Source organism: Xenopus laevis, chromosome 2L (assembly GCF_017654675.1).
Source record: "Xenopus laevis strain J_2021 chromosome 2L, Xenopus_laevis_v10.1, whole genome shotgun sequence".
In the NCBI taxonomy this organism is placed as follows: Eukaryota; Metazoa; Chordata; class Amphibia; order Anura; family Pipidae; genus Xenopus; species Xenopus laevis.
Window position 1 is genome coordinate 98,254,481 of NC_054373.1, and position 144,179 is coordinate 98,398,659.

The following is a 144,179-nucleotide window of genomic DNA, read 5'->3' on the forward strand; positions in this document are numbered from 1 at the left end:
TTTACCTTAAAACATGAAACACAATCCCTTACTCTATGGGAAACAAATGACAGATGCTGTGATTATATTTTGGGCTGCCATACCCAAGATAGTAGTACTAATGGCTACATGTACAGATTGCACAATACTGCCAATCGCTGCATTTACTGAAAACCTCACATGGTATGAAAGGATTCCCTTTTAGTAGATTTCCAAGAAAACACTATACTCCATTTTTCAAAAACAGACATTGACTTGTATTAAAATACCATGTATACCTCTTAAGTTAGAACCCCTTTATAATTTTTACCTTCTTGGTTCCACCAGCATTGTCCTCCCTAGAAGGTTTCTATTTGTGTCCCATTTGGAATGATTATATTATGGTTTCAGAACTATATAGTTAGCATATCTAGTTAGTATCATGGCATAAATCTGCTGTTCATTTTGGCTAGCGGCTCTGTGTCTCCTGTTAAATTCATGTGTACATTCAGCCCAACAAGGGCAGCAGTATGCTATCTGGGTGAAGGATGCTTTTTTGTGCATGCATTACACCCTGGATGAAGAGGAGAAGGGGATTTGTAACATAAGAAGCTGAGAGCTGCTGACTATGAAAAGCAACACAGCACCCATATGCCCTACTACTCAATAAAGAAGTTAATGTTAAAGAAGTAGGCTATATATATGCTAAACATTACATTTTGGGCTTCTTGAGAAGCCCATGTTTTCCAGTCTTTTGCTGTGAAGATATACTTGCCCCAGTATCTTACCATTTTCTTTTCTGTTGTTTCATAGCTGAGGACAAGCTCTGGCTCACACTAGACACCAGGGAAGTCTTTAGTGTGCCAAATTGCACAACTGTAAAAGCCCACTAATGCCACAGACTTTGACAGTTTATTGGTCGCCTTTCTGCAGGACACTCTGCCCATGGTAGGTGCCCTGATAATCCTTTTACAAGACCTGATCTCTGTTTAGACTTTGGCCTGTTCTGGACCCTACTTGATTGCTACCTGCACTGACCCATTTCCAGAACTTGGACTTTGTGCCTGTTGAACATTTCATGTCTTTGTCTTGGACATCTGCCAGCCTGAGTTGCCTTATGCATTGCCTGTATCAGGACCTACCTTCTGAACTTGTTTTGCATTCCTGATAACCCTGCGCCTCTAGCAGTTTGTCACCTGTATTTGCCCCTACTGTCATTTTTAAGATTCAGAGTGCGCATGAGGTGCAACAGAATATCTAGGTTGCCAGAAGGTGCAGAAATACATTGTGGCCAATTAGATGGTCTGATATTGAAACCAGCCATACTGGCACCAGAAGCAGTGCAATCATCCCTTCAGTTTTTATTGAATCATCTACAGCCTCTTCACAAAGCTGAGTGCCTGGGACATGATTGCACAGGTTCCTGGCACCTACGGCTAATGTTAGGCTATGATCAATCCTTCCATATAGGGTCAAGCACATCTAGGACACTATCCCTTAATCCTCACCAGAGCGAGCTACACATAATCATGTCATGCCAGGCATCTTAACCCTAAGAGGAGTCCTTAATTTCACTTGACCCTTTTAATGCCAGCTTTGTTTCCTTTTAGCGGCAAGAACAATATATATATATATATATATAGGTATAAAAATATATATGGTTAAAAATAAAAGAATGTTTGGCCACAGTTGTTATTTAAAGAAAATAAATGGGCATTAACAAGGGCCACATATGTGTAGGCGGCTGTGCTGTATGCTTTGTGGTTTATTGCAGTAAGTATTATTCTCAAACTGAAGGCTAGTTCTTTTTGAGAAAATATCTTATTTATTCATATGATAAGTTTAGTAATACACAAAAAAAATTTTTTTTTCATTTTTCCCAAGATCTTGGGTGGAAATGTGTTAGAGAAATTTGATTGTAGCCTCACAATGAAAAGACTTCAATCTGTGTATTGTATATAGGTTTGGTCACATAGCCAAAGCATTTGCTGTTTCCACAACATCCCTTCCCCCATGATAATGCTCATATTTGTGCTCATTTCATAGCTATGTAGATCATGTTAATGGGCCTGTTCCCTTTCCAGCATGGAGACCACAGGCCCATTAAGCACCTGCCACAGTTAAGGATTTGAGAGGCATGATCAGCTCTAGGAAGAGGTTTAGCTTTCTATATTTACACAGTAATTATAGGCACATGCTCAGCATTAATATGGAGTGCACAAAAATGCTACTTTACTGGTACCTGTTACTTTTACACAGCGCAGCCATCAGGGGAGTGCAGGTAGTACAACTCCAGAGGAAGGCATCATTATCCAGGCCCTCAACACATACTATTAAGTACTGCTCAATGTATCACTAAGGGCTCCAAACGTTTCCCTTTATACAGAGCTCCAGCAGAAAAGTTGGCCCTGCATATTTCATCATCTGTAACTTCAAACTTAGGGGCCCATTTATCAAACTGTGTTTAAAAAAAAAATATGGTGATCAAATACACCACACATCACAATCTGATCAGCAGGTATCATTATGTTATGTTTTCCATAGCACATTCCAGCTTAAAGGGTGGTTAACTTTTAAATTGACTTTTAGTATGTTATAGAATGGCTGATTCTAAGTAACTTTTCAGTTGGCATTAATTTTTTCTTTTTTTATAGTTTTTGAATTATTTGCCTTCTTCTTCTTCTTCTGACTCTTTTCAGCTTCCAAATGGGGGTCACTGACCCCATCTAAAAACATGCTCTGTAAAGCTACAGATGTACTGTTACTGCTACTTTTTATTACTCATCTTCCTATTCAGGCCCTCTCCTATTCATATTCCAGCCTCTTATTCAAATCAGCGCATGGTTACTAGGGTACTTGGACACTAGCGACCAGATTGCTGAAACCGTTGACTTGAAATAAAATAATATTGGCATTAAATGACAGCATAAATACAATGATAGAGTGACATAAAAGAATATACACTCCTTATAAATTTGCCATTTATTTTACACTGCTTTTTATACCGATGGTCCTATCATTGCCCACTATTTAGATACCTTGAAAGTTGAAGTAGTGGTTTTAGTAGGAATGTTACATAGTTACATAGTTAAATTGGGTTGAAAAAAGAAAAAGTCCATCAAGTTCAACCCCTCCAAATGAAAACCCAGCATCCATACATACACCCCTCCCTACTTTTAATTAAATTCTATCTACCCATACCTATACTAACTATAGAGCTTAGTATCACAATAGCCTTTGATATTATGTCTGTCCAAAAAATCATCCAAACCATTCTTAAAGGCATTAACTGAATCAGCCATCACAATATCACCCGGCAGTGCATTCCACAACCTCACTGTCCTGACTGTGAAGAACCCCCTACGTTGCTTCAAATTAAAGTTCTTTTCTTCTAGTCTAAAGGGGTGGCCTCTGGTACGGTGATCCTCTTAATGGGTAAAAAGGTCCCCTGCCATTTGTCTATAATGTCCTCTAATGTACTTGTAAAGTGTAATCATGTCCCCTCGCAAGCACCTTTTTTCCAGAGAAAACAACCCCAACCTTGACAGTCTACCCTCATAATTTAAGTCTTCCATCCCTCTAACCAATTTAGTTGCACGTCTCTGCACTCTCTCCAGCTCATTTATATCCCTCTTAAGGACTGGAGTCCAAAACTGCACTGCATACTCCAGATGAGGCCTTACCAGGGACCTATAAAGAGGCATAATTATGTTTTCATCCCTTGAGTTAATGCCCTTTTTTATGCAAGACATAAAACTTTATTTGCTTTAGTAGCCACAGAATGACACTGCCCAGAATTAGACAATGTATTATCTACAAAGACCCCTAGATTCTTCTCATTTAAGGAAACTCCCAACACACTGCCATTTAGTGTATAACTTGCATTTATATTTTTTTTGCCAAAGTGCATAACCTTGCATTTATCAACATTGAACCTCATTTTCCAGTTTGCTGCCCAGTTTTCCAGTTTAGACAAATCACTTTGCAAAGTGGCAGCATCCTGCATGGAACCTATAGTTCTGCACAATTTAGTATCATCTGCAAAAATAGAAACAGTACTTTCAATGCCCACCTCCAGGTCATTAATAAACAATGTGGCCCCAGAACCAATATTTTTGACCCAAACTGCACTCAAATCTATAATAATATATTTTATCCGGAAGCCCGTTATCCAGAAAGCTTTGAATTATGGGCCGTCTCCCAGATACTCCATTTTAATCATACAATGCAAATTTTTAAAAATGATTTCCTTTTTCTCTGTAAAAATAAAACAGTGCCGTGTACTTGATCCCAAGTAAGACATAATTAATCTTTATTGGAGGAAAAAAATCATGTTGGGTTTAATTAACGTTGAAATGATTTTTCGGTAGACTTAAGGTATGTCGATCCAACGTAATGCAAGACCCCTTATTCAGAAAACCCCAGATCCCGAGCATTCTGGATAACAGGTCCCATACCTGTACCACAATGTGGCGGTGTGTGAAAATGAGGATTTATACTGTATGTATATAGTAGAAAAGCTTCCATTCTAGATATTGTGTCAGAAAAGCATCAGCTGGTGTTATACAGTAATTGCTCTTCTCACATCACCGTGTGGCAGTTGCCAATGAACTGAATGCTGTTATTCAGCCACAGACAAAAAGGTTGAAGCATTATTTTATGAATTCGGAATCTCTGTGATTAACAGGAATGAACATTGTTGGGGAGTAGTTTCACTCATCACTGTGCAGAACATACATTTAGTCTTGGTTGCTACTAAAGATGCCTCTCACAAGAGAGAGAAGCTGCTATTGTGTTCTATGATTTCATCTCCCTATTGGGATAAAGCTCCCTTAGCTTGCACTTATAAATGTGTACTGACTGCTGGAAGCGCTGTGACACAGTATATTACAGGTTAATGCTGTTGCCGGGCAGAATTCAGTAATCTCCTCCTCTACGCTAGGCTGCAATGGGAAAACTTGCTGGAGTTTTAGCTGCTGAGCTGTAGATGTGCAAGGAGATTTATATAGAATAGAACATTCCTGCTGCAAAAGGGAAAGCCCTTTGTGCCATTCCTGGAGTTAACCCTTTCCAGACAAATGGAAATAGCCAACTTCTAATTCTAATATATGTTTTGATGGCTCCAAACATGCTACATCATCTAACCCTAGAGCAAAAAGGACTGATATAAGTCTACTGTGTGGGAAATTACATTGTAATCCTGAGTGTAGAAGAATCCTGCTTGTATGACTATTGCACACTTACCATCTTTTGGAGGTGCTGCCGATTCAGTTGTTACATCGAAACCATTTGCTTTAGAAAGCCATTCAGACTCCTTCACACCTAATCGATATAAAATAAACAGTAATTATGTAAATATTAAACTTTTGCTATATGAACTACCTAGTCTTAGGTATCAAATGCTAAAGCATTTGATACAGTGCCACACAAAAGGTTACTGGTTAAATTAAGGAATGTTGGCCTGGAACATAGTATTTGTACCTGGATAGAGAACTGGCTAAAAGATAGACTACAAAGAGTGGTGGTAAATGGAACATTTTCTAATTGGACCAGTGTTGTTAGTGGAGTACCGCAGGGCTCTGTACTAGGTCCCTTGCTTTTCAACTTGTTTATTAATGACCTGGAGGTGGGCATTGAAAGTACTGTTTCTATTTTTGCAGATGATACTAAATTGTGCAGAACTATAGGTTCCATGCAGGATGCTGCCACTTTGCAAAGTGATCTGTCTAAACTGGAAAACTGGGCAGCAAACTGGAAAATGAGGTTCAATGTTGATAAATGCAAGGTTACGCACTTTGGCAAAAATAATATAAATGCAAGTTATACACTAAATGGCAATGTGTTGGGAGTTTCCTTAAATGAAAAGGATCTAGGGGTCTTTGTAGATAACACGTTGTCTAATTCTGGGCAGTGTCATTCTGTGGCTACTAAAGCAAATAAAGTTCTGTCTTGCATAAAAAAGGGCATTAACTCAAGGGATGAAAACATAATTATGCCTCTTTATAGGTCCCTGGTAAGGCCTCATCTGGAGTATGCAGTGCAGTTTTGGACTCCAGTCCTTAAGAGGGATATAAATGAGCTGGAGAGAGTGCAGAGATGTGCAACTAAATTGGTTAGAGGGACGGAAGACTTAAATTATGAGGGTAGACTGTCAAGGTTGGGGTTGTTTTCTCTGGAAAAAAGGCGCTTGCGAGGGGACATGATTACACTTTACAAGTACATTAGAGGACATTATAGACAAATAGCAGGGGACCTTTTTACCCATAAAGTGGATCACCGTACCAGAGGCCACCCCTTTAGACTAGAAGAAAAGAACTTTCATTTGAAGCAACGTAGGGGGTTCTTCACAGTCAGGACAGTGAGGTTGTGGAATGCACTGCCGGGTGATGTTGTGATGGCTGATTCAGTTAATGCCTTTAAGAATGGCTTGGATGATTTTTTGGACAGACATAATATTAAAGGCTATTGTGATACTAAACTCTATAGTTAATATAGGTATGGGTATATAGAATTTTAATTAAAAGTAGGGAGGGGTGTGTGTATGGATGCTGGGTTTTCATTTGGAGGGGTTGAACTTGATGGACTTTGTCTTTTTTCAACCCAATTTAACTATGTAACTATGTAACTATGTACAGAAACGTAACTAGAGGGGGGCGGGCCCTGGTGCGGGACGCGCAGCCGGGCCCCCCGTCACCCTCCTTACGCAATTTCCTGGCCGGATTCCAGTGGCGCGCAAGCTGCCGGGGGCCCTGAGGGGATGCGGCCCTGGCCCAATCGCACCCCGGTAGTTATGCCACTGGATATGCACAGTAATACATATTGATAAGGTTGTAAATTCAGGAAAAGCATCACTTGGGGCAGATTTATTAAGGTTGAGTTGTGTTTTCTATGAAAAATTCGAGTTTTCAATGATATTTTTGAGTCAAAAATCAATTTTTAGGGTTAAAAAACTTTATACCAGGAATACCTTGAATCCAAAAATACACCAGCTAAAACCTGTTGTTGTCATGTAGGAGTCAATGGTAGAGGTCCCATGAACCATTTGAAGATGTTGATAGCCTTCATGAGGTTTGAGGTTTTTTTCAGTGGATTTCGCTCGAAAACTCGATCAATTCAAGTTTTTTTTTTCACCGAAAACTTAATTAGAGTTTTCAGGTTGTTAACCCCTGAACTTACTGATCCACATTTTTTCCATTTGACTTTTTCCTTATATTACAAACCCTTTGAGTTTATTTGAGGTCTAAAAAAGCTCACATAGCTCTAAAATTCTACCTTCAATTAATAACCCCCTTTGACACTTTCCCCACAATTACACTCTCCTGATCTTATTTCGTAGCATGAGCTAAATTTGCTCCATTTCAATGACAACTCTTAACAATCAGGCATTTGTGTTGAGCAGGGACGTTAAACAGTTGCAAAATTTGCCTCAGTTCTAGTAACCCATAGTAACCAGCAGACGGTAGAATTTACTGTGTGATGTTTTGAGAAAACATCTGATTGGTCGCAAAGGGTGACTATACCTGGGGGAAACTTTGTACAGGTATTTGTTACTGTATAGATCAACTGTTTTTGATTTAATAGAAATAATGGACCAGATGCATCTGGAATGCAGGTCCTATGAGCCCCCACAGCTGTGGTAGAGGTTACAATATTTAAGCAACAATTGCCCTTTGATAACTGCCATAGGCAAATAGCTATCAGCAGGAGAATGTACATCGAAGAAGTGGTTGCTATAGTGGGAGAGCACAATGTACTGAGCAGTTAGAAATACTGCTTCATACCCAATCTGGAACCTCAATAGAGATGAGGGGTGCCAGAGCAACTCGGTAGTGGGGCAGTCTGGCTATGTCTATGGCTATTAAAAGATTATTATTTATGAAACTCTCAGTGAGAATGATTATTGCACATATCATCGACTAATCACCTTGGCAGATAACCCCTGCATCCTCATGATGGCCACAGTTGTGCTGACCCCAGCCTAGGTTGAAGCAATCTGTTAGGTATTTCTCTGTACCAACACAGTCCACATTGTCAAGAAGGATTGGACCACTACCATAGCCAAAGTAACTCAAAGTGGTGGCCACAATAGCTGGGCCGCAGCCCATCTGTTTGCAAACCACCTGCGCATTGTTGTAATCCCAGTCATCATCACACACTGTCCCCCAGGTGTCTTCATGGAGAACTTCCACTCTGCCTTGGCAACTGCTGTTTCCATTTACTAACCTAATGCTGCCACCTGTTGGACAAAAACAGTAATAGAAAAAGAGAAATGAAATTGAAAACAATTTAATATGAATGGCTTTCACATTATAATAATGAGGTTGCTGGCATTTCTAAAGCTTTAATATATTAACTAGCATTTCACACTTGAGTATTAATAAAAAAAAAAGGGCCTGTTGATAGTATAATTGTATCCCTGCAAATACATTAATTAAAAGGAACATTAAAGTCAGGAGTTATGTTCAGAGGAGCAATATGATTATGTTTACATAAATTATTTTTGGGGTTTAGATCCCCTTAATAACTGGACAGTGTAATTCACATATGACTCATATGATTAGCGTGAATATTAATGATTTGTTCGTTATTTAAATGTTACTGTCTATTAAATTTTCTTCTTTCATTCTTTATTTATGGAAAGAAAAAAAACTAAATTTGCCCTCAACTAGAAGGGAATATCTCTCTCTCTCTCTCTATAAAACTCAGCAAAACATAAAGGAAAGCCCAAGAGCTATAAATGCAGTGGCGGAACTACCATTCGAGCAGGGGGTGCGAGCGGGCCAGGGCCCGCACCCCCTCAGGGCCCCCCGGCAGTCCGCGCGCCGCTGTGCTGCGCACATTCCCCGACAGTTTCCGGCTGTACGGAGGGGGCGGGGGCCCGGCTGCGCGTCCTGCGCCAGGGCCCGCCCCCCTCTAGTTACGCTTCTGTATAAATGCAAGGGCTACATGTCAAGGGATCCGAATGACCAGCAGCCAGATTACACTGGTTTATGTTTAAAGATGCATTTAGCAATGCTGTACAAATGAGGGACAGGCCTGTGGAGGCATATTCCCAGATGCAAGCACTCTGTAATGAACATTAAGGAGCTCAATTTTGGACCCCTCTGTGCTCTTGCATACAGGGGCCTGTCTGCCTGTAAAATCCATGGCATACAAAATATAACTCTCCACATCTATGAAGTTACCAGAGCAATCACTCACGCTGAAAAAATGCTAAGATGTGGACAAGCAAAACGCAAGTCACTGCAGTGTGTCAATATGTTAATGTTTTATGGATATTTTTCTGTTAGATTAAGGATTACTGGTGGATATGGTTCAATTAAAAAAAAATCGAAACCATAAAACTAGTAATAAAAACAAGAATATCAATTAATGATGTGCTATTTGCAGAATATACCTATGCAATTTCACAGAGCAAATAATGTTTCAATCCATACAAATGAATTGATTCTTAGAAAAGAATACTTACTTTTTCTACCAGACTGGAGAATAGAAGCTGTGAGGAAACCTCTCTCTGGAGAAGGCTTATCTGCACCCCACGTAACTATAGAATAATGAGAATAATAAAGATAAGCTTTAGATTATGAGGGCCCCTTGCGGAAGAGCTGGGAGTTGCTATTTCATTCCTACCTGTGGCTGTGTCAGTAGGAAACTCTGCAGTGTCGCCAGTGGCTGCTGTGCCATTGGCTGCTGTTGTCGAACTCAAGACACCTAAAGAAAAAGACCCAGGAAGCTTCAAAATGATAATCTCCCAGTGCAAATACACTAATAAATCTTAAATCTCAGAAAGTCATTGGGGTCTTGCTTGAACTGCCATAACGGGTATTTGCAGTATTGATCTGAATATTTTATAGACGGTATCCTTGTGTTCTGACAGGGTGCACCGGACAAGATAAAAGTCTCTGGGGGTAATTGATAACGTTCGCGCAGCACATATTTATTCGCAAATGGTTGTTTTGCCCATGCTTTTTCCTGAATGCTAAAATATTGCACTGCTGTTCCCGTCTTTATGGTTTTTGAGAATTCATATTGGGAATAAATCTTCGCAAATGAGACGGGTCTGTGCGTGAGTGCAGGTGCTTTGCGAGGTTGTTGTGCGCAAAATTTGCGTTAACAGTAACTTAGATTCGCAATTATTGAAACTTTTGCGAATATTTTCTCCGCTTTTGTGCCGTAATTCAAATGCAGAGTGTGCGCATAATTATTCGCAATTTGCGATTTTTTCCATATTTAAAAAGCTCTTATAGACATTCGCAGTGTGAAAAACAAATTCGCAAATCCGTTTGCACACTCTTATTCAGCTTTATAAATATGACCAGATGGAAGGCACATATTTTCACTGTGCGAAACATTCTGCCCTGCGCCAAGTTTATAAATGAGACCCTCTGTCTTGTTTCAATTGCCCTTGTTTTCAATAGGTGACATGTCAAAATTACAATCTCATTGTTCATTTTTCTTACTTTATCGTGTTTTAAAAAGTGGCTGTGGATTATTAGAAACGTTGGCACATGTCTCATGCTTATTGTTGTCATGAGATGTTGCCAGTTGCAGGCCGAAAAACTGGCAGATGAGAATGATATTTAGTGAAGTTATTCCTTCAGGTTCTGTTACAGTACCAATAAAAAATTAACACTTAGCATGGCATTAAATTATACATATATATACATGTATGGTGGATAATATACTGCTACTTCAGGTTCTGCTTTAATTCTGTTGTTGCATGCTGTGCTGGGATTTGGCAGACAGAAGGTACAAACATTTTGAAACTGTATTACTTGGACTCCATAAAGAAATAAAGAATATCTGCAACACAAAACTATCCATCTATTTAACTATCCATTAAAGATCCAATATGGGGCCCACTGGCATTTTCCTACAGTGCCTGGATAATCTGCCTTGGTGCCAATGTAACAATTTATTTATCACAATCTGTAAATGAACAACATATGTGACTGCTGTCTGGATCAAAACTGATATCACTCCTACCTGTTGTAATTTGTAATAAACTAGTATATGGCTTGAACATGCACACTATGGGGATTATTTATCAAGGTCTGAATTTATCTCAGCTGCTACAAACGCGTATTTAATATTACATTTTCCCAAAAATCACCTTTGCGGGAAAAGCTCAGATTTTTCGTGAATTTTTCCTGAAAACTCCGAATTTTTCGGAGTTTTCACCCGAAAGCTCCGAAAACATTGTGAAATTGACGGAAACCCCCGACACAACCAAAAATCAATGGGACTGTTCCAATTGACTTTTATGCAACCTCGTCAGGTTTTTCGATGCCATGTTTTTATATGCAGGTTTTTTAGCACTCTGGGTTTAATAAATTCTGAAAAGTTTTGGATTTCGGGGAATTTCAGGTATTCGGAGCTTAGTAAATAACCCCCTATATGTCCAAAAGTAACACTCCCCGATGAGTTTCAAGCTGTCTCTGCAAGCAATGTTAGCCCAAGAACTATTCATCATAATAATGGGTTTTTTATGGACAAACAGTGTAAAAATCAATGACATGGGACTCTGCACAGGTAATTAGTTCTCAGTACTGATGAATTGTGCTAAATTTATATCCTATGGTGAATTGTGCTGAATTCATATCCTACGGTGAAGTTTGGTGGTAAATAGGGTCTAGGGATGTTTTTCATGGGTTAGGGTCATTGGTTCTGGTAAAAGCTTACTGCTACAGAATACAAATACATTCTTGACAATGCCGCAGTTCCTACTTTTGGCAAAAATCTGGAGAAGGTTATTTACTCCCCATGCATAATCTGAGAGTTGAACAAAGTTGTTGAAATGGGAGTAAAAGAAGGAAACTATACTGCACAGTGCCCTGACCTCAACCCAACTGAATAACTCTGGGTTGAACTAGGCCTGATCACCCAATATCAACTTTCAACCTTCTTAATGTTCAGGCAAATCCCTGTAACAATGCTCCTACATCTATGTAAAACTGTCTCAGCAGTAGAAGCAGAGCTGGTTATAATAGCAAACAGAGGACCAACATATTAAAACCAAGAATTTCAGAATGAGGTGTTGCACAGGCAGGTGTCTTAATACAACATTTGGCCATAGAGTGTAATACTAATTGTTATATTTCATGTTTCATGGAACATTGAATTGCATAATATACTTCGATGAATAACATGCAACTGCACAGAATGGCTATTAATTAATTTCTGTGGTTTTGTTTAAACAAATTCATATGAACTAAGCCTTACTTTAAAAACATGTTTATAGTATTTACCAGAGCAAATGATGCCGGCATCTTCGTGATGCCCACAGTTGTGGATTCCCCAGCCGAGACTGTAGCAGGCAGAAAGGTATGGCTCTGACCCATCACAGTTGACATTATCCATTAATATTAATCCTGTGCCATAGCCAAAGTAGGCATTACTTTTGTAATCCAAGGCTTGACCACAACCAACCTGTCGGCAAACAACACTTGCATCGCTTAGGCCCCAGTCATCATCACATACTGTACCCCAGTTTCCTTTGTACAGTATCTCAACCCTTCCTTGGCAGGAATCTGCTCCGCTGACTAATCTGATGCTGCCATCTCCTGTAAATATACAACAATTGTGCATAAATGTGCATATTTACATTAGTGCATCACAATGTTAAAGAAAATAATACAAATAATAAAACTGAACGAATCCATAACATGCACAATATTTCTAGGCTTGCTTTTCATTTGTAAACGTGTTTATAGAGTTAAAAGCATACCTTTTAAAGTGTTGGTTCTTCTTTATGTTAACTTTTAGTATGTTATAGAATGGTCAATTCTTAGCATCCACTGGTCTTCATTTTTAAATTATTTGTCTTTCTGTTCTGCCTCTCTACACTTTTTAGAAGGGGTCACTAACCCCAGCAGACAAAAAAACTACTGCTCTGTGAGGCTACAGATTTATTGTTAATTTTTGTTACTTACGGTATCTGTCTATTGAGGCAGACTCCTATTTATCTTCAATGACTATTTCTCTAGGTCTGCTTGGGGGACACAGGGACATAGCTGGCACCACTAGGAGGCAGGACACAATAAAAAAATAGAAACTTGGTCCCTCCTCCTCCTACTTTACCCCTCCTCTGTAGGCAGAGACACCCAGTTTCGTTGTGTCCTCAGGAGGTTAGGACCATCTCCTGCATTCAGGAGTATTTTACTATTTATTTTTTTTTAATTATCATCATCATTTATTTATATAGCGCTGTCAAGATACGCAGTGCTTTTCATTACAATTCCTTCACATTATATGGAGCTGGACAGCTACACCGAGTAGTCTGATCCATTACTTCATGATGTCCCTGGGGTCTCTTGTGCTCTGCACTGACCATCCAGCATTGATTCCCTCCCTCTGTCGTCCAGAGTGAGGATGCACTAGCCGGGACACAGGGCTGAGGTATAGCCAGGTTCATCCTGTGGCTGATTCCTCCTTATATGCCTCCAGGATCCCTACAGTAGCACTCTGGGAACTCCTGCCGTGGCTCATTTAAGGTAAGCATATATTCCAGGCAGTCACCCTTGTCCTGCCAACCTCAATTTAATGGCATGGCTACTGACACCTCGATCCTGAGACGGAAGGGGTTCTCTGACGCTGCAAACCAGTCTCCACCAAGACGTACCATCAGGTCTGGTCCACTTACCATCGGTGGTGCTAACTTAATGGTTTCAATTCACTGAAGTTTTCCACTCCACCTTCTGGCCTTTATACAGGAGGGACTGTCCCTGGACATGTCCCTCGGGTCGCTGAAATCGCAGTTTTCTGCACTTTCCATCCTGTTCCAAAGACATCTCGCCTTGCTCCACGATGTTAAGATTTTTCTGCAGGGAGTGGCCCACATAAAGCCCTCGGTACATTCACCGGTGCCCAATTGGGACTTAATCCTAGTCCTACATGCCCTGCAACGTGCTCGCTTTGAGCCCATGGTTACTATTCCACTTCAGGGGCTCACATGGAAAACTGTTTTTCTGCTGGCTATTGCCTCAGCACGGAGAGTATCTGAGATCTCTGCCCTCTCCTGTAGGTCTCCTCTGTTGACCTTCCACAACGACAGGGCAGTACTTCATACTTCTCCCTTTTTTCTTCCCAAGGTGGTTTCCACTTTCCACCTCAACCAGAAAATTAAGATTCCTACCTTCTGCCCATCCCTTTCCAGTGTGAAGGAAGCGGCACTGCATACCCTCAACCCCGTTAGGGACCTCAAGTTTTCCCGGGTCGAGGACATTGTCAATCAAAATCCTTGTTCATCCTTTCCTCAGGCCCTCTCAGGGGCACACCAGCTACTAAGACTACCATATCCCGCTGGATAGAACAGGCCATCCAGAGATCCTATTCATCACAGGGTCAGGTTCCCCCAGACTCAATCAGGGCACATTCCACCAGAGGAATAAATGCGTCCTGGGCTTTTCTAAACCAAGCCTCAGCGGAACAATTGTGCAAGGCTGCAACGTGGACTTCAATCCATACTTTTGCCAAATATTACCAGTTTGGCACCTTTGCGGCATCTAACACCCGCTACAGCAGGAAGGTACTTCAAGCTGCAGTGGCTGGTTCCACGTAGGCCTCTACTCCCTGCCCTTGATTCAGCGGCCGGCTTTGGTACGTCCCCACTGTCCATGTGTCCCCCAAGCAGACCTAGAGAAAAGGAGATTTTGTGTACTCACCCTTAAATCTCTTCCTCTTCAGTCGCTTGGGGGACACAGGGCTTCCCTCCCTGGATAGAGACCTTCTCTTGGCTTCAGACTTGGTTGACGCAACCATCTGTTCTTCTTGTACTTAGTTATCCGTTTTTCTGTTGATTATTAATAACCTCCTGTTTCTCCTTTGGTGCAAACTGAGGAGGGGTTTAGCAGGAGGAGGAGGAGGGATCAAGATTCTATTTTTTATTGTGTCCTGCCTCCTAGTGGTGCCAGTTATACCCCACTGTCCCTGTTTCCCCCAAGCGACTGAAGAGAAAGAGATTTAACAGTGAGACACAAAATCTCCTTGTCTACATTATCATACCAAAGGTTTATTTAAAGGTTAGCTTTTCTCTACCATGTTATATTCTGTTCTAAATTTCTTTTTTTAACAGCTGTGTTATCTATATATATATTATACAGGTCCTGTGGGCTATGCACCACAGTAAGGACAGGGGAAATTGTAAGTCATCTGCATTTTTGGCCAGATTTATGTACACTTGCGTGACATTTCAACTGCTTGTATATAGAATTAGATGCAAGTGCTTAAATGGACACCTGTGAATAAGTTTCAACCTGAATGACTTTCTTCGTGGCTACTCATATTGTAGGTTTGTTTATATAAACTGTAGTTGTGCTTCTGAAACAAACACAAATTTATACCAGAGCAGGGCAAACGTAAATTATATTAAAACTCTGTATAGAAAACCCTGTTGTTCTTTTATGTTACTGGTCCTTTAGAAAATTGTTGATAACTTCAGAAAGACTCAAAATCAAACTTGAACTCCATAAACAAAGAAATATATATATGTAGATTTTACTCACTTTGACCATTCTGCAGGGAGGTAGAGGCAGCTTTTGTCGAGTGCCCTTTGCTCGCTGGTGTTGGTAAGAACTCTGCAATAAGTATGTTGTTACCTGTCAGAACTTACTTTTACAAATAAAGGCAAATCAGTTAAATAACTGACACCAAAGACCTGCCATGGAGTTACACTGTAAATTAATTATGGCACAAGGAGTCCCTGCACCGATGCAAAAGATGCTGCATTTTGAGCTGATCTATGTTACAATAAAACAGCACAACCTGTAATGGAATTAATGTCTTTCTTTATGTGCATAATAATGGAAAGTATGGTTGTCCAAAGCTCAGGGAATACAATTATGGCTAGAATGCACCACACATCGCTATAACTCCATGATATTCTGATGTGTATATATCTAGCTTTGTAATGAGTGTGAAGCTGAGAATAAAAAGCTGTTTTTACTTATTATTTTCTCCTCAACCCCAGTATCTTTCATGGGTTGCACCTGCTCCAATGAAGTGTAAGATAAAGGTATATATGTATGCTGCTGCCAATTTACACTGACACCAATGAAAAGGTATATTTTTTTATTTTGTATCATGCTGGAGGAGATTTAGTTTGGGTGTCAAAATGTCCTGTGTGACATTACCAAAATGTCTGTTCTGCTGAATAAAATCTACTTTGATTGTCAAGTCCTCCCTGTCTGTTCTCCAGCCAGCCTCCATCTTGTTGCCTACACTAAACAATAAGGCCAGCGTAACAACTGAAGAATCTAAACAGTAACTTCACTAAAAGCGACCTCACATCAGTAAAGTCTGGGCCCTTCTGGATTAAGCAATCCAATCAAATTCGAATCAATCAAATTCCTCCAGTCTACAATTCAAAACAACTACAACAGTTTAAATCTAAAGTAAATGTAAAAAGAAGAAGAAGAAGAAAAAGCAAGACCAATTTTCTACATTATATTAAAGCCCTATTAATGGCCCTCTGATGTTCCAAAACTACATCTTGTAAATTGTGGACACTGGAAGTTGTATTTTAGAATCATTAAAGGAATCAAACAAAATTTGGAACCAGATGGTTATCCTATAATCATTTTTCCTATGATAGAAAGGAACCAAACATTTTTACCATTACAGGTGACAGCAACATCTTCATAGTGGTAGCAGTTATGGATTCCCCATCCAAGACTCCTGCATTGGCTCAGTGCTGTCTCTCTTCCTCTGCAATCAACATTGTCTAAATGAATTCGTCCAGTGCCCTGACCAAAAGAGATCCTGAGGGGAATAGCAATCGCATGGCCACAACCCAACTGCCGACAAACAACATTAGCATCTACAATGTCCCAGTCATCGTCACATACTGTGCCCCAAGTTCCATTGTATAGAATTTCAAGTCGGCCTTGACACCGGTTCTTTCCATTCACTAATTGAATTTCTGCTAAAAAAAAAATTGAAAAAGGCAGTAAATATACAATTTTTTCTACATGACTAGAAAAAAATGGGAGAGAGAGAAACTACATTGGGTGAGAAGGAGAAGTACAGATAGAACATTTTGATAATGGTTGGAGGAAAAGGAATGTTTGACAGAAACCAACAACTAGCAACTGGAAGAAGATGACTTCTCACAATTTGCTGCTCTCAGGGCTTTATTTCACCTTTAAGGATGCAATTTACCATGATGCTTTGCTGCAAAAATACATGTAAATAAACAGTCACTTCAGTTTTTTAGCAAAGGAATGCGGTCTTACCTGCATCTTCTCTTTTCACTGCAGATATCTGATCTGCAAATATAAAAATACAAGAAAAGAAATCAACAACATAGTATGTGTTTGCCTACACAGTGCAAACTATTGTGAGGGTACACCAATATAATAATCCATAAGGATCCAAGTTTATTGTGATAGCTTCAATATGGTGAGTCCCTTTCTCTGGATGGGCCAGCTACTTACTTTATCTTAAGTAAAAGGCCATGTGGAGTAATCACCCCTTTCCCACTGCAGGCATGGAAAGAAAGATAGAACTCATGCTTCTGATTGACTATTACACATCATATAAAATGACTTTAATATGGCTGTGCAAACCAAGTGCTGTGAGCTAGCTAGGAAGTTGATATTAGTAACTGAAGAGAGGAAAATGTGACCAGAATCATCGGGACCTGGTGTTTTCTGGATAATGGATCTTTCCGTAATTTGGATCTTCATTCCTTAATTAAAATGCTCACCATAGACAGACCTTCTGGGCCTCTCAATTCTCCATTTTTTTAAATCTGTTTTAAACAGTTGCAGGTATAAAAGACCAGGGAGCATATTTATCAAACAGTGAAACAGTGCTTGCAACACTTTTCCAGTGGGAGATTTCAATGTTTATTGTTCATGTGTATTTATTATTATTATTATTAACATGTATTTATATAGCGCCAACATATTGCGTAGCACTGTAAAGTAAATGTGAATATACAACTACATCACATGAATTACATATATAGAATATATGGAGTAACAAACATCACAATCAATACAGGTACAAAGAGGTGAGGAAGGCCCTATGCATAGGCATACAGTCTAAAGGGAAGGGAGTAATACACAAGGTGTGGGAGTGGGCAAAATCAAAGTAAGTGGGTGAGAAATGTGGTGTTGTATGTGGTGTTGCGTTTGGTAGTTAAGCAGAGTGAGGGTAGGCTTCTCGAAAGAAGTGCGTTTTCAGAGATTTTTTGAAAGCAGAAAGGTTGGGAGAATGTCGGACGGACCGTGGGAGAGCGTTCCAGAGGAGGGGTGCAGCCCTTCCAAAGTCTTGAATGCGAGCATGTGAGGAGGTAATGAGAGAAGAGTTGAGTAGCAGGTCAGTAGAGGAGCGTAGTAAGCAAGTGGGTGAGTATATAGAGATGAGTTCAGAGATGTAGGGTGGAGCAGAGTTGTGAAGTGCTTTGAAAGTCAGTGTCATTAATTTGAATTTGATTCTGAAAGGTAACGGAAGCCAGTGCAGGGATTGACAGAATGGTGAGGCAGAGGAGGAGCGGTTGCTGAGGTGTATGAGCCTCGCAGCAGTGTTCATTATGGACTGGAGAGGTGACAGTCTCTGGAGGGGGAGACCAATTAAAAGAGAGTTGCAGTAGTCTAGACGCGATATGATGAGAGAGTGAATAAGAATTTTGGCAGCGTCTTGGGTGATAAATGATTGTATTTTGGAAATGTTCCTTAGGTGGAAGTGACATGATTTAATAAGTGACTGGATATGAGGAGTGAATGACAGGGCAGAATCTAGGATAACCCCAAGGCACCGGGCTTGGGGAGAGGGGGTGATAGTGGAATTGTTAACTATGATGGATACTTCGGGGATGCTACTGGTGTTAATTGGAGTGTATGGGATGTTAAGGAATTATTTATCATAAGGGTAAACTTTCTCTTCCACCCCCTGATAAATATGCTCCTAAAATGTATGGAGAGCTCTGCTTTATCATTTCTTACAGTAAATATACCACAATGCTTTTCAGTTCCTAAAATTATATTATTTGTTCAACTTTAATTTCCCTATGGATTTGCTTAATGAAAATGTTATGGTCTATCAGTCTGGAAGGATGGCATGGTACCGCTGGGGCATGGACAGTTGAATGAGGGATAATTCCCAAGATCTTTCTATAGCCATTCCAGTTATACACTACAAATCTGTGTCTACATGTGTTCCTTTGTTGTAGCCACCATTCTGCAAAAAGATTTGGGGCCAAATCTGCTTTTTTTTTTAACATATTCCCTTTCTTTCCATGCTAACGGGTAATTTTGTACAAGTGACAGACTGTACATCTCACACATCTCACCTGATGGGTTCAGTAAAAGAAGAATAATAGATGTTGAGACAATCCAGGTCACTGGTCTTACAATTTGCAGCTCAAGCAAAGAATGGGGACTTATTATCATTTCTGCTGCTGGACTGTAGCACCAGTAAACAAATGTTCCCCAGATTCTTGGAGAACTCAGCACACCTAAGAAAAAAAAGTCAGTTTATTTTGAAGTCCCAATGTGCACAGTATATACAGTATATACTTTGCAGTTGTACACAATTTGCCAAAGCAGGCTGAACCCTTTTTGACTTTTGCTTGGGCTTGTGTATGTAACTGAGCCCTTTTTGACAAGGGTACAGTGACTCTACAACCAATGGAAGACAATAAAAAAAACCTCACCCAAGTTATCTCCTGTGACCACTGATTACTGCACTGCCCATAAATACACATTAAAGGCCATTTACAAAAGGATTAATTTTGTACACGTTTTTAAGAATTATGCAGCGTTTCCCATATTTGGCAGCCACAATTGTGCCTAGTGAGTCAAAATGGACACCATTTCCATGGATTTCACTGCAATTTCAACTTCAAACACACACACATATATATATATAGACAAATACAAGAGTCCTCTGCACTCAACCCATTATCAATATATTTAAGACAGAGACATTTTGTACATACTGCTACTAAAAAATGCCTTACCCTTTAAACAAAACAGGGATTGTTTGTCTATATATTGCAATATATGTAAACTGGCCAACTATGTCAAAGTCATCCCATATCTGGCCAGACCTACGCTTAGGGGCAGATGTATTAAGGGTCGAATATCGAGGGTTAATTAACCCTCGTTATTCGACTGGCGAATTAAAATCCTTCGACTTCGAATATCAAAGTCGAAGGATTTTGCGCAATTCGTTCGATCGAAGGAATAATCGTTCGATCGAACGATTAAATCCTTTGAATCGAACGATTCGAAGGATTTTAATCCATCGATCGAAGGATTATCCTTCGACCAAAAAAAGATAGCCAAGCCGATGGGGACCTTCCCCATAGGCTAACATTGACTTCGGTAGCTTTTAGGTGGCGAACTAGGGGGTCGAAGTTATATCTTAAAGAGACAGTACTTCAACTATCAAATGGTCGAATAGTCGAACGAATTTTAGTTTGAATCGTTCGATTCAAAGTAGTGGTCGAAGTAGCCCATTCGATGGTCGAAGTAGCCAAAAAAACACTTCGAAATTCAAAGTATTTTTTCTTCTATTCCTTCACTCGATCTTAGTGAATGGGCCCCTTAATATTCATCTGATTCACTAAGAATTCTATTGCTTCATTATACATTTTACAAGTATTTACCTGGATTCAGTGCAGAGGCAGGTGTATTTTGTGGTCACAGCCTCATTGCACCCCCGCCTAATGGTTTTAAAAATTAGTGGTGAGCACAACTTTCCATTGTATAATATATATATATATATATATATATATATATATATATATATATATATATATATATATATATATATATATATATATATATATATATATAAAGCTGGAAATGGAGATCGCACTCACAGGTCTTAGAAGTGTTTAAATGTCTTTATTCGTTTGTCCACTGAATAAAGACATTTAAACACTTCTAAGACCTGTGAGCTTTATATTCAAACTTCAACTAGGACTGCACCCAGGCATAATTGATGACATTTTCGTGAGTGCCGGTTTTTCCCTTCACTGTATATATATATATATATATATATATATATATATATATATATATATATATATATATATATATATATATATATATATTGAACATTTGATTTCATAATCATGTCTATTAATATGCCATATGAACCCACTTCTCTGGTCCTGAAAAATTCTCCAATCTTCTAGGAAGGCTTTTCATAGATTTTGGAACATGGCTGTGAGAATTTGCTTTGATTCAGACAAAAGTAAGATATGATTCTGGATGATAATGCCTAACTCACAGTCAGTGTTCCAATTCAGCATTTATGGGGTTCAGCTCTGAGCTATGTACAGGCCAGTTAAGTCCTTCCACAGCAGTTTACTTTACTCTGTGCATAGGGGTGTTAGACATGCTGAAACAGAAAAGGGCCCTCCCCAAGCTGTTGTCACAAAGTTGTAGTTCTTTAGAATGGCATTGTATGCTGTAGCATTAACTACAGCACTGGAATTAAGGGACCTAGATTAAGCCATGTAAAAAACAACCCTAGATTATTATTTCAATACCAAACTTTACCACTTGCACAAGCATGTGGGCATGTAGTGTTCCTCTGGCATATGCCAGACCAGATTCGTCTATTAGACTGCCAGATTCATGACTTTAGAGAATATGTTTTCATTGGTAGCGTGCTCCAGCTGAAACGTGGCATTGTGCACAGTGTACTTAGGCCTGTGTGGAGCTGCTCAGCCATGTAAAGATAAATGTCTATAATATTTCTCAAAGTAAAATAGATACACTTACTTCAGAGAGTGCTCTTCAGTAACAGAGACATTTATTCTGTTTTGCTCCCACAGCAAACACATCTACAATGGTACAGACACCTTGCTGAACAGCACCTGTGAAAAGAAATGAATGGTCAAGGATCCAACAGAATAAGGCACAATTATGTGAACCTCATATCATCTACCACCAAAAATACAAGTCAGAATGTTATAGAGTTGTGTGTGTGTGACGCCTCTTGAGATTTTCCATTAAACTGTATAAATATTGAACGGATGTAGCTAACAGTTTTTGAGGTGCCCGATGGCTCACTGGGAGTTTTATGCAATTTTGCTTGCTGTGTTTTTGTGAGTCAAAACTCCCGGATTTGTCCTCCGCAAATAATAATGCTCAGGTATTTGGCCCTGAATGTTTGGGCTAATAAAAAAAACCCAGAATATCCAATAAACAAAGTGATGGAGTCATCCCTCTACCCCCAGTAACACCTAGGGGCCGATTCACTAAGGGTCAAATTTCGAAGTAAAAAATACTTCGAAATTCGACCCTCGAATTGAAATCCTTCGACTTCGAATATCGAAGTCGAAGGATTTAGCGCTAAACGTTCGATCAAACTACCGAAGGATAATTCCTTCGATCGAACGATTAAATCCTTCGAATCGAACGATTCGAAGGATTTTAATCCAACGATCGAAGGAAAATCCTTCGATCAAAAAAAGTTTAGCAAGCCTATGGGGACCTTCCCCATAGGCTAACATTGACTTCGGTAGGTTTTATCTGCCGAAGTAGGGGGTCGAAGTTTTTTTTAAAGGGAAAGTACTTCGACTATCGAATGGTCGAATAGTCGAACGATTTTTACTTCGAATCGTTCGATTCGAAGTCGAAGGTCGTAGTCGAAGGTCGAAGTAGCCCATTCGATGGTCGAAGTACCCAAAAAATACTTCGAAATTCGAAGTATTTTTCATTCGAATCCTTCACTCGAGCTGAGTGAATCGGCCCCTAAGTATACTTGTTTGGGTCCACCAGAAAAATACAGTTTTATGCCTATGTTTGGTAAACAGGGTTTTTTGGTGAAGGGGGTGATATCACTCCAACTTGCAGTACAGCAGTAAAGAGTGACTGAAGTTTATCAGAGGACATGTCACATGACTGGGGGCACCTGAGAATCTGGCAATATATCTATCCTGTCCGATTTCAAAGTTAAATATAAAAAAACAAAGTTTGCTCTTTTGAATAAGGGATTTCAGACTTCAGTGCAGAATTCTGCTGGAGCAACACTATTAACTGGTGTGTTTTGAAAAAAACATGTTTTCCCATCATAGTATCCCTTTAAGTTATTGGTCACATCATAGAAGAAGTTGGACTGCCCTGCTAATGCTGAACTGAATTGGCTACCCCCAGAAAAGGTCTCCCTCATATTCTTGCTACATAGCTGCAAAAGTAAGGATACTTATTAAAAAATATATCTACTCTAATTTAATATACATGCCTTATATATTCAGTGTGCCTCAGGCAAAAGTGCCCCCTTTGTGTTCAGGTGCAGAGCACTTTTTCTTGGTGTCTGGCTGTACTCTGCACCTCTCAAGAGATAAAAAAACCCAAGGGGTGCAGGGAAGTCCTGTCTTTTCCACCTGTCACTGGGTCCTTTGCCATCTGAGTGATGTACAAGTTTGCAGGCAGGAGGGAAGATGAGTATAGTGCTGCTGAAATGCAGGCAACATTTTGTTCTTTGGGGTAGTTACCTTTTACTGTGCCCCTACAGTTACATTACTGAAACTTGAAGAACAGAAGCTTTTCTTTTGTATATTATTGCCATACTGTGCATCCTTCTGATGTATTAACCTTTACATACTGTTGTCCATTACACATTAACTATATGTACTACTATGGTACATATTACATACATTACATCCAAAATACGTTGTGCCAACTGTGGCACTTAGCAGCATACAGTATTTACAATAAGCTCAAAACTTCTTGCTCTTTATCACAGGATGCAATGTTGGCACACTGGGAGTACTATATTTGATTTCTTCTGGAATATTTACAATACAACAGAGTGCAGAGGATTCTGTTGTAACTCTGCAGAGAAATCCCTGTCACTTCTGAAGTGGATAAGATTTATACTCACAGTAGAATAATTGCAGTGCAGCAACAATCTCTGCCATTAACTATTCCATTTTTCAACAGCATTAGACAAATATCAGTCTATTTCAGTGCCAATACACATATAACATGCTCTGTAACATGTCAGTACTACGTATATTAAGGATGATAAAGGAAAACGTTCCTCCGATATGTAGCACAACATCTCAGTTCATCTGCTATGTGCGATTGAGTAAAATTTGCACAGCCCTTTGGGGTATCATTTATGTCTGTAGCTAATCTGATATAAAGATAATAGGCATTCAGACTCTGTTCTCATGTATAGTGTTACTGGATGTAATACACTTGTATGGCTGCAGAAAAATATTCTGGTTGTAATGGGATGAAAATGAATCTACTCACTAATTTTGTATTTTTCAGTACTTCATTCATCTGCCATGTACTGTGATTCTTGTGGAATAATGTTGCCTTTTGTCTACTGGGGTCCTTTCCTCCCTCCTCATTTGCAAAATACGGAAAAATGTCTGATATGTGTGAGCTGAGCCTGTGCAAAAAAACCATTAGTGGGTGAGACAGAATAGACCTGGTTATTTGTTTAATAAAAAGGCACCAGAATATATCTCTAAAGCTAGACTTGATTTTCTAAAGCTTTGTAGCCATCATTAATAAAGAGGCTTTTTGGTGCAAACAGCACATACTGTGTACTCTGGAATAGGAGAGAATTCAGATAATTTTATTATATTTATGCTTTGTACAGTAGAGATTCCCAGTGCAAGCTGCTACAGTGAAATAATCTAGCAAATAATGAGTTCATACTATAAAATGCAGATGATGTGCTACATGTATACTACACATGCTTAAGTATAGTCTACTACAGAGTTTCCATTGCCAGATAGATATCCTTTGTTTTTCCCTTTCTGAAAGTTAACTTTAATATAACGCAGACAGTTGAAGTTAGTTTGTAATGTAGTTAAACTGTACAGCACATGCAGAGATATATTTCTTATATGCTTGTATTGCCTCTACAGAGGAACCAATGAAGAACATACATTATTAAATCTTGGATAAACAACCAATCAAGGGAGGCCAAGCAAGCTTCACAGTTAACTGATGTAAAAAGGGCACTGTTTAGATATAATTTTCCAACATTTCTCACCAAAATTTTTCCTATTGTTGCATGCATATCTAGATACATTGCTTAGAAGTACAATTATTTTTCTGTCAGTGGCGTAACTACAGAAGAAGCAGACCCTGCAGTTGCAGGGGGGGGGCAGGGGTGTATGGGGCCCAGTAAGGCCATCATTAACAAGCAATTTAAATATATCTTGGTAAAATAGGTCAACTTAGCAATGTTTTGGGGGCCTAGATTGAATTTGCTGGGGCGTCCACTTACACCTGGGTATACCATAGTTCTTTGCCATGGCACCGCATTTTGTTCAGAATTCATTCTTATTTTACTTCTGATAAATTGTGACAGCATTAAATCCTTAGCAAACAATTTATCTTTTCTTAGTTGAAGAGCAAGTAAATCCACTGCTATTCTCTATACTAAGCAGAAGAATGGTTTTGTCAATATAAATTTAAAAGTGTACCTCTATTATATATGCGACCATGACTATACAAAGACTCATGGTCATGGACTCATGGTCACAGGTTATGTATTTTCATACATGTTGTGAAACAGTCTTCAAGAGTCAACAGCCATGCCTGGAGGGCCCCTTCCTCTATTCAGTAACAAGTTGTGATTTAATGCATAATGACTTTTTATTTTATCATATTTAAAGTACAGTAAAAAGTGCATTAAAAAAAAGCTTCATTCAGTGATATTACATTAGTAAATCCACTAGACACAGCATTAACTAATGACATCATTAAGGGGCAGATTTATCAATTGTCAATTGAAAATTGAAAATTTGAATTTTCAAAATGTTTTATGGTCAAAACTGTCAAATTCGAGTAGGGGGTTATTCAAATTCGAATCAAGTTTTTAAAAAATTCAAATAAGATTTTTGAGATTTATCATACTCTGGCCCTTTAAGAACTCAAATTTGACTATACGCCACTTAAAACCCTGCCAAATTGTTGTTTAAGTCAATGGGAAAGGTCCAAGGATCAAGTTGTTTGCAGCCTTTCTGACATTCAAGTTTTTTTCTGAGAAAAAACTTGAATCGGATTTGATTTAATTTTTTGGGTCGATTTAATTCACCCGAGTTTTAAAAATTAGATTTTTTTTTTAATACATTTTGATTGGGCAATGGGAGTTTAATGGAGTTTTTAAAAACTGATAAATGATAAATGTGCCTCTAAGTGATGTTTATGAAACATGGAGACATAAAGGTCTCCTAGCAAGCCTTATATACCACACACTCTTCCTGTGTTTGCATGGGGGATCATGTACATTTTTCAAAAATAATTATGTTCATGTTACTATATTTTAATCAGTTTTAAAAAGAAAAATATTTACTGCAGCCAGAGCTATGTAATTGGGTTGTTCACCTTTAGACTCGCTTTAAGTATGCTGTAGAGAGTGATATTCTGAGACATTCTACAATTGGTCTTCATTTTTTATTATTTGTGTTTTTTTTAATTATCTAATTTTATATTCAGCAGCTTTCAAGTTTAGAATTTCAGCAGCTGTCTGGTTGCTAGAGTTTAAGTTGCCTTAGGAACCAGGCTGGGGTGTGAATGAGAGACTGGACTAGACTGAATAGAAAGATAAATTATAATAATCAACAAAAACCATAAAAGTGTAGCTTCACGGAGCATTCGTTTATGACCCCATTTAAAAACTATAAGAAGAAGAAGGCAAATAATTAAAAACTATATGAAATAAAAAATGAAGACCAAATGAAAAGTTGCTAAGAACTTACAAGATAGATAGATGCAACTCCCAATAAATGGTCAGTTGGGTTGAGATTAGGCTCTGTGTATGTCAGACAAGTTCTTCTACTCCATTCCCTGCAAACCATTTCTGTGTGAACCTTACTTTATTCATAGGGGTATTATGGTATTAAAACAAAGAAGGGCCTGCCCCAAACTGTTGGCACAGTTAGGAAGGATAGATTTGTAAAGAACCGTATGCTGTAGCAATATTAGGTGTGGTTTAATTGCTATCATTAGAAGGGGTGTCTACATACTTTTTCCATGTATTGTAGGTGCAAGTTCATATTTTGCATAGATGCAATTCTGTGCCCATTATGACACCTACCATAGCATCTATTTTTAAATAATTGAGACATACAATTTGTTTGTTATATTTAAATATCTCTAGGGTTGTTTCTTGCTGTGTTGAGTCCTCTTGATATATTTTCTTTATGGTCTAAATAAAAGGTTCTTTTACAGACTTAATAGACAAGGCTTTTGTAACACATCATATGCACCACACTGCTTGAAAACTTTTTATAGAAAACCATTACTTATCATACCAGCATCCCATACCTGTTGGGCTGCTGATTTGCATATGGTTGATAAAATTGCATAATTATGATATGATGCTTGACATTTAAATCACAAGGAAAGGCTAGTCTACAATGGAGTATTTTTTGTAAATTCATTATGTGACTCTAGTTGCTTAAAGGAACAGAAACCAAAAAATTAAAGTGTATTAAAGTAATGAAAATATATTGTACTTTTGTGCTGCACTGGTATAACTAGTGTGTTTGCTTCAGAAACACAACTATACTTTATTTAAACAAGCTGCAGTGTAGCCATAGGGGCAGCCATTCAAAGCTGAAAAGAGAAAAAGGGCACAGGATACTCATCAGATATCCGATAACTCTGTTGTATTCAATGGGATTCTCCAGAACGTATCTGTTCTCTGCTGTCTAACCTGTACTTGAATGGCTGTCCCCATGGCTACCCAGCAACTTGTTTATATAAACTATAGTAGTCTTTCTGAAGGAAACACACTAGTAGTTACCAGTGCAGGGCAACAGTACATTAGATTGTCATTCCTTTAATATAGTTTCATTTTTTGAGTAACTGTTCATTGCTTCATTTTACCCCAAAAAGTCCTCTTGTGCTGCAGTGTTTCTTGTACTTGTACTCAGTGAGCAGGTCAGGTACTGCTCCAGCTGTCTCTATTCTTGACCATACACATGTGCATTACAGACAGTCATGGGAAGTATATGTACATTAACTCCTAGTTGCCCTACTGTCTTTAAAAAATTTTTGCAATGTTTACTGGGGATATAATGTTGTTCCACAGATTTCTTTCTTATTAAAAATATTATTGAAATTTTCTACAGCTAATTTATACTACTGTCTTTCCACCTCTTTAACAGTTCACCGAATACAATAGAATATATAAAGATAACAAGAAAGATTTCGTTTGGACTTGAAGTTACTAAATAATAAACTCCATCAATTTTAACATTACTGGTGCACATGGAATATAATCTCCTCTGCAGTTGTTTTCTTTTTAAAATGTCACACAAAGAGAATTTCCATAATCAAATACAACATTCTTACACCAAGGCAGAAAGATCCTACAACCATTATATAAATAGATAAAATTTGGTACTGGTCCATAAAAAGTAAATAGAGCTTTTTTTCTTCTAAAAGAAAGAGGAGATACACTGAACTAATATCGCGGCCATAACAGGACCCAAAATACAATCCACCAATTTCTTTAAATCTGTACCAGTGAACCCCCATAATATATGGTTAGACTGTGGAATATCTTAGTTCGAGATAATAGAAACTGAAATTACCTTTATTATCACTGTGATCGTAGTGCAAAATATGGAATATGCACAACCCTGTAATAAAGAACAGAGAAAACAGGTCTTGTAAACTTCTACGCACTTTTTGTTTAAATTTACAGTTTATGAAATTTGAATGATACGTACCTCATTTTAAGAATACCTGTTCCAAGAGATGGCTATATCAGCTTTCAGTATCAGTTCCGTTGCCCTGGGTTAAAATCACATAAAAAGCGTTTAGAAAAAAAAAAGCAGAATGCAAGTAGTAGTTATTCGTCATGTAGACAATAGAAATATTTCATCTCAACAATAAATGAGTTTGTTCCTAGATTTGCAGATTCCAAAAAGGGGTGTTAGGGTCCTTCTTCTGCACATTAAGGTCACCAGAGAGAATAATTTAAGACAAAATTCTGGAAAAGACACTTGTGGGCTGAAGGAAAGTGTGGCTCGGGTTTCAGGAAGGCAGCAGCTGATAGTGCCTAGAATTGTTACATCCTTAGCTGTTGATAGAAAGTGGAGATTGATGGGAGCATGAGGCAATGTCTGAAAAACAATAATACATGAATGTATATAAGCTTCCCCCCTTTATATTAAAATATGGATAAGGTGCAACCAAGAAGAAAATCATTGATCATTGTTCATAATCAAATTTATATATATGTATATGTGTATCGGAGGCAGAAAAAAAATCTTGGAGGGCTTCTGTGCAAAATAATATAGTTAAACCCATCTCAGATGGCAAATAATTAAAAAACCATAAAGAAATGAATAATGAAGACAGATTGAAAAGTTGCTTTAAACTGGCCATTCTGTAACATACTAGCATTTAACTTAAATATGAACTACCCCTTTAAACACAGTGTACTTTAATTGGTCTATAGAGGTTCCAGTATAGCTAAACACAGAGATGTTATCACGTAAGCAAAGTTCTAGTTTCTATATTGTTTTAGATAGAGATAATTCTCTAAGAAGGTATAGCACTATAATAAAAGTACAAAATAATATTAATTCCAGTCACATGACTGCTGGTATTGCTTTCTTGCCTCATCTTTTATGTTGATGGGGATGAATGTCCACCACCTTTCATCCTTAGTTCATGCAGCATCATGGACACTTGGAAGTACATTCAGATGAATACAACACAGTGAAAAAAAAACAGTAACACTAGGGTATCAAGGGTACTCACATGGGGGAATGAATAAAATTACCCATTTGCTGACACATTCTTTTAAGTTTAAAAGATTTGTTCCATTCACTGTTTTGCCCCTGATTTATTCAATTCTCTAACTGTCAGTTTTCTGCTCAGAGTGAAGTAGCTTGGATGTGCCTTTCTGCAGCAAGTAGCCCAGGGGTATTTGTTTTTATATTGGTAGCTATTTTATATTGGCAGCTATGAGCTTCATTCATACTGTATGGGCAGAGGATTTCTTGGTTTTTGTCTTATTTTAACATTTCAAAAAAGGAAAGTGTGAGTATCCCCGAAAATAATGAATCAATCAATTAAAAATTGAAAAATTTATTAGGAGATCAGAGCAAGACCTTGCCTTTGTCTTATTTTAGCTTGTTTGATTCCCACCTTTCGACCACTGTTTGCGGCAACAATTGCCTTCATTTGTCTTCCTAATATATTATAATTAGTGATGGGCGAATTTGGGGCGTTTCGCTTCGCCGAAAAATTTGCAAATTTCCAGCGAAATTCGCAAAACGGCAACTCGTTTTTGACACCGACGTTCCGTTTTATGGACGCCGGCATCCGTTTTTGGCGAAATTGTGCCTGCCGAATAAATTCGCCATCACTAATTACAATCGCCTATAAATAAACCCAAAAGGGAGTTATTAGACTTCAAAGGAGCCATTGCCACTTACTAGATATTTTTATCTGTTATATACAATGCTCGGGACCTGGGGTTTTCCAGATATGGGATCTTTACATATTTTAGATCACCATACTAACAAATCATTAAAACATTAAATAAACCCAATAGGATTGTTTTACCTCCAATAAGGATTAGTTGGGATCAAGTACAAGCTACTGTTTTTTTATTACAAGGTAAAAGAAAATAATTTTTTAAAAATTTAATTATTTGATTAAAATGGAGTCTATGGGAGATGGCCTTCCTGTAATTCTGAGCTTTCTGGATAACAGATTTCTGGATAAGGGATCCAATACCTGTTTTTTTTTTCATAAGGTTGTTTGCAGTACTTTTAAAAAAAAAAAACTAGTAAGTTATGTGCTTGATGCCTTTTTCATAAAATGGTTTCATAAATGTAATTGAAAGGTCATAGCTCTAAAACACTGGAACTGATGCCAGTCAAGCTGCAAAAAGCTTTGGCACAAATGTGTCCAACGTAGGGCAAAGTGCACGTGCAGTTGCGTCCATTTTCCACAGTCAGATGCAATCTCTCCATTGCAGCAAAAGTGCATTTGAATCAATGCCCACAATGTTGCTAGAATTCTAGGGAAAACTGTACTCTAAATTGCACAAGGTTAGTGAATGTGCCCTTTAGCGTACTTCAAGTAAGTACACACCTAGATGCAAGTGAACTCCATATTTAAAAAAGGCTTGAGCAGGAGTTAAGTACAAGGCTCCATTTATACATTGTACTGATTTTTGTTGATGCGCCTGCTGAATAGTGTGAAAGTGGACACACATTTGCCACCACCCAATAGCTTCCCTAACTTGGAGGGTACATATCGACAGAGAGCATTGCATTTATCTGAAACGTGTGTAACATCTGAGCTGGCAACTGAATTAAGAAAGCTGTATTAGAATGAATGGAGGCAGTGGATGAGTGGGTGATCTGCTTATTACATTATACCTTCCACAATTGTTACACCAGTTTATACCTATTTGCTGTAGGCTGGTTATTCTAAAAGAAGAAATATAAAGACAGTGGAAATCAAAATTAAATAAAAACAACATTTTTATTAACATGAAGGGGAACATTCAGCAGTCTGAACTGCATTCTGAAGTGCTTTAATTGCATTTTTCCGTTTCTCCAACAAAGATCCTATTGTTAACATGCTCTTATCTAGTCATGGGAGGAATGTGCTGGGGATACTGGCCTGGTCAGTTAAAGAGAGCAAGGTGAAAAAAGAGCAGCTCAAGGACACCTTGATGAAAACAACAGCCAGATTGGGACTCTCAAGGTGACAATTGATTTGTGTAACAGATTCAAGAGTCTGCAAGCCATTCAGGGTGCACAGAAAATGGGGCATAGTGCAACAAGAAGCTGCAAAAGAAAAAAAAGAAGGCATGCCAGAGCTTCGAGTTTTGGCTCACATGATAAGCAGCTGGCTGAGTCTATGCTTACCTTTTTATCAGTATCCTTTAATCCACACGATTTTATCTTTTTCCTTCAATCATTTCAGCTCTGGAATTAAGTTATGGGGCAGATTTATAAAGGACCAAACTGGGGCATTAACAAATATTCCAAGCAGTTCATTTTTTTTACCTATTTAATTATACTTTTGTGACAAGAATGTATTAACAAAATGATACATTTATCAAAGCATATAAATCAATGGAAATTTCAGCAGTTAACACATTCATTTTCAGTTGAATCCACATGCACCCAGTCTTTTCTGTGCTAGAATGAATTGTTACAGTGCAGAAAGGAAGGACACAAACAATGTGTATTTTGCCATTCGTTACATTTGCTGATTCAGAATATATATATATATATATAAATATATATATATATATATATATATATATATATATATATATATATATATACATTTATATATAGACAAATACAAGAGGTCCTCTGCACTCAACCCATTATCAATATATTTAAGACAGAGACATTTTGTGCATACTGCTACTGAAAAATGCCTTACCCTGTAAACCAAACAGGGATTGTTTGTCCATATATTGCAATATATTTAAGCTGGCCAACTACGTCAAAGTCATCCCATATCTGGCCAGTCCTACGCTCAATTGTCATCTGATTCATTAAGAATTCTATTGCTCATTATACATTTTACAAAGGGACATAGGGGCAAATTCACTAAGCAGCGAAAATGCGCTAGCCAGGGCGCCGCTAATTCACTTAAATCCGAAGTTGCGCTCAGGGAGGCGAACGGTAGCGAATTTGCGCTAGCATTAATTTGTCAAGCAAAGCGAAGTTACGCTAGCGATGCCTAATTTGCATACGGCGCCAAGTTAAAGTTGAATGGACGTATATGTAGCAGCAAATACATTACACTACACAAGCCTGGGAAACCTTCATAAAATAAAAGAGTTGTTATTTTGCCCTATATATGTGCCCACTGTATAGTTTAGGTGCCATATGTTAGGAAATGTAGGGGGGGAAGGAGGGTGCCCCCAAAAAAATTTACAATCTTTTTCAGCCTATCACCCTTAAAAAAGGAAAAAACGCCAGCTTTTTTTGGGACTTAGAAAAAATGTCAACTATTTTTGAAGCAATCCCTATCTATTCTATTGCACTTCGCCTGGTCTGAGGTGGCGAAGGCAAGTCTGGCGCAAGAGGTAACGTTCAGTAAAATGCGTAAACTAGTGAATTAGCGTAGTTACATTGACCCTTCGCCAAAGCGCAACTTCGCCTTGTGTAAGGGTGCGAAGTAGTGCTAGAGGAGGTCCACTTCGCTAGCGAATTTACGCCAGCGCCCGTTAGTAAATCGGCAAAGTAACAAAATGACATGACGCTGGCGAATTTGCGCTAACGTTAATAGGAATTTGCCCCTAACTTTTACCTGCAACTTACTTGATATATATATATATATATATATATATATATATATATATATATATATATATATATATATATATATATACATACACACATGGGTCCCTATGTCCTATTTATCTGTCTATGACTTGTATCAATGTGTATGGATTTTTTAATAGGAAAGATTAAATCACCACCACCTATTAAAAATAATCACAATCACTTGCCTAATACTCCGGAACAGTGCTCCTATTAGCAAATAAACAGAGCTTTCTTCTTCTTCCTGCTTCTTTCATATTTGTAGGTGCAGAACTTTAAGCAAAATACCACATTTTTCACTCTACTGCGCTGGCCCTGGTTCATTGAAGAATAAAAAGAAGATGATTGCTCTGTCGTGGTCACTGAAAAGTATCCTTGTCCAGTGCAGTTTTTTGTTAAAGGATCAGTAACAACAACATTTTTTTTCTGTTACTGGTCCTTTAACAGGAGTAGAAATACACTGGCACTCAAGGCAAATTCAATGCAGGGTTACCCCTTGCTGGTTTATTTGGTCCGAATGTGCATCGTTTCGGGACGAACCCCGCATACTAAAATGATCATTGTGCCGACAATATAAGGAGTGACTCATTACAATAAATTAGCATATAACATTGAAAACAACGCCTTTAAGCTTGCAAGTCTGTGTATGATCCAATAAAAGCATAGTGTTTAAAATATAGAAATGCCCTGTTTTCCTATAGATGCGGAGAAAATATTGGAGATTTAATTAAACCAAAAACATCACACACAAAAAGGGGAATCCGATTGAAAAATCCCACTTAAATGGAACTTTCCCATGTAGAAATTGTGGGCATTGTAACAGCATCATATTGGGTAATTGTGTAACACACCCACAACAAAGGTTCAAAACACATCAGGGGTTGTTTTTCATGTGATAGTAGTGATGTAGTAAATTGCATTAAGTGCCCTTGTGGCCTCTCATATATTGGACAAACAGCAAGATCTATAAAAACTAGGTTAAATGAACATAAATGCATGATACGCAACTACAAACCACAAACCCCACAGACTCCAGGCAGTAAGATAGTAGTCGCCCTGAAGAAGAGGAGATTTGTCGCCGGGCGACTAAGTCTACTAGAAAATCATATAACTATTAAACATAGCCAATAAGCTGCTTTTGCTTCCAATAAGGATTAATTATATCTTTGGATCAAGTACAAGCTACTGTTTTATTATTACAGAGAAAACGGAAATTATTTTTAAAAATTTGGATTATTTGATTATAATGGAGTCTATGGGAGACGGCCATTGCGTAAATCAGAGCTTTCTGGATAATGGGTTTTCGGATAATGGATTCCATACATGTACTGAATTTGGTATTTGACTTAATCCTTAGGTTTCATTTTATATGCATATTTGCACTTTGTTTGTCTTATACGCAAGCTAATGTCAGTTGAGTGTTTTGTCCAGTGGTGTATTTCAACACAAGGTGGTTCACATTCAAGTCAATGGGAGATGGTAGTTACAGTTTTGGGAGCAAATGATGTACATATAAATTATAACATATGCACGGTCTACTGGAAAATGAACCAGATAATGTACTTAAACAATAAATACTGAAAATGTGGGGGATCATCTTGCAGAATGGCATTGTTAATCTGACATATTAGAGATATTAAAAAGTTCCGGGGTTATAAAGTTATTTATAGACACGATTGCAATTAAAAGCCTTTGTTTATCTCTTGCTGAATTGCTGGGTCTAATTATTAATAACAATGTCAGAAGCCAGTTCTCCTCCTGCCAAGATCCAAGTTCTCACAATACATTGCATGCTCCTTCTTCAGCTGGCTTCTGATACAGTGTTTCTATAGTCAGAACTAACAGTCCAGAGAATAGAAATGCACAGACTATTATTGCTTTGTCCGTTGTTTAGAATTACATTTCTTTCTAAAAAGAAAAACACATTTGTTGTGTGCACATGCCTTTTAATTAACAGTAAAGTTTAATTGAAGGATTTACATTATCGTTAACTCACACCACTCACAGGGTGTTTCCTCTGACCTTATACAAAAAATTATGATTTGCAAAATAAATGTAATAACTTTTTACATGATAAAATATTAGGGGGCATTTACGAAAGAAATACACAAGATAAATTTGATGACTCAGAAATGTTACAGCATTGTAAACAATATATGATTATATGTAGCAATGTTATTATGCCCATGAGTGTTTTTGTTTTCATGATAGTTCCCTTTGGAGTTAAGGATCAAAGCTCACCTTTGCAGACAATGAGATCTGAACTGGGTGGCCAGTTCAGGTTGACATGATTATTTGGCTCTTAGGGGGGTCTATACAAACCCACCAGGAGAGGGTCTAGAGGCACACGGGCAGATTCGGGGAGATTAGTCGCCCGGCGACTAATCGGCTCTTCTTCGGAGCGTCAATCTCCCCAAACTGCCTTCCCCTACCTTACCGCTGGCTATAATGAAAAATCGACAGCGGGATGGCACTCGTGGCGCTTCATTTTCGAAGTCGCCCGAGTGCCATCCCGCTGGCGACTTTTCATTATAGCCAGCGGGAAGGTAGGGGAAGGCAGTTCGGGCAGATTGTCACCCCGAAGAAGAGATGATTAGTTGCCGGGGCGACTAATCTCTCCAAATCTGCCGTTACCCTAAACCTGTATACACGCAATTCTGGATTTAATAATGAATTGCCTACTGCTGTTTCAGGATGTTCTTATAGGATATCTCCTTTAACAAATTGTATTTCTCACGTCTGATATCTTCTATGTATGCTTGAATCATGGTAAAAATTAAGCTACTGTTTAAATCCTACACATACATATATATTGTATTATATTATTATTGTATTATTATTGTATTATATTCTATTATATATATATATATAGATTATAGCCTTGTGTATCTTTCCATAGATCATAATCTCTTTCCCCCCAGTGTCTCATTTTGAGAGACAAATTGAGGAGGGTGCAGCTAGGCCTAAATGCTTTCCCCTGTTACCTAGGGCAAAATCAGCTTCAGGATGTAAAATGGATCAGAGGAGAAATCTTTGGACTGTTTATTGTGACACAGACAGTCCTGCTACTGATACCTCAGCAAAAGTGAAATAAGCTGTATGTATCCCATGCCTTTTTAGGTCCTTTTAGCTATTACGTGCTGTTTTAACACTTTCATTAAAAAATAGAACTCTGCATCATGTTGGATTTCATGCAGGAGAAGCCCTGGGCACAGTCTACCACAGTACTAAAGAAGATGCGGATCCCAGTTTTATACAGTATCACACTTAAAGGCCATCCTTGCTCTTTCAACATCCAACTGTGGCTGATGTCATTATGAAATTAAAGCTTTTCTGGTGCCAAGAAGTCTGTGCTGACTAGTGATATGTCTAATACACCTCAAATCTATATACCTCCTCCAATGTACAGCAAGAATCTGGACCTGAAAGGGTCTGCCATACCATGCCATTTGTCTGCCATTTGTAAAAAGACTGATTCCCATGTATTTGTGCAACTTGAACACTTTCAGCAGTTCAAACTCAATATAATCATGTGGGTGCATGGCTGGACAAATACATCTGTGGTGCTTGTTGCCCCCAATGATGGCCTACAAATTATAAAAATACACTGTACAAATAAGTAAAAGCTTATTTGGTGGAATGGTTTCACAGTTCAGGGACTACTGGATCTCGTTTTTTATATACTCGGTTATTGGAATAATACAATACAGGCTATCCGAACATCATCTGCTTTGATTTTTTCATACGCAATATCACCATAAGAGCCGTTGCCAAATATTAATGGAGACAGTGAGGTGTTGCTGCCATCTAGTGTGACTTAGATGTTAAGGTTTCAATGCACAATGAGAAACAGGCTTATTTTTGTGCCTTATGTTTACATAACTGTTTTGAATGGCATGATGTTCACATTAGCATTAGAAGTGGACATGCTGTGCAGTCTATTTTGACATACAGCAGAACCCGTAGAATTTGCAATGAAAATGGAACTCATTGAGATGATGTAAACATTTATATATTACGGTAGGGATTCATTATTCCATTTGTATTTCAACGTATGCTGACACACATAGGCTATAAGAGGGCAGTGGCTGAAAATGAATGAAATGCATTTGTTTAAACTTTGTTCCATATAAATACATAAAAATTATATTTTTGGCTAGTGACACCAAAGTGAAAGAGAGAGAAAGAGGCCAGCCCTGGATCATTTCTTTTGTATATTACCTATGCAGCGTATGATCTTATGATGTTGGTTTGATATCTTTACATGAGGCAAAAAAATGTTTGTGCAGGTTTGGGATCCACTAACAGGAAAAACGCTATCCAAAAAGCTCAGAAATTATGGGACGGTCATCTTCCATAGATGCCACTGTCAAACAATTTAACATATTAAAACATTTTTGTCTGTAATAATAAAACAGTTCCTTGTACTTGATCCAAACTAAGATATAATGAATCTTTACTTAACATGTGAAGATCCAAATTATGGAAAGATCTCTTGTCCGGAAAAACTCAGGTCCTGAGCATTTTGGATAACAGGTGCCGTGCCTGTATTTGTTAACAACACTGACATGTTTTATGCTGTCTTTTTCCCGCCTCTTGTTTCCTAGAATTTTGGAATTCTTTCAGTCTAAATACAGTAAATCTATCAAGATATTTTATAACTGTTACTATAACCCCACTCATCAATTTGAATTGGTTGAATTGGCTCATGGTTATCCATGTGAGCAGTAACACCGTGTCAAGCCTTTGTGCTGCAATGTTCCCTAGTCAAGAGGTGAAATTACATAAATGGTCTTGAGATTCATCACTGGATTAAGGACATATAGTAATTTAGGGTGAGCGTGTCCATTAAGTTTAGGCAACCTAACAACCTGCTGATCCAGAGGAAGGCAAAAAACCCATCTATAGCCATCTCCAATTTGCTTCAGATGGGGAAAAAATTCCTTCCTGACTCCAAAACGGCAATCGGACCAGGCCCTGGATCAACTTGTACTATTACTACCAGGGCCTTTTATTATTTAAAAAGCCTGAAGGTGAGAGATAAGAATTATGATGGGCCTATTATATAAGTCCTGAGGGCGGGGGGAAGGAGTAAGTTGTGGCTAGGCAGAAATTTGGTCATTCAGCTCTGCCTAGTATGTTTTTATTCTTTTTTTCCTAAATCCTAAGATTCCCTAAACTCTACAGCATCTAAACCACATATTCATGGCTGTAATGGGCTTATTTTAAAAACAGGTCCTACCACTGCAGCTCCATCTGCTGCAATTTTACTTCCTATTGGGTCTAAAGCTGGCCATAGATGCAAAGATCCGATCGTACAAATCATCGTACGATCGGACTTTCCTATCTCCCGACCCGCAACTAACCATTCAGATCAAAGTCTTACCAGTCAGATTAAAGAACAGATCAGCAATGTTCTGCCCCTGACAGCAATCGTACGATATCTATGTCCAACCAAAGCCAGTGACAGTCTCCCACTGAAAATCGTACGATCGGCAATACACGCAGAGATATTATTGGCAGCCGACAGAAATTTTCTAACCTGTCCGATCGACCAAACGACCGAACTCGGCCGGACGAAAAATGTCGGGACTCTCCACACACGGTCCGAAAATCGTACGAATCCTCGATTCGTACGATCAGATCTTTGCGTCTATGGCCAGCTTTAGAGGCACAAGGATACAGACATCCTTTTATAGATTTCTACATTTTATAAAGAAATTTTAATCTAAATTGATGGGGGTCTCTATACACATTCACACACCACTCACATACATTGCTCATGTTATAATACATCGCTTATAATTATTGCAGAAAATCACACAGTAATGCTATGTATAATAAATTAGTGATGAACCAAAAATCGTGCCCTAAAGAATCAACACTTGTCTTTTTAATATAACTATTACTAACTGTATTAATCCATGTAGATGCAATATTGAGCTGCTCATTCATTTTATATATACACTATGTTCTGCATATGTAAGGACTATGTGCAGGATGGAAAAGGAGAAGGTCACTCTGTGGTGCTAATACAGAAGTAGATTATTCAACTACAAACGCACACCCTGGCCCTCCTGGAACTTGAGTCCCTGGTGCCCAGCAAAACGGGGGATCGGACAACCCCATAACAATGCAAGGAATGAAGTTCACTGGCACACAGGTAATGCTAGCAGGGTGAGACCCTTGCTTTAAATTTATTTAGTGCGGATGCAACGTTTCGGGGACAACTCCTTTATCATGCTTGATAAAGGGGTTGTCCCGAAACGCATGCCGCACTAAATAAATTTAAAGCAAGGGTCTCACCCTGCTAGCATTACCTGTGTGCCAGTGAACTTCTTTCCTTGCTAATACAGATGTAGCCCAGACTAGTGCAGTTTTCAGCAAACAGGAGCCCTTGATATTTGCCCCCCCACCAGTGATTATAATTGAACTTCTCCCTTAAGGGGCATATTTATAAAACAGTGAATAGATAGTTATGCCAGCAGATTCCACAGCTTTTTCCACTTTTCCTCTTCTCTGACTATGGTGAACTGTTTTTTTTGCCATTTTATGCATATGCCTCTAAGTTTTATTATTCATAAAATGTAAATGTTACAGTCTAACATTTTCTTTTGAAATGATTATTACCTATAGAAAGACAAACACAACAGGACAAATGATGGATTTAAATTGTATGATCATTTATTCTAAGGAATCTAAAGATTACAATCTCTTGTAAAACATATATCCATTTCTCAGCAATGAAACAATATTAGAATTTTAATACAACAAAATATATATAAAAAATTGTAGGTAAAATTTAACAACAGTTCCTGAACAAATCAAATTCCCAAGTGAAACAGTTTTTATTTACAATAGGTTGGAAAGTTATATATCAATGTGCATAATTTCTTAGTGTATTTAAAGGATCTTCTATCATGAGTCTGTTGAAGAGCTTGGGTTGTTTTCCTCTAAAGTTCCACAAATTCCGATTTCCACATCCACCTTCAGATTCGTTGGCTACAATATAATAAAATTGCAATGCAATGTCCTCCAAAGACTTAACAACATATCATTTATAAAACATTTGCTCTTTTAGAAACATCTGACAATTATTCATCATACAATTACTGCAGTGATATTGGGTTGAAGTAGAAGAAATAAGCAGATATTATGTTTAAAAAAGCACTTGATCCTTCCATCTTTTAATAAAGCAAATGAACTAGCCCATAGAGCTATGTAACTGGCATTTCTGAGGTTAGGAATATTATGTTAGTCCTTCAAACAAAACTAACTGGGTGTTTTCTTGAAAATACCCTTTAGGACCTCTACTCTTTCCTTCTCTTTTATATTTTGTGTCCATTCGATTTCCTTCTGCCTTTCTCTTGTCTTCCAATTTTTCTACTCCCCTCTTTTGTTGTGTCTAAGTAGCGACATTCCTCTTTTGCTTATGTTCTCTAGTGCTTTCTCATTATTCTTAGGAATCAACATGATAAGGGTGGTCCCTAGACATAACTCCATAAAACTCCAGAAAGGATTCCCAGGCCCAGTCTATCCCAGCAAGTGTAGACTTTACTTTTCCTAGTAATTCAGCCTGACATTCCTATGTGGTTCAATGTAGTAGTATGTTGTAAAAGATCAGAGGGTGTAGGTGAGGAATAAGTTCAGAAAAGGGTTTTGTGAGTGGTTGTGTACAAATTTGGGATGAGGTTGTACTGAGGTGTGAATAAGAGAGTATTTGTGATCAAGTGTGTATGAGAGATATATATATATATATATATATATATATATTTATATATATATACTCTCTGATCAGCTAAGGCAGATTCATTTTGTATAAAGATTCTGAGGATTATTTTTCTAGTACAATACAGCTCGTATGCCATGAATAATCTAGGGCAGAGTTAATACATTTCTGTTTGAACACCTACCTGTCGAGGAGATTTCACGAGTGATACAGTACAAAGCCCACAGTTTAACTCATTCTGGGTCAGCAAAATGCGAGTACTTGGCACAAAGCTCCATGAACGTCCAAGGGCTGGTCGAATACTGGCAGCTCCATCTTTAGTTATACTGTTACTTATCTGCAGAACCAATCCAATATATTTAAATCCGGATGCTCGGTCAATAAAGTGTATACAGTTGCAAGATGGACCGCACTATATATATATAGTGAATAGGTAAAGGACCAACAACAATGGGCGTTAACTGGAAGGCTTATGTCCCTTTTAAAAGCATGTTGTAGAACAACTGCATTGGGGGTTTAGAGTCAAAATAATACAAAATACATGTAAGATTTCAGAGACCCTTTAATAAAGAGGTAAGCTGAAATTTTTACCTTACCATAAAAGTGATAAAACAGTGATAAGACCTCTGTATGGGACATGATGCCATGCTACTCACTATTATAACTGCATTTAATTAACCTGTATGCCACTTTAGATTATTTATATATTTGGTTTTAAAAGATTCTATACACTAAAATAGTTTACTGCACTTTACAATGAGTTTCTTGTAATGCACCTAGTCTGCCACTTATTTGCATAACTTTATGTACCATAAAGGCATTTATGTACCATGAACTAAACTGCAAGCAATGCAGGACAAATTAACCTGGACAAAAGGCATTTTGCACAATCACCATCATGTAGACAACTCTACGCAGTATCAGGGGTAGTGACATGCAGGCCACAAAAAGGTCACCTGCCAACTGCCACTAGATATTTCCGCACATCACTGTCAGGGAACAATGGCCAGCCCTGTCCATACTGCCTCTCATAGAGCAAGGGGGTTATTTATCAAAGTCCGATTTTATCTCAACATTTTCTGCTGCAAACTCCAATCAAATCTGGTTGGGTTTTTTACTCTTATTCATTATTAGATTTTCCCGAAAATTTGCTTTGAGTGAAAAAAATCTGATTTTCACAATTTTTTCACCCAAAAACTCATTTTTTTTCTCAGATTTTTCACCCGAAAAAACATTTTTATGTTTTTTGCCCGAAAATTGTAAAAAACCAAGCGCACATCAAAAAATCATCGGGACTTCTCCCATTGACTTACAATATTTGCAACCTTAACAGGTCCGAGATGCCGGATTTTCTGATTCTGACTTTTCCATCCTCGGGGTTTGATAAATTCCGAAAAATTTGTGATCTTTTAAAAGTGCCATTTTATAAAAAAAAAAACAAGAATTTTACGTGATTTTTGCATTCAGATTTTACTAAATAACCCCCCCGAGTGTACACGGTCCTGTTGAGCCCTGTGTCTGCTGCAGCTAAATGATGCGCAAATTAGCTAAACTCACAAGAATTGCAAGATGATAATCGTGTGCCATGGTCTGCAGTTCCCGTGCCAGTTGCATCATAATGGCCATACCTAAATTACAGAAAACACATCTTATTTTAATACATTAGAGGTAAAGAAGAAATAAAAAGCTATAAAAAGTAACTATAACCCGAATATTAACCTGCATTATTATGCTTAGCACAGTTGAATTATTAAGCTAATATAGTGTTAGGGTATCTCTCTGATGATTATCCTGGCAGGTTAAACCATTACTGCTCCAAACTGGCTCTGGTCACCATTTTCCAATCAAAATCCCCTTCTCCACTGGCAGCCACTTCCCAATTTCCAGAAATGCGCTGCTCAACAACACACTTTAGTGACTTTAAGTCAGCAGTTTATTACTTGTAAAGTAAGTCTTCTCATACACTAATCATATATACAGTAATTCCCTGTAAAATCTGCTGGTAATTTTGGCTATGTTCTCTGCCACTGATTTGGGTATGGTATTTTTCCATCCAGCTTATTTAGTCTTCAAAGAAGAAGCTTGGGATGCAAAACTGGTAGTACCAGTAAAATGTATAGAAGAAAACTGACTGTATGTACTGACTGATGTGATCCTTATTATGTAGTTTCAGCAATAAAATGCAAACTAGCCAAAACTGCAACGTTTAAGGTTACATCAAACAACTTTACAGAAAAGGAAGGTGCTTGGAACGAGAAAAGCAACCCCCTACTACATGTATGGGACCTGTTATCCAGAATGCCTGGGACCTGGGGTTTTCCGGATAACAGATCTTTGGATCTTCATACCTTAAGTCTACTAGAAAGTCATGTAAACATTAATAAACCCAATAGGCTGGTTTTGCTTCCAATAAGGATTAATTGTATGGATCAAGTACAAGCTACTGTTTTATTATTACAGAGAAAAAGGAAATCATTTTCAAATATTTGGATAAAATGGAGTCTATGGCAGGCGGCCTTTCTGTAATTTGGAGATTTCTGGATAACGGGTTTCCGGATAACGGATCCTATACCTGTACTAACTTTCAGTTGTGATTAAAGAGATACTGACACCTGAAATTAAACTTTTTTTTACATCTATTATAATATTGGCTTTGCAAGCTACTTCTAACTTTGCCATAAAGTATTTGCATGATGCTTTTACATTACCTGTCTGATGCCCCATGTTCCTGTATGAGGGGGCTGCCATATTTGTGCAGCAGGAGTCCGTTAGCATTAGAAACTGTAACTAACAGGCTGAGATGGGACAGTCAGGTTGGCAAAGTCAGAGTGTCAGAGAGTCAGGCTTAGGAACTTCAACTAACAATTATATACAAAAACAAACCTCTCAGCAAAAAATGATCACCATGACCTATAGGTAACATTTAATGTACATTCATATGCTAAAATTCATTTTTTAGTGTCAGTATCACTTTAACTCCTTTGGCCTGTTTGTGGGTGCATTTTAACACTCAATACAAACACTTTTTTACAGAGAAAAACCTTTGTTTATGGATGTCCAAATGATCAAATAAGGTTTTCCTATAAAAGATAAAGGTCATCTGCCTTTACTCAGGAGCCTCTGTAATTGCCACATGCACAGTACAGTAAAACCGTCTGCACATGTGCCTATCACAGGCTGAAGGGGCAGGCTGAGGCCCTGCATACTTGTGTATGTGTGTGTGTATTGTACAAATGGCACACTTTTACATACCTCAGTTTATGCTTACCTTCTGTGTGCTTTCCTCCAAGCATTGGGTATATTACAGCACAGACAGAATCAATGATTACAAGTCTCAGTGGTTCTCCAGACCTTAGAAGCTGGAAAATATAGACTGCATATATTATTATTTTTATAAAGTTGCATATATACAGGAATAATCCATGCTATAGAAATTAACCTTAAATTAAAAAGATCTTGATTTCTAGGACCATTTACAAGAGATTTTTTATGAATATTTAAAAAAGAAAAAAAATCAATCGTAGTCTGCTGAGACTGCTGGACAGGTGTCCACAGCAGTTTATAATTTTGTGGCAACATTTACTGCAGCACAGTACATATGCTAAAAATAGTAAGACAAACAACCAATTCTCCCTTTCTCCTGAGTCTGTCTAAAGTTACTGCTGACATATAAGGTTAATTCTCGAATGGATGTTTACTGTGTAAATTGATTCTTTGTAATAACTTGTATTCTATATAGTAAGACAGAACAATGCAATTGCAACAGCAGCACACCTTCCAATAAGTTTGTCAGCAATTAGTTTACAAGAGTAAAGATTACAGTTAGTTCAGAATAAAGCTGCCAACTCCATCTTCCCAGCAGTCAGCAGCTTATTGACCATGTATGAGGTTTTTCGGTTGTCCTGTTCAACTATGTATCTGTAAATCAGTCAGATATCAATCGGCACATTGATGCGGTTCTCTCCCAGCAGGTCTTCATGGGTCATTTGTATGAACTGAATGCCCAGATCATGGGGGCTCAAGTCAGGCAACGATCAGTTTGCCAAAGAGACAGATATTTCTGTGTATGGCCAGCTTTAAGCTGTGCTTACATGTTTCTCCAATTTCGGCGTAAACACTGGCAGAGAAAAAAATGCAATCATATGCATTGTCTGGCCATAGCCGCTATAATGGAGGTCATGATAAAATAATATTGGTGAAAGAGACTTTAATTGGTATACAAGCAAGCCTATGGAAGATCAGCTTCCATCTGTTACAATAAACAAACAAGTGCCCTTGTGGGTGCGAAACACGTAAGACGGATGGAGATGCAAGTATACTTGTTTAACTTTGACTAATAAACATATATTTTTTAACTAAAATATTTTGGTCCTGTGGATTCGTTTGAGTGCCAGGCAGCCCTGCGCTTTTTTCGAATTTTCTACAGTGAGAAAAGATCAAAGAAGTGCCATGGAATTTTGTGAAGAATAAAGGAGGGAATGTCAATGACAGGAGGCTGAAGGAGTCTTGGAATAAAAACAGAGGTGTAGACTAATAAGGGATAGAAAATTTATCATAAAATATATTTCTATATTGTCATATTCTGCATAATTACTTGTAAATGTATTCAAACTGTAGCTGTATATGAACATACCTGTTGGGAAATTTTATGTCTAAGGTCCTGGAAGGCATCTAACAATTTGTAAATATCAAACACACGGATCACTTCAATTCTCTGTAGCGATGCCACCTGTACGTCAAAAGAATAGGATGGAGTCCAATAAATAACTATTTTATTCTTTAAAAATAAAATTACAGTTTTCCTGTTATGTAAACTTACCTGCTCATCTTCATTTTCTGTTCTAGACTGTACCAACTGTAGCAGACGAGAAGCTGTCAAACCCCCTGTGGTGTCCACGTAGAGCACAGTTTGTTTTAGACTATATGCCACATTGACTGCAATGCTCTGACACATCTGTTCAAATAAAAATCCTCTTAGTACTGAGGACATTTTTTGAAAAATTAAAAATACCCCATACACCAGTTGTTTTTTTCTTTTATAAAATACGGACTTTTTAATATTTGATCTTCATTCCAACCCTATATTAAGATGAAGTTAGCGTAAATTAGGGATACACCGAATCCAGGATTCGGTTCTGGATTTGGCCTTTTTCAGCAGGATTCGGCCGAATCGAATCTGAATTTGTATATGCAAATTAGGGGCAGGGAGGGAAATTGCGTGACTTTTTGTCACAAAACAAGTAAAAAATGTTTTCTCCTTCCCATCACTAATTTGTATATGCGGATTCGGTTTGGTATTCGGCTGAATCTTTCTCTAGGGATTCGGGGGTTGGGCCAAATCAAAAAAAGTGCATTTGGTGCATCCCTAATGTTAATACAGGCTATATAGAAGGCTCTGATACCAAAAAGCAGTAAAGTTCAGGCAAGAGTTTTCATTTGGACTAGGTGGCAAAACTCATGAAAGTTGCCTGAATTAAAGCTGTCCTATTTAGCAGTTTATAATAGCATAATCAACAATAAATCTGTAATTGTCTTCAAAATGAAATGTATTCAATTTATTTATAAGTTAAATGCATCTGAACAAATCAACCTGAGTCTTTCCACTGCCAGCCGCTCCCGCAATTTCTGTCACTTCTCCTGTATATAGCCCAGAATCTAGGAGAATGTCCAGCCTGTAACCCATAGGAAGGGAAAATATATATTTTCATAAAAATATACTGGAAAAAATGTATCTGCTTAAGAAACCAGTTAAAAAAGTTCAGCTGTACAGGTATCAGGAAAAGTTATGAGCAACAAGAAACACTATAGTCAAATTGTCCCTATCTGACTCTCATCCCTCAGTGGTTTCTGTTTAGAATGGGAAGCACTCAGGAACAGGATCATTCTCCCTAAGAGGACCATATTTGGCATGTGCACATTTAAACTACTTATATACTTGATATTATCATGCTAAAGGGAATGCAATCACAATTAAAGGATAACTAAAGCTCAACTAAAGAAGTAGGCCAGAAATGTTGTACATTATGTTCTAGGCTTCTGTACCAACCCAAGACAACCACAGCCCTTTAGCAGTGAAGATCTGTGTCTCCAAAGATGCCCTAGTAGATTCCAATCTTATTTTCTGCTGATTCACTGCACATGCTCTCTGCTGCTGTCACTTACTGAGCTTAGGGACTGACTCACAATATACAGTATACATAGAATATAAATTTCACAATATATAAGGCTGATTAGTAATTAATACAGATAATTACTACATGCTAGCACAGAAACCAGTGCGATTAGAATCAGAATTTAATAATCAGCCCTGTAGCATCAGCTTATATTACAGGTCAGTCTCATTCTGCTTGATAATTTGTGACAACCCCTAAGCTTAGCTTCTCAACAGCTGCCCAGAGCCCACTGAGCATGTGAGTGTCACAGACACTTTCCAAGGTGGTGACCCCCTGTGACAAGTTTGAAGTCCTTGATCATTGCTGCTATTGACAAGCTGAAACTTTAGGCTGGTGCAATAAGTTCAGTATATAAAACATGGTATTTTTATCCATATTCATTTTTAGGGTTTAGTTTAAGGGAAAGCTTATCCTCAGGAAATATTGATGCTGATCATAGCCTGTGTGAAAGCACACTGGGTTAAGAACACATAATTCAGTATGCTACTCCATTTCTTCTTTAAATCTTATTTTATGAGCCAAATTCACACATTCCCACCACAGACCTGCGGTGAGTACCATATTAGGATTAATAAAGAAGAAGCACAAAGCAAAGTAACACTAAACGTTTCTAAAAATGTTTGCTTATCGGAAGAAAAGAATCTTACTTTCTGTTGGCTGTGGGAAGGATAGCTGTGGAACTCTTAAGTTCTTCATACACATCTGCTCCACTGAAGGGAAATGCAGAGTACTGTGCCAGAAGAACACGCCTCACTGCCATTAATGTCTGAAAATACAGTACAATTTTAAACATTCTTTGCCTGTTAATTTTTATGCTAAAAAGCGGGGAAGTTTTCAGTTTGTCATTCATGCATCACAAGGACAGTGTGACAAAATTGCCTTGCGATTATTTTATTGCTCAAATTGCCTAATGCAGCCCTTCAGTACAGGATCTGAAGCAATCACTGTAGATCTAGGAATGTTGGAATATGAGATGTTTGAGTCAGACTGACTAGCCCCCATAGTAACATAGTAATTTAGGTCCAATTTAAGAACAATTTGTACTCCGTATCTATTTACTATTCATAAAAATATGGGGATTGGTCTTTGTCTGTGATGCAATTAGTTCCTCATTTTCCTTCTTTGCCTTCTAAATTGCTGTTTTACAACACTTGTAGTAGTTATATTCTTTAAAAGAAGCATCTGTCCCCTCTTACTTTAAATTTTAGGTTTGAAATATTTTCTTTCTTATTAGCATCCTTACTTCTGAGTTAATCCACACGGGGTTGTCCTTAACATACTTACAATAGCTTCTTAAATGGGATGTAAAGGCAAAAAAATAAAATCAAATTTTGATGAAAAAGAAATCTATCTCCAATATACTCTCCAAAAAATGTGTGTTTGGCGTATCGGCGCATGCGCAGTTGGCGCAATCTTCCCTAACAACTGCGACCAGAAGATTGCACCAATTTCGCATGTTCCAATACGCCGCTCCCTTCCCAAAGATTACTGAAGAGAAGAAGATGGCGCCCGTGAACTCCGATGCCCTGAATCTGCAAGGGGTAAGTAAAGAGTTAGAGGCATTTGCCCAGGGTAACACCTAGGCTGGGGGGGAGCAGGGAGGGGGGTCTATGTAGGGTATGGGCTAGGGGATATTAATAAAAAGGGTTTAGTTCTCCTTTAAGACTATAAATAAAAAAAGCACTTTGAGTGATAATGTGGCTTACATGCCACATGAATCTAGTGGGATCTTTTAGGACACATTTACCAGGTCATTGGGGTTAGATGGCTTTTTAGCAAGAGAGAAAATACAGGATTATGGAAGATAGATCATAGTACAAGTTGATGCAGGGACTGGTCAGATTGCCATTTTGGAATCAGGAAGGAATTTTTCCCCCTCTGAGGCAAATTGGAAGAGGCTTCAAATAGGGTTTGGATCAACTAGCAGTTATGCAGGTTAAAATAGCAGTTAAAAGGTTAAACTTGATGGACATATTTTTTTTTTCAACCTAACTTACCATGTTACTATCACCACCAACATTTCAGGGGTTTATCCCATTTCGGGCACAAGGGTGATGATGGGGCTCTTGAGGTCCCTTGATTTTTCTAACAAATGGTGGCAAATTGAATCCACTGACTTCTCTGACAATAGCCTAAACACACTAGTGCCAGTACATGCCAAGCAATTTTACCGACATGGCAGTCTGCATTTTGTAACCTTATATAAACATATACAAAGAAAAAAGAAAATGAAAGAACTGGCCCACACAATTGCACCTTCCCATATATAAACTCCGAATTAAATTAGAAGTGTTAAAATTAAAACCTAACCTTTAATAAGCATTTAAAATGAATGTCCAAACAGAAAAATTAAAAAAGCAGTAAGAAGCAGGGAGCTGATTGACCGGTTAAAAGGAGGGTTATTATGAGTGGTGCTAAGCATCAATTTAACCAGTGGTGATTGGTTAATCCTAGTGGGTGTTAGGTATCTTTCATGCAACCACCATACGGTAATCATTTAAAGAGTACCCTTTATAGCACCAACCCCTTCCTCCATTTAGAGATCCCTCCCACAATGAGAAAAAAGGTTAGCCATGTAAAGGAGATAAATAACAAAAGCCGAATGGTGGCCATACATGGGCAGATAAAGCTGCCAATATCGGTCGTTTGGACCGATTTGACAGCTTATCTGCCCGTGTATGGGGGCTTCCGACGGGTCTTCCCGAACGATATCTGGCCACGATATCGATCGGGAAGGTTGGATTTTTACCCGACCGACCCATCGGAGCCGCTTGGCGCATCGTAATTCGATCGTTCGGCCATACGGCCAAACGCTCGAATTACCCCCGATATAGCCACGCAGTTTAGTGGCATATCGGGGAAAGATCCACTCGTTTGGCGATGTCGCCAAACGAGCGGATCTTTGAGTCTATGGCCACCTTAAAGCCTTGGGTAATATGCGAGAAAGGAGAGTATAATCCAAATTAACAAATGGCTGCCTAGCCGTACTGGTAAATACCAGTGGTGGTACCGGTTGGAATTCAAAGTGCCTCGGGCATATAAAGTTCTAACCCACGGGTCATTCCACCAATTCCAACCCCTTCGCCCTCATAGTACACCACCCGCTCTGTAGTACCCTTCGGTTGTAATGCAGTGTTACTTAGGCACTTAATTCCTGCAATTAGCTAAGGTTCTGGCCCACGGATCATTCTACCAAATCCAACCCCTTCACCCTCATGAGACATCCTCCCGATCCGTATGCCCATTCAGGTCCCTATCAGACGTCCTGCCTAACTGCAAGCTAAAAGGTGCGCCTTTACATGCCAGGCAATTTTACCGACATGGCAGTCTGCATTTTGTAACAAGTAAACATATGCCAAACATCATATGAGAAAGTCACCTAAGATATTTTAAGAATGAATATACACATCACCTTGTATGATAGGGAGCATTTTCGAGCAAGCTCTTCCAAGTCAGAAGCAACTAGATCAATAACTAAAAATTAGAAACAAAATATTTAAAATTAGATTAATTGTCTAACAGAACTCCGTAGTTCATTATGCGTGTGGATATTATGTATGTTACATGCAAAGATTTCCATTGTTCAATCCTGAAGCAGAATTTATTACAAGATATTACTTCTTAGATTACGTCTTAAACTGGCCATAGACGCAAAGATCTGATCATACGAATCTAGGATTCGTACGATTTTCGGACCGTGTGTGGAGAGTCCAGACATTTTTCGTCCAGCGGAGATCAGTCGCTTGGTCGATTGGACAGGTTAAAAGATTTCGGTCGGCTGCCAATAATATCTCTGCATGTATTGCCGATCGTACGATTTACAGTGGGAGACTGTCACCAGCTTTTGTCGGACATAACTTTCCTACGATTGCTGTCAGGGGCAGTACATCGGCTGATCTGTTCTTTTGTACTTTATTTGATCGGAATGGTCAGTGGCAGGTCGGGAGATGGGGAAGTCCGATCGTACGATGATTCGTACGACCGGATCTTTGCGTCGATGGCCAGCTTTAGACTCCCCGTATTGTCTACTTATAATAAGAATGTACTCTGGTGAATTGTTTGTCTGTATATGAAAACTTATGTCTTATATTTGTATTACTTTACTCTGTAAAATACTGATAATATTACAGTGAGTGTTACAATTAGATCTGATACAGAGAAGAGTATATACCAATAAAAATGTCAGAAAGTTCCTGTGTCTTGACTATGAACTTGTTCTATATGAATGACAGCTTCTGAGAGCAATAGTGGCTCAAACAAAGCAAAACTGGCGCCAAAGTACATATACTAATATACAATAGAAAAAAAATATTGAGACCCATAGGCAGAAAAGCACTTTTTTTAGTCTATATTTGTTGATCCTAAAATCTATATTTGCAATAATTGGATTTAAGTCCCTTATTAATAATCCCTTATTGCTCCCAAAGCCCGTGATCATGTGACATACCTTAAAGTTGTTGTTCACCTTTAAATTAGCTTTTAGTATGATGTAGAGTTTGATAGTCTCCAGTTTGCAATTTCAGCAATCCCGTTGCTAAGGTCCAAATTTCCCTAGCAATCATGCAAAGATTTGAATAAGAGACTGTAATATGAATAGGAAAGGGCCTCAATAAAAAGATGAGTAAAAAAAGTAGCATTAACAATAATTGTGTAGCATTAGAGAGCTAATTGAAAACTTGCTTAGAATTAGCCATTCGATGACATAAAAGTTAACTTAAAGGTGAACCACCCCTTTTAAAAAAATAGACTTTGGGGGTAGATCTAGCAGAACACAGTTTTAACTAGACATTGTTAAAGCGACACCATACACTTAAAAACACTTATGCTTAAAAAATAGTACATTAAAAAGAACTTGTGTTGAAATTATTATTATGCCTACTGTTTTAATTTAAAAAAAATCCATATTTTACTATTATATTTGCCATTTAAGGCAAAGACACACATGGAGATTCTGAGAGATTAGTCGCACAGCGACAAATCGCCTCTTCTTTGGGCGACTAATCTCCCCGCAATGCCTTCCCGACGGCTAGAATCGAAATCGTCGGCGGGATGGCACTCAAAGTGATTGGTTTTCCGAAGTTGCCCTAATTTTCCTCGTGAGGCAACTTCAGAAAATGAAGCGATCCGAGTGCCATCACGACGGTGATTTAGATTTTAGCTGGCGGGAAGGCAGTTCGGGCAGATTAGTTGCCCGAATAAGAGGCAATATGTCGCTGGGTGACTAAATCTCCCCGAATTTCCATGTGTGTCTCTGCCCTACGAAAGTAGGACTATGTTTACGGAGTTTAATTAACCTTTCCCTTATAAACAAGATAATCTGTTCAGAGCTTACTATCTACATTTAAACAAACCAACCCCTGCCTGATCTAAACAGCAGCCTTTCAGCAGCTCATTATCAAGGGTTTCTTAGTAGACTAGTAATTATCTTTAAGTCCTATTCATTCAGCTGACGTTGAAAAGGGGTGTATACTTTCACTTTGCAGGGTGCAGCTTGTGACTATTAGGGCTATTCCACACGGGGAGATAGCCTTGCGTTTGCGGTCGCGGCGACAAAGCGCCGCGCCAGTCGCCGCGACCGGCGCAGGCGACAGTTTTGTATGGGCGCCTATGTAAAAACGCCTGTGCTAACCACACGAGGCGATGCGCTTTTCAACAGTCGCCTGAAAATGCCTCGCCAGGCTTTTTCAGGCGACTGTTGAAAAGCGCATCGCCTCGTGTGGTTAGCACAGGCGTTTTTACATAGGCGCCCATACAAAACTGTCGCCTGCGCCGGTCGCAGCGACTGGCGCGGCGCTTTGTCGCCGCGACCGCAAACGCAGGGCTATCTCCCCGCGTGGACTAGCCCTTAGGACCATTATTGACATAGTAAAGATAGCAATAAACTGCTAGCTTTGCTCACAACCTTTAAGAGAGAAAAAAAAACCTGTATCTAACAAAGTGATTTCTGAGGTGAAAGTGCTCATAATTATTACCTGTTTTCACATTGTTAGCTTTAAGTGCAGCAACAATACCAGTTGAGAGTCCTGGACAGAGTCCCTCACGTAAGATCACCATGGTTTCATCTCGCCTGGGTTAACAGAGAGAAAAAATCAATTATTAGATTATTGTACACAGCATTTCATCTGTCAGTTACCCAAGTCTTCGCAAATTAGTGATAACCTGTTTAATTAAATACAGATTTGCTCTTTGAAAAATATATATACTATTTTTGCATCTCTGCAAGGTTATGCCCCCTGTAAGCATTTTTTTTTCCAATCAAAGAGCCCTTTAATAATCATCAGCTGCCCAATGTAAAGGTTGCCATTGGTCTAAAAACATTGACCTAAAACAGTGACCTCAAAAGCAGGTGCTTATTTTTGAATTCCTGGCTTAGAAGTAACTTTTGGTTGCCAGGTGTTCTGCCAAATAGAGCCTCCAGCAGTCTGCCAGTCCACATAGAGACTGTCAGATAGCCAATCAGAGCCCTGCGTTGCATCCTTGGAACATTTTTCATGTTTGTGTTGCTCCCCAACTCTTTTACATTTGAATGTGGCTATGCATACAAAAGTTTGGGGACGTTTCTCACCAATGACAGCACTCAAAATTCTTTTTATGATTAAAATTCGAATTTATTCATTCCATCTTGGGGCAGCATAAGCATGCAAAAGGTTGGGGACTCTGCCACATAAAATTATGTGTACAGTGGTTTTCCAAGACAGTAAGTCAGTGATGAAGACAACAAGATTGGAGTCTAGAAAAAGGCAAGAAAAAAAGATGAAGAGGCTTAAAGGGTTAGTTCACCTTTGAGAACTTTTAGTATGATGTAAGGAGTGATATTTTGAGACAATTTGCAATTGGTTTTCATTTTTTATTATTTACTGTTTTTGAGCTATTTAGCTTTTTATTCAGCAGCTCTTCAGTTTGCAATTTTTAGCAGTCTGGCTGCTAGGGTCCAAATTACCCTAGCAACCATGCACTGATTTGAATAAAAGACTAGAATATGAATAGGAGAGGACCTTACTAGAAAGATGAGAAATAAAAAGTAGCAAGAACAATACATTTGTAGCCTTACAGAGCATTTGCTTTTTAAATGGGGTCAGCAACACCCATTTGCAACCTGGAAAGAGTCAGAAGGAAAAGGCAAATAACTATAAAAAATAAATAATGAAAACTATTGAAAAGTTGCTTAGAATTGGCCATTCTATAACATACTAAAGTTAAGTTAAAGATGAACCACCTCTTTAACAGAGCAGATACAATAAAAGTGCTTTAAAGGGGTGGGTTACCTTTAAGTTTACTTTTAGTATGTTATAGAATGGTCAATTCTAATCAACACTGCCTTCATTTTTTCTTTTTCTTTTTTAATAGTATTTGTCTTCTTCTTCTGACTCTTTCCAGCTTTCACATGGAGGTCACTGACCTCATTTAAAAAAAACCAAATGCTCTGTAAAGGTCCCCATAGACGCGACGATTCTTCTTGCCGAACGACCGATTTTAGGGAAGTCCGACCAATCCTTCGAAATTATCGTGCGGTTAGTGGTATTCGAACGATCGTACATCTTACGATTTTTCGGCCGACATCTGTCGGGAAATTGATCGGCCAGGTCAAAAAATCTTTGTCGGTCCCAGTGCAATCTCTCTATGTTTGCAGGGCCAAGCAGGCAGCTCCCCTTTGTTTTCCTGGCAAATTGGTCTTTTTAGTTGATGGTAAATTCGTATGATCGTACGATCGTTCTGAGAAGATCGTGGTCTCACGATCAGGATCTGATCTTTTAAAAATCTTTACATCTATGGCCAGCTTTAGGTTACAAATGTACTGTTATTGCTACTTTGTATTATATGTTTTATTCAGGCCTCTCCTATTAATATTCCAGTCTCTTATTCAAATCAATGCATGATTGCTAGGGTAATTTTGAACCTATCAACCAGATTGCTGAAATTGCACACTGGAGAGCTGCAGAATAAAAGACTACTGGGAATGATGTGCCAAAGTGCAAACAATACTACCGGCAATGATGTGCCCACAATAATACTGGGAACTGAAAGAATTAATGGGATTATGTGCCAACGTGAATGTAAAATAAAAAAAACAATGATTATGTATATTGCAGGTGGTATTGTGAATGTGTATGTCAGGTGGTTGTGTGTTTGTGTATTGCAGGTGGTTGTGTGTATGTATATTGCAGGTGGTATTGTGAATGTGTATGACAGGTGGTAGTGTGTATTGCAGGTGGTGTCTAGGTCAACATTTTGTATTTAAACCATTTGATTGAAGCGGCATATGATTTACATATGGAGCCCAGCACTGGCTATCTTATCCCAGGTCTGCCATTATTATGTTCCAGTATAGATAGTCCCCCTGCAGTCCTCAACTCCACCATTTCCCCCTCACCTCTTAAAACTCCTTTCGCGTCTAGTTGTGAAGCTTTATGCCATATAAGCCCTGCACCGATACAATCCCACATTCAGAGCTCCCGCTCCCTTCTCTGGATGCCGCACCTCCCCGCAGCTTGAGGAAGTTGTGCTGGTGACAGTCATGTGACAAGATGTGGGCGGAGAATGTGATGTCAGTGAAGGGAGGGTCTAGCTGTGATATCACAACTTCCTCAAAGCCAGTCTTCGGAGGTGCTGCGGCCCATGCTGAGAAGGGAATAGGCGACCTGCATGTTGTAACTCTGGAGGCTCAGGTTTCAGATGCTAGAAAGGTACAGCAATACACAAAGAAGGGCCTGTAAGAGAGGAGTCTGGTGTGAGGGGGAAATGGCGGAGGTAAGGGCTGGGTGGGAGTAAGGGATTCTGTTGGGGGATGCTTTTATGTGCTGTGCTAAGTAGCTGGGAAAGCAAACTGTGATATGAACAGGACTGCTAGGGGAACAGTGAGCTTTGTATGTACAGTGTGGGGGATCAGTGTCACGTGTACAGTGTGGGGGATCAGTGTCATGCACGGGGCTGCTGGGATACAGTATCTTATGTATGGGGACTGTGGCTGCTGGGGGAGTGCAGGCTGAGATGTACAGGACTGCTGTGGGAACTATGTGATGTTAGCTGTTTGTAAACAAACTCTTTGTGCTGACTGCTGAGGAAGGCTGCTGCCATCAACAATATCTCATGTGCAACCTCTCAAATGTTGTTGAACTACAACTGACCACTCACAATTCAAAGTGCTGTCGGTAGCAATTTAACTAAAGGGTGTGGGTGAGACATATGACATAGACAAATGTGTCTAGCAAAATTGAAGGTGTGCTTTATATTGAGCAATATAAATAACTCTGGGTTAGATGATACTCATTAATGATGTGGCATTGATATGGATTGTTTAATTGCTGCTTTGAAAGAGATTATCGGTAGAACAAGTTCTTTTCTTCAGCATTCAGTAGCATGAGTCATTTCAGTGAATTCTGATGTCTGTGTTTATGGTAGAGACTTTCCCAGCATGATGTTTGTCTGCAAGAGACTAGCTAGTAAAATGAAGACAACGTCTGCCCCATTTAGTCAAATTTGCAATAGAATACATTTTTCAGCCTAACCCTTATGGGCTGTTCAAAAATAAATAAATAACATTAGAATTATGTGCAAATGTACACAGTCAACATTTTATATAAAAGAAAAAATGAAAAGTTTAAACCTCTCACCACAGATGCTTTTTGATCTTGCTGGATCTTGTGTTGACAAGACAACATGTAGCATGGCACCGGTCAAGAGGAAACGGAATCATCTAAGAAGCTGTGATGATGGCACACAAGTGGTTAAAATGCCTAAAATGATTTCTCACTCTTAAAGCCCCATGTTATTTTGGGGTGGTACTGTCATGGAATCAGTCTACAAACCCATTATCCAGAAAGCTCTTAAATTGGCAGTTGATTTTCATTTTTTATCATTTGTGGTTTTTGTGTTATTTTGCTTTTTATTCAGCAGTTCTCCAGTTTCCAATTTCAGCAGGGTTCAAGTTACATGCATTGATTTGAATAAGAGACTGGATTATGAACAAGAGAGGAACTGAACGAAAAGATTTTTTACTAAAACGTAGCAATAACAGTAGATTTGTAGCCAGATGGAAAGAGCCAAAAAAGGCAGATAATTCAAAAAGTATAAAAGAAAAAAGGAAGACCAATTGAAAAGTTGCTTAGAATTAGCCATTCTATAACATGCTAAAACCTAAAGGCGAACCACCCCTTTAAGGGAATACTTTGGAAAGCTTGGAAAAATTTGACAAGCAGTGTTACTTTATGGTAATGGAACACAGTATTAATTTCACGTTTTATTGGCCCGTGTGTGGGGCCATCCCGTTCTATGATTATGATCCAATTGTTGGGCCCAACCACTTCAATGCAGGCATCGACCACAATGCTCTAAATGGCTCTGATTTATACCCACAGATGCGCTTGTGGGTCAGGCAGTTATCACTTAAGCACTGGTGGATTTTTGAGAGATAATTGTCTGACCTGCAAATGCACCTTTAGAACATTTTTTTTGGGGGGGGGGCGATTCAAAGTATTTTCTTATCCACTCATGGAGTGGGAATATGATTGTATTGCCTGTGTGTCATTGCCTGAGTTGCCATCTGGCTGGTATTTGACCGGCCTAGCTGGTAAATCACAAGGTAGGGCCAGCGCCTGTATCAGCAATGTAAGTGCCAGTTAATTTAGAATGCCCTGTAAAGCCTTTCCTTCCCCTCTCCACTGCCGATCACCCCTTATAACTGCAAGCCCGCCTCTGTCCCCCCTATTTCTCCACCTGGTCCACCCATTTTCTGGTCCCATGCACATTTTCCTTATTTTCCAGCCCAGATACATCATAGCCCCACCTCCAAATGTCTGCCTGCCTGCCTCCGACCCGAAGGCCGGTATCATACCTCCCAACTGTCCCGTTTTTAGAGGGACAGTCCCTCTTTTAGACAGGCCAACCTGCAGTCCCTCATTTGTACTGGAAAGTCCCGGTTTTCTTTGCACTGAACTGCCAGAGAAAGCCAGAAAAAGAAACAAAGTTTCTAACTTAATTGGCTTTTAGCAGAGAGCCCAGAACAACCACTGCTGCTTATAAGATACTTTTGTAACAATTTCAAGATAAGGAAATAAGTAACAATATATCGTAATAGGTCCCTTGGGAAATGTTAGACTCAAAGCTTAAAGGGCAATTCACCTTCATTAGCAAAACTGTAATAACTGAAAAAAACAACAGAAATATGTTCAAAGTTTCATAACCTGCCAAATTGTGTAAAATGAACAAGGTAATTAGGGGGTGTGACCACAAAAATGGGCGTGGTCAAAACATTTTCCACCCCGCTACGTGCAGCAACTTTTTGTTGGGAGGTATGCGGTATTAATTATGAAAATTAAGTGGCAACCCTAGCCATTGCCCATAATCCAGCCCTGGTGTTGCAAGTTTACAGCTCCCATTAAACCATTATGAATGTTTTACGTTCCCTTTAAATATTCTTTGTAAGGCTATGCACATATAAGATATAAACACTAAATTGTGTTATTGTGTTGTATATTTTTTTGCATTTCGCAATATTTCACAGGACCCTCATACACTTTGTTTGTTGCGTATGTGTGAGGTGTGAGGTTGAGCACCTGTTAATCATATACTGTGAGCTGGTTTGTTAGTTTAAAATGGAATTAAAGATGGTTTATTGGCTAGCCTTCTGTGAAACAGTACAAAGTGTTATTTATCCAAGTGTTTGGGAAATTTGCCTGCATAATTTTGAACGATGCAACATGTACATTAAGGGGATTTTTACCCTTGACTTTCTGTTTTCAATCTGCTTCTATTGAAGAGATCTAGCTGGTTGAAAGTGAAAATGAGTTTGCAAATTATTGGGAGGAAAATGGAACACGGTTTGCCTGGGGAGAATTGGCAGGGAGTGTTAGATTTTGATGAGGGTTAACAAGCTTGGCAAGCAAGTGAGTGATGCTTTTTGATTTAAAACCTTTCTTTCCTGCAAAGGATAATGTCTTCAGTTTTTCTGCACTATACTGTCTTCATTTAAAAAATAGCTTCCCCTGTGTAGGCAACAGCTGCAAAGTGTCTTTTTTGGTATTTACTTCCGCAGTTCGTAAGCTTCAGTTTTTATTAGAATAATATATAGGCCTGTTATTTCTTCTCTTGGGGTTAATGACCTCTTGTGTCTAGAATTTCCTTGGGGGAAGTTGTCATTAAAAACAGTATAATTCCAGAGATAGGCTTGATGTACAGAGTTAGGGCAGGGGCACACAAAGCTACTGGGGGAGATTAGTCGCCCAGTAACAAATCTCTTCTTCTTCAGGCAACTAATCTCCCCAAACTGCCTCCCCGATTTGGTTGCCTGCGACTTCTTCTGTGACTTCTATGAGATGCAGGAAAAATAATTAATAAACATTTACTACTGTCTGGGTACATGTTCATGGCAATGATCTATATCTATTTTAGCATTTTTTAAGCATTTTTTAAGCATTTTTTGGCAGGTAGAAATAAAAAAAATAAAAAAAAACTTAAATCGGGGGGGGGGTGCTGTTCATGGTCAGGAGTCCACCTGAGCCTTCGTAGGAATGCAAATAAGGCCATCCTTAAGTTAACTTAAGTATGTTTATAGAATGGCCGATTCTAAGCAACTTTTCTATTGGTCTTCTTTTTTATATATAGTTCCATTATTTGCCTTCTGCAAACTGGAGAGCTGCTGAATAATAAGCTAAATAACTCAAAAACCACAAATAATAAAAAATCAAAACCAGTTCCAAATTGTTTTAGATCACCCTCTACATCAAAAAGTTTTCTCAAAGGTGAACAGCAACCCCTTTAAAGTTTCAGTGACAACATGGGGAGTGCTGTTTCTATGTTTCCGCTTATTTGCCTATTAATAACATTGGCAAGCAGATTATTGTATTGGTCAGGCCAGCAAAATACCAATCCTTTTTCAACTCAGTGCTGCAACATATGTTGGCACTCTAAAAATATATGTTAATAATGATAATAACCCTGCCAATAAACATGTAATAAAATAAACATGTACATAAAATAAACATGTAGACTTATCCACCAGTAGCATTGTTTTGCTGTAATAATGGAAAATAGGTTGCTACAGTGGACAGGATGATGGGATTTGCCTCAATCTAACCAACACGCATCATATTTAATATTGTTTTGTATCTGGAATTTTATTGGTAGAAAAGTTGCTGCAACTAATATGTTGTTTATTGTAATAATTCATCCTATTTTTGTGCTACTGATCCATAACTGGACAAGTCAAATATGACCCTTTGTTTTGCTGTCTTTTTTTAGGTTTGTACGATGGTAAATGAAAAACGAGTTGCAATCCAAAGGAAGTATTTCTGAACACCAAGGACTGCTTATTTTTTAAACAATTTTTGGCTAATACACTCATTCCTTTCAGATGGCAGCTGCTCCTCCACCAGGTGGCGGGGCTCCTAGTTTCTCAGGACTTCCTACAGTGTCTAATCAGTGGAATGCCTCTGTTGCTGTTTGGGAATGGCAAGATGAGCATAACAAATGGAGGCCATACAACAGTGCAGTGAGCAACTATATAGAACAATATATGCTGTCCTATTCACAGCAAAAAGGTTTTAGAGCCTATGGAAACAGCAACAGTATATCTCTTGGAAAAGCTGATCCTAAACTGGCAGCATACATTATTGATATTCCAACCCTTTCACAGTTTAGGCAAGACACAGGTAAGAGGTTAATTGAAAAGATTTTTTTTCCAGAAGAATATCTGAAATGTATATTATATTATATTAATGTATATGCTATACATGTGAAAGCATGTCATAGCAAACAAATATGCTTTGTTTTAAGGGGAAACTATCGCGAAAATGCAAATTTAATATAAGCTTCAGCAATGAAATAAGAACCTTTCCAAATACAACCAATTAAAAATTCTGTACCATTTCTGAAGTAATCAGGTTTATCTTCACTATTCCTCTCTCTGCAAAATCAACAGACATCATGTCTCTACATGCAGGATTTGTGCCAAGTTATTTTTTTTAGATTTTGTTTGTACTGGAATCCGTTATTTGCTAGGAAAGGAAGCCCCCCCCTATAAGATATAGTGGATCTAACTGACAATGAATATCTGACAACCCAACTACTGAATGAAGAAAGAATGAAGAGAAACAGATGCTGAGAGAGGAATAGTGAAGATAAACTTGATTATTTCAGAAACGGTACAGAATTTTTAATCTCATCTGAAAAGTGTACCCGTATTCCACATTAGTGCACATTTCATCCTCCTTTTTCATGGATTTCTATGTTTAACAGAGTACTATCATGACAGCTTCCATGACCATGCAGTGTATATATTTTGGTATGATTGCAAAATTGTTTGGACAGTATCCTTGATCTTGATTTACTTTTTGAAATTAAATTGAAAGTTCAGATATTGGTATGCCAACTTTAGACATCTGAAGTATGTAGGGGTAAGGTCCCTCTGATTAAGGAGATCTTACTTGTCTGACCTAGGGCTATGGTACAAGGGCTGAATTCCCAGCTAGTAGAGAGGGGCTGAAAACTGCTGCCTCGCTTTCACCTAAAATGTAAATGTGCGCCATTGTTAGTGCTTGTGATTTTTAGCCCAAAAATATTTTTCGGGCTGAAAAGCATCAATACAAGACCTGTCAAATATTTTCCAATATAATGAATTGAAGGAGACAGTAGCAGTTGTTAGTTTTTCCCTGCTTTTTCATTGTACATAGGGGGAAAATGTGACCGGGTTCCATAAATCTTTAATGCTGTTGTTGAACCTCATACACACACATTAACATGAATGCATTGTTTTCACCAAAGGAACAATATAAACAATTACAATAGTAATAGGAAACGCATTTGCATTGCAGCTGACCAGGCCCGGATTTGTGGAAAGACCACAAAGCCTGGGCCTAGGGTGGCAGAATTTTAGGGATAGCAAGCTGACCATCCATATCGCAATGGGTTTGGAAGCACTTGAGACATGCAAGAGATTTGCTCTGGTGAGATATAACTTGCCCTAGGCAGCATCGGACCTGTCAGCAGCAACTGTCACTTCTGCAAATCAGCCCTGCCCCCTACCCCTCAAAGCACCCCCCAGCTCTTTTACCGGATTTCCAATGGAAGTCCGTGGAAGAGGCAGGGCAACTTCTTTTTTTTTTTTTTTGGAATTTTAAAAAAATAATTTATAGGTACCTTAATATAAATACGTCCCTGCTCATATGAAGGGGGTGGGATGGCGAAGAGTTGCCCTTGCCTAGAGTTGTCCAATGCATAAATCCCAGGCCTGCAGTTGACCAAATCCTTTTTAGCTTTATTTATCAGGTACCCTTTGAGTACAATGTCATATCAAATAACATGTCTTTTGGAACTGATCCAAGCCAGTGTAAGTTGCAAATCCACTGCAGGCTCTGTAGGATGTAGATATTAACCTCTTCAACCATGATAGTTATGACCATATTATTTGATCCTACACAAAGGGGTGAAAATTACAGTACAGGTATGGGACAAATAACAAAGTACAGGTATGGGACAAATAACAGAAAGACCTTCTTCTATAGACTTTGTTTTATCCAAATAATCCAAATGTTTAAAAATGATTTTTTTTTAAACCAGTAGGATAGTGTTGCTTCCAATATGGATAAATTATGGCTTATTTGGGATCAAGTAAAAGGTATTGTTTTTTTACAGTGAAAAAGGAAATAATTTTTTAAAAATGTGAATTATTTGATTAAAATTGAGTCTATGGAAGGTGGCCTTCGTGTAATTCTGAGCTTTCTGGATAATGGGTTTCCGGATAAAGGATCCCATACCTGTATTTCCAGATATATATATGTGATTACTTTCTAGGTCTTTTGTATAGCATATTAAAATGTATGTTCTACTTTCCCAGAAAGCTAGGCCTGCTCTGTGACTTGTAAAATCTTTTGATTTATAAATCACATTCTGAATTGTGTTACACATTGTTTCCTGTTGTAGAGCTTTACTGTTGATTGCGTAAAGATCAAATAGATTGAGAAAGTGGCAGCATAGCTGACATGTAAGAACACAGCCTGGGTGTCATTTTACAAACTATGAAGTCAGCCTTTCCCACAATTAATTTATTTCAGATTACAGAATGGGAGGCAACTCCAAATCATTTTTATTTGTAATTCGACTTGTAGAACAGATGTGATGAAGTCCAGCATCTGTTTATTAAAATTCTGTCTTTATGCTTACATAAAGAATGTGTATGGATCATATTTTGAATGTGCTCTGAAGATCGCTGTGTCTAAATTCTGTGCAGAACCTTGACTTTCTGACTCTTGTGCTCAAGGACAAAACACATTTTGTGTTTTTGGTGGAAAAGAAAAGTCTCCTAATGCATAAATAATATTTTGCTTCCTGATGGAGCAGTTAAGACGAGCACATCTTGTTCAGTATTGAAATACTACAGGTATGGGATCTGTTATCTGGAAACACCTTATCCAGAAAGCTCCCATTACGGGAAGGCTGTCTCCCACAAACTCAATTTTATCTAAATAATCCAAATTTTTAAAAATGATTTCCCTTTTCGCCATAATAATAAAATAGTACCTTGTACTTGATCCAAACTCAGTTATAATTAATCCTTATTGGAAGCAAAACAATCCTTTTGGGTTTAGTTAATGTGTAAATGATTTTCTAGTTGACTTACTGTATGAGGGATTAAATCAAGGAAATATTTGTTATCTGAAAAATCCAGGTCCTGAGCATTCTGGATAACCGGTCCATACCTGTTGTTGCAAAACTCATGGGCCTTCGTGTTGGCTGTGGTCAGCAAGCATCCATTCAAGCAAGTTGGCACATTCACTAGTATTTTGTTAATGACCATTGCATGTTGCTCGGGGATGCAATAAGCATTAATAGGACAATGTTTTAAAAGGCACAAGTTTTCCCCAGTCTAGTAACTCCAAGAAACCAATCATGCTAGCTGCTGATTGATTGGTAAGGGTTATTAGACCAGTAGCAAACATTACACTTTTAATAATGTGACTTTGTTTGTCTCAATTGGTGACATAAGCCAGCAGTGAAGCAAAACTTATGGGAAGGGGCTAGTCTTATGTATACCTTTTGTGCCCAAGGGTAATGAGAGAGTGACAAATCTGTTGTATCCAGGGCCCCCATCCGAAATCATGGGGCCACGTACAACAACATCCTAGGGGGCCCCTGGTCTCCGCCCACACCATAGTAAAAAGGCCATGCAGACAGCGCTAAAAACGATAAACCCAACCCCACACAAGTTATAAAAACCATTACTGGCCAGGAACCCATTATAAGTTTAAAAAAAAAACATTGACGCCAGGGCCCCTATAAAAGTTTTTATAGAAACATTGGTGGTCATGGCCCCCCTTACAAGTTAAAAGGAAACATTGGTGGCCACGGGCCCCATAGAATATATAAAAAAAAACATTGGTAGCCACGGGCCTATATAGTGTTAAAAGAATACATTGGGGGCCAGGGGTTTAAAAAAAAAAATAAAGCACATTGGTGTTCATTGGAACTTACTTTAGGCTCCTTTCGTGGCTTTGGATCTTTTCGAGGCTTCAGGGATCAGCTTCTGCTCCGTTCGCAGCTTCGGAACTTCTACGTCCCTGCCCAGGGCTGGCACAGGTGTACCCGCTGTGCCCCCCTGATGGCGGCTCTGTTGTATCACATGAAATGCCATATTTTTATTTTGGACTTTGGCAATTTTTACGGTTTTTAGTGGATAGCAGGTAACATTACTCTAAAGGTGGCTATACACGCGCAGATTAAAGCTGCTGATATCATTCTTTTAGACCAATTCGTCAGCCTGCTGTTGTAGGGGGCATTCCGAAGGGTCTCCTCGATCAATATCAGGCAAAAATATACCTAATATCGATCGGGCAGGTTTAATTTTTCCTGCTATCGAGGACCTCATTGGCTACTTGATGTGGTCCTGCGACGCATCGGTGCCCATTTTCTTCATTATAATTCGATCGTTTGGCCCTAGGGCCGAATGATTAGATTAACCAGATATCACCCTGCCTTTGCTGGCCATATCAGGTTAAGATCCTGGATAACACTTGAACTGGGAACTGCCCTTATATGACATTGTCATACACTGTAACCTATAGCACTTTAATACCCCTTCAAATTTTGTCTGTATGTTACCCTCCCATTTAGAATGTAAGCCCTACGGGGTACAAACAAAAATATACATACATACAAGATCCATTCGTTTGGCAAACTAGCCAAACAAGCGGATCTTATCGTGTATGGCCACCTTAAGATGAGGCCCCAAAGGTGTATGGTTAGGTTGTTTACTACTACCCATGGAGTCAGGGTAAAGTTAATTTAGCTCTTTATTTTCATTGATTCTTGCTTTCCACAAGAGCTCACAGTGTGTCAAAAGATAAACTCAACATTTTTACTACAGAGGAAAATCTGGGCTTTCCCAGTCTCACTAGAAGTCCTCCATCAACAAGACCTGATGTTTATTTTAGTCAGAATTAGCAGGTGTTTGTACCAGTACTGTTAGCCAGTAAAAATGTTACAGGGCAACCTTTTTGAAATAAAAAATAACAAAGTGGTATAAAGGCGATACCTTTTATTAGCTAACTAATATAATCATAGCAAGCTTTCAGAACATTTTAGTTCCTTTTCCAAGCTGATCACAATGAAGCTGTAGTGTTCATATATACAACTTTCAGCTCAAAGGTCAAATGACCAACAAAAAGGAATATCAATCTATGTGTGAGGTGTTAAAGTCATTTATGAGGGGATCTGCAAGAGACAAGCAGATAAGGAACAAGATAATGTGGGTCAAAGAATATAAATTAGTGCTGAATTAGTGGAATGTGGAATAAAGGCATTCCATATGATCTCTTAGTCCAGATCCACAAATGTTATTATTTCTGACCTGGTGCAGGCCTTTCTTAGTTTACATAATTAGCCATACATCCAAGGCCCAGGTTTAGTCCCTTCTCCAAAGAATTAAAAGTTCCCATTAGTTTGTATTCCCACACTTTTCATTTATTATATGTTTTAAAATACTCCAATATACTTAAAAGCTTTTATGGAGTGACGAGGGCCATTGAAATATTTCCTATTTGTGTGTCCATTTTTTTTATTGGTTACAGTGAAACGGTGGTGTGTATTTCTCTTTCTCAGACTTTGCCCAGTCTCTCCTATAAACAGTCCCCTGTTATGCCTTTAGGGGATTATGTAATGTAATGCCTAAGTTTGCCCAGGAGCAGTAACTCATGGCAACCAATCAGCAGGTAGGATTTACTGGTCATCTGTTTAACAGCAAACTTTATTGGTTGCTATGAGTTAATGCTCCTGGGCAAACTTAGTGCCTTTTATTACATTTGTGGTTTAGTGCATTGCATTAAAGGACCAGTTACATAAAAAAATTACATTTCAAATTCAAATATAATGCAGTGTTGCCCTGCACTGGTAAAACAGCTGTGTTTGCTTCAGAAACACTACTATTGTTTATATAAATAAGCTGCTGTATAGTAATGGGGGCAGCCATTCAAAGGAGAAAAGGCTCAAGTTACACAGCAGATAGCAGATAAGCTCTGTAGAACATAATGGTGTTATCTGTTATTATTTATCCTCTGCCATAAAGACTTTTTTCAATTTCTGCCATTGCTACTCAGCAGCTTGTTTATATGAACTATAGTAGTGTTTCTGAAGCAAACAGATCAGTTTTCTAGAGCAACTGTACATTATGTTTTCATTACTTTAAAACTCTGTTTTTGGTGTTACTGTTGCTTTAAGTACACCATATTAAAAGAAGAAGAATTGTCTGGAATAATTAATACTTAATAATCATATTTCAGACAATTTCTTCAACTGTAAACCCATTGCATTACTCTAGAGTATGGCATTTAAGGGACCTTGCAGAAACCACCCTAGAGCATGCAATACTCCTCACCAATGTTTATTAAACATAATATGCTGTCAATAAGTACTATTGATTTGAACTGTTTCTTTTCCTTTAATCAATCCCCCAGTCAGATCGAGACGGGACCGATTTTATTTCTGTCCTCTCTTTCTCCCCATTTATTTTCTCTATTTAAATATTTCATGCTATTACATAAATGTTATAACTACTTATCTCTTTCGATATGTTAAAATTCAAATAAAAACAATTGAAAGAAAAAGAAGTGTAATGTCCATGGATACTGTACTCCTCTAATGTGTCCAGAATTGGTATTTTGTCTGAAATCAGTTGTTCTTAGATTTGGCCAGGTGTTTTTACATGTGGGAAGGATGAGAAAAGTAGGTGGGTGGAGAAAAAAATTGAGCCAGCTGTAATTTCACCAGTCTATCCATTACATTTCTGGCAATGTACTTGCCATTAAACATTAATGCACATACCGTCAACCCATCACTAAACTGTTCTGTGACCTCAACAAGCCTCCATCCCTGCTCCACCATTACAGCTCCCTGATCCTCCCATTCACTGCCCAATCCCTTCCCCCACACGCCAATAAGGTTACACCAGAAAGGATTGCAACCCAACTTGCTGTGCAATTGGCCTGGGGGGAACACACTATTAAATCCTCCACAAAAATGTGTCTCATTACCAAACTAATTCTGACCTTTACACTCCTGCTGTGCTGCATAGTGCACAAAAATATATCCACCTCAAACACATTAAAATGCTGTGTGCAAGGGCCCTTAAGGATTCATCTGAATACAAATCTTACAAAATCTACAGGGATTTGTCTAAATCCTGAACTAAAGCATTGATTTGATGGATCCCTAGAAACGGCTGCAAGCAGAGAATGGAGTGTTTACCACATGAACAAAAACCACAATGCGGCATGAGGTGAAAAGAATTCCACCCTGACCTTGCCATTAATGTGTTTATTTTTTTTCTAACCAGTATTCTGAGCAAGCCATGTGCTTGTCACACAAATACCATGTAAAAAAACAAACAAAAAAACAATGAATTCAGTTGCTAGTTACACTTGCAAATTACACATGAAACTAATGAAAGTGTCCCTCTAGGACAGGGGTCCCCAACCTTTTTTACCCTTGAGCCACATTCAAATGTAAAAAGAGTTGGGGAGCAACACAAGCATGAGAAATTTTCCTGTGGATGCCAAATAAGGGTTGTGATTGGTTATTTGGTAGTCCCTATGTTGACTGGCAGCCGACAAGAGGCTCTACTTGGCACTATACTTAGTTTTAATGCAGTTGAAACTTGCTTCCAAGCCTGGAATTCAAAAATAAGCACCTGCTTTGAGGACACTGAGAGCAACATCCATAGGGTTGGAGAGCAACATGTTGCTCACGAGCTACTGTTGGGGATCACTGCTCTAGGACATTCGTTTCTAGCTATATTACTAAAAGAAACCTCTTTTATTGGACCTCTCGTGTAAAATATTTTGCTACTGAAAGAAAAAAAACGAAGTTGAAAAAATGTTTACATCTGTATACTCCTTGTTATATGATATCTATACACCTTGATAATATCTTTTGCTGGTACATTAGGCTAGTGTCCTGGGGCAGTTTCATTCGTATAACCTGTCACATAACCTACCTCTTCATTAACCGTTTCTGTGATTAAGAAAAGCATGTATGTACTTCCCCTGCATGGTATAATTAGCCAGACAGTGGTAAAGCATCTGCAGGAATGAAAACAGAGGAGAAATGGGTGTGAGTGACCTGCTTTGTTTGATGTGACCTATAAACATTTCTTGGAATTTAACACTGTATTGACTAAGGCATTGCTCGTGACTGCTTTTTCTTAGGGGGGAAGGAAGTATTTGTTAGGTTACATGTACTATTTACTCATGGCGGTATAATGTTTATTGTCAATTTAACATCGTGCTGACAATAAATCCATATGTGCTTTAAAACTACATTACTTATTTTTTTTTAATTTTCTCACTGTCCATGTGTAGTACAACACTTTTTGCAGACTTTGTACAGTGAGGTGCTCACTAAGGAATAGCCTTGTTGCTTAGGAGAAGTCTCACAGCAGTTTCTTTTAATCCCAACAAACTTCTCTCAACCAAAGCTCTTTGTTTAGTGCTGACACTAATTGAAAAGGAATGAAACTCCACTTATAAATTTAAGCTGAATGAAAACCAATATAATTCTAAACAACATTCTAATATGCATTAATTGAATCTTTTTTTGTTTTTAAAGTCATTTGTAAATGGAGCTGCAATTAAAACATTAGTATGTGTCGATATCGCTCTCTGCACTCTTGATTCTAAAGATGGCCATGACAAACCAATAATTTTGGTACACAATATTCTGTGCATGTATGGCAGGAGAGGAGCCAACTGATTTCGGCAGAAGACTAAGATATCGGTTGGGCCGTCTGGCTGGCCTAAAAAATTTTGATCAGGCACCTTTAAAGGCACTCTAATATCGGCAAGTGCTGAATCATTAGATACAGTTTATTACAAATGATCTTTCCTGGGACCAGTGGTCGCAGCAAAGATTGCAGTTGTTACATCTATGGCCACCATAACTGTTGAATCAATATAGCAAGAAGTTAGGTCATCTCCTGTCAATGCAGGCCTGTTATTCTGCTTCTGCTATATTGTTTACTAGTCTGAACCACGAGTGCAGAAATAGAAAGGAACAGACTGCTTTTAGTAAAAAACCATTAAATATTTGTAATGGCAGTTGCATATATAACAATGTTGTGTTTTCATCCACTTAAACAGAGATCATTGAGCATAGTGTTTTTTTTTTTTAAAGGAACAATAACATCAGAAAATGAAAGTGTTTTTAAGTAATATAAATAAATGTAGCGTTACCCTGCACTGGTGTGTTTGCTTCAGACACACTACTATAGTTAATATAAACAAGCTGCTGTATAGCCATGGGGGCAGCCATAGTATGTAACAGATAAGCTATGTAGAATCCCATTATATACTATTGTTATCCGCTGTGTATCCTGTGCATTTTCTCCTTTTTCAGCTTTGAATGGCTGCTCCGATTGCTACACAGAAGCTTGTTTATATAAAATATTGTAGAGTTTCTGAAGCAAACACACCAGTTTTAAGAGGGCTGGGCAACAGTACATTATATTTTCATTAGTTTTAAACAATTTCATTTTTTGGTGTTACTGTTCCTTTAAGAGATCTTCATAAGAATAAAAAATGTTGCATTTTTTCTTTTTAGTATCCTTGAAAACAGCTGCTTCTAATATTGGTTTCTCCAAAATGTGCTATTTTAGTATGCTTTCACTTATTTGAACCTGGTAATTAGGGTTTATGTGTCATGCGAGGATTTTCTTTTTTCAGTTTCGTGCAGAATACTGAAAAATGTTGCCTCTTTATAAGGAATGTAAATAATGAAGCTATCGTCCTGCCCTAAATCTAGCTGACCATGTTATTTTTAATAGATAGATAATGGTAGTTCTTATATCTCAATTCATCCTAAACATACCCTTTTCCAAATGGCTAAAGACAGGATAGAATGCATTCATTACATTTGGAAATTGTATTGTGTCAAGATCAGTTCTTCTGGCACTGGAAGGGTTAAATCTGGCATCTATCCTTTTTGCAACAGTTTTCAGTTTCAGGGTCGATTAAAGATGGTCATAATGTATAAATTTGGCTAGCCTAATGGTGGCTGAATCTGGCTTATCCAATAGTTCAGTCCCTAGAGCAGCGATCCTCAACTAAGTAGCTCATGAGCAACATGTTGTTCCCCAACCCCTTGGATGTTGCTCTCAATGGCCTCAAAGCAGGTGTTTATTTTTGAATTCCAGGCTTGGAGGCAAGTTTTGGTTGCATAAAAACCAGGTGCACTGCCAAACAGAACCTCCTGTAGGCTGTCAGTCCACATAGGGTCTACCAATAGCCAATCACAACTGGACGCAGCATGTTGCTTCACAATAATTGAGTGCGTCTACCCCTGCGCTCCCCTGCTGAATGGAAGAAAGCGCAACGCAGGGATTGCAGGAAAACCCGCCCGTGTGTAGGAGCCCTAAAGCTCCAAAGGAGCAGATCATTCCCGTGATAGACCCTCTTTAAGATTAGTGCTATCCAGCTAATCCGATTGTTTTTGCCCTAGGGGATACAGACCGCATCAATGAGCCAATCTGGACCTCGATATTTTTTCCCACCACACTGCTCCTATAGTAAATAATATTACATACTAGGCTTACCTATGTAAAAGTAAAGCTTTTTTAATATGATGGCTGGTTCGTTTATAGGAAGTTGTGGTCACACAATGGATGTTCTCTGAACCAGTTCCTACTAACTACGTACAGACTTCTCCTTTCTTGTGTCAGTTTACAGAACACTGCAACAATCTTACATAGTTGGTTGAGCTCCTGTGGCTGAATAAAAGGAGTGATCTTTTATTGTGGGTTCTGTGTTCAAACATTTCTGCAATTCATTGCTTTAAATGGTTCAGTGAATGAGCATGAGTAGAGTTACAGGTGTGATCCTACATGAGAGAGAAGGGCAAGGAGAGGAGCAAAGGAAAATGAAGAAATGTGATGCTTAGAAAACTGCACATACACAAAAAAATCTACTATAGTAAGGGAACTTGAGGTTGATTCACAAACACTGAAAATTATGTGAACATAATGTCTTAGCATTTTATTGGCTAGAGTAGACTGAATAGAGAATATTTAGTGGCCATTTTTATAAAAATAAATTGTCATCATTTTAACCTATACCCAGTGCAATAGTGAATAATAATAGTGAGTAACAATAATTATAATAATTAACTCTGAAATGAGGTTAAGCCTTCATTATTAGAAGTACTAATGTTTTTAAAGTAAATTGCAAAAGCAAGCCCACTTGGGAAAGATGCAATAGTACAATATGACTGATAGCAGAAGTTAATAACCGTAATGGTTATTTAGGTTTCATGTTTAATTTGAAAAGGGATTTATTATACAGCTTTTTAATTTTTTTTGTGGTTATAACTACATTCTTGGACTACAACTCCCAGCATGCTTTAAATGTTGATTAGTTGCAGTGCAGCAGACTTTGTGCATTATTCATAAAATTGATACTGCTGAACTTCAGTCAGTACTTCTGTGATTCTTATATACGTTAGAAACTAAAGAAATCTGCTTAACTGCACATAGGGCAGTATTCACTTCTGACCAGGACCAGTTAAAGGGGGTTGTTTACCTATGAGTTAACTTTTAGTATGATGTAGAGAGTGATATTCTGAGACCATTTGCAATTGATTTTCATTTTTTATTTGCGGTTTTTGAATTATTTAGCTTTTTATTTAGCAGCTTTCCAGTTTGCGATTTCAGCAATCTGGTTGCTAGGGGCTGAAATACCCTAGCAACCCTGCACTGATTTGAATAAGAGACTGGAATATTAATAGGAGAGGACCTGAATAGAATTGTAAGTAATAAAAAGTAGCAATAACAATAAATTTGTAGCAATCCCATATTTGAAAGCTGGAAAGGCAACTAAATAAAAAAAAAAAAAAAAAATTAAATAGTACAGACCAAGTGACTTAAAATTGACCATTCTGTAACATGCCAAAAGATGGCATAAAGGTGAACAGCCCCTTTGAAACAATTAGAATCCCCCAAATAATACATTTCTGCAATGCCTTAGATTGTAAGCTTTACGAGGCAGGCCTCCTTTCTACGGTGTCTCTTCTATAAGCTTTGTGTGCTGTGAATATTTATATATTGTACTTTTATGCATTGTACGGTGCTGCAGCTCCTTAAAAGCACTTTACAAATAAAGTTATAAATACATACAATTATGTTAGAACTGTTAGCCAGTTCAGCACGGAGGATCCTGGGGAGTGAGATACTGAAGAGGAACTTGATTTTCTTTACGTATAGAAGTTTTAATTGGTTTTATTTAGAAAGTGTCTTATTTCAGTGTGATAAAACTTATATTAAATATTAATTTTCGCGATAGATCCCCTTTAAGTAAAGAAAAAGGTATAGGATCAGGAGAGCCGAGTTGTAAGTGGGAATGACAAGAGAAGACATATATATACTGTACGTATACATATATGTACCAAGAGCTGCAGTATGTAGAAGGGAGTAGGAATGAAGATATGTGATTATAATACTGACAGACAATGGCAGGGTTAGAGGAATAAACAACTTGGTTACACCATGAATGTCCCAGTAGGCTACGTGCCTTGAATAACTTGCTTCAATTGTACTATAGAATTTTAGAGTGTGCTGGAAAAAAGGAACATGCTTAAACTGCTGAACTTTCTAAATAAAGCACATTGTGGTAAGTAATTTCAGCTGAAAAAGGAAATGGCATTATCCTGGTTACTGTGCAGTTAATGGTGGATCCTTTATTATCAGTCTAATAGTTTGGGTGTGTGATTCCTGAACTGGGACAGGATGGATGATTTTGGAGGGATGTTTATATCCTGACCCAGGAGATGAGATCCTGAACCTCTGTGCTTTGTTGATTCACATAAAAGGAATTTGAGGGAGCAAAATTGAAGGCAGAGAAATATATATTGTTACTTCATAGTTACAGGGTGTGGACTTGTTTGAGTTAGTATCATCATACAAACATAATTAAATGCATGTTTATGCGTAGGTTCCTTAGTCTGGATGAAAGATCTAAGGCTTCCATACAAGCAAAATAAACCACCATATACAGCCTTGTTATATAAGCTGCCTTTTTTTGCAGTGTGCAGAGTGGTTTTTATTTTACATATTGGGTTGCAGTCATTTGACTCATCTGAACATCTGAAATAACTTTGTGACTATATGTGTGATAATGTCTGATTGTGTCTCTGTGCTATTTTTTTTTAAAGGGCAAGTCAACCCCAAACTCAAAAATTTGCCCAGTAAAAAAAAAAACATAATTCTAACCAACTTTCCAATATACAGTGAAACCTCAATTTGACATCCCCTAATTTTAAGTTTTCCCTCATTTTACTTTGTTGTTTTGTAGCCCCACCTATATATTATGCATAATACATTTACCTGATTTCTGGTCCCCTGAAAAACATAAAATGGGGGTTCTACTGTACATATTTTAAAATATTTTGAGTGCTTTTAAAGTTATTGTTAAAAACAATTCTATTGAAAGCATCAATTGCTTGACTCCTGGTTGTTACTTTTTAAACAATGTTACAAAAGTCTTGGTTCCCCAGCAAAGACAGGTCTGTTCATCGGCTGCCTTGTGTTCCAATCTATCAAGAATCAGGGCAGAGAATAGAAAGGGAAAAGCACTGCTTTTAATAGCAATACATATACAAATAACTTAAAACCCATAGAACATTTGTAATGAATGTATATTGCAAAGTTGCTAATAATTATGATTTCTTTTATTAGGCAAAAAAATATATATCTTTTTTGAGTTCCCTTTCAGGCAGCTACACACACAGCACAAGAGTGCCATATCCTGCTAAACTGGAAGTTCATGAAAATAAGGAACTTTCTAAATATAATAAATTATATATTCTGTACTTAAATTACAAATTCTAAATTAAAGAAGTTACTCTTCAATATTCCCCCCCCCCCTTGGCAATCACGCTTCATGCAGGAGTCAGATTTTGATTGACAGGTCAAATATATTGGTATGTGTTCCATTTGCCTAGACAATGTATTGAAAAAATTGTTTGGTGTTAAAATAAAAATTGGGTAAACAGCCTGTGCAAAATAGAAAATGTTTTCAATATAGTTAGCCAAAATATAATGTATAAATGCTGGAGTGACTGAATGTCTAACATAATAACCAGAACACTACTTCCTGCTTTGCAGCTCTCTTGGTTTCAAAGCAGTAACCAATCAGTGTCTTGAGGGGAGGGACATGGTCATAACTGTTTGCTTTTGAATCTGAGCTGCATGCTAAGTTTCAATTGCAAACTCACTGAACAGTTTTGTCCCATGTGGGCCCGTCACTAACTAACTCAGGGTTAGAGAGCTGAAAAGCAGGAAGTAGTGTTCTGTTATGTTATGCGAGACATCCGCTAACTCCAGCCTTTATAGATTACATTTTTGGCTAACTACTTATATTAGAAAATGTTTTATTTTTATTTACCTAAATTCATTAGAATAGCATATGACTGCCTTTGTATGAATAAGAAACATGCTACCTACTTGTGTCAGATTCTTCAAAATGTGTGTTTAGCTGCATCAGCCACTATTATGATGGAATTGTAGGAACATTGCTGCATTCTGGGTAAAAAACATAGAGAATTGTGTCCAAAATTGTTCTTTACACACTGCACTTGTAGTGGTTCATGACCTCTTTTGTGTACAGTGCAGGCACGTACCCCGAAAAAGTGCAAGTGTTACCTGGTAGGTAGGGGAAACATTTTTTTTTTTTTTTAAACTTGACTTTGACTAATACCTTTCATGAATCTTTCACTATACCATAAGTGAAAGAAAAATCCCTAAAATTTGAAGCTTGTGGCATTAATCTCAATAAGCTTTTTTTTATTTGCAGGGTTAAAATGCACATTGCAATGTCAGCACATTTATGTAAGCAGACACTGTCTTCTTGTGTTAATAATTTTCTCTATTTGTTTAAAATAAAAGGAACCATGCGAAGCGTGAGGAAATCACTTTATCCATCAGATTCTGCACCAGCCAAAGGAATTTCCTGGGAATGGATGAATGATGAAGCATGTTGGACAGTTTATGAAATGCCAATTACCATTTATTTAGATGAAAATTACTGTAATGGTAGACCATTGGTGGATCTTGCAGCATTTGGACTCCCCTACCAGATTGACTTAACCTCTTGCATTCAAACAAATAAAATGACCGGTTTTAGAAGGCAAATTCAGAGAAGAGCGGACATTCCTTATCCGTTAACATCAGCGATGGGGCCTGTTCATAAATCGGCAGCATGTCTTTGTCATCAGTGCCTAGCCAACAGTGCAGCAGGTCCTATATCTGGACGACACCGACACTCCATGATAAACTTGCCCACCTCCTCTGGTAGCCAACTGTCTAGGACTTCATTTGTGTCATCCTTTAATGTTGGTTATGTACCCTATCCAAAGCCATCCATGGCCAGTTCAAAGTCCACACCAAAACTTAATAGCACTTGGTTAACATCTCCAGTCCCTCTGCAATTTCCAGGACCTTCATCATCTAATGGAACCAGGTAAATCAAGTTACTATCCCATTAAGCAATGGTGCAATGCTAATGCCATAATATATATTAAAGCATTAAAGGGGTTGTCTACCTTTGAGTTAACTTTTAGTAGAGTTTGATATTTTGCAGATGGGTTTTTTTATGTTTTTTTTAGTTATTTAGCTTTTTATTCAGGAGCTTTCCAGTTCTAGTTGCTAGGATTTGAATTACCATAGCAACTATGCATTGATTTGAATAAGAGACTGGAATATGAATAGGAGAGACCCTCAATAAAAAGATGAGTAATAAAAAGTAGCATACATTTGTTTTGTTTTTAAAAAAAATTGAAAGCTGGAAAGAATCGGAAGAAGGAAAATAATTCAGAAACTATAAATATTAAATAATGAAGATGAATTGCTAAATTGTTTAGAACTGGCCATTCTATAACATACTAAACATTAACTTAAATGTGAACCCCTTTTAATGCTGAACATTAAATAATAAACCTATGCTTACAAATAGTATAATCTAGTTCTAACTTGCACGTTATACATTTTTTTCTTTATAGCGCAGTTTATAATCTCTACAAGTAACTTGCTCTAGCTTTTTGAAAAACAAATTGTTTCCTGCTCTTCCCTTACATCTTACATTTTACCATCTGCCTCATTTTTACCAGCTTTATTCTAATTCTCAAATGTCGTCCTTCATCCTCTCTTGCTTTTTCCACCATTTTCCTTCTTTTGAGATTCTCTCACTTCCTGTTTCATCTCATCTCAGAATTTTCTTATCCTCTTGCCTTCTTGTCACCTTTTCCTTTTTACCCTTTTTATCCTATTGGTTTTTATCTCACATGACCTTTATCTCTCCCCCAGATTCATTGTACACATTTAATTTTTACTTTAATGCAATCTTATTTTTCTTCTATCCCTTGTCTGCTTTCCTTCTTGTCCTCCCTCTTTTTTTCACATTTTATCTATGTATTATTGGTTAAAGAGGATAAACGCACAACAATTACAAATCTGTATAATAAATCCCTTTTCAAATTAAACATGAAACCTAAATAACCATACCGGTTATTAACTTCTGCTATCAGTCATATTGTACTATTGCATCTTTCCCAAGTGGGCTTGCTTTTGCAATTTACTTTAAAAACATTAGTACTTCTAATAATGAAGGCTTAACCTCATTTCAGAGTTAATTATTATAATTATTGTTACTCACTATTATTATTCATATTATTCACTATTGCACTGGTTACAGTTTTAAATGATGAAAATGTATTTTTCCCCCCTTTTATAAAAATGGCCACTAAATATTCTCTATTCAGTCTACTCTAGCCAATAAAATGCTTAGACATTATGTTCACATAATTTTCAGTGTTTGTGAATCAACCTCAAGTTCCCTTACTATAGTAGATCTTATTGTGTATGTGCATTTTTATAAGCATCACATTTCTTCCTTTTCTTTTGCTCCTCTCCTTGCCCTTCTCTCTCTTGTAGGCTCACACCTGTAACTCTACTCATGCTCATTCACTGAACCATTTAAAGCAATGAATTGCACTCTATAGAATCCAGCTGCCTGTATATACTTGTGTGTGGTTTTTTTATTCTTCTGGTTTAGCAGAAGCTGCAATCTTTCCTTTACTTTAGTTATGTTTTTTTTCTTCCTTTTCAAGCATACCGTCTGTCCCAGTAAACATGCAGAAGCAAAGCTCTACAAAACAAGCCTTAGCAGGTAATATAATAAATGTTTACGTTCACAGTGTCTGCACTATAACTGTAGTTCTACTGGTCAAAAAGGCAGGTGTTGGTATATTTTGCAGTTGTTTTTTCTGTGGCTCTGTGTTGAAGGGCAATATCCCCCCCCCCCCATTACAACATTAGTTATATCAAGGTTTCTCAGATTTTACCCTGTTTATTTCAAGAAATGGCAAAACAACATACATATTCCCTAATTAAAACAATAGGCAAAAAATATGTTCAGGACAAACCATGCTGAGACATGGTTCTCATGTCTTGGCCGATGCTTAATAACATCAAAAAAACTAGAAAGGTATAATCGTTCGCTTGCACCATTTGCTTTTGGTGGTCTGGTATGTGGAGTCACTAGGATTGGTTTATATTTAGAAACACATAGCATTGTATATTCTATATGCACGATCATTTATTGTACCACAGACAGAATGATGAATATTCTTTATTTAGGTTTGTATCCAATAGTTGAATTGGTATGATCATATTTATGTAGAGATTTTGCTCCCCTTCAGTTTCAGTAGCCCTTTAGTTCACCATCTAATATGCTGACATGTCTGTTTATTTATAATATATCTGAAATAGTTATCTTCACAACCCAATAAAGCTTTACTAGTTGTATGAGGCCATTTAATTTGTTTATTATTACAGAAAATAGTGCAGATTAAAAGAACCCAGTGTAAAAATGTTTTTTTAATAAAATATACCCACTCACCGCTATGGATGCTTTGACCCATGTGAACATGAAACAGAAAGCTGGCCTGCGAGAATGTGGAGAGTGTTATTTATCGGATATGCACTTTATATCTTTGTGAGTATATTCTATACAAATACATGTTTACACTGGTTTCGTATAATCTGCACTATGGGCATTCACTATCTTTTTTCATTTTATATTTTTATTGTACTGTTTGGGTATCATTGTGTCCTAGAGGGGCTGAGCTGCCTGACAAATGAGCTACCCTTTATACACATGGGTATAGTTATCAAAGAGTGAAGTTGGAGATCACCACAGACAAGGACATTTTATCCATCCAACGGGTCATTTACAAAGACTCCAACATCTGGAGCTTAGCTGAGCTTGGCACTTCACGTTGGATTTTTAAAGACCAGTGATAAGGACAAGGCTCCTTAAAATACTGTCATAACTCCATAACCCGGCAGCACTGTATTCATGGGCCTTTAGTGCAAGAGCAGGGTGCAAATCACATTACAAAATAACTTTAAATTGCCTTATAAATAAGAAATCGTTGGATGCCATGTTTACAAGTCATCTGCTTGTAGTTTATAGCTGAATAGATACATTTCTTTAGAGCTAAGAAGTGCCTTGGCTAAGGGGTACGTTGTAGATCCTGACCTAAATAATTCATGCAGTGGTATCAATTTTGTAGTGATATGTTTTTGCTGTAATTATATTTAGAAGGGAAGCTTTATAACTAATAATCTCCTCCTGTCCATACATGTTTTTTTACCGACTATCTGTTGTATCTGTTGGCTGGTATCAAAATATGAATAGTTTTAATGTGCCTGTGTAATAAAAACTGAAAATTATTAGATGTGCAATTATGGTCTAAAAAGCCCCACATGACAAGCTTTGACAGGTATCTTCCATGTATAGAAATGACAGGAGGCATGCAGAATATTGAGCACTTCTTTGAAATATACCAGCAGAGAAATATTATGTGTGCCTTAGGCCGTTCAGTGAAATTTGCATTAGAATCTATTTATTTTGTATTTTGAGTTTACAGCGATCTTGTTTAACTTGCCAACGAATGCAAAGGAAATTACTTAGGATGAGTTTTCTAAAAGATATCTTGCTTTTCATTCTTATGGGTAACATTGTTACTAAAGCAATTTTGTTTTATTATACTTCATAGCTGTACATTACCAATAACATATCTCAACGTAAAGGGACTAGAGCCTTGTAGAAAGAGCTTAGTACATAAATATAGGTGGCCCATGGGTACAAAATGTATTCAATCCTGAATCTGCACTCTATCCTCTTTAAATGTGTCTTAAAACTAATTGACAGGTGCTGTTGAAATGGTTGAAATATCTAAAGAATATACACGATTTCAGCACATTCATGGATTCATCCAAATCCCAAATGTTATTGTGTAGTCAGTTAATATCTAAAATCTTTTCTTGTAAAATATAGATAAATACATACCCACAGATAACTCATTTGGATCAAACTTTTGGGAACTTCCTTTTTACATTTTAAATAAAATGGTTTGAGAAATGCCTGTTGTTTATTTAAATGCATCATTGTTGCCATAACGTCGGTAAACACAATGATAAAAGCTGAATGCTTACAACTGGAAATTACAGTCTGTATTTACATAGATATTGGATGGGGGTGGCTGAAACACTATTTGCACTATAACCTTAGCCATTGAGCCTGTGATATGAATTGGGTGTGGTGCATTAATAATAATAATAATTGTCCTGTTCTAAGTACAATCGCGTTAAATAAATTGAAATACAAATCCATGTGAAAGGTATTTTGAGATTAACATATTTTTTATGTTCTTTCTATAGTCAGTGCTTTCTATATTCAATTCTATAAAGGGAATATTGTGTTACCTGTCATTTAATGCTGTATAAGAATATGAGAAGCAGAGATGGATTTCATGATAGATGTGTGCAATAGAACTACAGGACAGCTCAGGATTTTTCTGTGGTGAGCTCTAGTCTCATAATTTTGATAAAACCGCCACCTTAGACAGTATGGCTGTCTGTAAACGTGTCCTAATGAAATCACATTATAAAGCCTGCTATTTTTTTATTCTTTAACCATCTCACTGGTTGGTTTTAATGTCCTAATTTTTTACAACAGGGTGTATATTATTTTTCATAATACTCAATTTTCAGTCATGTGATATAAATCCCTTCGCTAAGAATGGTTTATATTTAATGGTTATTTAGGTCTCTGGTTATGAAATCGATATAGTATATTTAGATTTCTATAATAATATATAATACACTTAGGGGTAGATTTATTAAAGGTCAAGTTGTATTAAACCTGAAAAATGTGAGTTTTTGAGGGTATTGCAAAACTCAAATTTTTGGGTTTAAAAAAACTCAAATTTTATTTGTGGTGGGTTTCGCTTGAAAACTCAATCAATTCGAATGATTAAAGTTTTTTTTCCCTGCAGAAAACTTGATCAATTCGAGTTTAGGGGGCCGATTCATCAATAGTCGTAATATCGAGGGTTAATTAACCCTCGGTATTCGACTGGGAACTAAAATCGTTCCACTTCGAATATCGAAGTCGAACGATTTTGCGCAAATCCTGCGATCGATCGATCAAAGGATTTTTCGTTCGATCGAACGATTAAATCCTTCGAATCGAACGATTCGAAGGATTTGAATCCAACGATCGAAGGAAAATCCTTCGATCAAAAATCACAGGCAAGCCTATGGGGACCTTCCCCATAGGCTAACATTGACTTCGGTAGGTTTTATCTACCGAAGTAGGTGGTCGAAGTATTTTTTAAAGAGACAGTACTTCGATTATCGAATGGTCGAATAGTCGAACGATTTTTACTTCGAATCGTTCGAATTCGATCGAATTCGATCGAATTTAACCAATTCGATGGTCGAAGTACCCAAAAAATACTTCGAAATTCGAATTTTTTTACATTCGAATTCTTCACTCGAATTTTGTAAATCTGCCCCTTTGTGTTGTTAACCTCAAATGCAGTGATTCAAGTTTTTTCCATGCAAGTTTTTTCTTAAATCAGTGTTGTGAGTTCATGCAAGGTCCAAAAAAAATTCGCACTAAAATTCGACCTTTGATAAATAATCCCCTAAGGGTCAGATTTATCAACTCACCTCACTTTCTAGTCATTTCTGTGGGATTTTTAGAGCTGTATTTATCAATTGGTGAACTCTAACTTTTACCCATTGATAAATCGGATTCTAAAAATCCCACAGGAATGAATAGAAAGTGAGTGAATTTTTCTGTGGTGAGCTCTAGTCTCATAATTTTGATAAATATGCCACCTTAGACAGCATGGCTGTCGGTAAACTTATAAAGCCTGCTATTTTTTTATTCTTTAACCATCTCACTGGTTGGGTTTCTCTAGAAAAATGTAATGCAAAATTTATAAAGAGACCCAAATAACCTTTTGTCCATCAACTTAGTAGACATATCAATAAACAAAAACCTGAATACGTTTCATTGCTTATCCACATTTAGACCATTCTTTTATAGTATGTCTCTGTCTTTTGATATACTACTAGCTTGCTTTTTTCTGTGTTGAATTAAGTAGATTTAATGGCATGGGAACATTTGTGACATTTGTTTCCTGGATTGCTGTTGCTGTTTTTTATCTTTTAATGTTCAACTGCATTTGAAATTAATGTTTTGATGTAAAAATGGTAATGCAGTGTATTTAAAGTAATAAGCGTTGTAGTTTTAATTCTTCAGTACCTTATAATATAAAAAGACTGCACTTTGCTTAAATGTGTGTTTCTTATGTCAACATATATACTTATATGCAATGTAATGGCAAGTTACTTAGCCCTGCAGTGGGGCCCTGTTGTGCAGCAGGGTTGGTGAGCATGTTTAGCCTTTTTAATTTCAGTCCCTGGTGTTGATTGCAAAAACCAAGCATTTGTGCAAAAAAAAAAAAAAAAAAAACTGTTTGGTCCTGGCTTCTAGTATATATACTCATAACTCATGATCCGCAAATGTTACAAGGGAGCGGATGCGAAATGTTTGAACACGGCAGGCACTATTCCTGTTCAACAATGGAGCTGAGAAGGTTTCATGAGTGAGGTTGCTGCAGTTCAGGAGGTGGGCCATGTGTGAGGGCCGTATGTCTAAATGGGAGTAATTGTATTTAAAGGGGTGGTTCATCTTTAGTTTCACTTTTAGTATGTTATAGTATGACCAGTTCTAAGCAATTTTTCAATTTGTTTTTTTTTTAGTTTTTGAATTATTTGCCTTCTTCTTCTGACTCTCTCCAAATAGCAAATGGGGGGTCACAGATGTATTGTTATTGCTACTTTTAATTACACATCTTACTATTCAGGTCCTCTCCTATTCACATTCCAGTCACTTTATTCAAATCAATGCAAGGTTGCGAGGGTAATTTGGACCCCAGTAACCAGTGCTAAAATTGCAAACTCTAGAGTTGCTGAATAAAAATGAACTAACTTAAAAACCACAAATAATAAAAAATGAAAACCCATTGTGAATTGTTTACGAATATCACCCTCTACATCATACAAAAAGTTAACTCAAAGATGCGCAACCCCTTTAAATAAAACTGTTAAATGTATTTGTTACCTATGCCATGCCATGCCATGCACAATGACAGTGCTGTTGAGGTGAAATATGTGTTGGCTTTACCAGAAAAATAGCCAGCTTTGATTAAAAATTAAATTTCTCCTTTATATCTTGCGGGTTTTTTTTTGCTCTGCTGTCATCTTTTTATTTTACAAATTATTTATTGAATCTCTATAAGGTTAATGACACATGAGTTTTCTATGCTGATATATACCATATATATATATATATATATATATATATATATATATATATATATATATATATATATATATATATATATATATATATATATATATATATATATATATATATATATATATATATATATATATATATATATATATATATATATATATATATATATATATATACACTATCCAAACATACATCGGCACTCACACCCGGGTGGCAACACAAACCAAAAATGTAGAAGACTGCACTCACGGGACTTATAAATCATTGTAGGCAATAAACTGAGATTTCGGCTGAACACCAGCCTTTCCCGTGCCTTTCCATACACAAACATACACGGTACAAAAAGCAGCTGATTGGCTTTCCTCAGCTCCTGTATATACACCAGCAGAAAAAATGACAATCTGCCAGAAGGGTAATGGCCCATGGCATGGTTTATGGCCAGATCTAAATTGTCTCCAGCATGGACATTAAAATGGGTTGCCAAACAAGTGGATCTTTTTCTCAATATGCCCACCTAAGGTGGGTTATATCTGGCTTTAATCCAATCGTTGCCCCCTAAAGCCAAACTATTGGATTACAACCATGGGAATAGGAGCCATCAGAGCATTGGAAGATGTGGTCCCCATTCCGACTGGAAAATCAAACCCCCCTGATGGAAATATGGCAGACTTTTGACCAGATATTGTTCAGATGGGCCCATCAGAGGTAAGATACTCTGCTGACTTGGTCTAAAGGTCCGGTGTATGGCCTTCTTATGGCTATTCTCAGACTGCATCGTCAATCTTTGTTACTATAGCTCGTGCCTGCGCTTTACCTGTAAGTGGCCTTTCTCGATTTTATTTCAAATTCACACATTTTCTTTGAATCATTGTTGTTTTGGTATTTTGAAGATATGAAATTCTTTTCCTGTGCCTCATTATCCATTCTATGGTGAAATAATTGAAACAGAAAATAAATTGTTGCAACTTGGCAGAAACTAGGAAATTAATGTAAACATGGTAAAGCATGGTAAACAAGATAGCATAAGAGCTTCGTAACTACAATAGGCTTTATTTGTTTGATTGAAGCTGAAGGGTAATGGCAGCTGTGTAACTAGATGTTACTGGGGTGGCTATATATATATACACACACACACACACACACACACACACACACACACACACACACACACACACACACACACACACACACACACACACACACACACACACACACACACACACACACACACACACACACACACACACACACACACACACACACACACACACACACACACACACACACACACACACACACACACACACACACACACACACACACACACACACACACACACACACACAAAGGTTGTCCTGTTTTACCAATATATGTTAAGAAAAATAACAGGTGCTATAAAGTGATACCATTATTGGCTAACTAAGATAATCATAGCAAGCTTTCAGAAGTTTTTAGTTCCTTGTTCAAGCTGAATACGATGAAGCTGTGGTGTTCTCTGATATTTATACAACATTCAGCTCAAAGGTCAAATGACTAACCAAGAGGAATGTCCATCTATGTGTGAGGTATTAACAAGTCATATACAGATAAGGTACAAGATAATGTAGATCAAAGTGGCTGTACATAAATTAGGGCTAAATAAATGGGGTGTGAAGTAAAAGGAATTCCATATAAGTAATTAGTCTAGTGTCCCGACAACTGTTTGTGTTTCTGACTTGGTGCAGGGAGTTCTTAATTCACATAATTAGCCACAAATCCAAGGCCAAGGTTCAGTCCTTTCTCTAGAGAGTTGAAAGTTTTCATTTAATTTGTATTCCCATACTTTCCTTTCCTCTTAGGGTGGTGGCACACGCGAAGAGTCCGGGGAGATCAGTCGCCCATCGTCAAATATCCTCTTCTTCAGGCTACTTCTTCCCCAGAAATGCCTTCCCGCCGGCAAGAATGTCAATCGAAGGCAGGGTGGCACTGATCGATTCGGTTTTCCGATGTCGCCCAAAGTTTCCTATTGAGGCAAAGAAGAAGAGGATATTTGTCGCTGGGCGGCTAATCTTCCCGGAATCTTAGCGTGTGCCACCACCCTTAAGAACTAAAATGAATTGCTAATTAATTAGGTCCTCACAGGGCCCCCTATACCTCCTGGGCCCCCCTAAAGCCGCTGGGTCTGCTTCCTCTGTAGTTACACCCGCGGGTCGGGTAATGGCACACAGGGAAATTATTATTCCTCCATAAACTTGAAATGTAAAAGCTGGAGGTGCAGTCTCGTGCTGTCAACAATTCCTATTAAATAAACGTTTTTTAGAAATATTAAAACCCAATATGCAGGTGTTGCTAGAATATTGCCAAGCCAGTCCTAAGATATTTAACCTATAGGTGCTTACCAGTGACTTCAGATTGGTTGGTTGTTATGGGCAATTGCACTGTTGCAATTTAGCCCCTCTGTTAGTAAATTATAGTCCGTGCACAGTACTATTCAGTGAAGATTTCTGTGGGATTCACTGCATGTTATATATATTTTCTCATCCTTTTGCATTTTTCCTTGTTTTTTTTTTTTTTTTCATTTTTAAACCTTTAATTTATTTTAATTCATTTTATTTTGAATTTGTTTTATTTATTTCATTTTGTTTCTCCCTCCCCACTGTGTTCTTTTTGAATGTCTGTCCATTCCATGTGCACCAAAAGGCATGACGGCTATGCTGATGTCTGCAGCTGGGTTCCCCGTACGCTTTACTTCTGCACCTCCACCTCCACCTTCCAACCCGCCCGTGAACAGTAAACCTGATAAAAATCACAACTCAGTTAGGAGATTGAGGAAATCTAAGAAAGGTAGACTGTATTCATATTTTAACTTGTTTCATTGTACAGATATTCAATCTTATTACTTTTTTTTTGAATGAATGAATGAATGGAGTAAAGTTCTGATGCCACATTTGTTAATCTTTTTATTATTCATAAAAAGTTGGCACAATTGGCATTTTTTTGTTGTGTTTGTTGTTAAAATTTAACCTATTGCTCCCAATTGTGCTATTTTTGCTTTCTTGAGTTTATCATCACACTAAGGGGCAAATTTATCAAGGGTCGAATAGAAAATTTCGAATTTTTTTATGGTCAAATTCAACTAGGGAGTTATTAAAATTAGATTTTTTTTTAGAAACTCAAATTAGATTTTCGAGATTTATCATATTCTGGCCCTTTAAGAACCCAAATTCGACAATTCGCCACCTAAAACCTGTGAATGGCTGTTTAAGTCAACGAGAGATGTCCAGGGATCAATTTTAAATTGCTTGCAACCTTCCTGACATTCAAGTTTTTTTTGGAGAAAAGACTCAAATTGAGTTTTTTAAATTTGAATCAAATTCGATTTGAGTTTTCGGGTCGATTCCATTCAAATTTAGATTTTTTTTTCAACTCGAATTAATTTGAAATTTGACCATTGATAAATGTGCCTCTAAGTGGAAGTAACAATTTATAAGGCTCCTTTACAAGCACAATGCATTGGCATGCTTTTTGACCCACAATGCAGTGTATCATAGCACCCATAATACACAAAAGGAAAAGTATCCCGTCCTGAAGCAGGTGGGCACCTTACATGAATTTCATCAGAGCAGGATGAACTTAGTGCAAGGCAGAGGTATGGGTGCAATTACAAGTGCCATTCAAATGTGCAACATCTGGCATGTTTTACTTTGTGGTTGTGTTTTTAAGTGAGCCTTTATTATCTTTAAAGGGGTTGTTCACCTTTGAGTTAACTTTTAGTATGATGTAGAGAGTGATATCCTGATACAATTTGCCATTGGTTTTCATTTTTTATTATTTGTGGTTTTTGAATTATTTCACCTTTTTATCAAATAGTTATACAGTTTGCAATTTCAGCAATCTGGTTGCTTGGGTCCAAATTATCCTAGCACTGATTTGAATAAGAAATTTGAATATCAATAGGGGAGCACCTGAATAAGATGAGTAATAAAAATATCAATAATACTAATTTTGTAGCCAGAGCATTTGTTTATAGATGAAAGCTGGAAAGAGTTAAAAGAAGAAGGAAAATTATTTTAAAACTATTAAAAAAATAATAATAATGAAGACCAGTTGAAAAGTTGCTTAGAATTGACTTTCTATAACAAACTAAAAGGTAACTTAAAGGTGATCCACCCCTTTACGGAGAGAAAACACAGGCAGTAATAATGTTCAGGGGAGCAGGGAAGTGTATACGTATAGTGTTACTTGAATATGTCATTAACTTAAGGGATACTGTCATGGGGAAAACATGTTTTTTTCAAAATGCATCGGTTAATAGTGCTGCTCCAGCATAATTCTGCACTGAAATCCATTTTTCAAAAGCGCAAACAGATTTCGTTATATTCAGTTTTGAAATCTGACATGAGGCTAGACATATTGTCAATTTCCCAGCTGCCTCCAGTCATGTGACTTGTGCTCTGATAAACTTCAATCACTCTTTACTGCTGTACTGCAAGTTGGAGTAATATCATCCCCCCCCCCAGCATCTTAACAACAGAACAATGGGAAGGTAACCAGATAGCAGTTCCCTAACACAAGATAACAGCTGCCTGTAAGATCGAAGAACAGCACTAAAAAGTAAAAGCCAAGTCCGACTGAGACTGATTCAGTTACATTAAGTAGGAGAAATAACAGCCTGCCAGAAAGTAATTCCTTCCTAAAGTGCAGGCACAAGTCACATGACTGGGGCAGATGGGAAACTGACAAAATGTCTAGCCCCATGTCAGATTTCAAAATTGAATATAAAAAGAAATCTGTTTGCTCTTTTGAGAAATGGATTTCAGTGCAGAATTCTGCTGGGCAGCACTTTTAACTAATGTTTTTTGGGAAAAAATATGTTTTTCCATGACAGTATCCCTTTAAAAAACATTGTTCTATACATCCATCTGCTTAACAGCACATTTTATTCTCTAATGTAAATTTCCCTTTTCAGGCTCAAACACTTAAACTGCATCAATTCCAGGCTATGGGAATAGTTCATAATCCTACACATGTTAAAGGAAAAAGTCTGAAAAGAAACTCCTATCTGAACTGCCTGTTTAATAAATATGTATGTCTGGGTGTTTATTTATGTATATAAAAAGCCATTACACAAGGATTAGAGGTTTAAAGTATACCATAGTACAGTAGTATTTCCTTGAATCCAGGCACCATTTGTGTTTTTTTTTTTTTACAGTGTATTAGGGTTCCCTGCTATGATGGCAGGCTGAAAGTGGCACTGATATGAAAAAGTGGTTTTCCTGTATAATTTTCAGTGCCACATTCAGCCTGACATTCTGGAGATGGTACAGGTCCAGCGGCTTAACCCTGAGTCCAGTCACTGCACACTCCCATAGGCAATCATCAACCTGACTTCTAGGGCTCTGTAGGCAGACAGGTCTGTATTTTCAGGTTACCATAGTCCCACAAATAAAGTAATTTTAGAAAAAAACACATTATTTTTTTTCAAGAAAGCAAGTGTTTTTACATAACAATTTTTTTTATATTTGCTAAAGGTTTTGCACCCAATGTGTTTTCTGTCCGTTTAATAAATACTTAAATGCCGTTTTGGAATCTGTTTTGTTTCTTGTTTGTTCTCTACATAAGAATGATCTCACAAATTGAGCTTTCGTACTTTCTGTGCAAATAAACTGCAGAACTACAACCACCGGCCTTTTCAAAACGGATAAAGAGTGTAGGAATTGACACCAATGAAAACGGCTATGTCAATAAATCTAATATTCTTACGTCAATGGACAGAATCATGTGTGAGAAATTTCTTTATAGTATTCATAAAAAAGGGGAACTTACCCCCCAAGAATCCTTTTATTGTGCTATGTGCATTTCTCTGCAAACTGTGTCCAGTTAGAAAGCCAATAGCATTAGATCATATTTTTTTAACCTTCTCTTAATTTCATAAAAGTTGAAAATGTTCTCCACAGGGATTTATAGTACAGTGTATTACTTACTTACTACAGGTAAATTGTGAATTTTGCATACATTTAAAGGGGCTGTTCAACTTTAAATTAACTTTTAGTGTTATGTAGAGAGCGATATTCATGTGAGCAATTAGAATTAGAAATTAGAATTGATTCTGGCTTCATTGTCCTTTGATTGTACATTTAATACAATGGGTAGCCTGTTCTTTGATTTTAATAAATGCACTTGACTTTATTATTTTGCTGCTTAGCTGAGCTACCTCCACACAGTGAATTATCACATGACACAGGATGTGGTGTTGGCTGAAGAAAATGAAGGGCACAGTGCAAGTATGTGTGCTAAGGCAGCAGCTTAAACATAGATAACCGGAAACCTTGTGGCTAAACAGGAAATATCAAATAGCTTAAAGAAACCTTTCATTTGAAGCAAGCAAAAGCATACGAGGGGCATTACCATTTATGGGACTGTGTCTAGAGGTGGTCACAAGAACACAGATATTTGGTGTCTAAAGACTACCCTGTTCCAAGAGTTTGTCACAGTCTACTGCTAAATGGAATGTTCTAGAAGGGCCATGAATAATTCATCGACCTGTCTTTTTATGTTGTTGTGTTTTATGTTGCCTGTATTCTTAGGTGTACTGTAACCTTTTTTTTAATAAATCCTGTAAAACGCAATTGGTGTCTGGTAAAAGCTGATGAAGAACCTGTGTCAGTATTTCTTTAGCAATCCATAGCAGGGATATTAAGATTAACTATTTTTGGTAGGATGCTGAATGTGCAGATATAATTCTTCCCAATTGGGCTGAGCTTTTCACTTGCAGGAAACCTGAACTTATACGGTTGACCCAGAAGGAACAAGGTTTAACCCTCTTTCTCCAAAGGCTTCTCAGACAGGTTTAGAAATCCTGCATTAAGCTGGTAATACACATATATATTTCCCCAGTATACCCACATTGAACTGGGCAATATCAGACCAATCCGATTGTTTGGATCTCGCCAAACATGCATGACCAGCTTTAGGTAAGAGACTGTAACAAAAAACAAGTCAGAGCAGATATTTATGCATCAATTTTTCCTGAAACTTTTCTCTTCAACTTTTGTTACTGATTACTAGACTGCGCTGTTTTCTATGCAGACATTGACTTTTTATCTGTACTAACTGCTAATCAGTCGTTCAGTGTTATTGGTATGTTGATTCTAAAGGGATAGGTTTGACAGGCCATCACTTTAAAACTGACAATAATAAAAAACACTGATGCTGATGTAGCTCAGCTGCATTCCATGTAGTTTTACAGAAGCAGAATGCATCACAACAGCTTACTTATCAGTCAACCAATAGCAGTACCAGATCAACTGGAAACAAATAAAATGGAACTCTGCAGCATAACCTAAAGGGGTAGTCAGATATAGAGGGGAGTAATAGTTTATCAGAATATAGGCCAAGATCCTCGTTCATGTAACAGGTTATGACTAATCTTTGATGCCAGCTAATCTGAATGTCATTATATAATCAATATAATTGCAAGGAGGACCTTCCAATCCTCCTCTTTCTTGGTGTATCCCTTGTTTGTTATATTATGATTAGTCCCCTGTTTGTTGTGATATTATGGTAAGTCATTGTGAAACTAGATGAAGTTATATAAATCATGATGATTGCATATAACTCATGCATCTTGTACATGACTATGTGACTGAAAAATCAGTCATGACCTGTGTTATCATTGTAATTTTAAACATTTTTTCCTTAGGTAGGATCTGCTCACTACTTATGGGAGTAGTTGTGATGGTGTGAAAATAGGGCACATTGTAAAAAACAATAATGTGCAAATGCATTATACTATTTTAACTATAGACTGAAAGTACTTAAAAAGTAGTGTTTCAAGATGATTAAATTACATTTTTTTATCTTTGCAAAAACCCTACTAGTCCCGCCCATCTGTTCCACTTCCTGCTGCCTCCTTTCCCAGGCTGTGCAGGGCAGCTGGCAGTAATCAGCACATTGCACTATAGGATAGGGACCAATCAGCAGCCATGCTGACCTTATAGGGAGCTGAAGCCTGTGTTTGCATGTGTGACTGCAGGGCTGTGATTGGCTATCCCCCTCCTACTGCGCTTCCGGCAGGACCATTATGATATGCCCACCACTAAGTTGATTTACAGACAGGGACCACAGCAGATATATGGGGAACTTTAATAAAGGAGCGATTTTTTGAACGTTAATGCTAAAATCTAGTTGTTTAACAGTTCTTCTCTTTCTTCATCATTTGAAATCCTGACAGGGAAGGAGGGACTAAAACACTGATGTTACAAATTGTAACAACTTCTCCACAGCTTAAAGACAGCATGCAGGAACTACATAACCCACAATGCATTGCAATGTAATATTCCATTCCTTATTGAAATCATGTGTGCAGGGAATTGTGGGGTTTGGAGGATGCAGGCTGAGGACAGATGGCTGTAGATACAAAGTAACAGTAGTCGCCCAGCTCAAAAATGTAGTCAGACCGATCAGTAGGAGAGGGGCTAGGCTTAGGGGGCTGTTCCAAACCATTAAAAATCATGAAAAGTCTGCATAATTTTTAATTGATGTGTATTGCAAAGTTGCTTGAAATTATGTTTACTTTTCAAAAAGCTTTAAGATTTGTTTGTGTGGACTGGAGTTGCCTTCGGGGAAATGTATGTTATACAGATATGTCCTGATTGCCCAGCATTCCATGAACTGCTGCAGTAAGTCCACACTGTCTTCAGGAAGTCCCTTCTGATTAAAGGGACAATAATACCAAAAAATTAAAGTGTTTCAAAATAATTAAAATATAATGTACTCTTGCTCAGCACTGGAACAACTGGTATATTTGCTTCAGACATTCTACTATAGTTTATATAAACAAGCTGCTGTGTAGCCATGGGGGCAGCCATTCAAAACTGAAAAAGGAAAAAAGGCAAAAGTTACACAGCAGATAACAGATAAGCTCTGTAGAGTACAATCAGATACTACACAGTTTATATTATCTACCGTGTATCCTGTACATACATGAATGGTCATGTGATGTACGTGTGCAACTGTCTACCTTATATAACAGCTTTTTCAAATAGGTTCATCTGTGATTCAGTAAAAATGTTTGATGCCCTCAAATAATTCTGTTTGAAATATAAAACTCTCACAAATGCATTTGAAAATACCACGTTCCTCTTCAGTGTTTCAATAAAAGTGATAATCTAGATTACCATGTAGATAATTTGGATTTCTCTGTGCCCTACCATGACAGCTTGGCAGAACCACATTGTTTACTAGCCTCTCCCTTGGCTTAATTGGCCCTTATTTAACTTACAATCCTGTCATAATGTATATTGCCTCATGCACCCAGGGATTGCTGTCACTACCAATCAGATAGGAGCTATTAGGACTCATTAAAGTTTCACAGTGCTGCGAATCCCAGTAGTGCTATATAAATAAAGTTATACTTACATACAAAGCAAATGTGGTACGAATGAACTCATACGACTTATAAACATTGAGATATGTAAAACTATATATTTTCATCATAAAACTCTGTCTTGGTGAAAAAGAGCTTAGCTGAAAAATGTATTATTCTAAGCATACAGTATATATGCGTGGCATGCTTTATGTGTGATGCATCTTGATGGGAGTAATGAAACACAATTCACTGTATTACCTTGTGCTCCTTGGGATCGAGCCATGTGGTTGAGCACCAACTGCACCTCCAACATGGAATGCTGCTTGGTAGTACGCTTCAATTTAAATTACATGTTACTAATGCTAGTGTGTGTGAATCCATACTCTGCAAAACAAACTTTTCTTTTTTTATTTCTTATTTGGGAATCTAAACCGTAAGCTTTGTTTCTGCTTTAGGAATCGCTGCTGAGCCTGAGCAAGTTGTAAAGAAATATCTGGAGAATGTAGAAAAGCCGCCCGAAGAGGTAAAATTTTAAAGCAATGCTGTACAAAATAGACCTGTATCCCTCCTGCAGCTTTCTGTGTTAACTTTTATATCTATAAATCAGTTGGTAGATTTCACCAATGCCCATTCTGTGGATGTAAATGAGCTCTAAGGTCTGTTTAAAAAACTCTTTAATTAGTTGTAACAGCAATACATACTATTTAGGGGCAGATTTATCGAAGGTCGAATTGTGTTCTCCTGAAAAATTTCAGTTTTTCAAGGGTAGTTTTCAGTCAAAAACTCAAAATTTTCAGGGGTTTAGAAAAACAATTTTTTTTTCGGGTTTTAAAAAAAAAAATAAAACCTGTTCATGTCATGTAGAAGTCAGTGGCAGAAGTCCCTTGAACCATTTGAAGATGTTAATAGTATTCATGATGCTCTGATTTTTGTTTTCTGTGGGTTTCTCTCGAAAACTCGATTAATTCAAGCAATTCGATTTTTTTTTTTCCCACTGAAAACTCAATTAATTAAAATTTTCAGTTTTTTCACCCCAAATTCACTGATTCGAGCTTTTTCCATTTGAGTGTTTTTCTTAAATTGGAAACCATTCGAGTTGTGAGTTCATTTGAGATACAAAAATCCTCACAAACCTCTATAACTCAACCTTTGATAAATGACCCCCTTGATGATGATTTTTTTTTTGTTTGTTTGCTTTGTAGGGCAATCGCACCCCACATTGTAAAAATAAAAAAATTGACTAAACATAGATGAGCATCACCAGAATTAGTAGGGAGGACATATACTTTTACTGGTATCTTCTAAAGTAGGGGATCTCTTATTTTGAATGCATTCCTATGCTATTTGATATGCAATTTGAATGCATTTGATATGCAAGAATAAAGGTTATCCAATGCATTTATAAAGATTAACTCTTTTGACTGAGCATATGTTATGTTTGCACATTCTATTTATTTCTATGATTTCTATTACTGGAGTGCCAATGGATGTCTGTGGATGCAGAACATTGTCATCCTGGAACATACAACTCCTATCAGGACAGATGTATTTACTATATGTTGAACGGGAGCTCACGTAGTCACGACTTTGTGACTTATTATTATTATTATTAACTTTGCACTCTTATTTGGGCCAACAGTATACCAATTAAATTCCCATCATGCAATTGTATGGGCCAGACCCATACAATTGTTAGGACTGGTTTCATTACTCATCTGGAATGTTCAGTAGATCAGTAACTGAGGTCTTTACATGAGGTAAAGAGGACTCTTAATAGAGTTTATGGGTTACTGCTCCTAGGAAAACTAAGTGCCTTAGATAACCCACAAGAAGCATGGATGGGCATTGCATTTATCAGGTGGTAGTAGCATATAGTTTAGTAGAAAGGAATGCTAGACTAGAAGAGGCTAATCTTCTTTAAAGAAATGTGTTTTAAGAGATTTCAGAGAAGGGGTGCAGCCTTAGTGAATGATTGAATATGCTTGTGACGAGGTAACCATAGAGAAGATGAGGAGTAATTATACATCTCTGAAGTTCATACTCACACCCAGACTGTAGAAAGGTACCTGCTTACACCTTAGACTGAAAATTACAAATTCAGAACTTCAGAGATTAAATTGTTTTTGAGCTTAACCAAGTAACTGTTTGAAAGAAGACTGTCTCCTCATGCCTGTCGGCTTTTTCTCTGGATACTCTGATTGGCTTCCACAATCCAAAAATGTACAACCATTATGCAAGTGCTCTATGAATAAAGTATAATTAAGAACAATTATATAATGCATTGCCATCAGATTTCTTCTTGACTTCTGTTGAGTTTTCTTTATTCCAGCACTTACATGTATATACAATGGTGTTTGATTCCTGTAATTTTATGGGAATTTTCACGATCTATCCATTTACACAATGTTTAGGCGTGGCTAATGGACTTTGGAGGAGAAAAGTCTTGTATGTTGATTATTACCCTTTATTTATATATCACCAATGTAACGCCACTTTTACAGACATTATTTCCATCTTCTCCGTCCCACACCAGTAGAGCTCAAATTAATTAGAAGCCAGTTAACTGCCTGTATGTCTATGGAGTATGGAAGAAAATCAGTGTACCATTGCACCTCATGCAGATACAGGAAAAACATACAACCCCCTTGCAGATATTGCCCCAATCAGAATTAAACCCAAGACCCCACCACTGCTCCAATATACTGCCTATGCACAATGAGGTGCACTAATGCTTTACTCTTTGAACCTCTCATAGTACAAACTTGATGAAAAAAAATTACTTAGAAGCTCTCACTAGAATTTAAAACTTTTTTTCCCCCCTTTGCAGGACTGCATAATTTGTATGGAAACGTTGAATGTTGCTTCTGGATACAGCGATGCTGTCGAGAGCAAGAACATCAAGCCAACTGCAGTAGGGAAACTTAAGAAGTGCGGCCATACATTTCATCAGCTATGTGTGCTAGCCATGTATAACAATGGGAACAAGGTACAGAAGACTTTTTGTTTATGCTTTCATATTATTAATGGCATTTTAATGTTATAAAATGTACACTGTTTTCTTTATCTGTTTAGTAAAACAGATCTTCATTAAGAAAAAAAGCATATCCAGTGCTTGACACATTTCACACCTGTATGGTGTGTCTTCAAAAAAACGAACGAAAGTTTATTACACAAACCCCTTCCTGGCTTCACCTATTTATATGCCAATCTTGTGGAATAAGCAACAATAACTTAAAGGAACAGTTCAGTGTAAAAATAAAAACTTATAAATACAAAGGCTGTGAAAAATAAAAAAGGTTTCTAATATAGTTAGTTAGGCAAAAATGTAATGTATGAAGGCTGGAGTGACTGGATGTCTAACATAATAGCTAGAGCACAACTTCCTGCTTTGCAGCTCTATAACTCTGAATTAGTGACTTTAAGGGGGCAACATGGGACATAACTGTTCAGTGAGTTTGCAATTGATTGTTCGCATGCAGCTCAGATTCAAATGCAAACAGTTATGACTCATGTGGCCCCCCTCAAGTCATTGATTGGTTACTGCCTAGTAACCAATCAGTGTAAACCAAGAGAGCTGAAAAGTAGGAAGTAGTGTTGTAGCTGTTATGTTAGACATCCAGTCACTTCAGCCTTTATACATTACATTTTTGGCTAACTATAACTATATTGAAAACATTTTTGCACAGCCTATCTATTTACCCAGTTTTTATTTTTATACTGAACAATTCCTTTAAGCCATATGTGTATTAAGATCTTAAGAAAATATTAGCTAGAAGGTATACTATCTTACCTGTATAACCTTAATTTAGAGAAAGAAAAGAGCCAGCTTGTTCTCAAATGTTATGACAATGAATATTATACTGTAGATGCCCTGCAATTAATATTATTCCATTCGCATTATTCGGTTAAGTCATCTTCCACAATTTGACTCTTTGATACAAAGGTGAGCAGAGAAAATGTATCTACACACGTAAACACTCTCAATTCTGTGATTTAGTTACAGGCTTGTTTAACATTTCAACTAATAAAAAATAATAAATCAATCAAGTGCATATCACAGCAGAAACCTAACCCTTCAAACTCTATAGATGACGAAATATTCTCAATTGTGCTGCTGTTACCCAGAATGGTCGGTACCTGAAATTTTTCAGATAACTGATCTTTTCATAATTTGGATCTTCATACATTGTCTATAGAAAATCATTTAAACATTAAATAAACCCGATATGTTGATTTTGCCTCCAATAATTATATCTTAGTTTGGATCAAGCACAAAGTACTGTTTTATTGTTACAGAGAAAAAGGAAATATATTAAAAAAAATTGGATTATTTGATTAAAATGGAGTCTACCGCCAATTGAAACATTTAAGCGAAAAATGAATGGTTTTACATTATTCACCCTGGCCAGAACTTTCGTTAGTTAAATGGGTCTAGATGCATTCACGTTTACTTTTAAAAGGAAACTATTTATTCCCATAAAGACATAACTGAAAAAAACTGAAATACAGTGTTCTATGTTATTAGAGTTAAACAGAGTTAGATTGGGTTCTCATGTTCTTCATTCATCTAGCCTCTCTTACATTATTCAGGTATGGGATGCATTATCCACAAAGCTCCAAATTATGGGAAGACCATCTCCCATAGACTCCATTTTAATATAATAATTAAAGGGGTTGTTCACCTTTAAATTAACTTTAAGGGTAAGGGCACACAGGGAGATTTGGGGAGATTAGTCGCCCCGGTGACTAATCGCCTTTTCTTTGGGGCGACAATCTCGCCGAACTGCCTTCCCGCCAGCTATAATGAAAAATCACCAGCAGGATGGCACTTTCGTCGCTTCATTGCCTCACGAGGAAACTTTGGGCATCTTCGGAAAGCGAAGCGACGCGAGTGCCATCCTGCTGTGGATTTTTCATTATAGACGGCGGGAAGGTAGGGAAAGGCAGTTCGGGGAGATTTGTCACCCCGAAGAAGAGTAGATTTGTTTCGCCGAATCTGCCTGTGTGCCCTTACACTTAGTATGATGTAGAGAGTGATATTCTGAGACAATTTGCAATTGGTTTTCATTTTTTGAGTTATTTAGCTTTTTATTCAGCAGCTCTCCAGTTTGCACTTTTAGCTATCTGGTTGCTAGGATCTAAATAATCCTAGCAACCATGCATTGATTTAAATAAACTGAAATAGGAATAGAAGAGGCCTGTATAGAAAGATGAGTAATAAATAGTAGCAATAGAGTTGTAGCCTTTTACAACATTTGTTGTTTAAATGACCCCCATCTGAAAGCTGGAGTGAGTCAGAAGTAGGCAAATAATTAAAAAAAAATATAAAAAATAAATAATGAAGACCAATTGAAAAGTGGCTTAGAATTGGCCAGTCTATAATACAGTAGAATCCCCATTTTACATCCCCTGATTTTAAGTTTCCCCCTCGTTTACATTGTTGTTTTGTGGTCCCACCTATATATTATGCATAACACATTTACCTGATTTTAAATTTTCCTGGATTTTACACCATTTTTTTCTGGTCTTCTGAAACACATAAAATAGGGGTTTTACTGTGTACTAAAAGTTAACTTGAAGGTGAACCACCCCTTTAAAATGTGTTATTTCTTTTTTCTCCTCTGTAATATTAAAACAGTACTTTGTATTTGATCTCAACAAAGATAGTATTAATGCTTATTGGGGGCCGAACAATCCAGTTGGGTTTAATTTTCTCATTTAAATTATTTTTTAGTGGATTTAAGGTATTGCTATCCAAATTCTGGAAACATCATTCTGGAATAACAGGTCCTATACCTGTATCATTTATTCTTCCCTCCATTTCTCCTCTTTGATATCAAACAGAAATCGGATATGTCCATTGTATTGGTATACAAGGACTAATTGTTGGGGGAGTAGAATGGCCCACTGACACCTGGGCTGGACCCACCCGAAGGTTTTCTTATACCAGAGGGGGGGGGGGAAATGGGGCTACCCCTCAGTGGGCACATTTCGAACATGGGGGGGAAAGGGCCTGATGACAAAGGTGAAGCCTGGAGCAAATATTGCACCAATGTCTGTTGTAGTTGCTAATGTTTTTGAACCACACCTCTGTTTATTCCACAAGTTTATTGGGGGGGGGAGGGGGTAGTCGTCACTGCAAGCTTTATTTTATTGAACTCATATTTTCTTTTTAATAGGATGGCAGTTTGCAGTGCCCAGCATGTAAAACAATTTATGGAGAGAAGACTGGAACACAGCCAAAGGGAAATATGGAATTCTCCTTAATTAACCAGTCTCTGCCTGGCCACCAGGATTGTGGCACTATCCATATTGTGTACACCATATATCCAGGAACACAGGTACAAACGATCTTCTTTCAGTGAATGTTCCCTCAGAGAAACAATGAAGCAATGAAAAGGACCATAACAGTAAACTGTATCATTGCGAATAAAATAGTAAATGCTGTACCTTTTCTAAAGATGTAGATTTATCAGAATTAGAGTTTGTGGGGAGAAACTGCAAATGTGGAAAAAACACATATCCCCCCTGTTTTTAATGGAAAGGGAGTTGCATGCTATTGGGGAATCACATAGTTCCATTCATTTTCATTGAGATTGGAAATCTAGAATGTTTTAATAAACTGGGAAATAAATAAAGTTGTTAGAGACTTGACTTCTATATTGTACAACCTCACAAGCTTTTACTTATATTCTGTCTTCTTTTTGTGTGGTTTATTTTCTTTAATAATTTTTAACTATTTGAGGCTTTATAAAATACTCTCACTTTTTTTCTCCATGTTTTTCTTGAGAAAAAATGTATGTTTTTGCAATTGTAAGAATTTAAAGGGCCATTACATCCTCGTCATACTAAAAGTTTTGATAAATCAGTCCCTTATTCACAGTTTTTGTTTTTTTCCCTTATTGTAAGAATTCAAAGGGGTAGTTCACCGCTACATCCTCTGCATCATACTAAAAGTTGCAATGTTAGCAATTTGGTTGCTAGGGTTGAAAGGGTTAGCAACCATGCACTGATTTGATTCAGAGCCTTGAATATGAATAGGAGAGGGCCTGCACAGAAAGTTCAACAATAAGTAACAATAAATTGTAGCTTTACAGAGTATTTGTTTTTAGTTGGGGTCAGTGATCCCCCCCCCCCATTTGAAACCTGGAAAGAGTAAGAAGAAAAAGGCAGATGATTAAAAAACTATGAAAAATTAATAATGAAGACTAATTGAAAAGCTGGTTAGAATTGCCCATTCTACAGCATACTAAAAGTTAACTTGCAGGTGAACCACCCTTTTAAAATGAGGCTTTAGAACATATAAATGAATAATTCTTTATTATTGCAGGGGCCCGGGCACCCAAATCCCGGTAAGCCATACTCAGCCAGAGGCTTTCCACGCCACTGCTACCTTCCAGACAATGACAAAGGCAGATTGGTAAGTATTCATCACCTCATTGTTAATTTGCTTTATTTAAAACCTTGAATTGCTCAAAAGACTAGCTATCCTCTAGCTGTTGCTAAGGTGCATTTCCCATGCAACTTTTAAACCAACTGCCCAGTCCTCATAGGACTTTTTATGTTGGCAACTAACTGTAGGGCTACATATTTACCTTACACAGAGATTGTATGAGCACATTATTTGGACCACAGCCACAATACACAAAGCTGTGATCTAGTGGTGTTTCCTTTCTGCAACAATCTGCTTCCATAGTTCAGAAAAGAGGCTGCACATTGAAGCTTTTATGTAGATCAGCAAGGCAACACAAGGTGGCACTCTTGAGACACAAAACATATGCACAAAGCTATGTGAAATTACACAATGTCACTGGACTGTTTATAAGACAAAACAAATCAATACTCACATATTCAGTAGTGTTACTATTTTGCCTCCTTTTATGCCACCACTTTGGGTTGTGGTGTCCCCCAGGTTGATCCTTGCCCCCAGCCAACAATAAAATCAAGTCATTTATTAAACTAACCAAATGAAATTTGAAGCCATTGGCAGTAAATTGTGAAATCAAATACACTGGAAAACCTTTATTTATAGTTTGGGATGGCTCTTGTGTATAAAACGCTGCCATCCCCTTGGCACAGATCTTTTTGGCCTTTACATAAATCCATCCCTGCTCACATAAGGCTGATCAGAATCTGATGTAATATTGTACAGTCTGGAACAGTTGGGCCAGAGTTTTAACAGACTGACTAATTGAACATAACCGGAGTCAAGTCTGAGTGGACCCTACTTTTGTCCCTCTGAAGCAGGTCATGTGGACATCAGTGTTTTATATAGATATATAAATGGATTTTTATTTTTAGGAGCATTAATTAGATGTATAGAAAGTGAAGTGACTATTCTATGTTAAACAAGGATCGTTTATTATTCTGCAGGTAATAATGTTTTAGGGATTCCAAGCTAAACCTTTGAGACTTCAGCCTATGCTAAGCAATATGATAAAGGGAAGACTACCCTTTAAAGAGATTTTCTTACCTTTTTCAGGTACTCGAGCTGCTGAAGCTTGCCTGGGCCAGGCGTCTGATTTTTACCATTGGTGTCTCCAGCACAACAGGGGAATCTGATACAGTAGTGTGGAATGAAATCCACCACAAGACTGAAATGATCTCTAACATGAGCGGACATGGCTACCCGGACCCCAATTATCTGGACAATGTCATCGCAGAGCTTGCTGCTCAAGGAGTCACCGAAGATTGCCTGAAAATGTGACCGTTTTATTCCGCTGGCTGCCTTTTGCTGTCTTTTAGGGGAGCATTCAGTTAAATGAGGCCTTAAAGTTTGATTAGAGTTTTCCTTTTTCAGTAGAGCAATATGTCTTGAAGAGGTTTACAAATCCGCTGGGGAAGTCTGCCTTGTTTTGTACATGACTGACATGCTGGTTCATATCACCATCCCTGCAGGACGGGGTTTAGTCAGTATGGACTCTCCATCTTGTTCATCTTTGTACACACACAGGAGAGTGAAAGGATTTTCAGTGCCGAGTTTCATGGCAGTCTTTGTTTCCATTTCACAATCAGATTATTCTCCAATATTTTAAGTAAGCTGATAATGGCCCCAATGAAGCGAAGCGTATATTCTTTAGTAACAACATACTGACGATGATGGAATTGTTAAAAACCCCAACCCTATTTTTTACCCAATCGAGACCTTCTCTTTCATTTTTTCAATTCACTCTGTAGGCTGGTACTTTTACGTTTCAGGATGTTGTCATTCATTTGCCTTTTCTCGGTACGTTTTTTCGAGGCATCGGGAGACCTAAAACCTAACTAGTCTCATTTATATACACTTACTTGGGCCAATCGAGCAGACCAATGCTATTCCTTGTTTGAGCTGAGCACTTGCATGGTTTCAAAGTTGGCCCATGTTTTGCTGCTGGATGGTGCAGAACAGATCTACAAGGCAGTCACTCTACCTAGTTATACCAAGAAGCTTTTACTATGGCTCCTACCCCACTGAAACCAAATATGCAGGGTTTGTGCACCGAAAAGAGTTGGTTCAAATTTAAGTTGACTTTTAGTATGTTAGAATTTCATTATCCTAGAGACCTTGCAATTGGTCTTTGTTATTTATTTTATGTATTTATTTATAGTACTTTAGTTAATTGCCTTCATCTTCTGCTGCCTTTACATTTTTTAAATAGGGCTCACTGGCCCCAGCATCAAAAAAAACTATTGCTACAATTTTATGGTTATTGCTGCTTTTTTATTCCTTCTCTTTCTATTCGGGCCCTAGCCCATTCATATTCCAGTCTCTAATTTACCCTGGCAACTAGGCAGTAATTTCAGTAAGAACCGTAGCAACCAGTTAGCTGCTGAAGTACCAAACTGGAGAGCTACTGAATAGCACGTTGAAAAACCATAAAAAAAATTGCAAATTGTCTCAGTATATCAATGCCTACATCATACTAAAAGTTAATTTAAAGGCCAACTGCCCCTTTAATGATGAAGCATTATGTAATTATTAATAAATGGCCCTCTGTATGCTTAAATTTTAATGCCATGTTTAATTATGTCAATAAAACAGAGAGGGGGATATAATGTGAGAGGAATCTTTACTCACCATATATAGGAAGTGGCCCAGGTGCACCCCCCTGAACCCTCAGCTTGGGGAGCGGATAACCGTAAATAAATCTGGTGGCAGGCACTCAAATAAAGGCGTTCTTCCAACAAATTGTAAAAATCAAGTAGAAAGGGTTTATTCTGTCCTCCGTCTTACGCGTTTTGTGTTACAAACACTTAATCATAGGCCTATGATTAAGGGGGCAGATTTACTAAGGGTCAAAGTGAATTTCGAATTTCAAAAACAAGTAATTTTTGGCTACTTCGACCATCGAATAGGCCAAATTCGACTTCGATTCGAAGTGAAAAACTTTGAAAATCGAAGTACGGTCTCTTTAAAAAAGTTCAACTTCGACACTTCGCCATCTTAAACCTGCCGAATTGCTGTTTAGCCTATGGGGGACCTCCTATAACCTATCTTGAGTGTTTGGGCAAGTTTTGAGAAATCGAAGGATTTTTGGTAAAATCGTACGATTAAATCGTTTGAGTCGAAGGATTTCATGGTACGATTTTAAAAATCCTTCAACTTCGAATGTCGAATTAACCTATTCGATGGTCAAATTTCGTCGTTTTTTGCACTTTGAAATTCGACCCTTGATAAATCTGCCCCTTAGTGTTTGTAACACGAAACGCGCAAGGCGGAGGACACAATAAATCTTTTCTACTTGATTTCTACAATTTGTTTGAAGATCGCCTTTATCTGAGTGCCTGCCACCAGATTTATTAATGTTTAATTATGGTCAGTTTAGATTATTAGGTGTGTTTTTGGCAAAGGATCACACACTCAAAATTCTGGTTGTGTGTATGTTATTACACTGCATTCCATTTACACATATCATTCTTTGATAATGTTATATATAATGCAACAGGATAAATAAAGACAAAACAGATATGAGCAATGACTCCTCTAAATCAACCCAATAATATATATATAAATACTCCTTGCATTAAAAAATGCCTATTTCTATGCAACCTTGCCTGCATCAAAATCTATTTTAATGCACCATAGTTGGTATATATTTAACACAAGAGGCATATATAATATATGCATATACAAACATATGATTTCTTTATTTTTCATTGAATAAATGACGGCTGCTGCTGTCTGCGCCACTTTTTGTACTCTAGTTTTGAGTGCCTTTATCACTCAGCCTCCTTATTGTCCTTTTGGACTAAGCCTCGTCTGGATTTTCCGTTTCTGCCGTGCATTTACCAGTTTTTTTCGTTGATTAGAATTGATGTAGGAAAACTTCACAAATAGACAATCGCCATATTAACCACAGGGTGAATTACATCTCCCTAGATTTTCATTTGCTGTTGGTTTATCAGGTGTCATCTGACTTAAAATAGCTTTTGTTTTTCCGTTGACTTTTAAAATGAAAAAGTTCCATCCAATTAACAAGCCTATTAAAGATTATTTTTTCATGGCACTTGATGCTTTTGGTTGTGAAAATCAATGCACCTGATTGTTTGCTTCAACTACTGATGCCACATTCCCGGCAACGTTTGCTGGAAACAATATTCCAAACTCTGTTATAAGTAAAACTATATTAAGACCATTAAAGAATATTCTTTTGATTATTATTCTGTTCACACTGTATTTTTTTGGAATTTTAAAGGAGAAGAAAAGGCTAAAACTAAGTAAGCTTTATCAGAAAGGTCTATATAAATACACCAGTAAACCCTCAAAGTAATGCTGCTCTGAGTCCTCTGTCAAAAGAAACACAGCATTTATTTCCTTCTATTGTGTACACATGGGCTTCTGTATCAGACTTCCTGTTTTCATCTTAAACCTCCAGGGCTAGGGCTTGAGCATGCTCAGTTTGCTCCTCTCTCCCTTCCCTTTTCCTCCTCTCTACTCTTCTCCCTGCTGTAATCTGAGACCAGAGCTATGAGCGAACAGGGAGAGACTCAGGCAGGAAGTGATGTCACACCAAGCTAATATGGCAGCTGTTATCCTAAACAGAGAGCTTCTAGAGCTGTTTACTCAGGTATGGTAAAGCATTCTGCAGAATAAATATAGTCTTATAGCTTGCACTATTGTGGCTAATCTATTGCCAATAAACTGCTCCAGGAACCCTTATTTCTGTAACTAATAAAACATATTAATACTGCTAGAAATTATGTTAAGATCTACTATATAAAGGCTAGGCTGTTATTCTACAGATTGGGTATTGTTAGTTTTTGTCCATGAACCATATTCCAGTTTAAATGTAACTAAATGTAGACTATTAGTTACTATTTTTGGGTTGATGTGGGGCCACATTTACTATTGGTCGAATATCAAGGGTTAATTAACCCTCGCTAATCGACCGTCAAAGTAAAATCCTTCGACGGCGAAGGATTTACCGCAATTCGTTTGTTCGAACGATCGTAGGAAAAATCGATTAACAATTAAATCCTTAGAATCGAACGAATCGAAGGATTTTAATCCATCGATCGAACGATTTTCCTTTGATCAAAAAAAGCTAGGAAAGCCTATGGGGACCTTCCCCATAGGCTAACATTGGTGCTCGGTAGGTTTTAGGTGGCGAAGTAAGTGGTCGAAGTTTTTTTTAAAGAGACAGTACTTCGACTATTGAATAGTCAAACGATTTTTAGTTGGAATCATTCGATTCGAAGGTTGAAGTAGCCAATTCTATGGTAGAAGTAGCCAAAAAAATACTTCGAAATTCAAAGTATTTTTCATTCTAATCCTTCACTCAAGCTAAGTAAATGTGCCCCTAAGTGTACGGGAAGTAATATAAACAGCCTGCAGGTTTCCAGGGGGGAAAAAAGCCACTCCTGTTAACTTTAAAAGATGAAGTTCTGGGTCTTTTATTTTGAGCACAATTGTGCTCTCTGGACTAACCATGCAGCTACCCCTCAACTGACTAAGCACTGAGAGCAAGGGGGCTTAGCATCAGCCATAGGGCGTCACTAGGTGCCTACATAAATGTACTCAGACTGTGGCCTTGTGCTTTTATATCATCATATAACTCATTGGCAAATTCTAATATCTTTATAAATGACAGCAGTGGTATATTAGTCACTATATAGACAGATAGACAAACAAAAATGTATAGATTATAATAAAAGTTGCAAAGTCTACTACAACAATGTGACCATACAGAACAATCTTGCGTAACAAACAGCAACATTTCAAGGCTCTTTCTCAAGCAAAAGATAATGTTTGAGCCAGCTTCCATTTAAGGCCACTCCCTAAAGATGCTAATCATGAATAGTTCTTTAATATACAGTCCTATCTTACCATAAATGTATGAAATCTAGTGACATTCAAGATCATACAGCTATAACTAATGGAACAAGTAATTATAATGACAATAGGTCACAATACACTAGTGGTAAATCCCAATTCAAGTTCAAATAACACATGGTTCTTTAAATAACTAAAGCATAGAAACCAAACAGTTTCGGGTTCATTTTGTAAGCTTTCACTATTGAAAGACTTGCAGATCAGGTCATTGACCATGTGGGTGGGCCACCTTGCTTTAATCTGACATCAATTCATATTCAGACAGACTAGCCAATCCATGCCTTTAAATTTTAGGATATTCAAGGATAAAATGGCAAGATCCAGTACCTTGAAAATACAAGATTTGGCCCATTGCAGTTTTTAGGTGTATGTGGACATTCGTTATGTGTTAAAAAAAAAAAAAAGGATAAAGACAATTCATTTACTTGATTAATCTTTATGAAATTCTTAAATGTGCAGAAACACAACTATTTAGGCAAATGCATGATTTTTTTTCCCTTTTTTAACTACATCTGATTATGGAAGCCATTATATCCAAATCTCCGTATTCCAAATTCAAATTTGTAACAATTGTATTAGAAAAATGTAGTATTTTCTTGCATATATTATATTTTAGCATTACAAAATATTTTCCCATCATTCAGAAAAGTTATTGTCTAAATATCAAGTTTGAGGATTTGTCCAGACTGTGCAGAACATGCAGAGACATCCCAGGACAATCACAAATACTTAAAGGGGTTGTTCACCTTCCAAACACTTGTTTTAATTCAGTTGTTTTTAGATTATTCCCCAGAAATAAAGACTTTTTTCAATTACTTTCCACTGTTTCTTTTTTACTGTTTTTCCAAAATCTAAGTTGTGTCTCTGGTGTTTGAGTCTGGCCATCTAAAACTTGATGAAATTGCTGTTTTAGCCTACGGGGGGACCTCCTAGAACTCATTTGGGGTCAATTGGTGAACTTCAAATATCAATTGGTTGCGTTCAAATTTGATCGAATGCGCTATTACTTTGATTCAAATTCCTATTTGATCGAAAACAGACCTATTTGGCCAAAAAGAAAACTTTGACTTCATTTCGGTTGGTCTTTTTGAATTAAAATTTCGAAGTTTTTCAAAATTCAACCGTTGATAAGTATGCCCCTAAATGTATCAATTGAGAACAGTTTACAGGGTGAAAAATGACACTTTACACTTTAATATTAGAAAAACGGTTACACATAGAAAATGGAAAGTCATTGGAAAAAGTCATTATTTCTGGTGATCTGTCTGTAAACAACTAGTTGTTTGAAGGTGAACAACCCCCTTTAACAAAATAGAAAAGAATAGAACAGGTAGAAAAGGGATACATTTGGAATCTGTGATGGGGCCAGGGGAGACGTTAGATGCCAAATGTATTGGCACAGATAAACAAGAGAATGAGAAGGACAGGTCAGGTGAGGCCTTAGTGAAAAAGTGCACAGTGTTAATACGAGAGCTCATGCTCTACATATATACATTTATAGGTAAATTAACCCAAAACAGTCATTGTGAAGAGAACAAGAAGAGAGAAAATAATTTTTCAAAAATGTTTTTATAAACCCATTTGCTTAAGTAATTCTGTGGAATATAATGACATTTTGACAACAGTGAGAAAAAGTGATTTCAGCCTTGATGGTGGTTAGAAGGCCCTAGGTGCCCCAGTCCAACAATGGCTGCACCGATGTTAAAGAACAGTTTGATATAACCCCTTGGATATCAGATGACACTTCTGAATTCCTCCAGGCAAATACTCCAGGTTTCTTGAGAAAAAAACATAAACTTTATACATAAAACCAGTCTTGTAAGATGCACAGACTGATCTGGGTGCATATCTATCACTGGTATCCTATTCAACAATAGTGGGCATACCAATTTATTTACCGGAACCCTCATTTAGGACTTTCTAATTAATTAAATACTTTCAATAAAAAAGAACAGAAGATGATGACCAAAGAGAAATGCTGAGCAGCTGCAGTATCTTCCTTTCCTCCAGTTATCCAAGTTACAATAAAACCTAACTTTTATTTAAAGGAGAGCTAAAGTCTAACTAAAGAATAGGGATGTAGCGAACCGCCGATTTGATGTTCGCGAACGCCGTTCGCGAACACCGGCAAAAAATGCGAACAGTTCGCGAACTGTTCGCGAACTTCGAACATCCGAAAATCGTTCGATTCGAACGATCGAAGGATTTTAATCGTTCGATCGAAGGATTTTCGTTCGAATCGAACGATCGAAGCCATTCGATCGAATGATTTCATTCAATCCAATGGCTTCGATCGTTCGATTCGAACGAAAATCCTTCGATTTTAGCGATCGAAGGAATCGAATGGTCGAACGATTTTTGACGCGAACGCCTATTGGCGAACGTCGCGCGACGTTCGCGAACATTCGGCGGACGCGAACAGTCGAAGTTCGCGCGAACTAGTTCGCCGGCGAACAGTTCGCTACATCCCTACTAAAGAAGTAGCTAGAAATGCTGTACATTATATTTTGGGTTTTGGGCAACCTCAGCCCTTAAGCAGTAAAGATCTGTGTCTCCAAAGATGCCCCAGTAGCTCCCCATCTTCTTTTCTGCTGATTCACTGCACATGCTCTGTGCTGCTGTCACTTACTGAGCTTAGGGACAGACTCACAATATACAGTACACATAGAATAGAAATGTCACAGTATAAGGCTGATTAGTAATTAATACAGATAATTTCTACATGGCAGCACAGAAACAAGTGCAATTAGCATCAGAATTTAATAATCGGCTTATTCTACAGGCCAACCTCATTTTCTCCTTTATAATTTGTGAAGTTTAGCTTCTCAACAGCTGCTCACTGAGCATGTGAGTGTCGCAGACACTTTCCAAGATGGTGACCCCCTGTGACAAGTTTTAAGTTCTGGATCATTGCTGCTATTGAGAAGCTGAAACTTTAGGCTGGTGCAATAAGTTCAGTATATAAAATATGAAATTTTAGTCATGTTCATTTTTAGGGTTTAGTTCTCCTTTAAGCATCAAGAGTTGCTTGTCAATATTTTTTCTGTTCAGGGCAGTTCAGTCATCCAGTTATTGTGCTACAAACACGACTAAGAAGCTGACTGCTGGTCATTTGGAGAGGTAGTAACTATGTAACCTAACACTTTCATGTAAACGGCATCCAGGTATGTTACAAATAAAGTTCTTTGTTTAGGTAGCTATGCTAAACTCTTAAATACCTTGTCACTCAATGGCCTAAAGAATGTAGTGTACAGAATGCAGATGTATTATTGTGTCTTTCAGATCCTTTAATTATGTAATGTAAAAATGTGAAATTTTAGGAGAGAAAATAATTTTTATTCTGCATGTCTTCAGACTGTTGTCTTAACAGGATTTAAAATACCTGAAATGTACTGCTTTCCAGCGCCACTGAATAATTCTCAATGTTAGTCCAACTGCAGGACTTCTGCAGAAAAAAGGCAATATGTTTTAACATTTTAAATTATTTCATTAAAATGGAGTCTATGGGAGACAACCTTCCGGTAATTTGGAGCTTTCTGGATAAAATGTTTCCAGATAATATATCTGTACTAACTGTAGAGTGACTGTGGCCCAAGAGTTCACAAGTTCTAACGGTGGCCATACACGGGCCTATAAAAGCTGCCGACAGACCGTGTCGGCAGCTTATTGGCCCGTGTATGGGGCCCCCCGACGGGCTTCCTCGATCGAGATCTGGCCGAAAGTCGGCCAGATCTTGATCGGATGGGACGAAAAATCCCCTCGGATCGCGGCCGCATCTATTCGTTGATGCGGTCCCGCGATCCGACCGCCCATTACTATTTCTTAGGATCTGATCGTTGGGCCCTAGGGCCCACGATCGGATCAGCCCAATATTGCCCACCTCAAGGTGGGCATATCGGGGAGAGATCCGCTCATTTGCCGACATCGCCAAACGAGCGGATCTCTCCGTGTATGGCCACCTCAAGTCAATATTTTTTAACCTTTTTTTTCAGGGGATGCAAATTTAGTCCTAAGTGGCCCCAAAATTGCTTTATTTACCAAATTTCTGGCTGTTTTCTGTTTTAAAAGAAAATCTTACTGTATTAATGATGATGAAGGCCAATGGAGACTAAATTGGATGGGTCCCAACCCATAGGACAAAAATTCAGTCTCCTTGTAACAAATGTAATCCATCACCACATACTTTTGAAGCATTGTATCCAAATATTTGAACATAACACATAATAGGCAGGTACATTGTTCATCTTTAAAATTCCAACAACTGATATAAATCAGTCTGATTATTTAATATTTAATTGGAAGCAAACAGACATGTACAAGGCTATCCCATCTACTATGTAGGTTATATACGTGCACGCAGAAGGCTGGACAGCCACTATTGTACAGTATATGGAGACAATTATTGGGATGGTTTAGAAGTAGAGATGCACCAAATTCACTTTTTGATCATATAATTTTAAGGCTCAGATCCTAATGTGAATCCAGGATTCAATGCATCCCTGTTTAGAAGCAGAATTGACAAACCGGTTCAGAGGCTGGGCACAAATGCCGACCCAAAATGTAATCCTTAAGGCGGTACACAAAGAATAAAACCTACATTCTTCTAATAGAATACATTCTGAGTAATATAAATGTATACTTAGTGCACAGTAATGCATAATCACAGCCAAACACAAAATGTTTCTCCCTCACACTACAGCAGAACTATTTTCTACCGACACAAGTTGGGAAACCATACAAGTTCCTGGGGGGTCGCCAAAGAAGATCAAAGAATGGACCGCACCTCCGCATATGTAGTTAAAATATCCAACTTTATTAATGGCTACTAAAAATATATTGGGTCAGGTAGACGCATCATCGTCTGAAACAACTCGGACTCATCTAGTCCTTATTTGTCAAATAAGAACTGTAATTGGCTCTATGGTCTTCATTTGGTTGTAATGCCTCACAAATTTGCCTCCATGCCAGGAATTGAAAAAAACAGTGACAGCTTCTGTGTGCAACATCAAAAGAGGGTGATGAGCAACATGTTACTCGAGAGACACTGGTTGGGGATAAGGGTTCTTTCCGTAATTTGGATCTTTATACCTTTAATCTACTAAAAAAATCATTAAAACATTAATTAAACCCAATAGGATTGTTTTGCCTCCAATAATATTAAGGACTCTTACTGACGAGCGGTTGAAGCTGCGCTCCCCTGCATTCCGTTTTTTTGCGTTCAGCCACAGCAGAGTGCAGGAATAGATGCATTACGTTTTTTCCAATGGGGCTGAACTCACACAGGCGTGTGTAGGCGCCGAACGCAGGTTGAGATGCAACATGCTGCATTTTTCCTGCGTTCGGCGCCTACACGCGCATGTGTGAGTACAGCCCCATTGCAAAAAACATAATGCGTCTATTCCTGCGCTCCCCTGTGGCTGAATGCAGAAAAATGGAAAGCAGGGGAGCGCAGCTTCAACCACTCGTCAGTAAGAGCCCTAAATATGTCTTAGTTGGGCTCAAGAACAAGGTACTGTTTTATTATGACAGAGAAAAAGGAAATCATTTTTTTTTTTTTGGTAAAATGTGAATTATTTGAGTAAAGTGGAGTCTAGGGGTATATTTATCAAAGAGAGAAGTTAGAGGTCGCCACAGTCCTCTAGAGTGAAATTCCGCCACTCTCCGTTGACGGCAATGTTTTTCTCCAACATTTTACACACCATGATAAATAGGCCCTTTAATGTACAGCTCTACTTATACAAGCAGCACCCTATAATTAAATTATACAAACATAACATTTATTAATTATGTAACATATAAAAAAATGGCTGGCTATACTAATACATACTCATACACATAGAAAACTGAAGGAATATCGTAATATATTTAAAGAACATACATACATACTATATTATATGGTTATCCCGGTTACAAGACAAGAAGTGACAAGAATGAATCATATGTTTTAATGTACATTTTCTCCTAGCCATGTAAGAGTGAGAGACCCTGCAAATAATGAGCAGTAGCTGCCATCCTTTAGATCAGGGGTCCCCAACCTTTTTTGTAAATGAAATGTAAAAGGAGTTCAGGAGCAACACAAGCATGGAAAAAGTTCCTGGGGGTTCCAAATAAGGGCTGTGAATTGCTATTTGGTAGCCCCAACGTGGACTGGCACCTACAGGAGTTTCTGTTTGACAGTACATCTGGTTTTTATGCAGCCAAAACCTCCGAGCCTGGAATTCAAAAATAAGCACCTGCTTTGAGACCACTGAAAGCAACATCCAAGGGTTAGGGATCATTGCTTTAGATGTTTAAACATTGATGTTTGGGTCCCTTGGAGGGGTAACTGCACAACCTCCCCAGATGCCTACGGTTCACTTTAGTTCAATCAATGTAAAAACTCAAAGTACTGTCATTTTCCTACTTCCCTATCCGGAGGGAGATTATGGAGGGTATCTTAAAGGTATTTAAACCTGTTGAATGTGCACATTCGTTCTGCCTTTTTATCCTATTTGCAATAACTTATGTATTTTTCCCCTGATGAAGACCACTTATGTGGTCGAAACGCGTAGGGCCATTACTGGGCCATAGCTGAATATGTAAGTGTATTTTTTGTGATGTAATACATTTTTGCCTTTTTAAATTTGAGTGTGCAGTCCTTATATTTATCTTTATATTGATGTTTTGGAGACTCTATTTGGGCGGTCTCCATGGGACGAGCACCTCACAATTGAATGTAAATTGGGTGTGAGCCTACAAAAAATGTAATTTGCCTCAAGAGAAGACCACAGTAATGGCCTGATAAAGTCCTAGTCTGATGAGGTTTTTAAACCTGCCAAAGGAAATCTGGTCCATTCTCACCCTGATTATTTTGCCACATACAATATGATACCAACTCTAGAGGGGCAAATTGTATCTGTAAATATAAACTAATACAACATGAGTATACACAATTTATTTTCAGGCCCTATTTTCAAGTCAGGCCCTATTGATTTTGCTTATTCTGAGTCCAAGTTTCACCATGACGCAAGACCAGTTCTGCAACATTTTTGTAGCTGTAAAAGCCTTTGTAAACAGCCCCCTGGGATAACATTATAAACCAGCATATAGGGATCAAAACAAGTCTAACTGGTTTTCTACAATTTCACTCCACTCTTGTGAATGCGAAGAATCTAAAGGGATTCATTAGTGTGCAGGAACCCACTGGCGAAACATATAGAGATGCTTGTTGCTTTCTAAGCACTGCCATACGCTTTAGAAGCTCTGCTGAAAAACTAGAGAGTAACCGGAGAATCGGCTGCTATTATGGATTTCCATATCAAGGTGATTTTGGCCATCGCTACATGTGCTCTCTCTGTTGGTGCAGGTAAATATTATATAAATCTGTGGTTCATTTTATAACTTAAATAGTGAGGTCGGTTCAAATTCAAGGTGCTATAAACATGTGTACAAGTAGCAGGTTTATATAGTAACGGTCCCATGGATTGGACCCGAGTTTAGAATTAGTAAAGCACAGAAAAGGAGAATGCTTCTCTAGTTCTAAACTAAGGTCCAGTAAGTTTATAGAAACATACCTTTCTATTTGTTATTGCTATGTTCATTTATAAAGCGGCAAGATATTTTATAGCTCCGTAGCATTGATTGTGGTTAAATAAAAATAACTTTTTACACTGCATACAGTGACGGAACTTTCCTTGGGCGGGCCCGGGCGTAGGCTTTGCAACTGGGCCACCCTTCCTCCTCCAGATGTGCATTTTCAGACATAATGTGCATGTGAACCACAATATTTTTTTTTCTTCTTAGGCTATCCAGGTCACCACATCCCCAATAGTAAAGCTACTGACTACATGACCATGATGTTGTAAGCATCTGTGCACTACATAAAATGACACACTTTCTTGCTAAGAGGAGTTTAATCCATATGAGCAACCTTTACCAACCATAGTCAACTATGGTTCATGTGGAAGTGAGGATCTAACCTGAATACACTGAATTATATATAGGCAGAATAGTTTTTATCTTAGTTTTATTGCAAAACAAGTTGATTTTCTGAAATGTTCTGATGAATGGATTGAAAGCCTACTTCTCTGTGACCCTACAGTACAACATATGTTACGCAATGTATAATAGTCATACTTGAATATATATATACAGGTAAGGGACCTGTTATCCAGAATGCTCGGGACCTGGGGTTTTCCGGATAATGGATCTTTCCGTAATTTGGGTCTTCATGCCTTAAGTCTACTAGAAATTAATTTGAACATTAAATAAAGCCAATAGGCTGGTTTTGCTTCCAATAAGGATTAATTATATCTTAGTTGGGATCAAGTACAAGATACTGTTTTATTATTACAGAGAAAAAGGAAATCATTTTTCAAAATTTGGATTATTTGGACAAAATGGAATCTATGGGAGACAGCCATTCCGTAATTCGGAGCTTTCTGGATATCGGGTTTCCGGATAAGGGATCCTATACCTATATATATATATATATATATATATATATATATATATATATATATATATATATATATATATATAACAAACAAGGGAAAGTTGTGCTCACCACTAGTTTTTAAAATCATTAGGCGGGGGTGCAATGAGGGTGTGACCACAAAAAACATATAGACAAATACAAGATTCCTCTGCACTCAACCCATTATCAATATATTTAAGACAGCGACATTTTGTGCATACTGCTACTGAAAAATGCCTTACCCTTTAAACAAAACAGGGATTGTTTGTCCATATATTGCAATATATTTAAGCTGGCCAACTACGTCAAAGTCATCCCATATCTGGCCAGTCCTATGCTCAATTTTCATCTGATTCATTAAGAATTCTATGGTTTAATTATACATTTTCGTCCCTTTTATAAAATGTATAATTAAACCATAGAATTCTTAATGAATCAGATGAAAATTGAGCATAGGACTGGCCAGATATGGGATGACTTTGACGTAGTTGGCCAGCTTAAATATATTGCAATATATGGACAAACAATCCCTGTTTTGTTTAAAGGGTAAGGCATTTTTCAGTAGCAGTATGCACAAAATGTCGCTGTCTTAAATATATTGATAATGGGTTGAGTGCAGAGGAATCTTGTATTTGTCTATATATATATATATATATATATATATAAATAAATATGAATATGTAGTTAAGAGCACTCACGGGTATTGTGAAAAAGGCTTTTATTGGAGTGTTACAATCTACCCCACATCAACGCGTTTCGGTTCTCTCTGAACCGTCGTCAGGATGCACACAGAAGTCATCACGTGATCCATAAATACAAACATCAACCAATCAGTGCACAGTGTTGATTAATTATTCATGCTGGTGAGTGTGTTCTGCATTAACGTGTCAGCATCAATTTACAAAATTCACAATTGATCAAAAGTCAAAATACGTGTATATAAAAGAGATTAACCATATTAAAAAACATTAAAAACATTAAAAGTGGTGAATCGTCAAATCTTTTAGAAACATGTAGAAACTGTGCAGATAAACAATTGCCAAAACGGGGTATCAAGGATGTCCATATTATAAAAATAGAAAAAGTTTTTTTAAAAAATGAGTTAATTGGCCAAATGCAGCAGAGTTTGTTGGTGCGTTTTTACTGGATTGCTAGCAACACCTCCCAAACCTTGTAGGATTCTACCTAAGTAATAGCCTATATATATCCATGTGTACATCCATGGTTCAGTAATTACCAAGTATCAGAGTGCTAGGGCTATTTATTCTTAGTTGTTACACCAACAGGTCACAATCATTATATCAAACAGCACCAATCAACTATACTTATGCTGCCAATATATATCCCAAATATTCAACTGTCTATAGAACATATTAGGCCACTCTTTTAATTTTTAATTGATGCCTATGTTATTAACATTAATTTTTACTCGACTCCTTGAGACCCCGTTTAAACTGCAATGTAAAGATCAAGATTTCAAAAAACAATATACAGATGGGTCACCAATCACAATGCACACTTATCATGTAGAACGTTCCCCTACCTATAACCCAAAAATAAGTCCCAAAAAACAATTCGTAGTGTCACCATTCTCAAATGAAGTGCGGTACCAGTAAAAAATGTGAAAGAAATCCAAAAAATCTGGAAAAAAGGAAGGACGGACAAATATTACTTTTATTCAAAGCAGGCCAGTGAATACATCTCATTAAGGCCCCTAGGAGCCACTGTGTCCAAAGTCCGGATCCACTTGGACTCCCTCTGAAGCAATAATTTCCCCCTGTCACCTCCATGTTTAAGTGGAGGAATATGATCAATTAATATACATCGAATGGAGGGGAGCGAATGCCCAAAATTTACACAGTGTCTTGCGAGTGGGGTGTCTGCTTTACCAGAAGTAAGAGCAATGCGTATGGCAGATCTGTGATTGTTCATACGGATCCGAAAAGTTGTGGTACATTTCCCTATATAATACAAACCACAGGGGCAGATAATGCAGTACACCACATACTCAGAAAGGCAGGTTAATCTATGTCGTATTTCATATCTCTTGCCACTGTGTGGATGAGAAAAGTGAGATCCCGTTAGAAGAAAACCACATGTAATACATCCACTGCACCTGTAACAGCCCATCTTATTGAATTTTAACCATGACTGTGGCAGGGTAGTTGCCCACATCGTCTGCAAGTCTGTAACCATCAGTATATCGCGCAGAGCCCGACCTTTACGGTAAGCACACCTCGGTGGTTTCGCTTGAATAAACGGTAAATTGTTGTCCAACTGTAGTATGGGACAATTCTTTCTGATAGCTGTACTAACATGTTTGCTTGCAGGCGAAAAATTCGAAACAAAAGTCAAGGCGTCATCCTTGTTTGGTTCTCCTGTCATTACTTTAGATGTGCCCATACTCTCTTTTGTCAAAGCTCTTTCCAATTCACTATCCAGGAACTCCTTTTGATAGCCACGCTGTACAAATCTCTCTCGCATCTCATATGCCTGTTGTTTTGCCAGCTCAAAATCAGTGTTATTACGGAAAACCCTCAAGAATTCTGTGTATGGTATTGATCTCAAAATAGAGGGCGGATGAAAGCTGTGTGCATGCAATACTGTATTTCTATCCATATCTTTATGGTAAAGTGTAGTGCCCACACCACTAGATGTACGAAAAATCCTAATATCTAAAAAATCAACAGTATCACGGTCAAAGTGAACTTGACCGGAGAAGAAAGGGCATTCACTTCGGCAACAAATGTTCGGAGTCCAACATGGTCCCCCCGCCAAATCAAGAACACATCATCGAAGTATCTCTCGTAGAGAAATAATTGATCAGAATATTTGGAGAAGATGTGTTTCTTTTCAAAAAAATCCATAAATAAATTTGCATAGGAGGGGGCCACGTTGGACCCCATTGCCGTGCCCGTCAGTTGCAAATAAAAAGTATTCTCAAAACGAAAATAATTCCGGGTGAGTACCATTTCCAATAAAGAGCAAAGAAATTCAACAGGTGGATCCCCCATATGTCCATTAGTCAGAGCCGTCCTACATGCTGAGACACCCTGATCAAGAGGTATAATAGTATACAAGCTGGACACGTCAAGTGTGGCAAAAATGGTATCATTATATATGTGTTTGTGTGTGTGTGTGTAAAGAAAGACCAGCAACTCCGGGGTTTTTTCGTGATTAAATAATAATTATATTTATATGTAAAACATATACATATAATTATTATTTGGTCACGAAAAAACCCCGGAGTTGCTGGTCTTTTTATACATATGGAATTCCTTACCATGCACCTGGGCTGAACACAAAAGATGGAGTGCTGTTCTTCACTATAATATATATATATATATATATATATATATATATATATATATATATATATATATATATATATATATATATATATATATATCTCTCAAAGCGTGAAATTTAACAGAACAACCCTGCTTCAGCCATTTTCAGTTCATCCCTTCCAGTGAATCAATTGACATTACTACTAGTACTTGATTTTGTTAAAGTGGAAAGGATCAATACAATTATTCAGTGCCAAATTACCTATTAAACAAGCTAGACACTTATCTAGATGCAGCCCACAGATAATGCCTGTTCTGCAAGCTTTTCTTCTCTCTGTCTTATCAGTTTCTGTCTTATCGGAGGGCATTTTCTGCAAACAGACAAGGGGATGGAAGCAGAAGAGAAAGAGCGAGGGGAGATAAAAAGTAGTTTTTGGGGGCTGGCTTGGTGTGCTTTTTGAAGCTGATGACCACAGCCTAGGCAGTTCTGCTTTTTAAAAGACCTATTCCAAGATAGGGATGCACTCACTGACAAATACAACATTTTTCAACAAGTTCAACAAGTTCCCCGCCTGAGAAAGCATGAAAAAGAAAAAAAAGAAAAAAATGTGCTTTGCATACACCACATCTCGAAACTGTCCCACATTTATGTTTTTTTTACTGATACTGAAATAAGGGACCAGTTCAAACGGGATCAGTTCAACCTATCAGAGGAGGAGGGAGCAGCAATAAATGACATTTTGTAAAAACATTTTAAAATACGTAATCCAAAATTTCTCAAGAATCCTGCATGAGCTGATTGTCCACATTCCCATCAGCTGCACCGTAAGATACTGGGAGGGATTGTCAGACTTACCTTTTGCTCCATTACATCAGGTAACATAACGTTTAAGAAAAAGTGTCTCAGCTCATGAAAGCTTTAGAGAGGATGGATTTTTTTTAAATATATATTTTTTGCATATGAAACAAAAATGTAATAAAGCAACTTTCCATTAAACATTCATTTAAAATGTTAAATGTTATTAAAATAATTTGCAAATGTAATTGCAATTGAAATGAGAATCTCTGTCCCTTTCTGCACTGCTTGTTTTGACTCTTGAAACAATGTAGCAGAAGTCCATTCTTCTCCATCCAAATATATGACTATATTTCTGGCTTTGTCTTGCAGATATCACTACATATGTTCCACAACTGACCCTTATGCCTATTCAGGGCAGCGTGACAAGTACAACATTTACACTGGACAAACCACAATGTATATTTGGTAGCAGAACCAATCAGGTTTGGCTGCTTGTTGCTAGAAGCAATGGTATGTATCTTATTATAAAAGCTGAAAATGTTTGCTATATCTTTTGCATATCTTACCCTGGGGCTGCCAAGGCCACTCTAGTAGTTTTCCAAGAAAACACTCTACAATTTTAATAGAAGTAGATGGCACACTGGATTCATGACACACAGTGCTCTGAAATTAGATCATTAGCATGACCTATAGGTAACTTTTAATGTTCATTCATATTTTAAAAAATTGTATAGGTGTCACTATCACTTTAATGGTGGTCACCAAAAAAACAAACAAATAGTTGGTGCTCACTGCAGGGATATCACTCATATGTGAAATGGGGGTTGTTCATCTTGAAATTAACTTTACAGGGCAGATTTATCAAGGGTCGAATTTCGAAGTGGAAAATACTTTGAAATTCGACCATCGAATAGAATCCTCCGACATTCGAATTCGAAGTCGGAGGATTTTATTCATTGTACGATCGTACTTCTTATCGTACGATCGTATGATTTTCCTTCAAAACCCAAAAACTAAAGAAATATGCTCTGGCAGGTCCCCATAGGCTAACATAGCACTTCGGCAGGTTTAAGTTGGCAAAGTATTAAAGTCGAAGTTTTTTTACTTCAATTATCGAATGGTCGAACAGTCGAACGATTTTTACTTCGAATCGAAGTCAAAGTAAATTCGAAGTCGTAGTATCCTATTCGATGGTCGAAAAATGACTTTGAAGTTCGAATTTTTTTAGTTTGAAAATTCCCTCGAATTCACTTCGACCCTTGATAAATCTGCCCCTTAGTATGAGGTAGAGAGTGATATTCTGAGATCATTTGCAGTTGGTTTAAAATTGTGGTTTTACATTCATTTAACGTTTTATTCAGCAGCTCTCCAGGTTGCAATTTCAGAGATCTTGTTGCTAGGGACTGAATTCCCCTAGCAACCATGCATTGATATAAATAAGAGACTGGAATATGAACAGGCGAGGGCCTCAATAGAAAGATGAGTATTACAAAGTAGCAATAACAATACAGTTGTAGCCTTACAGAACATTTGTTTTTTAGATGGGGTCAGTGACCCCTATTTGAAAGGTGGAAAGTGTCAGAAGTAGAATGCAAATCATTAAAAAACTGTATAAAAAAATGAAGACCAATTGAAAAGTTGCTTATAATTGGCAATTCTATAATATACTAAAAATTAACTGAACTACCCCTTTAAAACAGCAGTGCTCAATACTGTGTTGCACAGCATCTCAACTGGTAATCCCTTCCCTGCCTGCTGGGGATCAAAGGCACAACACAGGGAACAGCAGGATAAAGACTGTACTGGGGGCCTGTGAATCTGCCATAGGGCAGACTTTTTGAATGAGCGGCAGTTCAGGTCTTCTGTGAACCACAGTATTGAAGTCCAAAATATATTTGCGCACAGTGCACACACTGTGGAGATTTGTTTGTGTGGCTTTGCGAATATTTTATTTATTTTATTTACTTACTTATTTAATCCCTTCATTTGTTTTTTTTCATTCTGCAGTGTCAGTGTCTATAACAAATGCAATGCTCAAGCCGCCCTCTATGTATTCATCATTCCCGACTCAAGGATACTACCATGTTCCCCTTGGCACCGAGGCTTCATACCCCTGCTCTAACACAGCTGACTATATTAGAGTTGGAGATACTGTCTATTGCACAGATAATACATATTGCAATGCACCCTTACCTGATTCTGGACCTTACCGGTAAGAAAATTCGCTAAGATTTAAGATTCATGTAAACATTCTTGGCTTGTAAATGAGCAATTATATTTTAATGGTCACAACAAGTTAGAAAACAAAAACCTGATTGGTTGTTATGGGCAACATCACCGGTTATGTTTGTCTCCAGTGTTAATATATATGACCTTTTCTAAAAGGTCTTTCAGGTATTATTGTACCTATATGTTTATAAGTTTCAGAAATATCATTATATTCTTGATTTATAGTGTGGCACAAGATTACAATGTGCTTTTCTGGCAATGTGTACTCATTTATATCAGCCATTGCCTCTGTGGAGCTTGCAATCTACGTTGTGTAATGAAGCAGTATCTACATTTGTTCAGTGGGTCCTATCCTAGGAGAACCTCATCAGCCTTCCCTTATTTTCGCTGTGTCCCTCTATAAACACCAAGGGGCAGATTTAATAAGCTCGAGTGAATAATTCGAATGGAAAAATATTCGAATTTCGAAGTATTTATTTGGGTATTTTGACCATCTAATTCATACTTTGCCACTTTAAACCTGCCTAAGTTTTTTTTGATCGAATAAAAATCCTTCGATCGATCGCTTAAAATCGTTAGAATCATTCGTTTGGAACGATTTCAACGTTCGATCCAATGATTTTTATTTTGCGCTAAATCCTTCTAATTCGATAGTCAAATTCGAAGGATTTTTACTTCAAGGGTTTTATAACCCTCAAAATTCGACCCTTGATTAATCTGCCCCCTAATCTATTTGGTCCTACCAATATCTGGTCATTGAAGAAATAAGTGTCAAGTTCTCTAATAGGACCTAGTAGACCTTGTTTCACACTGAACATAACTCTAAAAGGCTCTAAACCATTCCACAGATCCTGTCTTTGAATAACTCAACTGTAAAAGTGAGCTAGGGTGTTTAAAGGGCAAGTCTACCCCAAAATAAAAATTTGCTGAAGGAAAGAAAACTTAATTCTAAACAGCTTTCCAATGTACATTTATTAATATTGTTTTTAAAGTTATTTGTAAAAATAATTGCTAATGAAAGCAGCATTTGCTTAATTCCTGGTTGTTACTTTTTAAATAATGTTGCAAAAGTCTTCGTTCCCCAGCAAATACAGGTCAGTTAATCAGCTGCCTTGTCTTACATTGTATCAATAGTCTGAGCCACCAGGACAGAGATAAGACAGGGACAAACTGCTTTCTATAGCAATACATATATATATATAACTTAAAAAACATAGACAATTTGTACTGAATGTATACTGCAAAGTTGTTTTGAATTATGTTTTCTTTTATTAGGCACATATTTATTTTGGGTTTGCCTGGCCCATTAAACTTAGTTTATACACAAATATTGCAATTATTTATATTATAAATGTGAATATTGCCTTAAATCTACAATAAGATGATCTATTTCTAGGGTGAAATTTGTCGTGATGAACAATAATGCTTTGGTCTCATCGTCACTTTGGTCTGGTTTGATAACTTTGCGGACAGGTAATTTTATACATTTTGTAATATATTTTAGAATGAACTGTAATTGTCATGTTGCTGATTTTGTTGGATGAGTTTTGTGATTAACAACTACGGCTACTATTTTTGGTTTTAAAGACACCAAGCCATTCTGATAAGAGGTCTAATAATCTATTTGGGGCTAAGGCACATACGCCATGAAGATTGTTTGTCCTGGTGATTAAAATGCATGAAGATCAGTTGTAAAAGGGAAGCTGTAGTAAATATTGTAGCCATGTATATATTTTTTTTCTTTTACAAAGGTATGTGTAATCAATGTGTACAATTTCTTTAGGGAAGAATCCATCTACAATTGATACTTGGCCTGGGAGGAGAAGTGGGGGAATGATTGTTCTAACCAGCATTCTCTCACTTCTTATGGGAATTTTGACACTCTGCCTAACTGCTGCTTTCTTTGTTGGATGGTAAGGAAAAAACATTTCATTTACAATAATTCACATCCTGCATACATTCTTTTTTTAACTACAAAATCCGTCACGTACATGTAAGGCACAGAGGAATATTTCTTTCTAGATAATATTATAGATATTACAGTTTAAATGGATAGACAGGTGACTTTTATTGTTCACAAAAAATGTGTTTCTATGTTTCTGTATGTCATTTAGCACGACCTTAAATATGTAGTTCGGTACATTATAAATGATAACTGAAATGTTACATAAAAGCTGTTGGAAAATGCTCCTGTACTCAATGCCAATCCTAGATTTCAGCCAGGTACAAAAATATTCTGGGCTGTTCCTCTGTAGTGCAGCCAACCCACGGTTTTAATTAATTAAATTAACTAAGTTAATTTCTACTCTGTGTCTAAAACTGGCCATACATGGCAGTGTTGGCAGATTATTGGCCTGTGTATGGGGCCAAAATAATGGGTTTCCCTATGGATAACACAGTCAAACATCTGCAGAAGACTTACTTTAAGAAATGAGTGCTCCTCAATCTCCAACTGCTCTAGTCTATGAAAAAGGGAGAAAACACTGAATTTTCTGTGGCTTCTTGACCTACATAATTGAAGGCACATTGTTTTCTGCTTCTTAATAAATGATATAGAGGTTAATCTACAGAAAATTCTGTATGACTTCTCCCCTGTTTTCCCCAATAAGTATAGTCAGATATTGATGGGTGTTCTCACCAAAAGGGTTAGCCTAGTCTGATATGACCACTTATTTCCAAGAAAAAAACCCTCTGCATACTCTGCCAATTCATTTATACTACTTTGAAAGAGACTTCTTTATCTCTTTTATGCCCAAATGCCCCTAAACACCAGAAATGTATAGAAAGCAGGATAATTAATCTGAGGGTTTATTTATCGACAGTCACGATGAGATATGTAGTTTGATGTTTAAGAAAATTTGGACTACAAATGATAAATACCCAATATCAAATAAATGTGAATTTCCTAAAAAGGACTAATTTCCTCTACTTAATTAACCACTGGTAATTTACTGCATTGTGATGGATAGTGTTATTTCTCAATTTAATTCAAACTTATTTGTCTCTTTCTCTCTCTCTCTCTCTTTTTTAAAGCAAGGGGATGTCCCGCAAGAAAGGTACAAAGGAAAACTCTATAATCCAAGCAGATCAGAATACGAAGAATTACAAAACACACTATTCTTCAACCATTCGTCACCAACCTGACCCACCATCAAGTCCTGAACCCAAAATTGTGTAGATTCCTAAAATACTCATCTTATCTGTCAAAATACTATAAACAGTATGATATTTGCCTCAAAAGCCTCATCACATCGTATTATCAGTAATAATCCTATGAACTGTAGCTACAATATTCCAGAATGTCAGTAATTCCACAACAGTGCTGCTCTGTACTCAGGGTATTAGAGTGGTATGTTTTTTTGTAGATATACCCAATGTAGAACATGTGGATCAGTTAGGGAATGGGACATTTTGTAGACATATGAGTATATTTAGAAAGCATTGCTGAGGTCAGGGGATGTTATATTGATTCACACACAGTATTTTGGTTCACACACAGACTTTAGTCCCATGTTCTCCCAATGTTAAAGCTTTAACATTAGAAGATTAATAGCTGGGAATTTGATGAATTTATAACATCTCAATCAGCATCTGAATTATCTATAGAAGATGGAATCAAACTTCCCATATCACATTAACCAGGGTTCAAAGATATATACTGTAGAATATGACTATATAGTATAGACTGTCCAGTGCTGTACCGATGTAATTAGATTAAAGTGATTTTTGTTTGTTTTTTTGTGAGAAAACTAGTAGAAACAAAACATTTTTTTTTAATAATGCAAGATAAAGATTTATTAGATTATGGGATTTTTAAAGATGATAAGATTTATATTAATCATACCTGGGCATAAATAACAAATTCTTTTTCTGAATTAAAGGGGAACTAAACCCCCCAAAGAGAAAAGATCTTATCTTGTCGCCCCTCCCTGCTTCCTCCATGCATAGTCAATAGCTGCAAAAAGTGTCCCTGAATATCACACTGACTTATTCATGAAGAATAGTGCAGCAGGGCTCAAGGGCACCATCTTGTGCATCTTCACAAAGGTATTGCCGACACTGAGATATATGGTGCATGCACAGTTGCAGCCAGTCTGGTATTTGCACCAACTATGCATGCGCCAGAAAGCTCCGTACATTGCTGAAGGGAAGGTAAAGGGAAGAGGTAAAAGATTAGAACAGATGAGATCTAATGCAGATATAGGATCTATTATCCAGAATGCTTGGGAATCTTTCTGTGCTTTCTGATCTCATTACCTTAAATAAGCCCAGTAGGATTGTTTTGCCACCAATATGGATTTATGCAGTTTAGTTACTATCAAGTACAAGGTGCTGTTTTATTCATACACAGAAAAAGGAATTTAGTTTTAAAAATTAGGATTAATTGCTTAAAATTGACTCTATGGGAGACAGCCTTCCTGTAATTCAGAGTTTCTAGATAACGAATCCCATACCTGTATATGCAATGAATCACATAAGGCAGTGATCCCAAACTAGTGGCTTGCGAGCAACATGTTGCTCACCAACCCCTTGGATGTTCCTCCCAGTGGCCTCAAAGCAGGTGCTTATATTTGAACTTCTGGTTTGGAGGCAATTTTCATTGCATAAAAACTGGGTGAATGCCAAACAGAGCCTCCTGAAAGCTGCCGGTCCACATAGGGGCTACCTGTCCACATAGGGGCTACCAAATAGCCAATCACAACCCTTATTTGGCACCTCCAGGAACTGTTTTTATGCCTGTGTTGCTCCATAAACTCTTTTTACAATTGAATGTGGCTCATGGTGAAAAAGGTTGGGTGCTCCTAACATAAGGGATACATTTTTCATTGTGGTTTTTATTCTCATTTAAGTAATGCATCACATAATTCACATTTACAACTCATATTACAGCATATATGTTTGTAAGGCCTTCTTTAAAATTATGTCATGTAACACAGTAAAGCCTTGAAGTCAACATACCAAGCTTTTTATATTATATTAATCTGTCTTTTCTCTTTTTTCTTTTGTTTTTTAAAATACATTTTGTTTTAAAATGTACACGTTATGCGTGATATTGATAAGTATTTTTGACCTGCACAAGCTCAATAGTTTAGAAATATTCACTATATAGTGTACAAAGCAGCCAATAGTGCCTGTGTTGGGTAAATAGGCTTTTAATGCAGATTATGGCTAAGCAAAAGTTAATGCAGACTTCGGGTTTCTTGAGATAAACAAGCTCTCCTTCTCTGTGACAAGAGTCTTGGTTAGGATTGCCACCTGGCTGTTATTTTACAGGTCTGCCCGGTAAAAATTATGGTTGATCCCAATGCTATTAATAAGTAAAAAAAATATAAATATATTTTTTCCAGAAAATGTGGCAACCCTAGTCGGGGTGAAAATTCAAATGTATAACTTCTTTGCAGACATACATGAATTGTGCGCTCCTAGGAGACAATATTATGGAATGTATTGATGTTTAAAATAAAACAGTTTGGCAGAGAGATCAGCCTCCTCTTCCTACCATAGTTCCTACCTGGGTATTATTAATATTGACATTTTATTAGAATTTATCAAAATATCTGCTACAACACTACATACAAAGGCATTTTTGAGTGATTATGTGCAGGGCCGGAACTAGGGGTAGGTAGAAGAGGCACCTGCCTATGGCACAATGATAAGGGGGTGCTTGGCAGGTTCCTATTAAGCTTCTTCTGCCTATTCCTTGTTTGCTGCACTGTCTACCTCCCCCTTCTTCCACCCCTCCCCCTTTCCCTCCCTCCCCTCCATCCTCGCGCTCTTTTACTGCGCATGTGCTCAGATTTGGTCAGGTGCGCACATGTTACAGTATTTTCTGGCATATGATTTTGTAACCACAACAAAACACGGACGACAAATAGTACTGTGTGTCATTGCCCTAAATGCAAGAAGCCTGTTGCCTTTAGTTCTGTATCTGTACATGATGACCCCACATTTTAGTTATTTATGTGGTCTGGTCTTTTTAAAATTGTTTTTATTTTAGTTCTCAACTCTTTATATTGTTTCTATTTAATAGTGCTAAAAGCATTGTATATTGAATAGATGCGCATGCATTCGAAAATGCATGCGCATGGAAAAAAAAAACACTTTAACACAGAATTTTTAGTGAACACATCAACAATTTTTTGAACTGGGTAAAATAACCTCTGACCTTACACTGATGTTCAAACATTTCACAACTATGCCACATCCTACATCTGTGAACTAAGGTTTTACATTTTTTTTTAATTATTTTATTAAAATTGAGTCTATGCCCTCCAAAAGCTCACCCCTTCGTGCATGTGCAGAGAACACTTCTACTTGGGGACAAGCTTCATTCTGCACCTCACGCCAAATAAAAAATTCAGTGCAGTGCAGTGCAGGCCAGATCTCTCCTTAAGTACAGGCCCCAACTGCTACCTGTATTTGTAACTGTTCCCTAAAGTCTGGGGGGCTCATTTATTAACACTGGGCAAATTTGCCCATGGGCAGTTACCTATAGCAACCAATCAATGATTAGCTTTTTAAAGCCAGCTTCGAGAAGAACAATGAATGCAACAATTTGATTGGTTGCCATTGGTTACTGCCCATGGGCAAATTTGCCCAGTGTTGAAAAATGACCCCCTGTGTCTGAAGTCAGAGCATGAGTACGGGACAGAAATGAGGAGATGCCGCCCTGCCTCCTGCCCCTTAAGAATGCAGTGCTGTTGAATGCAGGCAGCACTATATTGATGGAGGTGGCTGCATGTGTCTATGCTCCAAATCAGAGCACAGAGACCTTCAGCAATCAATTCAAGTCACAAGGGAAGGCAATGTGCAAACTGCAATAAAATGGTGAAGAGCAGATGTTTATTGCTTACTGCCTTCCCGTGCTTGCCTTGTCCTTTAAGGTTCTGTAAAACCTGAGTGTGTGGTGCATAATAAAGGCTGTTCCACTTTTGGACAATAAAAGGAGCAAAATAAAATTTTCATGGAAGATGACATTTATTCTGTTATTACATTTATGTACAATGAGGAGAAATTATTTTTAAAGGTAGTGATCATAAAAGATATTCATTGTTTTTCTCTTATTCTGTTTTGTTTCTGGTTAGGTCTCTTCAGAAGTATTTTTTGTGACATTGCTTGAGGCATGAATAGGTGAGATATGCAGCTGACATCTGCTTGTCACACAGAGTTGGTTTCACTGTATTTTGTAAAAAATATGTTGACAACATCCATGAATAGTTTTGGGTCTTCTTGTTCATGTAATTCTGTATCATATCCAAAATGACCCCAGAATTTAAAATAAATTTCCATATGACACTTTCCATATGACGCTTCCTGTTCCCCAGGGGGGACGTATGCTCGCAGGCACCTCTCTTGGGCCCCGGGTGGCTCACTCTCTGGACCTAGCCCTTCTTATGCCCTGGCTGGCGGGATTCCCGCTGGAAACACTATGCCCACTTCTAGTTGGGGCCATAGCTGCACATACTAATTACTTCATTTACACTTCCTAGAGTGTACCGTTACACAACTAGGCCTCACTCTACCTAGGCTCAGTAACTCTTCTAGGAGATAACTCTACTGCTGCATGACCCCATTGCTCAGCTTTCTTCCCATGACGCATCTCTGATCTCACTTCCTGAAACCTTCCCTTTCGTAACTTGCTAGTCTCCACCCACTGGGGCCTCTCTCAACCATTGTTATCCTTTATTAATATTAACCATTACATATACAATTATATTAAACATTAACATTCCACCCTATCACATACAGGAACCCTATGATACAGCCCGTTTACAATGGAGTTCACTTGCTCAAGCTTTAATTAACCCAAAAATAGACTTATTTATACTTCCCTTAAAGCGTTTGCATGTGTCACATTTTGTCACACTGTAACGTTACAGCTAGCAATGAAGACAGGAATCCTGTGTTTAACACTCTATGTTGTGATCAAGAAACCTAAAGCTGTTGTAAGGATTATGGAACCTGAGATGCATCTTGCAGTCACTCTGCAGTGTAATTGAAGATTAGAATACGCTCCAGAAATGAGACCAAGCGTATTGGCAGTTGGCACTTGTACACCTTGCCAGCACACTCACACTGATATTTTGTAAAATAGCACAAAGGCCTGTGTCCCTTATAGCAGTGTATTTGGGATCCTTTGATCCCAGTTCTAAAAAGACTAGGATTTGGTACTTCACTAACTTCAACTTTACTACAGCCGGGCCTTAAATTTATCCTACTACTGAACCATAGTTGCAGAGGAATGTGCAAGGCTTTCATATGCTGGATTGCAGATGTGAACATTAACTCCAGGGGTCATTTGCGTTTGTGGGCCAAACCAGAAGGCTGGAGTCTGTTCTTACAAGGAATCATTGAATCAGTCTTAAACTGCAGTTTTACTCTCTAATACAAATTACTAACACTGGGTTTAATTGTTTCATTTTATAGTAACCCAAAGCATCCAACCATAGATTTGGTGTTTAGTAATCTGCCTGTGGCAGACTGATCAAAGCTAATTACTAATTGGTTGCTATGGGCTATTGCAATTTTGCTCAGTGTTAGTAAAAAACATCTCCACTTTGCGCTAGACGTAAAAATGAATAAAGAGGGCAAATGTAACAAACCAAATATTAATTTCTCTTGAATTTGTAATCTTAAAATATGGTTATTTACTCCAAATTCCAGGGGTACAAATCCATTTGCCTTCTATTTATAAATGCATCATATTGATCCTAATATACATAGAGACTATCTGAGCACAGCACATAAATACATGTGCAAAATATACTGTATGCATTCGACAAACACCTTCATAGGATCCAATGCAAACTAAAATCAATGTCCAATACATATAGATTTTGCAAGAAACCACAAAATCCAGTACAATATAATTACATCAGGTATTTTCTTTTCAGATCCTTTTATGTATATGTGCTGCTCAAAGGCATCTCAGCATGGTTTTAAAAATGTCATTATATGATTCACTAGAGTGTGGTTTTTGGTCCAAACACATTTCAATGGTCAAACCACACTTGTTTCAGGCCTTTTTTTTCACCTGATTTCATTGTTGTGTATGTAGCCAGAATTATTGCCAGCGTCCTTCTTCTACTGGTGACTGGACAATGTGATCACTTAATTGTTATGGCCACAAAAGACTTGTCTCTGTAACTAAGGTTATTGTTTGTACAGTTACACATTTATTGCAGCTCAACAATTAGAGGAACCATTTGGGAAACAGAGATAGTGCTAGGTTATTAAAACCAACTAATAAATCCCTGTTCATTCATGGGAGGTGCAGTCTGCAATCTAAGCAGTCAGATGGGTTCCTTGGCACTCATGCTACAGTATAGACAAGGTTCTCTTGAATAATGTTCTGCCTGGAACACTACTACTAGCAAGCGACTGTATAGCCATCACATCTAAATAAGGACTTGCAAGAGAAAGTCAGCAGTCTCAACAAAACAGAAGAGGATAAACACAAAAAGGTCAGTTTATAACAAGCATTGCAGGGAAGTTTCTAAATGACAGATAACTGTAGAATAATGTTAAACAGATTTTTCATTGTAGACAATATGAAACTTAAGGGATCAGCAAACTGCAAAAAACTTCTAAAAATTCCCATTTTTATCTGCAATGCACTTTCACCCCACTCCACAGTGCCTAGTTCTGTCAAGCCATTTAGGGGGGATTATCTACAGAACCAAGGCACATTTGGAGCCTTGTACTTAGTGTCTGCTCAAGGCATTAAAAGGCATAACCAGTATGAGTGCGCAGAACACACCTGCTCTGCACAAAACTTGAGTCCTGTTTTTGTTAGCTGAGATTAAATTATATTTAGGGTAGCAAAAGTGAATATGTGGTAGATACCTGCCCCTAGAGCAGCCTAGAATAAATCCAAAGATGTAACTCTCTTGAACATGCACAAGTATAAGTCTTCCTAGGGGTGCATGGGAAAGGTAAGAAATATGGTGGCAGGGTGCTACTCTACTTTTGTACCTGGGGCCAGTACTTTTTTTCATAAAATGGTCCCAAAAATCCCAGATGCATAGAATGTGCACAGAGAGAGCAGCTATAAGAATACTGAAAGGACAGAGTGTGTCTATTTCCCAAAACTGTACAGATCACAGGAAAAATTGGCAGCAGCAGTGTGTTTTCTATTGCTGGTATTATTTGTTATTTAGCATTCTACACCTACACTCAAATGTTGAAGGCTTTATAGTAAAATGATCTACTGTAGGTTGGTCACTGTAGGTTGGTCACTACATATGCTAAATGTGTCTCTATTGTGTACAGCAGGAAAAGTGTATGTATGCACACACATATATGAAAACATTGCAATAAACATAGCTACTAGCATTTTGTATTGCTGCAATGCTTTTCTCACTGATGGAATTATGTTGCCTTGATTTCTTATGAGAAGACGAGTAAACTCTTACTTTACTGGTGATAATCTCCCTAAGATGTTGATTTTAATGTTTTAGGTGACATCTGCCAATAACATGCACATCCCATATATATTGCATGAGGACATAAGTTCAAAGAGAGAGAAATCAAGTTCAAATTTTTACCCCTAAGGTTAGGGGTAACTACACAAGAGATTTTGATTTGATTTGTGGATCATATTTTATCTGATCTTATCACGCAACACCACATAACAGCACGATCAACAAAATCGGATCCCGCTATAGCTAGAATGTAAAGTTGGAGCAGAAGTCGGGGGGTGTACTTTGTTTATACATCTACATCTGACATTTAGGGGGTTATTTACTAAAATCCAAATTGATCTCATATTTTGTTTATTTGGGGCTTTAATATTTTATTTTTTAATTTAGGTAAATACAATGGAGAATGACAATCAAAATCCATAAGAGGATAATCAAGGTAAGTTAAACATAGATTTTCAAGTATTATATAACTGTTAGTATCAATGTAGTACAATGGATAATAAACTGGTAATAAAAGTAAATACAGATCAGATATAAATTGGATTAGCTTGACTTGCAAATGACAGAATAGATTGCATAAATCCTTGGAACTGAAGAAGGATAGAGAATCTTGTCCAGCTGTTCTTTACCTATTTGAGATAGAGTACTTGTAAATAATTTCCATTTAAACCAGAATCGTATTTTATTTAAAAAAAACATGACCGAACTCCCATGCCCGATTTTAGCTAACCGGATCCCGGAAAACTCAATAAAATTGAGCGAAAACCTGAATCGCTCAAAATGTTCAGGCTTTGTCCCAAATTGCTCAAATTTTGTGGATTTTTTTCCCTGAATTGCTCGAATTTTTCGAAAAACTCCGATTTTCAGGTTAAACCCAGCGAAGAAAACAAAACCATCAAATTGAGATAGGTGCCTCTCACATTGACTTATACAGGACCTCAACAAGTCTGAGATGGTGGATTTTCGGATTTGGGCTTTTTGCAGCATTGGGGTATACATAGGGACCATTTACTTAGCTCGAGTGAAGGAACAGAATAAAAAAACGTTGAATTTCGAAGTATTTTTTTGGCTACTTCGACCATCAAATTGGCTACTTCGACCTTCGACAACGACTTCGAACGATTCGAACTAAAAATCTCTCGAATATTCGACCATTCGATAGTCGAAGTACTGTCTCTTTAAAAAAAACTTCAACCCCCTACTTCGCCACCTAAAACCTACCGAACCTCAATGTTAGCCTATGTGGAAGGTCCCCATAGGCTTTCTAAGGTTTTTTTGGTCATAGAAAAATCGTTCGATCGATTGATTAAAATCCTTCGTTCGTTCGATTCAAAGGATTTAATCGTTCGAGCGAATGATTTTTCGTTCGATCATTCGATCTAACTAATTGCGGTAAATCCTTTGACTTCGATATTCGAAGTCAAAGGATTTACCTTCGGCAGTCGAATATCGAGGGTTAATTAACACTCGATATTCGACCCTATGAAAATCTGCCCCCAAAACTCAAATTTTTCGAGATTTTAACATTTGTTAACCCCATTAATGTATTTCAACGACAAGAAAAATTTGTCAGACACCAACAGATTTAATCTCGTTTGATGAAGATGCAGCATTCTGCCTTCCCATCCAACAGTCATGTTTACATCAGTTTTTTGTATCAGTTGCATAATATTTTGACCCATGTGACTACATTCGACTTGTAGGATGCATTTTGTTGATTTAACAAACTCTCCAGTGGAGTTTAGCCATAAAAGACAAGATATGTGGATGATTAGAGGTGTAAAATGGAAATCCCAATGTCAGAAAAGTGCAATACAAGCCCAACAATGTTGAATTATTCTTATTTAGTTATTTGTATAGGATTACGCACACATCATTTTAAAAATCATGAATAAAATTAATGGTGGTTTTTTTTAGCATGTGCTGCTCTATGTTGAAACATTCATTTAATTTGCACTAGATGGCAGTTGTGCCGTACACAAGCTGCAACCCTCCCATTTAAACATACGGAAATCTATGCAGCTCTGCATTATGAATTTCTCTGTGGTTCTATGGTAACCTTAGATTGAATCAAGCATAGCAGTATATGAACGCAAAATTTGGAAAGTAGAATGGAAACACAAAACTATAGGAAAGGCCTGAAGAGCTCACATGGTCATTTATATTGCTAAATACTGTAAGCTGCATGCTGGATGTATTATACAGATTCATAGGGGCATATTTATTATGCTGTTTAAAAAACAGAGGGATAATATGCCGTGTAAAAAAGGGCGTAACATTTTAAGAGGATATTTATTATGTGGTGTAAAAACAGCAGAATAATTCGCCACACATTGCCAGGTATCGCTGTGTAAAAATGGCATCATTTTTTTACACGCTCTTTCTTTAAGCAATGTCCCCTGGAACTTACTTACAAAGGTCTGAAACAGTCTAAAATAACGGCGGAAAATCTGGCGTTTGCATGTCATAAAATATCGCACACCTTTATAAGTTCGCCATTTATTTTACGCAGCTTTTTACACCGTTTTTCCTCTGATCACTCCCAGAGGAAATGAAAACATTTAAAGATGCCGAAAAATTGTGCTTTTCATTTCTGTAACACATTGAAACCACACATTGCAAATATAGAATTTTTGTTAATCTTGGAAAATAAATGACATTTCCAGGACGTTACCCCTCTATATCAATTCTTACTCTGAAATATTGATCACCGAGGGAAGTAGATCTTCATTACATTCACTCTGGAGAAATGTGCCACAATAAGTAAAGCCATGAAGAACATTTGCCCAAACATGCAAACAGCTTGTAAAATATAACCAGAACCTAAATTCAAATGTAATGATAACCAAACAAACTAGTTATTAACTAGGTAACTTTCCCTGGAAATTATACTCAGTATAATAAACTAACATTATTGTAGCGATATATGGATTTTGGACATGGCATGACTGTTGCTTGTTATTATTCATACATTTTTTAGGTACTTTTTTGTTGACTTTTCATTGTAACTAAAGGCAATTCTCCCCAAGAGATGACTCCAGTTCTCATAACGCCTTACATTTTTCTTCACAGGCCTGTTAATCTGCAGGCTTCTGGCAGCTGAAACTGTTTACTATATATACTGTACTAGATAGTTGCTTAGTGTTATATTTTATTTTTTTGTCCTCCCAAAAATGTGTAGTATGGTGTTCCCCCTTTAAGATTACGTAATCTAATTTGTTAACAAAATCTATTTAGCAGAAAGTGGAGGTGGCACTTTAAAGAGTAAAGGAATAAAGAGGGAACGTTGTATATCTTTTGTCATCATTTAGCCATCACAGAAGCACCGGGACATTGAGATTCAGGATTATATTTTCCCATGTAATGCCTTTGCAAGTCATTACATGTCCTATGTACTGCTATTTTAATTTACTTACTGAATTAAAGGTCATTTGCGCTGCTGGATTAAATTGCTGTACCACAGCACAAAAGTACATTCACCTCTTCCTACCACTTTCATCCCACTTGAAAGAAATAGCTTTTCCGCCTTCTGCACTGGTGTAATTAAGACACCGCATCTAAGGTTAATTCTGTCAATCTTTTTTTCTTGTTCTATCCAGGTTTAGTTTCAATTGAAACAGTAAAGGACCATATAGTGAATGCTGGAGAATGTTCACTGAGCAATGAATTGCTTTTCAGTTATTGTCAGTAATTGCCCAGTGAATGAACATTCAGTTCCATGTATAGAACACTTCATATGTGACCATTTAAATGCTGTACAACCCACACCTTATTTAATGCACATCTATAAATTTAGCTGGTTAACATTCAAAGAAGTATTTCACCTTTTAGTTAATTTTTACCATTAATATCCTATTCTTATCAACTTTTCAATTCTTAGCTTTTTTTTGTTTCTGAATATTTGCCTTCTTCTTGCCTTTTCCTGCTTTTAAATGGGGGTCCCTGGCAGCCAAAACACTATTCTCTGTGAGGCTATAATTGTACTGCTTATGTTACTTTTTATTGCTTATCCTTGTATTCAGGCCTCTCCAATTAATTTTCCTCTTTATCATTCAAAACACTGCAGGTAGCTAGGGTAAATTGGACTCTGGCAACCAAAGTACTGCTTCCTCTAGCTCTTGGCTTTTGAGATCTTTTTGCAAGGACATACATGCAGAACCCTGTCCTAAAAGTGAAATAAGCATGAATTTATCACTTATTTACCCTGATGAAAAAAGTATGAGGGCATAGATTTGTATTTCCTGAAAGTTCCTAGAAGGAGGCAACTATTAGTATCTACAGTATATACTCCAGTACATTATTTGCTAACACTGTTCTAATATTCAGCACTTAGCACAGCCACCTACTGAAGGTGATACCATAATGGAGCATTTCAGCAGAACAATAGTTCATTTCTGCTTATTAGGAAAAAAAAGCAGGCTTTACATATTATTAATACTCTGTTTGTATGACTTCTTCAACTCCGTCAAGTGTTATCCCTTGATTATATGTTAAAGAATTCTGGGAGTTTTAGTGCAGCAATAAGTGGGGACCCAAGTCTAGGAATAGGGTTGGCACCGTTTAAAACTCTTCTTACTTGTTGGTGGGGATAGGTAAGGAAAAGGGGCTAGGCCAGTAAAACAACGGTGGCAACCCTAGTTAGGAATCATTGCTTTCATACCCATGGCTTTTTTTAAATAAAAAAAAAGCCGTGCCCTTGCTACATCCCTCTCAGTTTGTTTAATTCAACAGAATCTCCAGACCAAATATGGAACCTCATCGTTTTTATTTGTTCTGCTAAGAAAAGAATACTTTTTTATTGAATATTTATTTTCAGTTAAAAAAACAAATCCGTTTTCTTCCTTTACTGATGTTACATTCAAAGGGCTTCTCTTGGAATATTCCAGGGACATACCTGCAGACAATGGTACAGGTAGCCTCCAGTCACCTATGCCTCTAATCTCCACCAGTTACCTATAACCATCCCTTATGCCTTACATTGTTTTTTTTTTTTACTGCAGTGCCATATCCAATGATTTGCGTCCATGACTTCTCCACCTAAAGCCACACAGATCCACATAGACTTTGACTTCATAGTATATAATTAAGAGGTATGTATATAGCATATCTATTTCTACAAACACTGTTTTCATGCTTAACTGGAGGTTGATTAAAGGGGTTGTTCAACTTTGACTTAACTTTTAGTATGATGGAGAGAGTGATATTCTAAGACAATTTGCAATTGGTTTTAATTTTTTATTTGTGGTTTTTGAGCAGCTCTCCCGTTTGCACTTTCAGCAGTCTGATTGCTAGGATCCAAATTACCCTAGCAACCATGCAGTAATTTACATAAGAGACTGGAATATAAATAGGAGGGGGCCTGAAGAGAAAGACAGGTAATAAAAAGTAGCAATAAAAATAAATGTGTAGCCTTACAGAGCATTTGTTTTTAGATGGGGTCAGTGACCTCCCTTTTGAAAGCTGGAAAGAATCCAAATAAAAAGGCAAATAATTCAAAGACTATAAAAAATACATTATGAAAACCAATTAAAAAGTTGCTTTAAATTAGGTATTATGTATTTTATTAAGTTAGTTTGAAGGTGAACCACCTCTTTAAGCAAATCAAGATTATTTTCAGGACACTGATAATGAATCATTTGGGCAGAAGAGGATTATCAGTGCTCAAATGGTAACAGTGTTAACAACTACCAGAACACCAGTGACACCAACTATTCTCCGTGTATGTAGCCAATACTGTACATACTGAATGCTTGACAAGAATGGGGACTTGCCTCAGATAGAGGCAAACTCTTGATTTAAGTTATATAATGCTGATAGGAGACATATGGCCTCTCCAGCTATGCAATGAATCTCTGTCTCTGTGTAAAAAGTAATAAATCAGTGTCTTCAAATTTATAGTAGTTTTGAACTATTTGCTTTCATCTTCCGCCTCTTTCCAGCTTTCAGATGGGGACCTGACAGTCAAAAAACGAATGGTCAACAAAGTTTACACAGTATTACTTATATTTCTATTCAGACCCAATTAATTTTCCAGTCTCTCATACAAACTGCTGCCTGGTTGCTAGTGTAAACTGGACTCTAGCCATCTTGAGAGCTGCTGATAAAAAAGCCAACTAATTAAAAAACAATGTGAAGAAATTCAAACTGCCTTGAAACATCACGTTCTTTACAAAAAAAACAATAACAGCATAAAGCTGCCCGCTATTATAGAAATAATATAGTATATATTTCAATTTCTTCAGTCAATACTCTGACATGCAAGAGATGAACTGAGTTATGTTAAAATAAAGATTGCTCCATCTCTACTGCTTCAGGCTCAAAACATGGCCCAGTGAAAAATCACTTGTATTTGGTCCCATACTGTGTTACATATTGATTATGTTTTTCTATTTGATATTCTGATTATGATGCTTTGCACAATTATTGTGCCTCTAGTTATATGGGCAAGTACCCTATTTTTTGCACTCGGCAACTCAGAATTTGCATCCAGTGTCTATAGGCATAGTTCTTTGCACTCCCAGAATGGATTGTGATTACATGCCTTTCTCTCAGTATGCTCCACTGCCTGCATGTGACCATCCATTGGAATACCTCTACGTTGCACATCCCTGAATGAAAAGCCCAAGCACCCTTATGCCTGTGCTACACTCTCCTCCTGCAAGGCACAGAGCACAGCAACACAAAGCATGGGCAGTGGCGCATGAGTTAAGTGTATTGCATTAAAGTGTGCTTGAATATGAAGTACCTTTATAACTTGTTTTATTGTATGATTTTTGTTGCCCACAGCATTAAAAGGTAAACGTGACATGCAGAAGTAGGTGAAGTAGGTGGAAGTAGGTGATTAAATGCATCAAAATGGCATCACCAAATAATTTTTCAGCAAATAAAGAATGAACTGATGTGATACATGCCAAAGTAACTTCTTCAACATGAGCAAAGGATCACAGGACAACATTGCACTGACCGCGATTCTGCAGAGGACAAAGAATGTTTTAGGTTTCATCCTTGTCATTTACACAGCTTTATTGGGAGTTCTACTCTGCTCTGAGCTCATATTAACATTGCTGCTGGCTGAATCAATGGGCTGAGTCGAAAAAAATACATTGTCTTATTCACGCTGGACAGCTCTCCTGAAATAAAATAATATCTGATATAAGATCACTGTGCTGGCTGTTTTCCCTTTCAGTATAATCATAAGGATACAAAGCAACTGCAATATAACAAAGAGGCATTCAATTGTGAACTGTAAAAGGGAAGGTTTGTTTAGCATCTACAACAGTCATTTTTATTATATTGATTGTACTTTGGTGGACCATCCCTTGGGGAGAGAAAGAAAATTTTTTTAGAAAAAAAGCCTGTAGTTCAATCCATAGGGAGTATTATTATCATTGAATAATGTTAAAACACCAACATATTCCACAGCAATGAACGATAAGTGGGTGTATAGACTGAGCATACAGAGCACATACAAAACTAAAGTGATAGAAGAGTGGGAAAGAAGGCAGTGCCCAAAAGAGCGTACACACAGGTTAATTGACTCCTGTTGAAAATAATCCTAGAATACATGCGTGAATGGAAGGGACCATAGACTTTAATCTTAGCTAGGGAAGGGAAAGATGTGCGTATTGAAATATCTGTCATAACATGTCAGCGCTATATAGATAAAGGACAATTATGTAGTAGCAATAGCAAAGTCCTATCCAAAAATCCATTGCAGGTTATAGGTAGTTTTACTGCTCTCTTGTTGTTACAATATGAAAAGCCAACGTCTGATTATTTGCTCTGGGTTACTGGACCAGGACAATTATTACCCATTGTTCTTCATCAAATACAGTAAGAGAACAACTATTGCAGCTGCCTCAGTCATAATGATGAATTGACGGTCTGTGAATGATGTAGTGCCATAGTTTTAGCCTTTCCCTATTTTCCAGCAGATGTAAATGTAAGAGCTGTCCAAATGCTTACCCTTTAGGGCAATGGCAAATGAGGAGACTGGTCATCCTGAGCGAGCGACTAATCTCCTCCAAACGCTCCCCCAGCGGCTAACATGCTAAAGAAGATTAATGGGGTGGTTCTCCTTTAAGTTAACCTTTAGTATGTTCTAGTAAAGCCAATTCTAAGTAACTTTTCAAATGGGCTTTATTGTTTATTTTTTTATAGTTTTTCAATTGTTTGCCTGTTTCTTCTGACTCTTTCCAGCTTTCAAACAGCTTTCCAGCTTTCAAATACTTTGCTTATGGAGTGATTTGTATAGATTGTAATTAATCTTTTAAATAAAGAAATCATGACTATAATTTTCTGTGTGTATCATTTGCATAAATGTGCTGAAACCAGGTTTTAACTTTTTTAAAGCCATTTTGCCACGGGGTTGTAATGCTTTCCAGATTACAGATAAATCTAAAAAAAATCACAATATCAGTCATCTGAAAGCTTGAAGGCTCATTTAAAGGACAAATGTCACACTGGGTGCTGCAATCAGGTGAGTGGGATGAGTCACGGAGCGAGCAGCAGAGCAGGCAGCCTTTTTTTAGCAATATGACCCTGAACATCTCATTTTCACAGCAGACTTTTGAAACCCACTGTGGCTCGCCCTGACCTACTTTAAGTAATCTTTCCAATTCCAGCAGCTTGAGTGCCATCTGGATGGAGATCACAGCTCCCATATATCAGTATTAGAAAGTTCTGTGTAACCTTCAGAGGAACCTTCAAGGCAGCGTCGCAAAAAAGCACCTCGGTGTGAGTGATGCAGCAAATTTCCCAATCATACGACTTTTCAGGCGAAAATGCGTTCTTTTTCCCTTCAGAAACTGGGAATGAGTCATCAGCTGTAACAAAAACAGCCTGGCTCCTATTATTTTACTTTTCAGCTATAATAAGCTGTCATCTCACAATGATTTTCCTGCACTATCTTTATTTTAAGGTTAATACTCTGCCTGCTCTTCTTCGGTTTACATAGATTTTTTTATGGAATACTTCTGTGCAGTAATATGTCTTTCGCTGTCATTACTTTCGGCTCAAAAAATAAAACGTAAAAAAAACTTTGCATAAGAATGAAGAAAAAATATGTGGGATGTATTATCCAGAAACCCATTATCCAAAAGCTCTGATACACTGAAATGTACTGAACTGTACATAGAATCTATTTAAGCAAATAGTTCCCAATTTTTTACTGATTTCTTTTTTCTCTGATGTAAAAAAAGCAGTATCTTGTATTCTGTCCTAACTAAGCAGCATGAATCCATGTTGGTGTTGAAACAATTGGGATAAATATTGTTAGCAGCCTTAAGGTATGGCAATCCAAGTTGCAAAACATCCCTTGTCCAAAAATCCCCAGGTCCCAAGCATTCAAGATTATAGCTATACCTATACCTGTACTACTATTTTCATTCTGTATCAGGTCTGGTTTTATTCAGTCTTATAATTTGAAGGAGGGCATTTAAAGCAGTGTATCCATGTTTGCGAATGAGACAAAATCATGCAAAACATACTGTACGAATTTATTCAGGATCCTTTTTAGGTCAATCTTGATAAATTGGTGATCTGGGTGGTTAAGTGGGAGGTTACTTTTATCCTTAATATGACTAAGATGCAGAAGGACCTACTTGTGGATAATCAACGATAGCAAGCAATGACAGTCAGTATAAAATGAAAACGCCTTTTTTTACATTTAAAATTTGAATATGTTCTTATGACATCATACATAAATGAACCATCACCAAATGTCCTTTTTTTCATTTAAGAAAGGTCTTCAAGTTAGTCATTTACGACCACAGCCACACTTTTTCCTGCAATGCGTTGCGTGATAAACCACATCCATTAAAGGTACTTGTGTCAAAATGTGCGCACTTCTGTATAGTTGTCACTTGGCCCTTCTACTGTTCTGTTCCACATTGAGTGCTGTTGTGCCTGCTGACACTGGGGAACCCTTAACATAATTAGTCACAAACAAAAAAGAACTGGCTAGGATAAACTTTTGTTTATTGACCGGAGAGGAGATGTAGCTTTGCTTTAAGGAGCATTGAACTGGCCACACACAAATAATATCATATAAAACAAAGCTTGGTAAAATGTGTGTATGTTTCCCAGCTAATCCTGATTGATAATCCATGTGCTTTTGATATTGGCTGGTTTGGGGATCAGGCAGTTTTAAAAATGTAATCTAAACCTAGACTAGTTCATGGTGCACTGGAGGGTGAGGAAGTGTCCTCTGCCCTTCATATTGTTCTGATTGTTCATGTTCTTTGTATGATTGATCAGAACAATAGGCAGGTAGCCATACTGTGCGTGACCTCTCCTACTCCCTCTATCCATTCTGCCTGTTGGTTGATTGGGCAGAAAGTATATGAATCCAGCCCATGAATAGGTGTCTTTAAAATAGTACATGGTAATTGTCAGACTGGCCTACCAGAGTACCAGAGGATATGCTTGTAGACCCAGCCAAGGAAAATTCCACCTTCTTATTCTTAGACCTATACTGTATAACACCCATAATGTGTAGCACTATCTACAAGTAATAATCATGAAAATTAAGCAGTTGAAAAACATTTAATAGCATGTATTGTGATGTACAGTGGGTGCTAATAATAATGGGAGTTGAATACTAAAAAGATAATAAACTGAAGGTCCACAGGCTATTCCGAGGCCTTTTGACTTTCTCCTGCTGCCTACTTCTGGATGCTCTTCCATCAGATCAAGTAACTCTACGGTTATCAGGTGTCTGACACAGGATACAGTTTACTTTAGGGTGCCTTCAATGTGACAACATGACCTACCTACTCCTAGCTCCTTGTACACTGGATCCCTCACTGGTGAGGTACCACAGGGTGCTGGGCTCCTTGTCTGAGCTTCATTGCTCAGCTAACTGGTCACCCAGCACCTACAGTGATCCCCCTAAATCTGCCTTGGTACCACTCTGAGATAACAGACCTCAGACTCCCTGGCTCTACTGTTATCTTTTTTACATCAGTCGAAGAGGGTTTTTTTATTGAACACTTAGGGGCAGATTTATCAAAGGTCAAAGTGAATTTTCGAATGAAAAAAATTTGAATTTCAAGCTATTTTTTGTGTACTTCGACTAGGGAATAGTCCAAATTCAATTTGAATTTGAAAAAAATTAGAAAATTCTAATATTGAAATTTATCATGTATCATACCATCTAAGACCTCCAAGAACCTATTTGGAGTCAATTGGTGGACTTTGAAAAATCAAAGTTTTTTGGGGGGAAATTGCGCTATTAATTCGATTCGAACGATTCTAATTCGGCAGAATACGGACCTATTCTATCAAAAACTGACCTGTTCGTCCCAAAAAGTTTTGGTTGGAATTTTTGAATTCGAATTTCGAAGTTTTTTCAATTCGAAATTCGACCCTTGATAAATATGCCCCTTAAAAAAAGAATATTAACAAAACTTAGACTAACATGTCAGTCAATAACATTACACTCATAAAGAACCCACTACTCTCTCCCTTATATAGACTACCTAGGGAAATCCCATCTGGTGACACCAAGAAGAATATGCTCTAGAACCCCTTTAAGGAGATTCCCTACCTAAGGCCATCTAGTAGCTGGAATAACAATAACAACTATTAGCATTAATAAATTAGATCTACCCCTTACAAGTGTGTCAGGGCTACATCCCCCCAAATTCTCAATCTGTAAATTACTCAGATAATTATTTTTAGTGATGGAATGAATTGTTCCAGTACAGAAAATGAATTGGTAGTTCAGGTATGGGGCCTGTTATCCAGAATGCTCGGGACCTGGAGTTTTCCGGATAAGGGGTATTTTCGTAATCTGGATCTTCATACCTTAAGTCTACTGGAAAATCATGTAAAGATTACATAAACCCAATAGGCTTGTTTTGCCTCCAATAAGGATTAATTATATCTTAGTTTGGATCAAGTACAAGGTACTGTTTTATTATTTCAGTGAAAAAGGAAAATATTTTTAAAAATTTAAAATGGAGTCTATGGGAGATGGCCTGGACAACAGGTTTCTGGATAATGGATCCCATACCTGTAATGGTTTATCAATATGAAAGAAAATGGAGCAAAAGTTTGTGTTTGAAATGCTTTAAGGAAACATACATTTTCCTTGCCATCCGTGCTGATTTCCTGTTGACTGTTTGGATAGTTTGCAGAAGATACTTATATCAACACATTTGTAGCTGCTGACAGGTCCATCTGCTGAAACTACTTAATTAAGTGGGCGCAAATGAACAAACTGTGTATATTCAGCCAAATGATCTTAATATGCTGAGCAACGTAGGATCTTAGGAACAGCTGTCTTTGTGTTGATTTCTACTTGTGCAGAGCAAATGAAGTAGAAAAACCATATTGATAGATTAAAAGTATTCTCTATTACTAGTAGTGTAATGTATTTGCTGCAACATATACGTCTATTGAACTTTAACTTTCCGCAAATTAGGCAATGCTAGCGCAACTTTGCTTCACTTGGCGCAGTAACGCTAGCGCAACTTCGCCAGTGTTTGGCGCCCTGGACACAACGCCGGATTTTTGTGAATTAGCTTTGTCCTAGCGAATGTATGCCTGGCGAAGAGTTGCTCTGTGAGCGAAGCCGTCGCTGGCGAATTTTCAGAGGTTAGTAAATTTGCCCCAATATATTATAGAACACTTTCTGAATCCCCACAAGGAAAACAAAAAAGCCCCAAATGTTTTATGGGACTAGAGGCTCCAACATCCTAAGGAGCAAGAACTACCAAAGCTGAGGACAAGATTTACATGGCTTGTGGTACCAAAATGTAACATAGATGATGTCATCATACAGCAGCAATTACATCATGGCATCTCAATGTCATCACTGTCAAAACATAAGCATTGTTGGCATGTAAATGGATGGCATCATTGTTAAGATGGAAAAAGTAAAAAAAAAATGTTAAAAAAAGTTTACATATTTATTATTATTATTATTATTTTTTTTTTTTTATATATATTTTACAAATGTAAAACACTGCAGTACATTATCCTGCCTAATCAGAA

The 144,179-nt window shown here is 37.5% G+C and overlaps 4 protein-coding genes and 1 long non-coding RNA gene across 8 annotated transcripts in view; 3 read left to right on the top strand and 2 right to left on the bottom strand.

Annotated features, from left to right (window-relative positions):
- The window catches only part of ssc4d.L (scavenger receptor cysteine rich family, 4 domains L homeolog), a 20,822-nt gene extending 1,416 nt beyond the window's left edge, over positions 1–19,406 (bottom strand). Inside the window, exons 1-9 of the mRNA XM_041581191.1 lie at positions 19,253–19,406; positions 17,190–17,222; positions 16,571–16,876; positions 15,462–15,533; positions 12,207–12,521; positions 9,589–9,669; positions 9,428–9,502; positions 7,883–8,194; positions 5,203–5,280 (exon numbers count right to left, since the gene is read on the bottom strand). Coding sequence (XP_041437125.1) covers positions 5,203–5,280; positions 7,883–8,194; positions 9,428–9,502; positions 9,589–9,669; positions 12,207–12,521; positions 15,462–15,533; positions 16,571–16,876; positions 17,190–17,222; positions 19,253–19,352 — 1,372 coding nt within the window. The 5' untranslated portion in view covers positions 19,353–19,406. The remainder of the gene's footprint in view (positions 1–5,202; positions 5,281–7,882; positions 8,195–9,427; positions 9,503–9,588; positions 9,670–12,206; positions 12,522–15,461; positions 15,534–16,570; positions 16,877–17,189; positions 17,223–19,252) is intronic.
- Positions 19,407–39,883: 20,477 nt separating this feature from the next.
- On the bottom strand, positions 39,884–55,580 carry rad51d.L (RAD51 paralog D L homeolog; the record flags this gene model as incomplete). The annotated part of the gene is given in 11 exon segments (NM_001092890.1): positions 39,884–40,219; positions 41,131–41,283; positions 42,504–42,574; positions 44,215–44,305; positions 45,580–45,675; positions 45,766–45,900; positions 46,537–46,618; positions 47,767–47,885; positions 50,532–50,593; positions 53,092–53,186; positions 55,491–55,580. Coding segments are annotated over 10 exon segments (975 nt in total). The 3' UTR covers positions 39,884–40,135.
- Positions 55,581–55,655: 75 nt separating this feature from the next.
- On the top strand, positions 55,656–102,232 carry dtx2.L (deltex 2, E3 ubiquitin ligase L homeolog). 4 transcript variants are annotated; one of them, XM_018246864.2, is made up of 10 exons: positions 55,656–55,803; positions 60,356–60,765; positions 75,531–76,104; positions 77,750–77,808; positions 86,002–86,145; positions 93,127–93,194; positions 95,499–95,657; positions 98,851–99,012; positions 100,002–100,091; positions 101,154–102,232. In XM_018246864.2, exons 2-10 carry the CDS (start codon positions 60,468–60,470, stop codon positions 101,376–101,378), a joined length of 1,779 nt encoding a protein of 592 aa, XP_018102353.1. In that variant the 5' UTR covers positions 55,656–55,803; positions 60,356–60,467; the 3' UTR covers positions 101,379–102,232. The 4 variants fall into 4 exon arrangements, with proteins under 4 accessions (XP_018102353.1, XP_018102355.1, XP_018102356.1 ...); XM_018246865.2 differs by having other exon boundaries at positions 55,730–55,867; XM_018246866.2 differs by lacking the exon at positions 86,002–86,145.
- Positions 102,233–113,135: 10,903 nt separating this feature from the next.
- Positions 113,136–124,522, top strand: upk3b.L (uroplakin 3B L homeolog). Its single transcript, XM_018246868.2, has 6 exons — positions 113,136–113,328; positions 118,897–119,037; positions 120,535–120,739; positions 122,153–122,229; positions 122,540–122,669; positions 123,790–124,522. The coding sequence occupies exons 1-6, from the start codon at positions 113,268–113,270 to the stop codon at positions 123,932–123,934; spliced, it is 759 nt and encodes a 252-aa protein (XP_018102357.1). The 5' UTR covers positions 113,136–113,267; the 3' UTR covers positions 123,935–124,522.
- A 4,303-nt stretch (positions 124,523–128,825) lies between these two features.
- Positions 128,826–139,349, top strand: LOC108708302. The gene is made up of 4 exons (XR_001934435.2): positions 128,826–130,220; positions 131,568–131,616; positions 136,181–136,270; positions 137,967–139,349. It is a non-coding gene; the product is annotated as an uncharacterized LOC108708302 (long non-coding RNA).
- Positions 139,350–144,179: the final 4,830 nt, after the last annotated feature.

Bases quoted from the DNA above. Each gene is read 5' to 3' on its own strand.
- dtx2.L (XM_018246864.2), top strand. From the start codon at position 60,468: ATGGCAGCTGCTCCTCCACCAGGTGGCGGGGCTCCTAGTTTCTCAGGA. The intron at 77,809-86,001 runs GTAATATAATAA...GTGCACCAAAAG, and splicing joins TACAAAACAAGCCTTAGCAG to GCATGACGGCTATGCTGATG. The intron at 86,146-93,126 runs GTAGACTGTATT...TTTCTGCTTTAG, and splicing joins ATTGAGGAAATCTAAGAAAG to GAATCGCTGCTGAGCCTGAG.
- upk3b.L (XM_018246868.2), top strand. From the start codon at position 113,268: ATGGATTTCCATATCAAGGTGATTTTGGCCATCGCTACATGTGCTCTC. The intron at 120,740-122,152 runs GTAAGAAAATTC...ATCTATTTCTAG, and splicing joins CCTGATTCTGGACCTTACCG to GGTGAAATTTGTCGTGATGA. The intron at 122,670-123,789 runs GTAAGGAAAAAA...TCTTTTTTAAAG, and splicing joins GCTGCTTTCTTTGTTGGATG to CAAGGGGATGTCCCGCAAGA.